Raw genomic sequence first — 144,179 nt, 5'->3', positions numbered from 1 at the left:
AAATGCTCTGTTATTTGTATCAGTAGCAAGTACAATTCACACATGAGGAAGAAGAAGAAGACTTTGAAGAGTGGACTCACACTGTGCTGGAATTTATCAGAAAGGATGAGAAGAGCCTGCTGGTTGCTGGATTGCAGCTGATCTACCCATCTGGACAAGATTACTGAAAAGGACACCCAAGTCTGCAGAAGGCAGAGACCAGGGGATGAGAGATACCGGATACAGTGGACGAATGGCTGATGCCTGTGGAGGAGGTGTATCCTGAAGAAGAAGGTACAACTGAGCAAATATCTGTCAGCCTATCGATGGCCAGGATGGCGATCAAATTGCGGCTCATCGTCCGCCATTTCAATTTGACGCCTTAGCGACCGTTGTCACTATCGAATTAGTTAAATTTGTCTAAAGAGATGTGAGATGGGAGAGAGTGATTTCCACAGAGTGTGTGTCTCCTTACTCAGTACTTCCAGTCGGCCGCGGCGCACATGCACAGTAAGGTTCTTATACCGTTACTAGGCAACGGGACGCATCTTTCTTCATTTTTGCCGGCCGTCAGGTGTTCCTGACCGCCTCTGCGTCCTCCTCCTATAAGGGGCTTGGCTACGGTACCTAAAGCACTTCCTCCCACACACCTGTGCCAGATTATTGGTTTCATCTCTTCAGTGTGCCTTTTACTTTTCCATGTTTCCATTATTTGTCCTTTGGTTCCTGACTCCTGGCTTCTTCCTGACCACTCTATTTGTCCTGGGATTTGGCTCCATTGACTATCTGGTTACCGATCCCTGTCGAGCTCCTGACCTTCCTTTTGGATCATCCTTGTGTACTGCGCTATCGATTGGTCCTTGACCCGGTTCGTACGACCCTTCCTGATCTCTCCCACTACACTGTTAACTAGCTGGGAGAACCGTGACCTGTGCACCTCACACAGCCAAGCCCAAACCTCTTTGCAGGGGTCCCTGTGAATACCGGGGGTGCGTTAGACTAGGTGCCTCCCTGTCTAATAGCACCAATATTAGTCAGCGGCATCCTTAAAGTCATTATCGTATTTCTTTTATCTTTGAAAGCCATCCCTTCCCCCAAGAAGAGGTAGAGGGTTTTGGGAGGGTGGAACCTCTTCTTGGGGGCAGTGGGGACCTTCAAAGTGATTTTGTGCTGGAAAGGTTGATTAGCCAATCTATTTATTAGTATGTATTCTACAGTAGCGTGGTCTTTGTGTTATATTAGGGTTAGTAGAATGCTGTTTTTGTTTATTAATTGCTTTAAAACATTGTATGTTAACATCGAAAAGGACACCCAATCTGCAGGAGGCAGAGACCGGGGGATCAGAGATACCGGATACAGTGGACGAATGGCTGATGCCTGTGGACGAGGTGTATCCTGAAGAAGAAGGTATAACTGAGCAAATATCTGCTGAAGAAAAGTTACTTTGGAGAGCACAGCTGGTGTGGTGTTATGGTACATGCCACAGAAGAGACTCTCTGAGTACTGACTCTTGGTGGTGATGGCAACTGTCTGAATTGGGTTCTGTACGGAAGGATACTACCAAAGAGATTCTGGCAGGTAGATTTCCGGATATACCAGTAAGCGAACCTTGGACGCAGCTGTTGGGAAGGATAAATTAGTTGTGGGGACCACAACAGAAAAAGGAGGGGGAAATGTACACTAGGCCCGGGGAGCAGTTAGTTGGGCACAAGGCCTGTGGCTAATAGAGTACTTAGGCCTAATTAATTTTTTTTTGTCGTCCACAGTTATTCAGGCTTTGAAGCCTGTGCAGCATTTTACTAGGCTTAGATTCAGGTGGGGACACATAGTTTATTCTTAGAGCCCATGGCCACATTTTACAGGCACTAGTGGGGACAAGTTAGGTAGTAAGCCTGCTACCCTATCATCATTAGACACCAGAGATTGTGCCTCCGACTGTTAAGTCCCATTTGGAGATACATGTCCATCAACTTAGACCCCATTGTTACTACAATATTCCCGTCAAACTGGCCACATCTAAGTAAAAGGGACATGCACCTTGTGGTCCAATTGTACTGTGTTGGACTGTTCTGTATGTATTTCCAGTTTATTGCTGTGTGCTGCTGTTTTCCCCATCCACTCCATGGTGTATTACAGCGAGTAGGGTCTGGTCAGGGATAGTGCACTACACCAAGTCTTCTACTGTGTTAAACATAGACCCAATGCAGTTGAAAGAGCCTTATTGTAACTAGTTTATAGAGGGTATGATACACTAACAGCAGATTATGGGCAGAACGGAGGCTAAGTGGTTAGCACTTCGGCCTCACAGCGCTTGGGTCATGAGTTCAATTCCCGACCATGTCCTTATCTGTGTGGAGTTTGTATGTTCTCCCCGTGTTTGCGTGGGTTTCCTCCGGGTGCTCCAGTTTCCTCCCACACTCCAAAAACATACTAGTAGGTTAATTGGCTGCTATCAGAATTGACCCTAGTCTCTCTCTCTCTCTCTGTCTGTGTGTGTGTATGTTAGGGAATTTAGACTGTAAGCTCCAATGGGGCAGTGACTGATGTCAACGAGTTCTCTGTACAGCGCTGCGGAATCAGTGGCGCTATATAAATAAATGTTGATGATGATGATGATTAGGACCAGTCAGTCAAGTGGGGAGAGTTTGTTCTGTTAGCCTCCACAGCCACTGAGAAGATGAATACACAGCATTCAAGGAAACAGGATGTTAAAGGTGAGTGGTCCTTGTCTTTACTATTTGTCCTTGTGTATTTTGTGCTCTTTTCCAGTTGGGCGATGCTGATCAGCATTTACTTATAGGAGGACCCTAGTACGGCGAGATAATGAGGAATCCCTACAAGGACAATTGGTACAAGATTTCAAGGATAATTTATACATCCCTATGTGGAGCCTCTTTGAGGAAGTCCCAGTTGCTGCATCTTAATCAGGTAAGATCTGTGTGTGTTGTTTTCTCTTTCCCCAGAACCATTATACTAACAGTTTAGGATTGAAATAGAACTGAATAGGTATGGAATGGGTGCAGAGTTTGTACATAAATAAATACAATGTATATTTCCCTATATATGTATGTTTGTGTCTTCATATATTTATGTTTTGCATTGCATTCTGTATATATGTTTATATCCTAGTGTATTTATATTTTATTTTTATACCTTTTTATACATTTATCAGATACAAGCATTAACAGGAAAAATAGCCATAATGTTTGCAATCAAACAGGATTTGAAAGTTGACAAAATAGAGTAAATTAAATTATAACAAATTAAGAATTTGGAAAGTGGGTGTTGGGGGGAGAGTTTAAGGAGTTGTCCTCTTTCTGATATCTCAACTTGCAAGGTAAGCTAGCTACACACTACAGAAAATGTCTCCCAATGTGATATCTTTACCGATTTTACCAACGACTGAAAGTCCTGATCAGGATGCCAAATCATGCGTACACACATACACAATTTTACAATATTTATCTTCAGATCTGTGCTCTTCATCTGTGATAACCATCTGCTGAAAAGATTGTACTCTGTAAACTATAAGAAGATCTGCCTACACTGCTGATGGTAAGTGCATACACACTGCAGAATTTGCTCGACATTGTTCCATGTGATTTTTAGTCCGGTTATAAAATAAAATTAAATGATACTATGTGCTTTGGTGCAATAAAACATGATTGTGGGAGCGTACACACTAATGCGATATCAGAGCTAACAGTCGTTTATCGTGGGATTTGGCACGATAATCAGGAGAACAACCTGTAGTGTGTACCTAGCTTTAGCTGTATTTACGTAGTATAATCAGAGTACAATAGTAGGAAAGCTTACTGTGTTTTGATAATAACCGGCATTATCAGGGGAGGACTGGCACATTTTAGCCCTGGGGGCAAGACTTGACTTGGCAGCCTATTAGGGACATTTTAATGGTAAAAAAAAAAGCAGATGGCCCAGTGACCCAGCCCAAGATAGCACATTATGGGACCGGGGGGCACATGTTCCCATGCACCCCAGCCCAGCCTGCCCCTGAGCCTTATATGTGATATATAAGTTAAGGAAGGAGTCTTGGGGATAAGGTTTTAGATTATGGTCAAGAGGGTGTTTGTGAGCATTGACTTTGGTGGAACAACCACGGGACCCATACCTGGTTAAAGGTATTTCCTTTATCGTGTAGATTGCAAGTGGCATTTCTATGCTGGCTGTCAGGGATAAGCCCCCTCTAGCTACTACTTGCTTTAATATCTAATCATATATCCCATCAGTCATACAATATAACACTTCTATTTTGTCAAGTAACCGCTCCTGATCCCCTTTATCTGACACAAACCGCCCTCTGCGCACTAGTGACTTGGAAGCCTACTGTAAGGGAACGCAAAAGATTCCAGCCCAAATCTCACACTCACCTCTTTCTCTAAGGGTACAGATTTACTGGTCCTTTTCACAACACAGACATCCGCTTTCACACCTCTCCACAAACTGCCACAGCTACCTATAAGGCCCATAGCAAACCTATGACTTAATTATCCAATTGCACACACTCGGTGCTCTGGTAGCTAAACAGTTAACCCTTCACACGCTGGTTTCTAAAGAGTTAACCCAGCCAAGCAATCTCTCTCTTCTAAACAGGAAATGAATTTGTTTAGAGCAATAAGTTCATGAACTATTACATTTTTAAATGTAATATACAAATTATACAATGCTTACAGGTTACTAAATACAACTAAGATGACATGACATACATAACAAGCAAAACAGTTAAAAATAAAGGGATTAAATTCAGAGTATAACTTACAGATAAGTGGTATATTCTGGCTAAGGGAAATTGGTGTAAAGATGGACACCTTATCAATAATTATTTTTTCCCAAAATATTGACAATGTCTTGTAACTGGTCTCAGCTTTTAAAAGACACCTTTACACCTTACCCCCACTCCAAGGGGCTTGTGGTCTGTGACACTTTTTACAATCACTAGTTGCATATTGCCTGATTTACTACCCAATTCTACTATGTGACCTAACTTTTCTGTGGAGTGTTACACAGACCAAATTTTATTAATAGATCCCCTATAAATCTAGCCATGTATTGATACCAAACAGGCCTAAGTACAGGGTATCAGTTGAGCTTATACTCATTTCCTCAACCTCTCTGTGTGGCAGAAATCTTAATTTGACATATGAACTGCCCTTCAACATGCTATTGAGGAATATATCACTACTTTTATTGATTTTAAGTGGCATATTTGAAAACTTAATTATTTTTCTCTATATAAAATATCAGCACATGTTCTCCTTGAGCCAGACACAATGCTGAGCAGTTCCTAAAAGTCTCTTCTGGTGTCAATACTCCATCCTAGGCCAGGATATAGCTCACCACAGGGGCGTTTGGAGCTGCCACAGGTGACACTGCTATCTTCTAACACCGGGATGTGCAGAGCCACCAAATACACACACCGCAGACTCTCTGGCTTCCCATTTTACATTTTATTTAGTAGCTCAATTTATCAATCGATTCATTTGATATACTATATTTACACTGCAGTTATGATTTATGCCTTATTCCCCACAATTATGTGATAGGTTAATCCTTATAACTGTAATTCCTCTATGATCACTACACTGGTGATAAACCAAATATAAGATTTAAGAGAAGATATTTGGGTTGAATGTGGTGCCTACATGATTTGGCGATAAGACATTTAGCCACTGTCAAGATGAAGAAGGTTAATTCTGAGAGGGTGATATATGAATTTAAGCAGGTTTTGTCTATTGCTCAATAAATCAGTTGATTGATACTGATAATGACATTGTGTTTAAGCTTATTTATTATTATGCACCTGCTATTATTATTATTGTAATAAGCCCATGTTATCAGTTTTACTTTGAGTTCTTTACTGTCTGATTCTCAATGAAGCAAAAAACCCACTTGTTGCAATAGTTGTAAAAATTAAAAAGTACAGTGTATATAAATGTAATAACGTATGTTAAATATACAACATGAGGCACCATTTTGTTGAAGCCAAATTTCATTAAAACATAGGCAGATCTTTTTAATTTTTAATGCAGACAGGAGAAGGAGTTTCCTAGAAGTCAGTTCCTATTTCTATACCAAAAAATTATTGTGATTCAAGTTTAGGGGGCGTTTCTGGACATCTAGAACCCTCCACCCCATCATACCTCCCAACATTTAGAATCCCAAAAGCAGGGACAAAATAAGCCATGTCACTGTTCTGCCCAATCCCCACCCACAAATGGGAAAATTTGGATATAACACCACCCATTTTTCTATTTAGCCCTTTCCCTTTTGTGGTTTACACTTCTGGATGTCTGTCCAAAATCGGGACCATTGGGAGGTATGCCCTAGTGGTGGAACTACCATTAGTGCAGAAGGAGTGGTGCACACGGCCCATAGAAATTATGGGTCCCGCTGCACTGGGAACTAGAGAGCTGTGGGCCCAGGTTCCTTCCTCCCTGATTCCCTGCACTGGGGCCCACAGCACACTAGTTCTGCCTCTGGTATGCCCTATGTATGCCCCTGAATATGGTGTAGAAATAGGGTGCAGAGCAATATCCTGTGTTACAGTGCATTTAAACATATGTTCACAATAAGACGTTGGTTCTAGCTATAGAGGTGATGCATGTTAGTACGGGTTTGGAAAAGCAGGTTGTTATGTACCCACAGCAACAACAATCATAATAAGATGTTGTACAATGTTGCCTACTTAGGAAGCTGTTTATTTTACATTGTAAAAACATGTGAGAGCCTTAATGTTTCTTTTTTTTTGTAATTTCACAGCACTTCAAATAGCATTAAGAAGAAAAGAAGAAGATTATGTTATGTTTATGTTTTGGATTTGAATTTTCTTAACCATCTATTTTCTGTTTCTAAAATATTTATTTAAAAAAAAATGATAATAATAAAAAGGAGCGTGACTGGACGGCTGTTAAGGGGTGGTGGAGGCCGAGATTTAAATAAAACATAATATTGTAATCCAAAGTCTATGTTTCAGTTATTTTAATCAAATTGACAGGATGTGTCTGTGTCACTAACTAATGTGCACTCACAAGGATTCTGCATTATGAAAGTCATACAGAATGGCAATCTATAAAAGGTTTGGTTTGGCATTGCCTGTTACATTATTTGGTGAGTTATTAGTCCTGGAGTTGAGAAGAAAATTATATATTCTGACTGCTGAAAATACTGCTTTCCCTTAAATCAAGTATTTTATATTAAGGCATTTTATACGTTTTTAAGAACATACAAACGAATCAAGCATAAAGACAAAAAAAAAAAAAATAACCATTGAGACGTACAATGTGGCATAAAGAGATTTAGCACTATATTTAAAGTGCAGTTGCAACAATGACTAATTAATGGAAGATTAAAATTGAAGTTCATCCGCTAGGGAGCCCGTTATCACCTTAAAAATGCTATCATCGTAGTAAATACCATTTCTGGAGGCTCCACCATCAGGGGCGGGCTTGCTCGGGGGGCAGGGCTGCATCGGTCAGTCTGTTTTTTTTCATAATCCCTGCGGCCGTATCCCAAAGCAAGCGATGCAGCCCGTCAGCGCACAGGCGGCCGCGTCATCAATGACGCGCCTGCATTGCCTGTCATGTGATGCAACCGCCTGTGTTCTCCCGGGGCTGAACTGAGCAAGCCTGCACCTCTCCACCATAGTATTTATCTTAACAGGAAGCAGAGAGCTTAGAGCACTTAAAATAAGTGTATTTGTCAAATTTACTGGGTTATATAAACTCAATCTTTAAAAGAGTGAATGGATTGACATAACAAATGGTAAGTGCTAGATTTGGGTTCAAGACCAGAGTGTCACTAAACACATATGTAAACCCCGTAGCTACCAGGAGCTGGCTCAGCATTGAAGGGCCTTCAAAATGGTGCCACTGGAGCTGTGAAAACTACAACTCCCAGCAGCCCTTCCTGCTGGGGAAAGGGGCAAACAAAGGAACACAGTGTCCCCAATACTATAACAGGGGGAGGAGTCTCATCATCATCATCATCAAAATTTGTGTAGTGCCAGTAAATTCTGTAGCGCTTTACAATAGGGAACAAACAGAAATAAAATAATACTGGGTAATATATACAGACAGAGAGGTAAGAGGGCCCTGCTCTTACAATCATAGCTTATAATCTATGGCTCCACTGGAGAGCGAGAGAATGGGGATAAAGAATGTTTGAGGTCTGAGAGACACACAGAATCAGTCATTATTGGCCCTGTAGAAGTGAGTCCACATGCAGGGAGAGAATGAGCTCCCACAGCACCAGAGATGCCAGAGGCAGTGAGAATCTCACAGAAAGAGATTACAATTCAGCCCTGAATGTGGGGAAAGTTTTAACTGTGACCAGCACCAGAGAACCTTCGGTTGATCAATGGGATTTCTTGCTGCAGTGAGCATTCAAAGCAAGTCCCTAGTCAGAGAGGGGGTCTCCTAACTATGGTGAAATGCAGGAGAGTGGAGAGAATTAATAGTGAGAGGAAGTCTAAATGGTGTATCTGCACTAAGATATCCACTATACTTAAAGGCTATGCGTGATTGGTTAGTGTAGTGTGAGTTGTAGAATAATATTTTCATAGTATTTCATAGACAGAGGAGGTTTCTATCCCAGAATTTACTGACTGAGCTGTGGTGCTGCCTAACAATATACACTACCTGAGTGGGAAACTTGTGGACCTGATTCATCTTCAGATGTAAGTCCTATTTGTGCCGTATCTTGTGTGAAATAGCTCTGTGCATGCTCAGGAACGGACCTTGCACCAATGATTGCAATTACATGCAATTCATGTCCGAAATAACCCCTCTGACTGCCTACGACTTGAAGGGTGGAGAGTGGGTGGGATGGGGTGGATGAACATAGGAATGTACAGAAAGGGCTTTCCAAAACAGATGTGGTCTATTCAAGTCCTGGGTTTCTCTAAAGTGCAGGTTTTTTTTAGCCGTATTATTTGCACCAGCTACAGGGCAGATGTAGGTGAAAACTGTTACTGATGACAGTCACAGCATCGTCTTGTATGCCTACAAGATAAGTGATAGCTACAAAATAATTTGTTGCTTTTTTCAAGACCTCTACTTTTACTTTTTAGAAATTTTGATAAACCTACCCCAAAGTGTTTTTATGAGGGCAGTTCCAAAATCTAGAATTATTATTATTATCATTTATTTGTTAGGCGCCACAAGGTGTCCGCAGCGTCGTACATAGTACAAACAGTAAACCATACAGGGTTAAATAGTACAGGACAGTAAACACAAAGTACCAGTGCTTCAGAAACTCCGGGACAGACAAATGGAGTAAGGAAGGAGCAGAAGAACAGGTGTGGAGACACGAGGGAAGAAGTGCCCTGCTCAAACGAGCTTACATCCTAAGGGAGGGTGGACGAAACAGACACGAGAGGGAGCGGTGATGCCAGTGGAGAGAGGGAAGAGCGAGCAGAGTAGGTGAGGGGTTAGGTGGATGACTGGTAGGCTTTAGGGAACAGGTGAGTTTTAAGTGCTCGTTTGAAGGAGCACAGCTTGGGAGCGAGACGGATGGAGAGAGGGAGGTCATTCCAGTGTAGGGGGGCAGCTCGGGAGAAGTCTTGGATTCTGGAGTGGGAAGTGGTAATGAGAGTGGAAAAGAGGCGACGGTCAGTGGCAGAGCGCAGGGATCGGGCAGGAGTGTGAATGGTGAGGAGGTCGGAGATGTAGGCGGCAGTAGACTGGGAGAGAGCTTTGTAAGTGGTGGTAAGGAGTTTGAAGAGGATTCTGTAAGGGATGGGGAGCCACTGTAGGGCAAGGCAGAGAGGGGAAGCAGAGAAGGAGCGGCGTGAGAGAAAGATGAGTCGAGCAGCCGCATTGAGTACAGAGCGGAGGGGGGCGAGATGAGAGAGGGGGGGAGGCCAGTGAGGAAAAGGTTGCAGTAGTCGAGGCGGGAGATGATGAGTGCATGGATGATGGTTTTGGTGGCGTCTTGTGAGAGGAAGGATCGGATGCGGGCTATGTTGCGAAGTTGGAATCTACAGGCTTGGGCAAGGGATTGGACATGGAGGCAAAAGAGAGAGAGGAGTCAAGGGTGACACCCAGGCAACGGAGCTGGGTAACAGAGGAGATGGTGGTGTTGTTAACAACGATAGAGAGGTTGTGGTGGGAGGGGAGTTTAGGGGGAGGAAAGACAATGAATTCAGTTTTGGAGATGTTAATTTTGAGAAAGCGGGAGGACATCCAGGAGGAGATGGCAGAGAGGCAGTCAGATACGCGAGAGATAAGGGAGGGAGAGAGATCAGGAGAAGAGATGTAGAGTTGAATGTCGTCAGCATAAAGGTGATACTGAAGACCAAAGGAGGAGATGAGCGCACCGAGGGAGGAAGTGTATAGCGAAAAGAGTAAAGGGCCGAGGACAGAGCCCTGGAGGACACCTACTGGGAGTGGGGAGGGGGTGGAGGAAGAGCCAGACATGGAGACAGAGAAGGTGCGGTTAGCGAGGTAGGAGCAGAACCAGGCATGGACGGAATCGGAGAGGCCGAGAGAGAGAGAAGAGTTTGCAGAAGGAGGGGGTGGTCCACAGTGTCAAAGGCCGTGGAGAGGTCAAGGAGGATGAGTAAGGAGGGAGAAGTGACCCTTAGATTTGGCTGAAAGGAGGTCGTTGGTAACTTTGGCCAGGGCAGTTTCAGTGGAGTGGAGGGAACAGTATCCAGATTGGAGAGGGTCAAGGAGGGAATTGTCCGAGAGATATCTGGTGAGGCGACAGCAGACTATCTGCTCAAGAAGTTTGGAGGCGTAGGGGAGAAGTGAGATAGGGCAGTAGTTGGCGACAGAGGTGGGGTTAAGATTGGGTTTTTTGAGGATCGGAGAGATAAGAGCGTGTTTAAATGAGAAGGGTACTACACCGGAGGAGAGTGATAGGTTAAAAAGGTGTGCCAGGTAGGAGCAGGCAGTGGGAGAGAGAGAGCGAAGGAGGTTGGAGGGGATGGGGTCGAGAGGACAGGTGGAGGGTGGAGAGGAAAGAATAAGGGAGCGGACTTCTAGAATGAAGTTGTGCTCTTTGTTGTGTATGAGTCAAAATGTTAAGAACATTTGCGCAAATAGACATGTGTTGTATGCCCACATATTTGGTGGTTCATGCATGACATTTAGTATCCCTCATTTATCAGTGTACCCTTAACAGAATATGCCACATAGTTTAAAGAAATCCAGAATAAATAAAGCAAATCCAGCTAAAAGGTGCTGCTGTGAAGCAAGGGGTGCAAATGCAATTTTATTTTGCATGCAGGGAACATACTGGATGCTTTTGCATGTAGCACACAAATACTGGCCAACTTTATTTTCACACTGCAAATTAGGGTTGTGCTAAATTTATCTCCCTGAAATGCATCATGGTTTACAAAGGTGCAAAATTGCATCTTCTAGATGGATTTACCCCTCACACTAAATAAGGCCCAAAATTAGTCACGGAAATTTTTTTTTTAAAACACACTTTTACATTTTTTAATTATCACTTGAGCTCAAGAAACCCCTCTTGGGATATCCCTTTAAATAAAATTAATATACATTAGAATCAGGGCCTGATTAGCCAACAGACTGACCAGACTGCAGCCTGAGACGCTGGGTCGGGAGGGGCGCAGCGCTGGTTAAAAAAAAACAAAACGATTTAACTCGCCAGCCCCCCCGTAAATCCTACCTTAATCCTCCAATAAGCAGGTGGCAGCTAACAGCTAATCAGAAGCTGTCAGCTGCCGTCAGTGCGGGCGCGGTGCGCTGTTTAGTGTGGTCACATGAGATGTTAACATCTCACGTGACAACACTAAGCAGACAGATCGCGCCCGCACTGCTAGAAGGAAGAAGCACCGGAGCGTCGCACAGGACAGAAAGGACCAGTCCGCCAGTCCACAAGGTAAGTTAATATAAATAAATATAAATAAATAAATTAAGATGATGATAAGTTAAAGTCAAAAGCAGGCTGCCGGGGCATCATTATTATTAATTCTACAAGGGGGGGGGGGATAGGCTGTAGGGACATCGTTATTATTAATAATGTGGGGGGGATAAGGGGGGGGTTAATTAGCTGACTGACAGGGGTTGGTAGATGTCAGTATATAACTATAAATCATTTTCATATATTTTATTGCATATATGTGCCTGTACTAGGGGTAGTTTTATTTCGTCATAATGGAGTGTTGTGTTTGAATCATTCAGGGTTAGTTCAAATTTTGCATTATAATACATTTTTTGCACAATTTCAATACGGGACCCCAAGGTTCCAGAAGCCAACTGACAACAACACTTCAAGAACAAACAAGAGAGAACATCAGGTAGTCTACGCTGCAAGACCAGGTAAGAGAGAATGACACCATTTGTCTATCTTTGAATGTGTCATTTTACTGTAGTGACATTTTAATGTGTTTGCAGAGATTCATTAAGGAAAGTAAGTAAAAAAAATTAGTAAGTTTTCTACTGGACAAAACCATGTTACAATGCAAGGGATGCATATTAGTTTATTATTTTGCACATAAGTTAAATACTGGCTATTCTTTCATGTAGCACACTAATGCTTGTTAGCATTATGTTTACACAGCAATTTAAAGTTGATCTAGGACATGCCCTACCCCAACTATAAACCTGTCCCTACATTTTAATTTACATCCCCCTCCAATACAACATGGTTCTGCCCATGTGCAACCTTACAATTTTTCATGTTTTGGGAGATTTTCGTTCCTGAATCAGGTCCTTGTGTTTCTATGTATTAATTAATATTTTACAATTTTGTGCATATATATATATATATATATATTTATATACACACGCACACATATATATACACACACATGTATATACACACACACACATATATATACACACACATGTATATACACACACACACATATATATACACACACATATATATATACACACGCACACATATATATACACACACACATATATATACACACACATATATATACACACACATGTATATACACACACACACAGTGGTGAAGTGGGCTGATAGGTTGTGGTATTCCCTATCTCCACTATCTCCATATCTCCACTTCTACTGCCTTAATTGTAAAACTGTTCTAAGTTTCCACTTTGAACACATAAATATAGTAATAATGTTATTGGTTGGGGCGGGAGGCGCGCGTTCGCTGCGGGCGGGGGGGGGAGGGTTGGGGGGGGGCGGCAATCGGTGTGTTAGCCTGGGGCGGCTGGAACCTTTAATCAGGCCCTGATTAGAATGCATTTCAAAGACAAATTACATCTCCTCACTATAAATTTTCTGTCACTAACTAACCAAAACCTGATGCAAGAGATTTATTGTAGGAAGTACTAAGCTTTAAGTAATGCAAAGTACGTACTAAAGGTAGTTATGATTTCATAGGTAGTTCTAACACTGCTGGAATTTTAGATGCTATAACAGCCTTAATTAAGAGACCAAAATCGTAATTTCTGAAAATGCAAAAATGTGGATCCACAGCACAACTGATGTGTTGTGTCATCACGCTTCTTGTGTGCAACTACATCTCCTCGTTATGGGAAGTGAGTAGATTTGCACATCGACATAGCAGGGCTTACGACGTGATCATTTCCATCTTCTCATGGAAGGAGCTGGGTGAATTGTGTATTTTTTTGCTAAATGCAGACTTGGTGCAGTCATACTCTTGCATTGCACACATATGCAATAGCCAGAATACTAGTTGTGAGACAAGATCATTAAATGAGCTTGTAGGAGCGGAGACGTGCTTTTTAACGGATGCTCTGGAGGTGCTAGTTATAGGTTCTCTACAGGGGCTGGCAAATTTACCCCGGGCAGCTAGACTCAGCTTAGCAGTCTATTAGGAACATTTTAAAGATAAAAAAAACAAGTAACCCAGTCCAAGATAGCCCATTATTGGACCAAGCTGGGGGGGCAGATGTCTCCCCTGCCCCCCAGCCCAGTCAGCCCTTTGGTCGTATACCTAATATGGATCTTTCTGCACCAACCATCCATACAGTGTGTAGGAAATCAAATTGTTGATGTCCACGCTTACTGATTTTCTAATCCCATTCAAATCATCATCATCATCATTTATTTATATAGCGCCACTAATTCTGCAGCACTGTACAAAGAACTGAACTCACATTAGTCCCTGCCCCATTGGAGCTTACAGTCTAAATTCTCTAACACACACACACACACACACACACACAGAGAGGGAGAGACTAGGGTCAATTTTTATAGCAGCCAATTAATCTACCAGTATGTTTTTGAAGTGTGGGAGGAAACCGGAGCACCCGGAGGAAACACACGCAAACACAGGGAGGACAAACAAACTTCACACAGATAAGGCCATGGTGGGGAATCAAACTCATAACCCCAATGCTGTGCGGCAGAAGTGCTAACCACTAGGCCACTGTGCTGCCATAAATACACAAATTAAGTAAAATCCTTAGTTGCCTATTATCCCAGGATGTCCGGGAGACTCCCCAATTTTTGAGAGCTCACCCGTACTCCCGGGAGAGCAGGGCAACCTCCTGAATCCTGCCTGCTTCGTTGGTGAAGTGGGTGGGGTTGGGGCTACCCATGTCACCCTGGCCCCGCACCCTGCTCTCATTGGCCTAAATTGATATTGTATAGTAGGGACGTGGCCTAATGACGTGATAAGCTTGGCAACGTCCAACCTGTGGATCATGCCGGAATACAAGTGACCCAGCATGGTGATAACGATGGAGGAGCTGACTGAGTGTCTGCAGAGAGCATTGCTAAAGCAAAAAGGAGAGCAGGCATGCCTGGCAGCAGAAATCAGAAGAAATGCACTGTTGTGAGTACCAGCAGCAAGTACACTTCACACACGACTCTCGGGAGGAGGAAGAAGAAGGCTTTGAAGAGTAGTCTCACATTATGCTGGAATTTAGTGGGAAGGATTAGAAGAACCTGCTGGTTACTGGATTTCAGGTGATCAACGCACTTGAAAAGATTACAGACAAGGATACCCTAGTCTGCAGGAGCCAGAGATCGGGGGATGGGAGACACTGGATACAGTGGATGAATGGCTGAGGCCTGTAGAGGAGATGATCCCTGAAGAAGAAGGTACAACTGAGAAGACCCTCGCCTGCAACATGCTTCAAACATGAGCATGTGAATAAGCCAGCCCGGTGGTACCTGAGAATATAGGCCCGAGTGGAAATATCTGCTGAAGAGGTACTTAAAAGAGAAAAGTTTATCTGGTGAGTGCAGCTGGTGTGTGCTGGATGTGGACACCCTCCAAAGAGGAGACAAGAGCTACAGGATAGGTGCCCGACTACTGTGAGGTTTTGGCATGTGCCACGGAAAAGACTCTCTGAGTACCTACTATTGGTGGGAAAGGTGACGGTCTGAATTGGGATCTGTATGGGACGGCACTACCAAAGAGGTTCGGGCAGGTACCTTTTGGGATATATCTTTAAGCGAACCTTGGACTCAGCAGTCGGGAAGGATAAGTTAATTGTGGGGACCCCAACGGAAAAAGGAGGTGGAAATATAATGCAGTATCCCCAGAGCAGTCACAGCGAATCTGAACAGATAAACTGTCAGCCAATCAATGGCCAGGATGATGAGCGAATTGAGGCTCATCACCAGCCCTGTGATGGTCTGAGTAGATCAGGTGGAGACACAAGAAGCAGAAAGGCGCCAGACGGCGAGAAGGTGGGATCTTCTTCAATTATGAGAAGCAGACTGATGGTGCAGACTGAAAAAGGCAGAGCCTCTTCCATCAAGTGAAGCGTTGAAGAGGAGAAGAGGCCCCGTCAGCTGGAAGCACTGGAAGAATTGGAAGTAGTAGGGTTAAGATCTGTTTCCTGAACGGAGCAGGTAAGTATGATTTCTATTTTTTTTTTTTATGACACCACTTTTGACCTCAAGGCCTGTAGAGATATTTTCGGACACTAGGCCCGGGGAGCAATTAGTTGGGCACAAGACCTGTGGCTATTAGGGTACTTAGACCTAATTCATACTTTTTCCTTGTACGCAGTTATTCAGGCTTTGAAGCCTGTGCAGCATATTACTAGGCTTAGATTCAGGTGGGGACAGTTATACTTAGAGCCCATGCCCACCTTTTACAGAAACTAATGGGGACAACTTAGGTAGTAAGCCTGCTACCTTATCATCATTAGACACCAGGGATTGTGCCTCCTACTGTTAAGTCCTATTTGGAGATACGTGCATATCAACTTAGACCCCATTGTTACTGCAATATTCCTGTCAAATTGGCCACATCTAAGAAAAAGGGACATGCACCCTGTAGTCCAATTGTACTGTGTTGGACTGTTCTGTATGTATTGTCAGTTTATTGCTGTGTGCTGCTGTTTTCCCCATCCACTCCATGGTATATTACCGCAAGTAGGGTCTGGGCAGGGATATTGCTGTACACCTAGTCTGCTGCCGTGTTACACATAGACCCAGTGCAGTTGCTAGAGCCATGTTGTAACTAGACTATAGTGGGTTTGATACATTAATAGGAGATTAGGACCAGTCAGCCAAGTGGGGAGAATTTGTTCTGTTTGCCTCCACAGACACTGAGAAGATGAATACACAACAGTCAAAGAAACAGGATGTTTCAGGTGAGTGGTCCCTGTCTTTGCTGTTTGTTTGTCCTTGTGTACTTCTTCCTTGTTTCCAGTCGAGCGATGCTGATCAGTGGTTCTGTATAGGGAGACCCGAGTATGGTGGGGAATCCCTACAAAGACAATTGATACAAGATTTCAAGGAAAATTGATACATCCCTATGTGGAGCCTCTTTGCAGAAGTCCCAGTGGCTGCAGGAAGGATCTGTGCATGTTGATTTCTCTTCCCCAGACCCGTTGCCCTACCAGTGTAGGATGGAAAAATAACTGAATAGGTTTGAAATGGGTGCAGAGTTTTTTTTCACACACGCCAATACAGCATTTATATAGTAGATATATATATATATATATATACACATACAGTATCAATAGTGAATGTGTTATTACATTCGTGGCTGGAAAATACAGATAAATATTTCTGAAAAGGATTAAAACTCCGGAGGTAACATAACTAAGACTGTGAACATAGACATCCATGGGAGATTTCCGTTCCTGTCTGGAATCCGTTGCTGGAACGGTATAGTTAGATATCTAATCCTAAATCTAATCATGTGTTCAACTAATACAAATTTAGGTAAAGAAGAATATAGATTAGATGAATATGAGGAAGGCGGATGTGTTGTTAGTTTTTTGGAGGATACAGTCTCCTAGTACAGCTGCGTTAATTGATTGGCAATTTATATTAAATCATTTGATCTAACAATGATCCCAGCGCCAAAGTCTTTCAGCTCATTTTCAGTTTAATATACAAATCGAAATTCTGCATTATTACCTCTAACTATGATATTAAAAATCTATCTAAATGTTAAGATTTTAGATTAAGGTGCTCATCAATTAGTTTGAATAGAAAATGATTATTCATACAGAAATATTAGTTGTACAATTTGAATAGATCGAGTCCTGCTCATAATCAGGGTGAATTAATCCGATTCCTTGAAAGTAACATAAAGTTCTGCTGTGTGAAATTATTTGCCTATAGAGAATAATTGTTGAGGTTCACGAATAGGTTGGATCGCGGTCACTAAGCACTTGATGATATCAATTTACAAAAGGTAACTCCTTATTTAGTAACAACTTATTTTTAAATAATTTAAAACATTCTTAAAATAACAGAGTCCAGTAATATAACAAAATGAAACAACTGGTCGGCTTCAAACGATCAATCGTTTTATTGTAAACCCATTGCTGCATATTATAATTGGATGTGGCTTAAGTTTATTAAAGAATAGCAAAACTAAATAAAATAAATTAAGAAAAATGTTAAATAAACAACATTCTAGTTAGAATATATTAACCCGATGAGGATTAATGTCTAGGGAATTGAAGCGCAAACCTGTTTTAATTTAAAATCGTAGTAAGATAAACACAGGAGTTGAGGGAATAATGGGTAATTGGGAAAACAGGAATAAAATATATTTTCCCCATATTTAAGTAACGGAAAGGACACAACAGCTTCAATACAATTCTAGTGACATCACGGCACTGCCACTGCACATCCTCGTGGGTGGGGCGTGGGCGGGGCATGGGCGGGTCATGGGCGGGGCGGTGTTTCTACACCATAATAATAGGGCATTGTGACGTAGGCGGTGACAGGAGGCCTCCCTTACCTATAAAAGACACAGCCACTGAGACTGCCACTCATTGGTCCTCTCACGGACAGGCGATAGACTTGAGCTAGAGTATTACAGCAGTCCTCCCCTAGGGACTGTGTGACCCTCCAGTTTACACCCTTATCGGGTACCAGAGACTTGCGCGTGTATACAATGTCGGACAGAGATGAAGGACTCCGGTCACTGTTTAGACATGCTCCCTTCTTTGAAACCATCGAAGTGGTCATTGAACCACTTATGGGGGGGAGCTTTTACATCTATGTCTCCCCATTTGAGACAGTGGCCGGAGTGAAAGCCAGAATCGAGACCATGGAAGGCATCCCCAGATATAATCAACATCTAATCTGGAGCGATGTGGAGCTGAGGGACCTCTGTTGCCTCAATGAATACAGGATCACCAATGGTTCCATCCTGAAGCTGGTGGTGGCCATGAGGGGTGGTCCACTGAGGCAACGGAGAGTTAACATCCAAGTGCCACGTAAGACATCCGAAGTGGCCCCCTCAGCTAAGATGGTGGTGCCCAGAGAGAGGGAGACTTCCTCATCAGAGTCTCTGAGTGGTGGTTACGCCCATGAGGCTTCAACATCTGACCACCGTCTCAGAGATGACTCCATCTCTCTGGATACCAACAAGAAGACACCACCACCACCCATGGTTTCACGGCCACCCTTGGCTCCACGGCCGCCCACGGTTCCACGGCCGCCCACGATCCCACGGCCGCCCACTGCAGCCCCATCGTGTTACCGTGGGAGGAGTTACAGAGTGCTTCCTGACATTGTGCAGACCATCAAGCCTCCCGGTAATCTGCATGGCACAGAGCCTTCCCACAGTCCACTCCCGGTACTCCCCCCGATTAATGGCCAACAGAGAGACCAGTGTAAGACCAATCATGGTCTCGGGGAGAGAATGAGTGGCTGTGGGAAGAGCAGAGTGGGCGCTGCTCCCTTATTCCCCCCCATAACATCTGTGGGGAATGAGAAGAGAACATCTAAGCGGTGCCACTTGTGCGGCAGAAAGACCGGGTTGGCCAGCAGCTTCCAGTGCAGATGTGGGGATAATTTCTGCACCAAACATCGCCTACCAGAATCCCACAGCTGTCCATATGATTTTAAAGTGGCTGGAAGAACATCTCAGCCCAAGCTGCCAAAAATCTAATTGGACAGACTGCACTGGACAGACTGCACTGGGCACACCACCGCCCTGCAATGATCTAGGAAGCATTCTGTATCAGTGGTGGCTTCTACATCTGGCCAACATCTCAGATAATGTCATCTCTCTGAACACAAGCAAGATGACAACAAGACCAACCATGGTTTCAACTCCACCCATGGTTCCACGGCCACCCAAGGTTCCACGGCCAGCCATGGCTTCACCATCATGCTACCTTCACAGGAGTTACACAGTGCTTCTCAACATCGAACAGACCTGAAAAATTTCCAGGAATGTACAAAGCACAGAGCCGTCCTACAGTGCACTCCCGGTACTGCCCCCGATTAATGACCTGAAGAAAGACCAGTGTGACTGATCATGGTCTCGGGGAGAGAATGAGACTTAGTGGCTGTGGGGAGAACAGAGTGGGCGCTGCTCCCTTATTCTCCCCTATAACATCTAATGTGGGGACTTAGAAGAAAAGATCAAACTTCTGCCAGTTCTGCGTGAGGAAATCTGCTGACATCAAGCTTCCAGTGCAGATGTGGGGATAACTTCTGCACCCAACATCACCCCTCAGAATTCTACAACTGTGGCCATATGATTATAAAGTGGCTGAAAGGACAACTGAGCCGAAACTTCCAAAGAACTAACTGGACAGACTACATTGGGCACATCACCGGCCTGCACAGATCTATGAAGAATTCTGTATGATATATCAGTGGTGGTTCCACCCATGAGGATGACATCGGGGCTTCTACATCTGACCAACGTATCAGAGATCTCTCCATCTCTGAACACAAGATGACGCCACGACAACAAGATTCCAGTGTAAATGTGGTTATAAGATTTGCATCAAAACATAATTTGTATCAATAAATAATGTGGATTTCAATAGAAAAATGACTTGTGTTTGTATTCATACTTATTTATTCTTTTTTAGTATTTGGTATTCTGACATTCTCTATATTCTGTGAAGTAATACTGCATTTGTTATTATGTATCTCGCTGACCTTCAATATATAAACATTCTAGAAAATAAAGAAGTAATGTGGATAAAACAAAGAAGTCTAGTGACAATTATAAATCTAGGCTCATCATTGGTCAAAGCTTTGTCCTCAGGTAACATCCATTGGACTTCTCAGACCTTTCAGTCTCATCACCAGGTAAAGTGGACCCAGACATTCCAACATTTTAGTGTGTGTGCAGAAAGGGGGGCAGAGTGTGTGCAGAGGGGGGGTGGGGCACTGTGTGTGCAGACACCGGGGTCAGAGTGTGTGCAGACACGGGGACAGAGTGTGTGCAGACAGGGGGGGGGCAGTGTGTGTGCAGACAGGGGGGCAGTGTGTGTGCAGATACAGGGGGCAGAGTGTGTGCAGATACAGGGGGCACAGTTTGTGCAGACATGGGAGGGCAGAGTGTGTGCAGACACGGGGGGGCAGAGTGTGTGCAGACACGGAGGCAGAGTGTGTGCAGACATGGGGGCTGAGTGTGTGCAGACATGGGGGACAGTGTGTGTGCAGAATGGAGGACAGAGTGTGTGTGCAGACAGGGGGGGGGCAGTTTGTGTGTTCTGGGGGGACAGTGTGCTAATAGACGGACAGAGTGTATGTTTGTTTGAAGAGGGACAGAGTGCAGAAAGGCGGACAATGTGTGTTTTGAGGGGGACAGTGTGCACGGGAGTCATGAATTGTCTGGTGCGGTGTGATGAAATGGTTGAGGGCTCATGAATTGGCCGCTAGTGGGGGGGTATGATCCATGCATTGTGTGGTGTTCATGAGGATGCTCTCTAAAGAGCCTAATCATTAAGGGTTTGTAATCTTTGCACAATTTCAAAACAGGACCACAACTTTCCAGAAGACAGCTAAAGGACAACAAAGCTGCAATAACAGTAAGAACAGGTAAGAGAAAAAGTCTAAATTTGTTTGCTGGAAAATACTCCTGAATTTTCCTTTAATGGTTTTTTTTTTTTGGGGGGGGGGGGGGGGGGGGGCGCTACGGGTGTATTACCCTAGGGCGGCCAGAACTCTTAATCAGGCCCTGAGATTTTCATACATGTTTTTGAACATTAATTATTTATACAGAAACATAAGTTGCATCATTTGATTAGAGAAGTCCTGTTCGGAGTCAGGTTGAATTAATTCCTTTCCTTCAAATTAACATAAAGGTTTGGTGTGTGGAATTATGTGTCTGTAGGATGCAATTGTGGGTTTATAAATAGATTTATTCAGCGGACTTTTCAGTATCTGGGTTTAGTGTAGAACGAAATGCCGAATCACTGTCATTAAACACATGATGACCTGAATTCACAAATGGTAACTTGTTAATTAGTCACTTATTTTAATTTAAGTTACTTAAAAATTAGGTGAACAGAGTCAAACAAAATGAAAAAACTTGTCCACCTCAAATGATCAATAGTTTTATTATAAAGACACTGACGGATAAACCCATTGGTGCATTCTATAATTGGATATGGCTAAGATTATTAAAGAATAGTATATAAAAAAACAATGTATAAAATTATATTAAATTAAATCACAAAAATTTAAGTAGGGCGCTATGTAATAGAAATAGTCTAATATAAATTTTAAATGAGTAAGAGCATTGGCTGTCTCAACGGGCTCTGTAACCACCTAGAATAATTCCTTATACAAGGAGAAAAATTAGAGGCGCTCACTGACTGCTGATGAGTCAGTGAGATCCTCTAAATCTCCTCCTTGTATTAAATAATAGAAAAATAAAAATAAAATTAATTAAGGAGAATGTAAATGAAAAAAAAAAAGGAAACATAACCTAAAAAGGTGTAAAATGCATTCACAGAATGAGAATTAACGTCTAGAGAGGTGAAGAGTTCATTAAAACACTGAGTGCCAACATGTTTAATTGTATATAGTAAGAATAAGTTTACATTAATATGAGATGGTAAATAGCAGGATACTCCATTCATTCAGACAAGTGAGTGGCAATCACAGCAAGAAACATGTATATTTGAGAAACCATCATCTTATACTTCAACGTTATGTGACCTTTAGAAAATTGTTGCAATAAAAAGTCAATTATAGAAATAGATTGTATCATGTTTCAAATGTAATTAATTTCCATGTACAGTTCCAGGTTTTAAAGACATATTCCTGCTAATGAAAGAATACACACAAAGTTTCCGCACTAAACTCACACAAACCGCAGCTGCAAGAACAAGGGGTGATTGCTATAATAAACACAAGGAAAATAGAGCAGCGCTGAAATGTGGTTACTGTGGAGTTTAAAAATCAATTAAACGATGGCAGGATACATGAAAAGCCAAACCAGGAGCAGCTACAATAAACAACCATTTATTTAGGTAAAATAGCAAAAAAAAAGACTTAAAACAAAATTGCCTTAATTACAATCAATAAAATGCAGATATAATAATATTATTTAGACCATCAACACCACATAATTAAATGATGTAGAATGAAACCATGATCAAGTTCTTGCAGATTTCAGATAAAACATACTCATTCCGGTCTCAATAGGGAAAAGAACAGTCCACACACTTGGGAGTAGTAGTATAATTCTCCTTAGAATGTTCAGTCAAACTTAATTAAAGTCAGATCTTCCTGGTAATGTCCCTGTTGTTTCATTCTGAGCAACTGCTCAGTATAGCTATTTTTATTCTATATGTTAATTTCTTACTATCTGTCCTTATTGTCTGGGATTTGTACGTTAATGTTTGTTGAAGATGAATGTTTAAAATGTAGAAAATGGCATTTTATCCGTGTCTAGGAAACCTGCTATGCTGGAAGGGCGGCGGTCAGTACAGTATGTGTAGACACCACAACCAAATCATACCACAACCACAACCAAATCACACCACAACCACACCACCATACGTCATCCCACCTCACAGCACACTCATGATCGCTGATTGGCCGCTTCCAGTGCCAGATTTCACCTGTAAGCCCCAATGGGGCAGGAACTGATGTGAGTGAGTTCTCTGTAGAGCGCTGCGGAATCAGTGGCGCTATATAAATAAACGGTGATGGGAAAGTATGCTGGGCCAGTTATAGGTGACCATCCCGGCGGAGGGTCCTATACATCCACTGCTGAAACGTTGTATAGACGTGTCCCTATTGTTTAATTCTGACTAACTGCTCAGTATAGGTATTTTTATTCTATATATTAAATTCTTACTATCTGTCTGGGATTTATACGTTAATGCAGGGTTTCCCAAACCCAGTCCTCAGGGCTCCCTAACAGTGCAGGTTTTCCGGATCACATGTGACATAATTAGGACCACCTGTGAATCTGTTACAATGTATCAGTCAGTAATGAATACACCTGTGCTCCAGCAAGGAGATATGGAAAACCTGCACTGTTGGGGAGCCCTGATGACTGGGTTTGGGAGTTTCTTCAGTGTTTGCAGGTTTTTATTAAACAGAACCTGAGTTGTGTTTGCTGACAGTAATAACAGATGTCCCGGTTTATATCTCCTACTGCGATTGTCGTTATATATTGTACGAATTGTCTTATCACACGAGAGGTGCTGGTCGCTGATTGGTCGCAGCCAGATGTTTTACCTGGGACAGTAGGGCGGGGCTGGCTGCCGGCAGGTGCTATGTACGCTGACATCCAGCTCCATACACTACAGGCGGCTGTGTGGACATTGGTTGTATCGGCATCATGTACCGTCTGGTCTTGTGCGTCTGTGTCCTAGGCATGGGGCGAGCAGGTAATGTGTGACTGCAGACACCCGCCGGGTGTTACACTGATAGACGCTAGTTTAGGAAGTGCCCAAGTAGTTGGCTGAGGGGTGATATCAGTCCCCGGTGTCCTGTACTCATAATCTGTATCTGATGGGTCCTAAGTCCCCTCCACTACTTCCTGCCTATGGCTCTGCAGCTGCAGCTTTAGCCCAGCAAAGCATGCTGGGACTTGTAGTACCACCACAAGTTACTAAAGCTTGGGGTAATGACATATCTTTTTTGTCTAGAAAAGGAGTAATATAAATTATTTATTTTTGTTCAGCTGGTGCTCCGCCACCTGTCACACAGAAGACCTCCCCTGTATCTCCACGTACAGCTCTATGTATGGACCTGACTCCCGGAGACCTTGATGTTAACTGTACTGTTATCAACCAAAGCCGCCGATTTTACTGTAGATTAAAGAACGGTAATCTTACAAAATTGTATGAAAAAGAGGCTGAGATCAGTGGGAACTGTGTGATCCCGAACAACGTTCTGTTATCCGGATCTTGCAAGGTGACCAGAATCAATGACGAGGGGAACAGAACTAAAATGAATTACACCATAGAGGGTCAGAGTCATCTATTCTAAGGAATTTCATAAACTGTGCGCAGTATTCTGTTATCCTGGGAAACTTTTTTGACTCTATATTTTATTTGTATATATAATGGATATATGTGTGTGTGCTTAAAGGATTTATTTTTATCAACAGTATTACTTATAGCGTGTACATATTGGACCTCATTTAGAGTCGGACGCAAAGTCCGTTTAAGAAGTGTAGGAGTGGGAGTGTGCCGCAGCTTGGTAGGGTATTACGAGTGGCAAGAAACCCCATTTGCGTCCCACTCTTAATACCCTATCGAGCTGCGAGCAGTTCCTGCAGCTAGCTAACTGCTTGCGCCACCTAATTCCTGCCGCACAGCTTTAGCCCTGTTTTGACGTGTGTTGCGTCTGCGCCTCACTGCGACTAGGATGTATTTACATGGTCACGTCTTCGCAAATCCGTGTTGCTCCCATTCTCTGGTATTGAGTCGCAAGCTGTCGCAAGTGTTCATTGCGTCCAAGATGCAGGCGGATTTGGGGCTTTCTGCACAAGCGTGGTAGTGGTTTTTGGTTAGATGCACCTAAAACGGACTTTGCGTCCGACTCTAAATGAGGTCCAATATGCATATTTAATCATTCACATCCCTCCCGGCTCCACAACTACAGCACCATTCCCTACAAGTTTAAATATATATATATATATATATATTGTGTATAAATATATATATTTGTATCACCGTTTCCAAGTGGGCATTTGAGAACAAAAAAAAAATGAAATTATATATATATATATATATATATATATATATATTAGAATATTATTTACAATTTTTTCAACCAAAGGTCACAAAGTAAGTAACATCACAAAGTATATTTGAGACAAAAGAACAATACTTACAATTTCCACTTCCTAATTGCATGACAACATACAGACATGTGATCTAACTCGAAAGGGAAAGCAGGGAGGGGGGGCAGGAAGACTGAGCATAAAAAGGGAAGGTGGGATCGAGAAAGGAGTAGGTGGGCCAGGTAAAGGATATAGGGTCAGAAAGTTGGGGGAGGGAACAGTATGAGCCTGGAGACAATATGGTAACTTGTAGCTCAGTCTGGAGAAGTTGTTTAGTGTTTCCGAGGAACTAATATCCATTCGTTATCCATCTCTAAGGGGGTCAGGAATGAGGTAGAAAGTAAGATTTATAGGTGGGAGTTTCTGTGAACCAAAAGGCGGAGAATTTGGGAAATTTCTCTACCTCCGCTAAGGTGACGTTATCCATGGACAGTAATAATCTATACTGCCAAACTGTTCCTTAATGGCAGGCGGTGAGGGGGATTTTCAGTGCACCCACCGGAATGAGTGCCATAGCGGTATTATTTAAATTTGAGGAGGGATTTCTTGTAATTAGAGAGGGTGAAGTAGGAAGAGAAAGAAGCCAAAATTGTGGATCTACTGCCACCTCTGTCCCTGTTATCTCCCTTGAAATACAAAAAACTATTTGCCAATATGAAGTGAGTTTGGGACAATCTCACCACATACGGAAAACAGTCCCCGTAGCCGAATTGCATCTCCAGCGGGTGAGAATTCCTATAGTCATAGAAAAACTCCAATATACAGCATATGGCTAAATGTATTCTGAGTGCAAAACAATAACAAGTGGTGAAACTATGGTTACGTGCTCCCCTTATTTTTTTCTCATTATCCCTGTTAATATCCAAATAAAAAAAAAAAAAACATGAATCCTACCGATATGCTACCAAACAGAAAAGAATAATCTGAATTTCAGTTGGCTAGGCTCAGTTAATTCTGTTGAAAGTGACTTGTAGAGAAAATATGAAAACATGTCAGAGAAACATGGTCCTGTGGGGGTTAATGAGTGTAAGTGTTTGTCTTCAAGGTAATCGAGGGGCGTCCAATTGGCCCCTCGGACTGTAGCAGCTTCATTACTTGGGACTACTTTAGCCTAGGAATACATTGTGTGTGTAATTGTATTTATTTTCCATGTACTGTGTTGGAGCATTGCCTGTATCATTGTGAGCTGAGCTGTGTGTAGGGAGTGTGGACAAACAATGTCCTGTGTCTTTTACATATTGCCCCAATACAATACATTTTAATAATGGGAAAGTTTGTTATTTTTCCTTGAAAAACCTATTTACTTTTTTGCTTCAGCTCATTAATACCAAACCCAACAAGTAGCTTCTGTGCAGCCGCTGAGTGATGTTACAGGACTGAGCTTCTGACACTGATCCCAGGACGTGTCTCTACCTACTGACTGTTATGTGACAGATGACAGGGGGGACTATATGATTGTATGGAGGATCCTACATAGTGCAATCAGATGGTGACTTATTTCTTGTAAAATGTAATCTGTATTTTTAGTAATGTGTTTTTCTCTCCATCCTTCTGTTCTCTGTGCAGTGATAATGTCAACCCCACCTGTCATCATTACTACACCGTCTACCACAATCCCGGTATCTGCAGAATCCACAGCTCCTGCTCCTACAAGTAAGTACATTAATGGGCTACACACCTGCATTGCATGTAATTGTCAGGTACAATGGGTGTATTTGGATGTTATATTCCTGGTTCCTCTGAGCTGTATTAGGATGACATCCTCTTTATGGTTATAATTCTTAAAATATCAAAGCTTTCAGATGTCTCAAACTCTACTCCTGATGTAATGTTAATATAACAAGTACTCTAATAATACCAAACAAAGATTTAGATTACTAAAAACTATCTACACACAGATCCCATCATTCAAACCTTTTAGTTGTTATCTAAATGTCTGCATCTTGTTTAGTGTGTGGGTCACACAAGAGCAATTACTATTAAATACAACTGGAAAACTTGTCTACAGTCGTCCAAATTTCTGTCAAAGTTTGGAAAAAAAAGAAATATAAAACGCCATCTGGTAAAACTTGCAGGAAGGTATAAGTAAAGAAGTGAGTCCTCAGATGGTGACCAACCCCCTTATTTTACATTTTGTTGACCGTTCAGCCTAGAATAGTGGAATCAGTGCGGTACTGTGTAGATAATGAGATGTAATTGATGGTAGATTATATGAAATCTGACCGACGGTTCTCCATGGCCAGGGTACAGACCTCTGCTTATATCCCATCTCTCTGCACCGTCCCCTAAATACATCTAATACTAACGTATAACATATATGATGTGATTTATCCCACCTGCTCCCACTACATCCGATCTATACTAGTAACCTATTTTTCTGTATTAAGATCTTTGTGCTGAACTTATTGTTCTTAGGGAGCAGCAGGACGGGTATAATTGTTGCTGGTTGCTTGGTCCTGGGCCTGGTCCTGATTCTGGTCATGTTCCAGATGTACCATTCCGGTTACTTCAGAAGACTGCTCACAAAGGTGGGTATGGGTAATCACCTGGGACTAAGTAGGACTAGGTTCAGGGGGGTTATTTATGTAAGTAGAGGAGATCATGTATGTAAATAGCATGTGGTGGCTGATTATGACTGTGGATAGATCCTCTAGCTGAGCATATAGATAACCACATCGCACAATAAATCTTCTAGGGCGCACATCTGCTTTACAGAACCACACAATAATAAATATATAACACATACATGAACGTATGTTCCATCTGCCTTTATAGCGGTATTGTTTCTTCTATATTCATCTTTTTACATGTCTACATGAAGCTGGGCAACTTCTGGGCAGGTATTTAATGCATGTAAACATCCCATGTAAATGGCAGGAGCACTGTGCTCAGGGCTGCCAACTCTGTAATGAAAAACAAGCCCAAACCAATACTAAAAAGCCCAAAAAAAAGCCCAACTTACAGGGGACCGTCCTTTTCTATAACACTAATTTCTACACTAAATCTCCATTTACAGAATCTTTATAAACACAAGAGGACACATTTATACACTGATAGGGCAAATGAAAACGCAAATGCTGTAATTTAGGACACTGGTATGTCTATACCACACAGCCCCATGATATAACAGTATAAGCAGTCTTCTGACATGAGCAGCTTACTGAATGGGAGGGGAGGGTGTTATATAGTGTTACCTGCTATAAGTGCAGCGATCGTGTGTCTGTCACAGCACTTATCTCAGTAGGTTGCTGTAGATCCGTCTTCCTGTGATTAATTCCTTGTTCTCTTCTGACTCCGCCCACCCACAAAGCGCAACTTCATTGGAGGAATTCGCTGCACAACCCGCCCACAAAAAAAACCCTGAATGCACCAATCACAAAATGGTAACAGAGGGAAAAAAAACCCCAAAAAACGATTATACAGCCTGAACGTGGAGAACATGTCCAAGCCCAAAAACAAGCTACCCGCGGCAGTGAAAAAAACACTGCAACTTCACAAAAAAAGAAGCCCAATTCTGCTTGTTATAAGCGGCATGGGCAACTATGGCACACGCTCAATGTGCTCCTGAGACAATGTGACATCGTCACACTGTAAGGCTGCTGGTTTCAGCTCAGAATGCTGATTGGCTCCAAAAGATCACATGGGATGAGTATCGTGGGGGGAATTCAAGGCGTCTGTGAGACATTTCATGGTGGAGATTTGAATAAAAACACTGAGAAGAACAAGTTATAGTATAATCAGGAACGCTGCTACCTGGGATCCGGAGGGTGGAGGGTTCCCTGATGTCTGCATCACTTCAGCCACCAATCCCCTCCCACTACTAATGCCAGCTGCCCACTCCTGGTAACTGCCCATGTGACCGAACCACTGTGTGTATGTAATGGGGTTGACAGATGTCCAAATGTCCCCTCACTTTACTGATTAATTTAAACCATACATTGGGCTGTGGAAGGGATCCTTGGACAGTGGCAGGAAGTTGGACTGTGCTTCCATTATTTTAGTAGTGACTGGATGTCAGTGATTGTTGCAGTCTTGCACTGAATGTCATTGCATGATAGAAATATTTATTTTATTTACTTTTTCTGTTTTACTGCAAAACACAGACGAGCCAGGACAGAAACCGTGACCTTGGAGACCCCTCCCCATTCATCACAACATCTGTGTATTTCCGGTTTCTATTCAGTGGGGATCTGGAATACATACTTCTGTGGCCTTATCAGTGAACAATGTGAGATAAGATGTTACTGGACTGAAGTGGTGCGCATTTTAAAAACCTAAAAAAAAGTCCCTTTTTTATTGGCATTAAGGAAAGGTTGCTTAAGCTATATTTATGTACACATAAAGAGACATTTTAAGGGATGTATGATCCCTTAAAATGATGTATGTGTAAATATTTTAATGGAGGAACATTATCTGTGAACCTGATCAGTACTGGAATACTGCAGAGGACATGCTAGCAGCAGCCCTGTATGTCTGTCATGTATCATGTATGTATGTCACATATGTATGTCATGTATCAGGTATTTATTTGTTGCTGCCAAACATAATTTGTTTCAATAAATAATGTGGATACCAGCAGAAAAATGACTTGTTGGTTTTGTAGTTGGTTTTGTACGAGTAATGATGCCCCTTCCCAGGCAGCCAATTGATACCATCGGCATAGGTGGTGTGCGCCCCCAAGTGGTACAGTCCGTTCAGGTTGGCATGGTGGCAGCTGGTATACCACCAGCCACCCTTGTACAGGAGTTTGCATAGGTGTCATTGTCTTGGTCCTTTGTAGAGAACTTCGTATTGTTCAAGTCTGACATGGAATCCCCTATAAAACAACACAAACCATAGGAGATATGGGATACTTTTTCTCAAACCACCAGCAAAGGGTTAAAGGAGGCATTGCACCCTCAGATGACTTTAATTATTGACTCGCATGCACCCCCTTGCGACTTTTACTAACTTTTACTTTATTGTTCTGACTTCCTTGTGTTTATCAGCAGTGTCTTTATTTTTATGACCCTTGACATGACACCCTGGATACAGTTGCACGCAGCGAGCCCACGTTACGTTCTTGCGGTCAGTGACAGAAAGAATATAGTGTCTGAATATAGGCATGATGGCACAAACGAAGGAGAAACGGTTTAGCCTCTATATTTTGTGGCTATTTTACAGTTGGCGTATTTGCGCTCCTAACAAGCATAGGAAAAGACGCACATAAAATGCAATTAAATTCAGACGCCTCCACATCTGTTATTTTTCCATGTCAAAGTCTGATGGGAATCGTAGTTTCTTGCAGTAGTCCTAATGGAAGTGTCAAACAATGCAAACAGATGGCTTGATATAATATGTCTGCAACGCTAATGATTTAAATACTATCAGATGGAGGGGTCAATACACAATCAGCCAATCAGAAACCGCTAGATATCACTGTAACGGTTGGCTTCAGGTATAGTTGTATTATTACAACTTTCTTTATGTCACATAATGCAGATATTCTCCTATAGCAGTTTATAGAAATTCGCCAAACCGTATCTCACCTGCGTCGCCCTCCTTGTATTCTCCAAGTAATAACTGGTATTTCTCGGTCTCATCCATGATTTTGAAGTGCGCGTACTTGGCAAACGTCTTTTTGTTTTCAAAGTCTTGTAGATCAATGCGCAGTTCCCACGTGCCTTTATGGGCAAGAAAAAGCTAGATTAAAAAATAGCGTGAGAGCTCCCCACGTACTTTAGAGATCCTATCAAGAATATGAAACCTTGGCTTCATTTTCAGTAGCAATCCCTACCCTGGCGGGCCGTGGATGTGACTGAAAGGACCCAGATATTCTTTCACCGTTGTGAGAATTGAGATGTTGAGGTGTCAGTAAGATTGTTACATGGAGCAGAACCCATTGATAAGGAGAGTTTGTTTTAGTATGTAGACCTATCTCTTATTACCCGATGAAGTTATTTTATGGATATTATCCTTCCCCAGCCAAAATTCGTTCACACGGCTTCCAAACCCTCTCTTGTAAGCGTCCCAGTCGCGGTAGAAATCCACCGACCCGTCCCAGCGCCTCTGGAAGACCTACAGGAAGGAGAGAAGAGATATTTATAGACCACCTGCTCAGTGTGCTAGGTATTGGTGTAGTGATCTGATTAAGTGAAGGCACACTCTACAACAGTTTTGTATCCCCACATAAGAAATAAGTACCGTTTAATTAATGTCTAAAGGAACATGGCCTGTTGTTTAGGTAGGCCGAGGTGCTTGTTCCCTGTCTGTATTTGCACAGTGCAAACACTAGAAGGTGCAAAAATGGTCTTGGGGCTCCGGTCTTCCGGTCCTCTCCAAAAGAGGAAGGGTTCCTTTATACCCTGATCCCAGGAGAGCAAGGCCGTACCTCCCAGCATTTAGGATCACGAAATCGTGACAAGATAAACCAGCCCCCATTTTACCTAAACTACACCCACAAATGCGTATATTTCGATAAAGCTCCACCTACTTTTGGTTACGCCCCATCCCTTTTGCAGCTCACGAATCGGGATGTACCACCAATATCGGGACTGTTGGGAGGTATACGTTTACCCAGGGGTTGGCTGAAAATTTTCCCCTCCTGGAAACCTATTGGCCACACCGATCCGGCTAGACTTAGGGAAAAAAACTCATTAGGTACAGACCCGCAGTCCAATGGTTTCTTGAAGAATAGCATGAAAAATAGGAAATGTACACACTTAAAGTTAAAATTAAATAAACAAGTACATCCACAGAGAGTCTGCAGCTGAAATAGAGGGGGGTAAATGTATCAAGCTGCGAGTTTCCAGCGGGTTTGAAAAGTGGAGATGTTGCCTATATCAACCAATCAGATCTTGGCTGTCTTCTTGTAGAATGTCCTAAATAAATGATGACTAGAATCTGATTGTTTGCAATAGGCAACATCTCCACTTAGCAAAACTCGCAGTTTGGTAAGTGTGTTAGGGAATTTAGACTGTAAGCTCCAATGGGACAGGGACTGATGTGAGTGAGTTCTCTGTACAGCGCTGCGGAATTAGTGGCGCTATATAAATAACTGATGATGATACAAAGACTTGATGAATCAAGCCCTATGTTCTTGCCCTTCCAAAAGGCCAGGGCACCTGTTACTCCCGTTCTGATGATAACATTCTATGAAAAGTAAATGTCATCTGTAAATTCTATCTGTCCAAATTCCCAGGACTTACAATCCATCCTCCATCGTCAGTGTCCATATCACACAGGACCTTCATGGACTGGCTGCCATCCGGGTATATGGTGTACCAGTCACTCAGCGCTGCCCCTTGGTTCTGCAGCTCCTTACAGCTCCTTGCAGCTGACAGATAAAGACCAATAAAATAATTTCAGCTCCAAGAGAAACATCTAACACACGTGACCGCTGAGAGTTTATAATTATTTTGGTATTGATTAGTTGCATTGACTATTTTAGTGAGTTTAGACAATGATTACTGGGGAAATTGTGTCTGGAAAGGGTGTGTGGTTTACAGAACAGCATAATAGCACCATCACTCCCGCCCATCCCCAACAGTCCCAATTTTTGGTGCCCAAATTACATTTTGCAACGTTTCACGAGGTCAGCAGTCATTCATTGTTTATGTGAATAATCTGCTGCGTATTATCAGCACAGCTGTTATGTATTTATTTGAAGATACAGTTTAAGTAAACTATAGCTCATCACCCTCTCCCAACATGTCTGATTGATATTTTAGGCCATGCCCCTAACACAATGCACCCTAAATAGCAGATCCGGGGATAAATGTATGAAGCTGCGAGTTATCTGTGGGTTTGAAAAAGTGATGTAGCAGCAGATTCAAATTATAGCTAGAATCTGGTTGCTATAGGCAACATCTCCACTTTTTAAACCCGCTCGCAGCTCGGTGCATTTACCCTCCGGCCGCAGACTCTCTGTGGATATACTGTATATATTATTGATAGGATTCACCTCACTCACCATATAATGACTCTGTCCTGCCACTTTCTCCTTTCTCTCCTGTGGGATGGAAACACAAATCTATTAGATTGAATTCCAAATAACACAATGTCCGTGATACAATATGTAGGTACAGTATTAGTATTTGCCATTGGTTTTTACGTGGTTCAAATTTGTTGCATCTAGTATACGTATCCTTAAGTGTCATAAGGTACGTCTGCTCAATATAACTGAGAATAAGGTAAAAATAATCTACAAAACTAGTCTGACGGGGATTTTTAAAACATTTAAATGCATAAGAAGTGGCTTAGCATAAACCTATTGTTAATACATGAATATATACTCTAGGGGGTACTTAGTAAATATTAACACAGGGGGTAATTGATAAACACTTCCCATCACCTGGGGTACATGTTAGTGTTTTATCTCAGTGATGGAAATAAGTGTCAGTGGTTGCTGATTGATGTGAAGTTGTCCTTTCTCACATTCACAGTGGAGGCTGCCATTTTTTTGGGCAGAATCAATGTTCAACCTATCAGTTCACTGGGAACGAGTCAGGTGGTTGAGGTCAGTGGCACAAAGTTTCCACCAGAGTATTGCTTTGCCAGCCAGCCCAGGAAGCCTCTGCACGGGCGTGACGCAGCATTGCTGGCTCACACATGCACAGTGGAACTGGAACTTGTCTTCCAGTTCAGCTTTCTTTAAAAAAAAAAGTAAGTTAAAAAAAGTAAACATATAAATAATTCCCTGGGACTCCAGTGGGTGGGGGATGTATTTAAATAATTAAAGCCCCTTTTTCCCTCATTATCCCCTGCTGAGATGGCAATATCAATAAGAGGACGGTGGTGTTAGTTGTGCCACTGCTGTCCATAGTAAATAGGTTTCCTCATGCTTTTGCACCATCAGAAATTCATCAAAAATCTTTGCAGTGTGGTCTACTATTGACGTTATTGGGAGAACTTTAGACTTTCCATTGATGAAGAATGCAAGTCTCTTTGTGGCTGTCTGATAATTACAGCCTACACAAGCTGAAAGATCTTTGTAAAGGGATTTAATGTTTTGTACCCAGAAGCAGGGGTTGGCAGGCAGACTATAGCCTGGGGGACAAGCACAGCACTGTCCCATAAGTTTGAGGACCATCCTTAAAGGGTGGTTTTCGGTACAATATGTATTTATCAATACAAATAGAGTGTTTTTAGTGTTGCTTAACGCAGCAAAACTTTATTATTATAAATAATAAATCTTGAATAATAAAAATAAATTATGCAACAAAAAACAAACCTCACTTCATATTGCATTTTATTTTATATGTTCTTTCTCCCTACAGCACTTTTTTTTTTTTTAACATACCTGGCTGATTATAATGGGATTTATTAAAAAGCAAAAAGCCAGTTTACTTTAAAACCGAATGTTTTTGTCAGCAAAAGGGATTGTTTTTGTTTCTCCCTGTATACTAATAGAGTTATTCATTGTTTTATCGTTAACCTAGACCAAATAATATTAGGGGTGGTACTGGGAGGAGGAGCAGAGCACCAGGGGGTATCGGCGACTTTGCAGGAGACATTTAAAGCAGCTATGGCTTGCAAAGGTAAGTTTGTCTTTACAAGTAGTCATTGCCGTTTTAAATTTCCTCTGCAAAGACGCCGATTTCCGTTGACTTGTAGAAATCGGAGCTTCATACATTTACCCCCATGTGTCAATCTGACATCCTGGCCCAGAGCTGGATTAAGGCTCTGGTGGGTCCGGAGCACTTTAGATAGGGGGTCCCTATGATGAAACATGGCTATCATTTTAGACAAATACACAGGCAATACTGTGTGCACGCAGTTCTGCCTTCATGAACAGTACACTGTGAAGCGAGACATACCTCCCAACTGTCCTTGTAGTCAAATCAAATCCTGACTAAGCGACAGTCACCCAAATCTGGGACTGTCCCACCAGATTCAGGACAGTTGGCAGATTATCCTGCTCTCTCCTACCTGTTCTTGTCACTTTCACCACTTCTGGATGCTGATTTCTTTAGCTCATTTGCTGATTTTCTGGATCCTGGAATGGTGGATGCCTTATTTGGGAAAAAAAATGGGTATGCAAAATTAAGAAAATTCCAACCAGTCCTGGGGGTAAATGTATCAAGCTGAGAGTTTCTCGGCGAGTTTAAAAAACCATTCAGATTCCAGCTATCATTCATTTAGTACATTCTACAAAATGACAGCTAGAATCTAATTGGTTGCTATAGGCAACATCTCCACTTTTAACCCGCTTGGTTTGATACATTTACCCCCGGTGTTAAATCGATTTACATGTCACACACACACACATTGTATTAACATGCCACAAACACATTGTATTAACATGTCACACACACACATTGTATTAACATGCCACAAACACATTGTATTAACATGTCACACACACACACACACACACATTGTATTAACATGTCACACACACACACACACACACACACACATTGTATTAACATGTCACACACACTATGTTGACATACCTCTCACTTACCTAAAATAGCCTTTTTTTCTGTCTGGCCCAGTGGGCATATCTGATCTTCTTCTGCTCCTGAATTGAGCTCTGTGGACTGTGCCAGTTCTCTGATGGGAGAACTGACTGCCTGAGCTGTCTTCAGCAATGCCTGCAAGAGACACTTACCTGAGGCAGTAACTCACTAAGACTTAAGACTGTATCTTGCAGGCATTGCTGTAGTCAGCTCAGGCAGTGATGGGCAGGAGGCGGTCCTAAAGGAGGAAGCGCCTCTGACTACCAATGAGAACATGTAAGTCATGTAAGAGCAAGTAAGTCATGAACTGGGGACGCAAGTCCTGCAGCACAGTGACAAATTACATTGGAACAGTATTGTGGCTCCACCCCTTGTCAGGTGGGGCGGGGCTATTAGGCATTGGGGCCCACCAGGAATTTCCTTAGTCCCCCGCTGGGCCAGTCTGACTCGGCCCGCAACTGTTCAGGAGGCACATCACGGTATATCACAGAGAATTAAATCTGCCCCATACGGACAGGTTTTAGTCAAGTAAGTTTTTTATTGATTTGTTTGCTGAATACGAATATAGACATTGGAGAGGGGTCAGCATGCATAATGCCATCAGCACATACTTGAACTTGTAGTGTCACAACAAAGTGCACTACAAGTGGTGCACACATTGATAAATTAATGTTGCTATTTCATATTTAATTAGTTGTTGCAAGTGTACCCTGTGCATGCTGGCACCTGACAGTGGGTCCCAATAAGCACACTGCCCCCCTGGATAGTATCAGAACAGATATTAGTCTCCATCCTGTCACATTATGTTCAATCTGAGAGAGAGAGAATTTAATATCTCTGTGCATAGAGGTTTAGACCGCAAGAAGATGGCCGACCATCCTACATCACTCAGGACAAAGTAAACTGACAAGTGAGTTTCAGTACTTACCAGTGACTATACCTCTCTTGTATAGTTTAGACCAAAATAAAATAGCCGCTGCTCTACACCTATGTATGTATGATGCACTCCACTGTAGGATAAATAGATGGTATAATCAAAAAGGGAGAGTTAATGCCCCTGTGCTTTGATTGTCAGACCACAAGAAAATGGCCGCCGCTGGGGCAGGGACTGAATGAGTAGAGCGCTGTGGAATCAGTGGCGCTATATAAATAAATGGTGATGATGATGATGATGATTGCACGCTGTGTTTACCTTCAGTGTAGTAAAATCAGGATTGCAGTTTTAACCTTGTGGTATAAAAGAATGCACTTTGATTTGCATTTTGCTCTTTATTAAGTTGCATAGTTTTCAAACTGCATATCATAACACCAAGAACCATGCGGTTTGACCTTTAGTGAATCCCACCTGGGTATTAACAAATAGACAAAGTAGTATAAAGACCCTGCACATAATCTTACAATCTTTATTTTAATACTTTAATATTAATTTGTGCCAGTGATTACATGTCCAGCCAAATTGAGTAGGAAAAAGTGCTTAATAGGGGTTTATGAATCAGTCACACTGCAATGGTGAATTGGGGGTCAGAAGATTGTTTCAGTATAGAAAGTGAAGTCTACAGAGGGGTAATAAATGGATGGAATAGCGCATTCTTGCCAACTTTATGTTGGCCACGTCCGGGAGTTCCTGGAGGGCAGGAGGGGTGTATGGGGGGAGGGGACGTGGCTTTACGAATTTCATAAATTTTTCCTACCCCCAGTGATGTAATGCCTGTTTTGGGACTTTCGACATTGGTATAAAGACCCAAAACAGGTATTGCGTCACTGGGGGCGGAGCCAAAATTATGCGAATCGCAAAGCTCCGTCTCCTCCACCAATACATGTCGGCTCTGATCTGGATGCGGGAGAATTGACAGCTGTCCCGGGATTCCGGGAGACCTACCTAGAATTCGGGAGTCTCCTGAAGATTCCGGGAGAGTTGGCATGTATGGAATAGTGTAGGAAGGTTAAGAAGATAGTTCAGGAATTTGTTAAGCTTGTCTAAAGAGATGGGAGACAGGTATTTCCACAGAGTGGGTGCAGCATGAAAGCATCCTGTAATAGTGAATGGGTGAAAGCAATGAGTGTGTATTAGAGGCACAGATCTTTGGCAAAGGGGGTCGAGTTAGGTGATATTTTGAGACAAGGGAAGAGATAGAAGCTGGTACAGTGTTGTTTATGGCATAGTATATGAGAAGTATTTTATATTGAATTTGGTCAGTTACAGGCAGCCAAGTATGCAGAGCGGAGCAACAGTATAAGAATGTTTTGCAAGGAAAATTAGTGTAACCACTACATTCATAATAAGAAGATAATTGTTACTGTCAATGTGGGAGATTATGAGTTCATGAATAAAGGTTTTGCAGTGTCTTGTGTGAAATAAATAAGCTATTCTGGAGATGTTTGTTACTTGTACATGACAGGGTTAGGATGAAGCAGAGCTGTAACTAGACATTTTAGTTCCCTGGGCAAAGCAGAACACTGGCCCCACCAATGTACCTTTATGGGAGTAGATGCTGCCTCATAGCGGTTACACATAGCCGGTATCTCCTGCCTGCTGGTGTCTTATGCTCCGCTGCTGCTTGGCCAGATCCTGGAATATTGGGGTTCTGTTTGTAGAAGAGAAAGTTACTATGCACCTTCTATAAAGATGAGCAGTAAAAGAAGAATCTAGGTGTCTCTCCCCACAACCAGACAGACATTAAATCAGTAGCCTTTTCTGTTTAAAAACACCCAAACACCCTTCTACCCAATATTTTCCAGAATTTAATAAATAGCATTTACATTTGATGTCTATTTCCGTCCATATACCTCGACATAAAATGAATAGCACCAACGTTTAATAATTAGGCCTCCTTCCCCCTAACCAGCCCGACTTTAATTTAATAACATTCCCATTTAATCAACAGACATATTCCACCTCAACCAGCCCCAATATTAATTTAATAACATTCCCATTTAAATAATAGACCCGTTTCACCTCTCACCAACTCCTACCATTAATAGCATCCCCATTTAATAAACAATATTATTCATCACCAAACCCAAATTAAGTTAATACCATCCATATTTAATAAACAAACCCTCACCACCCTGAAATTAAATTATTAACATTTCCTTTTAATACAAAGGCCAATTTCCCCCACCAGTCCGACAAGCAAATTATGGCTTGCAAATTTCCCCTCATTTAATAGTAATTATTATTGCAAATTAAAGTTTTACTGATTTTTTTTTATATATTATTTATGTTTTCATAGTATATATCACATTTATGTACACCAAAGAAATTTTCCCCTTCCCTCCAATCCCTGCTGCCTGAATCTCCCTCTTTTCTCTGCAGAATTCCCACCTATTCTCTATGGACTCCCTTCTCTCCAGACAACACACCCCTCCAAACCTCCCTCCTGTTCTCACCAGAGCCCTCACACCTTGTCTCCAGCCCTCTCATCTCACCAGCCCCTGCATTAATTTCTTTACCGGAGCTTCTCTTCTTCTTTCTATATCTTTTTCCTGTTTCCTCTTGATCCTTTTTCTTCTTCCTTCTGTGCCGGCTCCTAGTCTCCTGTGTTCTGACACCGTCCTGGCGCTATTATTTGCATGTCAGAACAATGCAGGAACACGGAGCTGGCACCCTCCTCCTTGCGCCGGAACTTTTTTAATCGGCAGTGGAGTCCCGCGTTGCTGCCACTACAGGAATACACTGTTGCTTCATTGGGGGGGATTTGGTATGTAACGGGCAGGCAGGTGTTGCGCCCTCACTTGGCCTTGCACCATAACCTGCACCATCTGTCTCACTTCAATCGGAAAACACTCTGTTCCATTTCATACCTGTATGCTACCTGTTTCTCATTTCAACATATGGAATTTTCCTCTTTGTTTGTTTCAATGCCACAATAACAATATTTTGGTGGAAAAAAATATATATATTGAAGATCTTATCTTTATTTGGACAGGGAACATGCTGGATTTGGAGAGGGTTTTTTGCCATTAAAAAAATAATAACTTTAATGTAATTTTTACACACTGTTAATAATACTTTTATCATTTTATGATTTCTTTTCCTCAAATCCCATGAGTGTCATGTAATCTTTTACACCTTTAGCAACATGGATGCAAATACAAACCTGGATGCACAAAGAAGCCACAGAAATGGTTTATATCAATCCCAAAGTGTCAGCTTTTCAGGATTATAAAGAATTGTACGCTTGATAAGGATTATTATAAGGAATTCCTTGTCCTTATAGAGAGATTCAGGGAAAAGAGTAGGGTATGATTTATAGAGGCTCTTTATACAGATTAAGAAATGTGAGTACTCACATACATTGAGCTTCATCTCTGGTTATAATAAGGAGAACAGAATAGCTGTGTAAATGATTAGGAAAACAATTGACAGATATTAAAATTAGACCCTCTTCTTGAATCTGTCTTGATCGAGAATCCCATGTTCATACACGACACAGTCCCCTATCTCAAATCGATACCAATCCCTCCCTTTCCATGGCAAAGCCACTTGAACCTCTAAAAGGTGGATGAGTACACATATGCCATACTATTAGAAATATCTATGAATAGTTTTATGAACCTGAAAGGTACAATAAGATTATGTGATTTCCATTAATGGACGGCTTTGCTTACAAAGAGAATGTCTTTTTAATAATTACTCTGTCTAATATAATTTTCTGTTACATTTCTTCCTCTTTTCATTGAAAAATATGGTATTGTTTTGTAGCATATTGTAATAAATATAGTTTTATAATTTATAGAATAGTTAGAGCTATAGCCACAGACAAAATGCAAATTGCTCATATTTTATTTTCATTCACCTAGTGCTGCCCACAAACACAGCCCTATATCTATTCAGCAACGTCTAACATATATATTATGATAACTTAATGATAGTGAAAATTTGTACTTTATTAGGCAATTATTCCGTATCTGTAAGCAAAAATAAATATTGCAGCTAACCTGTAATTTTCTTTACGTACATTAATTAGGAATTATCTTTTATATGTGGACAAGAATAAAGTTTATAATTTACATGTAATTTTCGTTCTATGTCTGTGTGTTCAGCAGCTTTCTATTTTCAATAACTGTAGAGTGTAAACTATTTTTTCTTTGCTTCTCTAATATTGTAACAGTGTGGGTTCACATGGCATAAAACAGGCTTAAATGTGCTGGGCATATGGTAGAGTAAGTAAACATATGTTCTTGAACTAGAGGCACTAGGTCTATTGCTGGAAATGCCAAATGATACCTATTTTTCTTACAATAAGGTCCCAGCTACAAGTTAGGTGACATGAGTTGGGTTTCCGGGCTGATGAGCTGACAGTTAAACCATGGCTGGTGGCAGTGAGTTCCATGTTATTTGACATCACTTGTATCCTAGCAACGCTGATGTTTATTTTCACCAGTCCGTGTGGCAGTTGGAAGTCAGTCAGGCAAGTTGCATGATCTGGTGAAATGTCTTCAAAATCGGAGAAAAATATTTGTTTTGAGGAAGAGGAGTTTGAGATTTATAAGAGGAGAAAGAGAAGGAAGGTTTTAAGGAAGAGAAGGATTTCTGATAGCTCAGAAGAATATGGGTCCATCAAGAAGAAGGGTAGAAAGAGGTCTACAGCAGAGTCACATACTAAAGGTTTTGGAAAGAGTCTACATGTTGTAGAGGAATGTATAATTATCGAAAGTTCAGACGATGGTGGTTCCATGGTTATGGCAAACCGAAAGAGAAGGATATCTGCAGGGTCCAAAGGGAAGATTCCTAAGAGTCTACATGCTGAAGAAGGATGTATAATTATCGAAAGTTCAGAGGATGGTGGTTCCATGGCTATGGCAAACCGAAAGAGAAGGATATCTGCTGGGTCCGAAGAGAAGATTCATAAGAGTCTACATGCTGAAGAAGGATGTATAATTATCGAAAGTTCAGACGATGGTGGTTCCATGGTTATGGCAAACCGAAAGAGAAGGATATCTGCAGGGTCCGAAGAGACAGTTCATAAGAAAGAAGAAGAGATGGATAAGGGGAGAAAGAAACAGATTTCTGAGGAGGAAGAAAGTGTCAGCTTAGAGGGTTACTTTTATCAAATTGATTCCATCAAGACTGGAGATAGAAAGAGACAGAAAACAGCTGGGGAGGCCATTGGTGTGGAGTGGAGTTATAGTAGACAGAAAGGCGAGTGTAGTAAAGACCAGGAAATAGCAGGTATGGTAGCATCGATATATAAGACACGAAAAGCAGTAGAATTATAATGTAAACCTATTACAAAGAAAAAAAAAAGCGGTGGTTAATCATATGCGAAACACTAGGGATTTTTATAAAATCTCATTAATATTTATTGTTATGTATTGAAAAAAATTATTTGTGAGAATATTGTATGTTAAAATAATAGTAAGAAAAATGTGTAGAATGAAAAGAAGTCACTAAAATACAGTATAACAAATGTAATATATAATCTGTTACTGTGTATCATTTAATTAATCAATCTCTATTATTTTCGCATTCTACTTATTATTCAATTGTCCAGAGCTTTTAGGATTGTCTATCAGATCTACAATAATGTCAGTATAGGAAAAATGTTACAGATCAACAGATTAGCAACGTGATGGTTTTCCGATTTTAATGATAAATTAACTTTAAGAAAATGCTATCCAATTATTTCACGGTTACACTAAAACATTGAGAATATCATAGCCAGCAATGCAATAGGTTATATATAAACTTGGGTATATTGTATAGTGTTATAGCAGTTGTGTAGAAAGGTTATTATATCTGTATAGCAAGCAGCATCTATTATATCTAGTTTGTAATTAATTAATATCAGTACAGCGTCATGTTGTAACTTATACTGGCAGCAACTTAATATGTTTATTCCCTCACTTGTAGTCATTTGTCAGTCATCTGTATAGCCTTACTATAAAACTCTTAGGTGCTTATTAGCAGTATTGGCCCTTCAAATGGGGTTTTTAGATGTTAGTTCATACAGTATCCAAATTCATATGTTGCCTATATTTTACTGCAAGCAGAATAAGTTACCTTATAAGGCAATAAGTAGTTCAGGAAATGCTGCCTAGTTGTACCTCAGGTTTGCTGGAGAAATGTTAATCCGCGACATAGTTTCTGTTTAAGGATTCAAGTATGTTCCATAATATTGTAACAATCATATTGCAAAGTAATTGTATAAATATAATAAACAACAGAATCTGCTCAATCATGTTTTTTTTAATGAATTAACCCCAGTTTGAATCCCAGTTTGATTCGTATTGGTATCCCATTTATCTGTTTGTTTCTTCATTTATGTTGAATTACTAATCTATTTACCTAGCAGACCCAGAAATTTTAGATATGGGTAAGTGTAATAACGATCAAATCAGTTTGTTTGTGATCTTCTTGCAGATGGATGTTTAGCTAGTGTTAATTATATCGAACAAGTCTGCAAGCTACTTACATTTTATAGTACTAAGCATTTTAGATTTGATAGTTTTATGTGTCCGTATACTTAGTTTAATATTTACTATAGTGTTGACACCTTACATTATTGGTCAAATAGCACTAAGAGGTATTAGATTATATTATTCATTAGTTCATTAATTTAGGGGCTTAATTTTTAAAACAGTAAGCAGAGATAGAAACGCAGACATGCATTTTGCTTGGTCTTCCTTGGTTTGTATCTGAGGATCGGAAGGGCACTATCGGTGTTCACAGGTTTATCAGTGCAAACTGCCGGAGGATCCATTAGGATACCAAAGACACGGCCTACGATACCCAGAACCACCTGATTGCATTCTGTCGGCTGGATATTGAGACCGCAATCAGCGCTTACCATCAGGCGGCCAGCCTTCCTCCAGGAATACAGTGCTTATCATCAGACTTATTACGGATCATATATAAACTGCAGTCCTTGGGAGGACGGATATCATCTAACGGAGTAACACTTTTATTCAGATTTGAACCTACAACGGTATTTATGTTATGAAAACTATATTGGTTAGCTATAAGTTTATCTGCAAGTTGGAGAGTCCATTGGTGCATTTAAGGATCAAACAGTGCATGATTTATCATTGTGGAACACCACATATTTCTCACACGCCAAATGTATTGTGCTTAATTGAGTTTGTAGATGTGGTGTGTTATATGTTCCGTCACTGAGCACTGCAGTAACTGCTTATAATCAAGAAAATAATCCCAAATATGTGTTTAAATGGTCTTTTGCAGGATTTTCACCCTTCTTGGTGTTTCCCCTTCTTTTGGAGGTAAATTTATCAAACTGCGATTTTCTGGCTAGTTTGAAAAGTGGACATGTTGCCTATAGCAACCACTCAGATTCTAGTTATCATTTATTTAGTACATTCTACAAATGATAGCTAGAATCTGATTGGTTGCTATAGGCAACATCTCCCCTTTTCAAACTAGCCAGAAAAATAGGAACTGGATAAATATATAAATATAAATATAAATATACCCTTTGAATTCCATCCGTTTGGCCCGGAAGTCTCAATTACTGGGGGTCACTGGTGGTCATTCTCCTATAATTATGACTGGGATCCACCATGTGTCTTTGGTAGGTAATTATTTATACCAAATAACTATATGTTGTTGTTTTTTTAAATTCAACTCTTTTTGCCATTCAAGACGCTGACAATCCCCCTGCTGCATTATGACAGCTAATGCTTCTGCTATAAGTGTCAGGAAAGTCTTGTAATTCAGTGTTTTCTACACATAGAAGCTTTTCACGTGTCAAGAGCCCCATATGTGCAATGGGAAGGTTCAAAAAATATATGTAGGTGAACTTTAATAAGTACCTATCACTTACACACAACTGCAACTTTAAGTAGCATTTCACCCATAACTGATAATCTACTATTAGATCGAGTTCCCTAAGTCAACATTAAATGCTGAAATTTACCTCTCAGTTACTTGATGTGCAAGGAGGACCCCACAGCCTCCAACAGTCCTTCTGCTGCTCATGTTACTACTATCACTGCTTTCCTGATTCATACAGGCAGCTGGGTTCTTGGTGACCTTCCCCTGTCATCTTTCCAGTGCATGCAAATGGGAAGTACACAGAAAAGGGGCATCATCACTGCAGGTGTGTGTTGGTATATGGGGAGAGGTCATAGTATACAGAAGAGCAGCACAGGACCGTTGGAGGGAGACAGCGCATCAGACATAAGTAAAACTCAGAATTTAATATTCACCCCACTCAATACTAGATTTTGCATTTTTTTATAGCTTCTTTTTAGATACTTAAACCTTTGTTATATTTACTCTGAGTTATTATGATGTTTTTATTTATAAAGCGTTGACATATTACACAGCACTGTACATTGAGGGGATCATGACATGACACAAACAAATTACAGACAATGATATGAAACATGTTCCAATCACTACAAAACTCCCAGAACAGTCAGCTGCTGACCACTACAACCGTCCCCATCATCTATCACAATTGAGCGTCCCTCCTCGGCTGCTTCTATAGGAGGATTTTGCTATTGTGCTGATCAGACACCCATGTGGCTATCAGTCTTTTGGTGTAACTACACAGCCTGGTGTTTTACTTTAGTGTCATGCTGCTGCTGGAAAATGAGCCAGCACAGTTGTTCCCCATGTTCAACGGCAGCTGCTGTCACCAAGGAGCAGAGGAAATCACCGAAGGAGGAATAAAGATGGTGACAGCAATAACAATTGACATATTGGACATTTAAAATCACTGGGTCAAGGGGCCAAACATAAATGCATTTGTGAGACATAAAGATGAAAAATTTAAGCACATCACACGGGCTCAACATGCTCCGTTTGCCCATATCATATACATGCGCTTGCAGAGGCAGATCATGTGTATATTGTGCAATAAGTAAGGACATGAAAACAACAGATATGTCCTAATACTCCCACAGTATGCCGGCTATTAGATACCATTACTGATAGATACATTTTAAGACTAAGTTTATTTGCAAGATTCACAGCACAAAGTATTGGCATAGTAGATTCACATTCCCCGTGCCAAAATAGAAGTTTAAAATGACCTGAGTAGAGGAACAAAATTCAAGATAACCTGAAACAATTCCCCATAGTGTTGAATATCAGGAAAATGAAAGTGATAATGATAGGTGATATATTCAACAATTGTAGGGGTGAATCTACAACTTGTGTATTGATCACCAGGATAATGATTGTGATGTAAAATGCCAAGTTATGGGTATTTATCTGTTGATGGCTGGAGGATCACCAGGTTTTATTATGTACCGTGAGAGTTGGTTTCTGCCTAGATTGAGCCCAGACAGATATAAAGGATGGGGCCTCCATTATGTGAACACTGTTGTAATATGAAGAAACCCTGAGTGGACAGGCAGACACAAACAGTACAAGGAGACAACTGAGAGGAAAACATGCACATAGGACTGGGAGACACACTGGCTAAACAGGGAGAGACAATGAGACAGGGAGACACAATGAAAGGACAGGGAGACAGATAGACCAGGAATACTCAGCACAGGGTAAATCACTGACAGGACAGGCACACACTGACAAGACTGGGAGACAAACTGACATGACAGGGAGTTACACTGACAAGACTGGTAGACTCTAGCAGGTAGAGGAGAGATGCTGGCAGGAGAGAGAAGACACTAATGTTACTTACAAAGACAGGGAAGCATTATTATGATACACACATCTCAGAGGTGAAATCTCCATTCCTGACCCAAAAATGGCAATCAGATAAATCCCCTGGGTCAACCACCCCTGCAATGTGTTCTAGTAATTACATATTTCATATATGATTACTTGTAAGAAAGGGATCAAATACATTTTTAATTTCTGTTAGTGATGTCATTATCACAACCACATGTGGCAATGAATCTCGCACTTTAACCGCTCTTACAGTAAAGAAACCCTCCCTATGCTGATGGCGAAATGCAGGGCCATCTTAACAACATTATGGGCCCCCGGGCAAAGCAGTGCACCGGGGCCCCTACATATATATATATACATATATATATATATATATATATATATATATATATATATATATATATAGATATAGATGTATAGAGATACAGATATAGATATAGATATAGATATATAGAGATAGAGATAGATAGATGTACTTGTTCTGTGACCCTTGAAGGTTTTGTTTGCAGGTTTTTTCTTTTGCAGGATTATTTATTCTAATTAAGAGCCCTGCCTATGGGGCCCCCTTGCCCGTGGGGCCCCTGGGCACCTGCCCACCGTGCCCAATGGAAAAGATGGCCCTGGCGAAACGATCTTTCCTCCATTTACAATTGATTGTCCCTTGTTACCTGTATTTATGTTGATCTCTCTGTTGTATAAATTACAGTATGCTGATTCCACTACTGTTACAGAAATGTTTAACACTATAGAATACATGCATTTTACGTGTACAGTTATCTCTGAATGGTAAATGTTACATTGTTCAAATCATTTTCTCCCCATAAGGAGGAAGTGGTGTTCAGAAAGCTGGTCCTGGAGGTACAGCGTCTAAATACATCAAGAGGCTTTCCTTTTACCATCAGCTCGGCCAGGGCAGCTTTGGGGAGGTAAGTCTTGTGACAGAGGTTGGACAACTCAAGTCAGATGACAACTGTGTGACTCACAGCTTGTAGTAGAAGAAGAATCATGAACAATTATGTCGTTACAACTGTGCTGACTGAAAGCATATTTCTGTTATTACTTCAAAAATGTCAATTAAATTCTATCTTGTTAAAGATTTTAATGATTTTTAAAAGTCTTTTCTTCTAAATTATAACATGTTACTGAAACCAGAAAGACAATATAACTTAACTCTCAATAACATTGACATACACATAGGAATGTAAATATATTGAGCTACCTGGGTGGTTCTACAGGTAATAAAATAAATATCACTTGTGCATGTCTCTATCTCTAGGTCCTGCTTGCTGAGGACCCTCTAACTGGTCAGCAACTGGCAGTTAAGATCATCCAGAAGAGGGATCTGTTGTTGGAGGAAAGGGAGCTGATGATGGTGGAGCGCAGGGTGCTAGAAGTTGCATCTGGTAGCGCCTTCCTCGTCCATCCATATCTTGCCTTCCAGACAACGGTATTGGTGTATTTCTTGTTGAAACAAAATCAAATTCTCTCTATATCTTTCCACATCTGACACATATACAGGTTTCATCTTTTGTTGGTTAATGACATTGATATAAGCAAGTATGCTCACCTAACTTCGCAAAAAAATAGTTGTTGCTATGTTCTTCTATGTAAACATATTCTTTTCCATTGTCTGTGTCACATCAAACAGAACCACCTATTCCTGGGGTTGGAATACGCAAGTGGCGGGGACTTCTTCAAATTCTTGCAGAGGACAGGCTGCTTGGACATCACCAGCGCAGCGTAAGTACCTCAAATGTAAATTTGATTGTTCTAGTCTTCAGGTAACAGGAATGGGTACCCAGGAGGATGCCCCAAATTTAGTGTGCAGGTGGACAATTCATATTAAGATGAAGTTGTCCAAAAGTTGACCACTCCTTTAATAACAATAAAATACAGATCTTGCATGATGCAGTGTAGTTGCACAAGGACTGGAGCATGTTCAGGATAATCACTTTATCAAAGTGCGTTTGTCGCACCTTATTTATTTGATCTTTATCTCCAGCACGTCTGTTATTTCCTAAGTTTTATAGTGGGTGGGAATCGACCAATCAGGAGCCAATCGCATAATACAAATGTTTACAGCATCACATAAAATCAGTGAGTGCGCTACATTGCTATTTTGTTAGTGATAACAAAGGGTCATGTAACAGGGGCAGTGCTATGATGTTAGTAGGGGAATGGGGGCAAGCAGTAAGATAAAATACTGAGGGGTATATTTACTAAACTGCTGGTTTGGAAATAGTGCAGATGTTGCCTATTGCAACCAATCAGATTCCAGCTGTGATTTTGTATAATGCACTAAATAAATGAACACTAGAATCTGATTGGTTGCTATAGGCAACATCTCCACTTTTTCAAACCCGCAGTTAAATAAATACACATCTGAGTGTTAGATAACAGAAGGAGCAGGATTCCCCAACAACAGTGTAGTGACATCAGGCTTTCTTCCATCATTTATTTATAACATGTTACATTAATTTCTTCTCTTTAAGGTTCTATGCAGCGGAGATCACATGTGGGGTGCAATACCTGCACTCTAAGGGTATCATCCATCGGTAATTATAGTATTATTCTCAATTTCATACACAATCAAGTCCAGGGGCTAGATTTACTAAGCTGCGGTTTTGAAAAAAATGGGGATGTTGCCTATAGCAACCAATCAGATTCTAGCTGTCATTTTGTAGAAAGTACTAAATAAATGAAAGCTAGAATCTGATTGGTTGCTATAGGCAACATCCCCACTTTTTCAAACCCGCAGCTTAGTAAATCTAGCCCCAGGTCTTTTACTTACAGTGATGTCTATTTTTTAATTATCCTTCAATTTAATATTTAAAACACTGTCATCACTAACGGGCCTATTTATTAAACTGAGAAAACCCAGTGTCTAGTGAACATTTCCTATCCATAGCAGTGCTATCGCCCTAGTTACAGAAAAGATTCTCCAGGTCTTGAGTCTATTTACGAAAGATTGAGACAGTAACAGAAAATTTTAAGAAAAAATATTTTATTACTTCAGTAAAGCATGTTTCCCCCATAGAAATTATTGTATAATATTTATTTTTAATATGTCTATAATATTTTTTAAAACTTTTTTTCAACAAGTGGAGCTGAAAGCCCAAGTCTACGCATTTAGTTCTACAGGGCATGTGTGAATCAGATAGCCGGGCACACATGGGCATAACCCTGGCCCGACTCTTACCACTCTGGCCAGTATCACCGGCAGCTAAATTATATGTTATTATTAAATCATGTGATTGGTGGTTTTCTATTGCTGAGAGGAGCAGAGATAAAAAAAAACATCCATATGGCCTGCATTTAATAAATAGGCCCATAAGTGGCACTGTCCTAGCGGGCAGTTGTCTGTAACATTTGACCTCTGTAATACTACTGATAAGTAAATTATATATTTGTCACTAGGTAAAACAGATAATTACATTTTTCTCTCTTTAGAGACCTAAAGCCTGACAACATCTTGGTGGCAGAGTCCGGTCATCTAAAAATTGCCGACTTTGGTCTTTCAATAGTCAATATGTTTGGGGAGAGGACAGCCACAGAGTGCGTTGGAACTCCTGGATTTATTGCTCCAGAGGTTAGTAGTAAGGTATATTTCTACTGTTTTGTGAGGACATAATATATTATGTAAATGTTTTAATAGATCTGAGAAAAACCTTTAAGGAGCTGTCAATTTTATTTAACGTTTAATAGGTACAAATATTAACACATATCTTTACTAAACTTCATGTCAAAATGTACTGTACATTTCTGTAATGTTGGCGGCTTTTATCAGTTCTACCAGCTCAGCCTGTGCTGACCTTACAGCTGCTATGAAGATCTAAGTCAAAGTGAATGGCACTGTGAATATATACTGATTTATAATGTAATATGTCATTTACTAAAGAGATGTGGGGAATGTGGCACATACTATGGTAAATAAGCACCCACTTCCCTAACAATAAATGTTCCCTCAAGTTATTGCTAGCGGAAATTAATTATTGTAGCTGCATAAATACATGAATTAAAATTTTCTATGTAATATACATTGTTGACAGCAATATATTTAATCAGTAATATTGGATGGACTTTTCACGAGGCAGCGTTGGGTCAGAAACTCCTAATCCTATTTGCTGAATAACCAGCTGTTCTGACATTCACATTATCTTCATTTTTCTAAAACACAAAGAGTGACAAAGAGTAACCGAGTGAAAGAGAGGAGATGATAATAACAAGGAATCAGTGCCATAGAGACACAGAGACATTGGATAAAGTAGACTATCTAATGATAGATTAACGTTTGATATAATATCTCTCTCTTATGGTAGATGCTGGCAAGAGAGGAGTATAACGCCGGGGTGGATTGGTTTTCATTTGGAGTCATCATTAAGGAAATGATTACCGGAACATCTGGCTACAATCGCAGACGGGCCATAATACCAGGGGATGTGGCTAAAGACATCATTAACAAGGTAAATAAGATTTTCTAATCCATATTATAGTGTTCTGCTCTACATTACTCAAAGCTTAATTGACTTATTGCAAAATGAACAGTAGAATCTTACATTACTATATGATTATTTATGTGGATATTTCACACCCCATATGTTGTTCTTTACCGTACAGTTTTGGTAGTGTAGACTTGGATTACTTACACTGGCTCCACAGGAACATTTTCTTCTCAGGGTATCACACCTATTTACCATCAGTTCTGGCCTCTGGGACAAGTAGTAACCCCATGCAGCTTCATATTTAGGATGTCTGTCATCACAATCTTTATACCCACATACACACCTCAATGCTACAATGATGACAGAAACTCTTTTTTTTCTGGTTTTTCAGCTCCTGTGTAAAAATCCATCCCAGCGTTTAGGAGTCAATGGAAACATCCGCCAGCATCAGTTTTTCATGCATATAGATTGGGTCTCGCTGGAAGCCCTTAGAGTTGCTCCCCCACATGTTCCTGGCCCAGTAAGTTAAGCTGCTTTGCTTAAAAAAACAATGTGTGAAAATACATTAAGGGGTATATTTACTAAACTGCGGGTTAGAAAAAGTGGAGATGTTGCCAATAGCAACCAATCAAATTCCATCAATCATTTATTTAGTACATTCTACAAAATGACAGCTAGAATCTGATTGGTTGCTATAGGAAACATCTCCACTTTTTCAAACCCGCACTTTAGTAAATCTAGCCCTAAGTGTTATTTACAAATCTGGATAGATCCAGGTCTCCAAAACAAATGTCATTTTGTCATGACAAGACCTTATACCTACCCGTGTACAGAAAAGGACATGGCTTAGCATATGAGGCAACTGTGCCTCATATTTCACCATAATGCAAAAAGAGATTTCAGGAATATTGAGAAGATTAAATGACCTTCAAGTGATTGAGACTGTATATTTAGGGGCAATCTTAATGCTGGTGTTTGTCGCTCAGTACCCTAATGTACAATTGTAAATCAATTTTAATTTTACTCACGTTAAAAATTGGTTGAGATCAGGCGTTGCTTCTACCTTCAAGGAGATGCCTTCTGCTCCAACTAGGTGCACTTTATATGGTATATTGCCCTTATTCTGCTATGGAAATTGGGGGGAAAAAAATAGAAAACAAAAAACCAACATTGGATAGAAGTACAAATGTGATACATGAATAGAAGACAGGTCAGATGTTCTCTATTTGAAGATACACATTAAGGGCCTATTGAGCAGTTTGTCAGGAGAAAAAGGGAAATGTGTAATGTTTAATTTAGAAGAGAAGAAAAGGTGATAATAGGTATGAGTTTGAAATGACTTTTATGACATTTGTACTGCCATGTAGCATTATTATGTAGTATTATTTTATATGGAATACATTATATTCTATTGCCCGGGCCATGTGCACAAATGGAAGTTCACTTATTAAAACAATATATATAATTTCTAAAGAGTATTTTAAAAGATATAATTTAGGTGTTATAATCCCCCCCCCCCCCCTAAAAAAAATCAAATTACAATTTTACTTTTATACAGTATTACTTTATTGTACTGTGATACTTGATAAGAAGGCTCTCAAAATTCATGTCTGCTTGTGAATGATTTTAGCCATTAATCGCATCTTGTTCATCTCATGGCAAATTGTACTGCAAAAGCTCAAACAATTTAATTAGTAAAGTATAGCAGAACCAAACTTTGCCTTTTCATAACTCTATTTAGCTTTCATGAAGTTCTCATCATGGTTTCAATACATAAACATTTATTTCTTTTTTCCTGTAGCCAACCATAAGAACGAGCTCCGGAGTGTTTAATATTGACCACATTGAGAGAGAAGAGGCTCGAAGGTCACCAATAAGAGCAGAGGACCAGGAGCTTTTTGCAGGGTTTTCCTATATCAGCCCCAAGTGGAGGACCTTCCCATGAACACCACTTTGATGCGAGTGATATGGCCTCCCCAGCTACTGTAGCAGAGTGCCCCCGGAATAGTGATAATAAGGTGCTGCCAATCGAAAGGCGAAACAGTGGAATCCCTACAAGGACAATTGGTACAAGACTTCAAGGACAATTGATACACTCCCATGTGGAGCCCTTTTGCTGATGCTCCAGTGGATACATCGCGATCAAGTAAGATCTGTGTGATACTTCACATGCGCCTGTCCAGAGGAATAAGAAGACTGTCACGGGCACTAGGAGTTGCTACCCGAGTTTCACCAGATGGTACTCTGCTGGAGAGGCGGGGATATGGCACGCACCTCAAAGCAGGCAGGTGAATGATTGGAGCGACACAACAGCAGGAGAGTAGAGATAGTCTGAGGCAATCAACGACTTGGAGTTGTAAACTGGAAACTGGAGATAATGTAGACACGAGGAGTGAACGTGGATCGGTGATGATAGGTAGAGGAGGAGTCAGTGGTCTGCGTACAGCAAGTTGTACCACTGCTCTGATGGGAGGAAGAATAGGATGGGTGCAGGTAGGTAGCAGGGTAGTCGGTGGTCTGCGTGCAGCAAGTTGTACAACCGCTATGGTGAGGAAACGGGTCCAGGTATAGGTAGGTAATAGGAAAGTCAGTGGTCTGCGAGTAGCAAGTTGTACCACCGCTGTGATAGGAGGACTTGTCCAGATGCAGGTATGTAGCAGGGAAGTCAGTGGTCTGCGTGCAGCAAGTTGTACCACTGCTGTGAAGGGAGTGAGGACTTGTCCAGGTGCAGGAGAGTGAAGTTGAAAGGCAAACTGTGGCTGTATGGGAACAGCGCGAGTAGAGCAATGTCTTGGAAGGCACAATGAATAGTCTGTATATATAGCTGGTGCCTTGCAGTGGGGAGAAGCTGATCACAGCAGTTTATGCACAATGACGCCAAGTAGTAGCGTGAGTAGGTAACGAGCTTGAGTGACAGCTAGTCCTAACTGGAGCAATGCGGAAACACAGTCTATATGGATACCTGTACCCTGCGCAATAAACAACAGTGGATGCAACTGGTATGCGAGTAGTATAGATAATAGTCAATAGTTAGTAACGCATACCCAGTTGTGTAGATCCGGAATCAGCTGGGAGATGAAGCATTGTAGCGGTATGGGAACCGCCGCTGAGTTGAGCAGGGAAGCAGCGTAGAAGCTGTAACACGATCAGCAGGGTATCAGCGTTGGAACGGTCAGAGGACCGCTGCTGAGTGGAGCCAGGAGCAGCGTTGAAGCTGTGACACGATCAGCGGAATGATAGTGTTGTAGCGGTGTGGGAGCCGCCGCTGAGTTGAACAAGGGAGCAGTGTGGAAGCTGTAGTAAGAACAATCTGCACACAGTTTAGAAACTGTATAACGAGTAGAGCTGGAAGCAGTTTGGGATCTGCACACACCTATAGATGTTCACTGGGAATGAGACTTCAAGATCAGGCCCCTACCTAGGGTTGCAGGTGCCTCAAATAGGGTGGGGTGATTGATCTGTCAATCACCTCCATGGACAGGTGAAGCTACTAGCGAGACCTGCACATGCGCAGATGGCAGGATAGCGAGAGGACACGATTCCACACAGGTGTAGGGAGAAAAGATAGAGGACCTCGCACAAGCGTAGAGGCACTCACGGTCCGGTGAGTGACAGTACGCCCCATTTTAAAGGTGGGGACAGAACCCTTGGAACCGGGTTTGGCCGGAAATTTTAGATACAATTTTTTAAGCAGGGCTGGAGCGTTGAGGTCATCAGAACGAATCCATGAGCGTTCTTCAGGACTAAAGCCCTTCCAATGAACGAGAAATCGGAGAGTTCCTCGCGAAATTTTCGCATCCAGGATCTGAGAGATCTCGAACTCCTCTTCTTGGTGAATCTGTACTGGTTTAGGTACAGAAGGAGGAACAGAAAAGCGATTGATAACAAGAGGTTTGAGCAGGGAGACATGGAAGGCATTGGAGATCCGGAGATTCTTTGGTAATAGTAGCTTGAAGCATACTGGATTTATGACTTGAGTGATCTTGTATGGCCCGATGAAGCGTGGCGCAAACTTCATGGACGGAACCTTCAAGCGGATATTTTTAGTAGAAAGCCATACACAGTCTCCAAGCTTGAGTGGTGGAATGGCTCGCCTCTTTTTATCTGCGAAGAATTTGTATCTGGCTGATGCTTCCTTCAGGGATGATCTCACCTGGTGATGGTTTTAAAGTTTTGACAGAGTCTCTCCACCGCAGGGACTTGGGTGGGAGGGCGGGCAGGAAACTCTGGGAGAGACGGATGGTGACCGTAAACCACGAAAAAAAGGAGTTTTTGTTGAAGACTCATGGTACATGTTATTGTGGGCAAACTCAGCCCACGGGAGTAATTCTACCCAATTATCTTGATTGGCTGAGGAAAAGATCCTTATGAAGGTCTCGAGATCTTGATTGACCCTTTCGGTCTGGCCGTTAGATTGGGGATGGTAAGACAATGATAGAGACAGTCGGATACCCAAGTTCTTGCAAAGGGCTCGCCAGAATCTGGAGACGAACTGTACCCCTCTATCGGACACAATCTCGGACGGACAGCCGTGAATCCGAAAGATCTCTGTAATAAAATGGTCAGCCAAGGTAGAAGAAGATGGTAATCCGGTTAGCGGGACGAAGTGAACCATCTTGGAGAATCTATCCACCACTACCCAGATGGTATTACATCTCTTGCTAAGAGGTAGTTCGGTGACAAAGTCCATGCTTATATGGGTCCAAGGTTTAGTAGGAATAGGTAGTGGTTGGAGCAATCCCGCTGGTGTTCTGCGGGAAGACTTAAATTGAGAGCAGATTTCGCAAGCGGCCACGAACTCTCTGACATCCTTTTTGATAGAAGGCCACCAATAACTCCGGGAAAGGATCTCAAACGTCTTTCGTTCACCAGAATGTCCAGAGAACCATGAAGAATGGTACCATGATAATATTTTCTTGCGTAGAGATGGAGGAACAAGAGTTTTCCCAAACGGTAGCATATTGGTGGATGAAGTGGCCAAAGTCACACATTTGGGATCCAGTATAGGGTGATCGGAAGAATCCAAGGTGTCAGAAGGAGGGGCAAATGCTCCGGATAAAGCATCTGCTTTCCTGTTCTTTGCAGCAGGTTTGAATGTTATAATGAGTTCGAAGCGAGAAAAGAAAAGCGACCACCTCGTCTGTCGAGGGTTTAGACATTGGGCTGTCTGTAAATAGAGGAGATTTTTGTGGTCGGTGAAGATGGTTACAGGAAAATGAGCCTCCTCCAGTAAATATCTCCACTCCTCCAATGCGACTTTTATTGCCAACAGTTCTTTGTCACCGATGGTGTAGTTCTTCTCCGCGGGTAGCAGGCCCCGGGAGTAGAAGGCACAGGGATGGAACTTCTGTTGCTCAGATCTTTGGGAGAGAATAGCTCCTAGTCCGACATTGGAGGCATCTACCTCGAGAAAGAAAGGAAGGTTTACATCAGGCTGCCGAAGAACAGGAGCGGTAGAAAATGCTTCTTTAAGGCTTTGGAAAGCTTGAAGGGCCTCAGAGGACCAGTGTTTAGTATTGGCGCCCTTCTTGGCCAGGGCCACAATAGGAGAAACAATAGCTGAGAAACTTAAAATAAAACGTCTATAATAATTGGCAAAGCCTAGAAAGCGTTGTATAGCCCTGAGAGTAGTTGGCTGGGGCCAAAGTAGAACGGCGTTAACTTTATCAGGATCCATCTCCAGTCCTACTCCGGATACGATGTATCCCAAGAATGGAATTTGGGATAAGTCAAAGGAGCATTTCTCTAATTTGCAGAATAGTAGGTTCTTCCGTAGCCTGGAGAGAACCTCTGCCACATGTTGATGGTGGGAGGACAGATCTTGAGAGAAGATTAAAATGTCATCCAGATAGACTACTACGCATACGTATAACAGGTCCCGGAAGATCTCATTCACGAATCCTTGAAAGACAGCAGGGGCATTACACAGTCCAAAAGGCATCACCAGATATTCGTAATGTTCATCCCTGGTATTAAACGCTGTCTTCCATTCGTCACCTGCCTTGATCCGGATTAGATTGTAAGCGCCACGGAGATCAAGTTTGGTGAATATCCAGGCACCCTTGATACGGTCAAAGAGTTCGGTGATAAGTGGAATCGGGTATCGTTTTTTAACGGTAATGGCATTGAGCCCCCGATAGTCAATGCAAGGTCTTAATGTACCATCTTTCTTTTTAACGAAAAAGAACCCCGCTCCAGCGGGAGAGCTGGAAGGACGGATGAATCCGCGATGTAGATTGTCCTTGATGTATTCAGACATAGCCTGAGTCTCTGGCAAAGAGAGAGGATATACACGTCCCCTAGGAGGGTTTTTGCCAGGTAGCAGGTCTATGGGACAATCCCATGCCCGATGTGGTGGCAGACGTTCAGACCGAGCCTTATCGAACACGTCAGTGAACGGGGCGTACTGTGGAGGAAGGGCTGGAGGGTCAGGTGTTAGGAAAATTTGTTGATCTTAAGTGGAACCACTCGGGTTAGACATCTGTGATGACAATCCGGACCCCAGGATGTGACTTGGGAAGTATTCCAATCAATTTGTGGTGAGTGAAGCTGAAGCCATGGAAGGCCAAGGACGATGGGACTGGTAGTAACCGGAAGAATCAGAAAAGAGATTTTCTCTTGGTGTAGCACTCCGACTTGGAGGATCAACAGAGACGTACAGTGAGTGATAAGTCCATTGACAATGTGAGAACCGTCTATAGCGGTGACAGCTGTGGCAGTTTTTAAGGGAACCACTGGTAAGGACCACTGGTTGACTAGAGCACTGGAGATGAAGTTGCCGGCAGCGCCGGAGTCCAGGAGTGCTTGGGAACTAAAGGATTTGGAGGAAAACAGAATGGTCACATCAAAGGCACACACCTTGACATCCATAGAAGATAGAGAGGAATCCAGGGCCCCTAACCTTACCTCTCCAGAACAGGTTAGGGCCTGGCATTTCCCGACTTCTTGGGGCATGAGTTCAAGCTGTGAGACGGGTCAGCACAATAGATGCAGAGTTTATTTTTAATTCGTCGATCCCTCTCTTGAGATGTTAATTTTGAGCGGCCTACCTCCATGGGTTCCACTGGAGGCGGAGGCTGACGAATTGGAGGTGATGGAGTAGAGGACCCTTTAGAGGTGCTGGTTCTTTCAGACTCTCTCTCACAGAATCTCATATCTACCCTATGACATACGGAAATTAGGTCATCCAAGGATGATGGTAACTCTTGTGTGGTCAGAGCGTCCTTGATCTTGTCTGCTAGACCCTGCCAGAAGGCAGCTATAAGGGCCTCGGTGTTCCACTGCAGTTCAGAGGCAAGTATTCGAAACTGGATAACGTACTGGGCCACAGAGCGTGATCCTTGGCGAGGATGCTAGAAGCCGCTGAAACAACGCGGCCAGGTTCGTCGAAGATTGTTCGAAAAGTGGAGATGAACAGTGCACTATCCTCCAATAAGGGGTAATTTCTCTCCCACAGGGGGGAAGCCCACGCCAGAGCCTGTCCGGAAAACAGGGAAATGAGGTAGGCCACTTTGGCACGATGAGTGGAAAAATGATGAGGTTGAAGTGCGAAATGGAGACAGCATTGATTAAGGAAACCTCTACAAGTTTTTGGATCTCCGTCATATTTTGAGGGAGTAGGCAGGTGTAGCGTGGAAGCTGTAGACAGCTGGGATGGCACTGGGAGAGAAGATGATGCTGGAGGTTCAACAGTCGCTGAAACATTTTGTGGAGAGACTGCTCGGGTGGCCAGCGTTTGGAAACACTGAAACAGATGTTGCTGCCAGGCATCCTGTTGTTCTACCCGAGTAATCAAATGCTGCAGCATCTCCTTAGTTGTTGGTTCCACCCTGGGTCTGTCATGGCCTGATCTTACTGTCACGGGCACTAGGAGTTGCTACCCGAGTTTCACCAGATGGTACTCTGCTGGAGAAGCGGGGATATGGCACGCACCTCAAAGCAGGCAGGTGAATGATTGGAGCGACACAACAGCAGGAGAGTAGAGATAGTCTGAGGCAATCAACGACTTGGAGTTGGAAACTGGAGATAATGTAGACACGAGGAGTGAACGTGGATCGGTGATGATAGGTAGAGGAGGAATCAGTGGTCTGCGTACAGCGTACAGCAAGTTGTACCACTGCTCTGATGGGAAGAATAGGATGGGTGCAGGTAGGTAGCAGGGTAGTCGGTGGTCTGCGTGCAGCAAGTTGTACCACCGCTATGGTGAGGAAACGGGTCCAGGTGTAGGTAGGTAATAGGAAAGTCAGTGGTCTGCGAGTAGCAAGTTGTACCACCGCTGTGATAGGAGGACTTGTCCAGGTGCAGGTATGTAGCAGGGAAGTCAGTGGTCTGTGTGCAGCAAGTTGTACCACTGCTGTGAAGGGAGTGAGGACTTGTCCAGGTGCAGGAGAGTGAAGTTGAAAGGCAAACTGTGGCTGTATGGGAACAGCGCGAGTAGAGCAATGTCTTGGAAGGCACAATGAATAGTCTGTATATATAGCTGGTGCCTTGCAGTGGGGAGAAGCTGATCACAGCAGTTTATGCACAATGACGCCAAGTAGTAGCGTGAGTAGGTAACGAGCTTGAGTGACAGCTAGTCCTAACTGGAGCAATGCGGAAACACAGTCTATATGGGTACCTGTACCCTGCGCAATAAACAACAGTGGATGCAACTGGTATGCGAGTAGAATAGATAATAGTCAATAGTTAGTAACGCAAACCCAGTTGTGTAGCTCCGGAATCAGCTGGGAGATGAAGCGTTGTAGCGGTATGGGAACCGCTGCTGAGTTGAGCAGGGAAGCAGCGTGGAAGCTGTAACACGATCAGCGGAATGATAGTGTTGTAGCGGTGTGGGAACCGCCGCTGAGTTGAACAAGGGAGCAGCGTGGAAGCTGTAGTAAGAACAATCTGCACACAGTATGGAAACTGTATAACGAGTAGAGCTGGAAGCAGTTTGGGATCTGCACACACTTGTCAGACGCCGTCCCCGCTGATTCCCTGTCAGACGAGGAACGGACGTCTGATCCCCCCGTCGGCTGCCGTGGACTTCCTGATAGCGGGCGCATGCGCCCTGGCCTCAGTCCCGTTGCTAGGCAATGGGACGCTGCTTCAGTTTCCGCTGCCGCCTCCGCTCTCCACCAATCACCTCAGTCTGGATTCTATTTAAACCTGCCTCTGGCGCCATTAGGGTGCCAGAGTAACAGGTTCACCACCAGTGTTCCTGGCTTCCACACTCCCTTGTTTTTCCCTGAGTATCCTGCTTCCTGTTTATCGTTGTGACCCGGCTTGGCGACCATCCTCTTTCTCTGTGTGACCCATTCTGTACCGTGACTTCGGCTTGGCGACTACTCTACTGGATTTCCCTTTTGTACCTATATACCTGATTGCTGTGACCTGGAACCGTCTGACCTCTCTATGCTACACTGGTAACTGGCTAATAGGGCCGCGACCTGCGTGCTCTCTGCTGCGAAGTCCAAACCTCCTTGCGGGGGTCCCTGGTGAACACCAGGGGTACGTTAGACTCCGCACCTGTTTGACCAGTTGCGCTAATACCGGTTAGTGTCTATTTATCATCAGCCTTCATAGGCCTACAGCATGACAACACCTATAGAAGTTCACTTTGAATGAGACTTCAAGATCAGGCCCCTACCTAGGGTTGCAGGTGCCTCAAATAGGGTGAGGTGATTGATCTGTCAATCACCTCCATGGACAGGTGAAACTACTAGCGAGACCTGCGCATGCGCAGATGGCAGGATAGCGAGCAGCCACGATTCCACACAGGTGTAGGGAGAAAAGATGGAGGACCTCGCACCAGCGTAGAGGCACTCACGGTCCGGTGAGTGACATAGACTTTAAAGAGATTTTGGAAAATAAGGATTGTCCGCCAGATACTGAACCCGTTACATTTTGTCGTAGTCGGCATTATTACGATGGCCAATCTGGAGGTGATTACGTGCCTGCAGGGAGCTTTGCAGTGGCAAGGAAAATAGAAGAAGGACAGATGTGCACTGCTGCAGAAGCAAGAAGAACTGTAATGGTTAAAGTGTCAGCAGCAAGGATCCTTCACACGCAAATATCAAGAGAAAGAAGAAGACGACTTTGAAGAGAGGTCTCCCGTTGAACTGGAGTTTGGAGGGAAGGATCAGTAGAGACTGCTGGATATTGGATTGCAGGTGATTTTCTCATCTGGACAAGATTTCTAACAAGGATACCCTCTTCTGCAGGAGACAAATTGTAAAAATGTTGCATAAAGTGCAGGACTGGCCGATGGCCAAGGAGGAGATGGTCCCTGAAGAAGGTGGTAGACTTTAGAAGACTCTTCACTGGGGATTGCTGAATCCTTGGTCATGTGATGGTTACAGTAAGGTTTTGCAGATGGCATTTACAATTGGTGGAGCTGAGTACAGCTAGACAGTGAGGAATCCCTACAAGGACAATTGGTACAAGACTTCAAGGATAACTGATACATCCCCACGTGGAGGCCTTTTGTGACTGACCCAGTGGCTGCATCCTGATAAGGTATAATTTCTGCATGTAGTGTTTTCTACCTGCAGACCCGGTACATTATGATGTAGTGGGCAAGTACACAATGGCCATCCTGGGAATCATTCTGACATACAAGAATGTGAATGTGTGCATGCAAAGAACATTGTAACGGAAAAAAAAAGAAATGAGGACAGATGAGCCCAGCTGTAGAAGCCAAAAGAACTACGGTGTTGGAAGTGTCAACAGCCACATGATTGTCCGGAGGGCAAAGAAGTAGGCTTTGAAGAACGGTCTCCCATTGACTGGAATTTGGAAAGAGGGATCGGCAGAGCATTCTGGATTCTGGATTGCAGGTGATCATCCTATCTGGACAGGAATCAGAGCAAGGATAACCGCATCTGCAGGAGGCACAGACCGGGAAATAGAATACTTTGCTTACAGTGCAGGACTGGTCGATGCCCATGGAAGAGATGGTCTCTGAAGAAGAAGGTAGACTGAGAGGACCCTTCACTAGGAATTGCTGTATGCTTAGGCATGTGAAGGTGATAGTAAGGCGTTGCAGATTGGTGTTATGAAGAGGTGGAGCTGAGTAGGTTGAAGCAAGGAGGAATCCCTACAAGGATAATTGATACACCCCAACATGGAGCCCTTTTGCGGATGTTCCAGAGGCTGCATCGTGATCAAGCAAGATCTATGCGCACTGCTTTCTCTTCCTCCAGACAAGTTACATTTTGGCATAGTTCACAAAACCATGATAGACAACCTGGGTATATCCTGGGGTACAAGGGACCCTGCAAGGTGCTTACAATGCAGGAGGTGACCGTGTGCCCATAAAGAGCATTGCAGCGGCAAGTAAAGGAGGAGAAGAACAGTTGTGCCTGGTTGTAGAAGCCATAAAAACTAAGGTGTTGTATGTGTTAGCAACCAGTACACTTCGCATATGACTGGAGGAAGAAGAATACTTTGTAGAGAGGTCTCTCGTTATTGGAATATGGAGGGAAGGATCGCCAGTCCTACTGAATACTGGATTGTAGGTGATCATCCAATCTGGACAAGATCCCTTGCAAGGTTACCCACGTCTGCAGGAAGCAGAGATCGGGAATGGGAGGCAATGGATACAGTGGACAACTGGTTGGTGCCCTTGGAGGAGGGGGTCCCTAAAGAAGTAGGTAGATCTCTGAAAACCCTCCACTCTGGTTTACTTTATCTGTGAGCATGTGAAGGTGACTGTAAAGCATTGCTGAACAACATTTATAGCATTTACAGATAGGTGGAACTGAGTATGGCGAGACAGTGAGGAATCCCTACAAGGACAATTGGTACAAGACTTCAAGGATAATTGATACACCCCCAGGTGAAACCTTTTTATGGATGCCCCAGTGGCTGCATCATGATCATCATGATCTATGCTGTTGTTTTCTGTTCCAGCAGGTTCGTTACATTTTCACATTCGGCAAGTTCACCACGTCCAACCTGTGGATTATCCCGGAGTACAAGTGAACCAGCATGGTGATATCAATGGAGGAGCTGACTGCGTGTCTGCAGAGAGCATTGCTGAGACAAAAGAGAGGACAGACATGACTGGGTGCAGGAGGCAGAGAGAGGGGGATGAAAGATACCGGATACCATGGACGAATGGCGGATGCCTGTGGAGTAGATGATTCCTGAAGAAGAAGGTACAACTGAGCAAATATCTGCTGAAGAGGTACCTGAGAGAGAAAAGTTACTTTGGAGAGCACAGCTGGTGTGGTGTTCTGGTACATGCTACAGAAAAGACTCTCTGAGTACCTACTCTTGGTGGGGAAGGCAATTGTCAGAATTGGGTTCTGTACGGAAGAGTACTACCAAAGAGATTCTGGCAGGTACATTTCCGGATATACCAGTAAGCGAACCTTGGACCCAGCTGTCAGGAAGGATAAGTTAGTTTTGGGAACAACAACAGAAAAAGTACGGGGAAATGTAATGGAGTACACCCAGAGTATTCACAGCGAATCTGAACAGATTCGCTGTCAGCCTATGATGGCCAGGATGGCGAGCAAATTACGGCTCATCGTCCACCAATTTAATTTGACGCCTCAGCGACTGTTGTCACTATCAAATTTGTTAAGCTTGTCTAAAGAGATGTGAGATGGGAGAGAGGGATTTCCACAGAGTGCATGTCTCCTTACTCATCTCCCGTCCTGTTGCCTAGCAACGGGACGTACCTTCGGTGCGCCTGGCGCACATGTGCAGTAGGGCTCGCATACCGTTGCTAAGGAAAGGGACGCATCTTTCTCCATGTTTGCCGGCAGTCAGGTGTTCCTGACTGCGTCGGCGTCCTCCTCCTATTAGGGGCTTGGCTACGGTACTTAAGGCACCTCCTCCCACACACCTGTGCCAGAGTATTGGTTTCACCTCTTCAGTGTGCCTTCTCCTGTTCCCTGTTTCCATTATTTGTCCTTTGGTTCCTGACTCCTAGCTTCTTCCTGACCACTCTATTTGTCCTGTGATTTGGCTCCATTGACTATCTGGTTACCGATCCCTGGCAGCTCCTGACCTTCCTTTTGGATCATCCTCGTGTACTGCGCTATCGATTGGTCCTTGACCCGGACCGTACGACAAATTTCTGCTATCTCCCACTGCACTGTTAACTAGCTGGGAGAACCGTGACCTGCGCACCTCACGTAGCCAAGCCCAAACCTCTTTGCGGAGGTCCCTGGTGAATACCTGGGGTGCGTTAGACTCCATGCCTCCCTGTCAAGTAGCACCAATATCAGTCAGCGGAATCCTCAAAGTTATTATCGTATTTCTTTTATCTTTGAAAGCCATTCCTACCCCCAAGAAGAGGTAGAGGGTATTGGGAGGGTGGAACCTCTTCTTGGGGGCAGGGGTGACCTTCATAGTGACTTTGTGCTGGAAAAGTTGATTAGCCAATCTATTTATTAGTATGTATTCTACAGTAGAGTGGTCTTTGTGTTGTATTCGGGTTAGTAGAATGCTGTTTTTGTTTATTAATTGTTTTAAAACATTATATGTTAGCACCGAAAAGGACACCCAAGTCTGCAGGAGGCAGAGACCCAGCCCCGGCGCTCCCATTAGGCAAGGTTAGGAACTTGCCTAGGGCGCCGGGCTCTGGAGGGCGCCTGGAGGGCGCCACAGAATACTAAAAGACTTTAAAACTGTGCGGCGACCGCTGACCATACCTGTCACAGCCGCCGCACAGCATTCATATGCACGGGGATTGGGGAAGAGGCTATTTTGTCACCACCGCCGCCTCTCTGCTCTGTCTCCGCCTCTCCACTTACTAGTGTCAGTGAGTGGAGGGGAGGAGACGGAGAAGAAAGGCGGCGGTGGTGAGACAAGGTAAGGAGAGGAGGGAGGAGGGCGGCGATTTTTGCGGGGGGGGGCGCGATATTTGCGGGGGGGGGCACCGCTTTTTTAAAAATGCCTAGGGCGCCGTGGACCCTAGCACCGGCCCTGCAGAGACCAGGTGATTAAAGATACCGGATACAGTGGACGAATGGCTGATGCCTGTGGAGGAGGTGATTCCTCAAGAAGAAGGTACAACTGAGCAAATATCTGCTTAACAGGTACCTGAGAGAGAAAAGTTACTTTGGAGAGCACAACCGCTGTGGTGTTCTGGTACATGCCACAGAAGAGACTCTCTGAGTACCTGCTCTTGGTGGTGAAGGCAACTGTCTGAATTGGGTTCTGTACGGAAGAGTACTACCAAAGAGATTCTGACAGGTACATTTCCGGATATACCAGTAAGCGAACCTTGGATCCAGCTGTCGGGAAGGATAAGTTAGTTGTGGGGACCACAACAGAAAAAGGAGGGGGAAATGTACCCCCATAGCGGTCACAGGGAATCGGAACAGATTCTCTGTCAGCCTATCGATGGCCAGGATGGCGAGCAAATTGCGACTCATCATCCGTCATTTTAATTTGACGCCTCTGCGACTGTTGTCACTAAGCCAAACCCCTGTGATGGTCTGTGTAGACCAGGTGAAAATGCAAGTATCAGAAAGGCGCCAGAGTGCTAGAAGGTGGAACCCACCTTCAGTTAAGAGAAGCAGACTGATGGCGCAGACTGAAAAGAGCAGAGCCTCTTCAATCAGGTGAAGCGTTAAACAAAAGAATAGGCGCCGTCATCTGGAAGGACTGGAAAAAGAGGAAGTGATGGGGTTAAGATCTGTTTTCTGCGTGGAGCAGGTAAGTATGATTTCCAGATTTATTTTACTTTCCCCACTGACACCACTGTTGGCCTCAAGGCCTGTAGAGATATTTTCGGACACTAGGCCTGGGGAGCAGTTAGTTGGGCACAAAGCCTGTGGCTAATAGAGTGCTTAGGCCTTATTAATTTTTTTTTGTTGTACACAGTTATTCAGGCTTTGAACCCTGTGCAGCATTTTACTAGGCATAGATTAAGGTGGGGACACAGAATTTATTCTTAGTGCCCGTGCCCAAATTTTACAGGCACTAGTGGGGATAAGTTAGGCAGTAAGCCTGCTACCCTATCATCATTAGACACCAGAGATTGTGCCTCCTACTGTTAAGTCCCATTTGGAGATATGTGCCCATCAGCTAAGACCCCATTGTTACTACAATATTCCCGTCAATCTGGCGGCATCTAAGAAAAAGGGCCATGCACCTTGTAGTCCAATTGTACTGTGTTGGACTGTTCTGTATGTATTGCCAGTTTATTGCTGCCTGCTGCTGTTTTCCCCATCCACTTCATGGTGTATTAAAGCGAGTAGGGTCTGGTCAGGGATAGTGCACTACACCAAGTCTTCTACCATGTTACACATAGACCCAATGCAGTTGCTAGAGTCTTATTGTAACTAGTTTATAGTGGGCGGGACACACTAACAGGAGAATAGGATCAGTCAGCCAAGTGGGGAGAGTTTGTTCTGTTTGCCTCCACAGCCACTTAGAAGATGAATACACAGCAGTTAAAGAAACAGGATGTTCCAGGTGAGTGGTCCTTGTCTTTACCATTTATTTGTCCTTGTGTATTTTGTGCTTGTTTCCAGTTGGGAGACGCTGATCAGCATTTACTTATAGGAGGACCCTAGTACGGCGAGATGGTGAGGAATCCCTACAAGGACAATTGGTACAAGATTTAAAGGATAATTGATACATCCCAATGTGGAGCGTCTTTGAGGAAGTCCCAGTGGCTGCATATTGATCAGGTAAGATCTGTGTGTGTTGTTTTCTCTTTCCCCAGATCCATTATACTAACAGTTTAGGATTGAAATAGAACTGAATAGGTATGGAATGGGTGCAGAGTTTGTACATAGATATATACAATGTATATTTCCCTATATATGTATGTTTGTGTCTTTATATATTTATGTTTGGTATTGCATTCTGTAAATATATGTTTATGTCCTACTGTATTTATATTTTATTTTTATACCTTTTTATACATTTATCAGATACAAGCATTAACAGAAAAAATAGCCATAATGGTTGCAATCGAGCAGGATTTGAAAGTTGACAAAATAGAGTAAATTAAATTATAACAAATTAAGAATTTGGAAAGTGGGTGTTGGGGGGAGAGTTTGAGGAGTTGTCCTCTTTCTGATATCTCAACTTGCAAGGTAAGCTAGCTACACACAGAAAATGTCTCCTAATGTGATATCTTCAACGATTTTTCCAACGACCGAAAGTCCTGATCAGCATGCCGATTCATGCGTACACACGTACTCAATTTTACAATATTTATCTTCAGATCTGTGCTCTTCATCTGTGATAACCATCTGCTGAAAAGATTGTGACTCTGTAAACTCTAAGAAGATCTGCCTACACTGCTGATGGTGAGTGCATACACACTGCAGAATTTGCTCGACATTGTTCCATGTGATTTTTAGTCCGGTTATAAAATAAAATTAAATGATACTATGTGCTTTGGTGCAATAAAACATGATTGTGGGAGCGTACACACTAATGCAATATCAGACCTAACAGTCGTTTATTGTGGAATTTGGCACGATAATCAGGAGAACAACCTATAGTGTGTACCTAGCTTTAGCTGTATTTACGTAGAATAATCAGAGTACAATAGTAGGAAAGCTTACTGTGTTTTGATAATAACCGGCATTATCAGGGGAGGACTGGCACATTTTAGCCCTGGGGGCAAGACTTGACTTGGCAGCCTATTAGGGACATTTTAAAGGTAAAAAAAGCAGATGGCCCAGTGACCCAGCTCAAAATAGCACATTATGGGACCGGGGGGGCACATGTTCCCCTGCACCCCAGCCCAGCTTGCCCCATGGCATTATATGTGATATATAAGTTATGAAAGGAGTCTTGGGCATAAGGTTTTAGATTATGGTCAAGAGGGTGTTTGTGAGCATTGACTTTGGTGGAACAACCACGGGACCCATACCTGGTTAAAGGTATTTTCTTTATCGTGTAGATGGCAAGTGGCATTTCTATGCTGGCTGTCAGGGATAAGCCCCCTCTAGCTACTACTTGCTTTAATATCTAATCATATATCCCATCAGTCATACAATATAACACCTCTATTTTGTCAAGTAACCGCTCCTGATCCCCTTTATCTGACACAAACCGCCCTCTGCGCACTAGTGACTTGGAAGCCTACTGTAAGGGAACGCAAAAAATTCCAGCCCAAATCTCAGACTCACCTCTTTCTCTAAGGGTACAGATTTACTGGTCCCTTTCACAACATAGACACCCGCTTTCACACCTCTCCACAAACTGCCACTAGCTACCTATAAGGCCCGTAGCAAACCTATGACTTAATTATCCAATTGCGCACACTCAGTGCTCTGGTAGCTAAACAGTTAACCCTTCACACGCTGGTTTCTAAAGAGTTAACCCAGCCAAGCAATCTCTCTCTTCTAAACAGGAAATTAATTTGTTTAGAGCAATAAGTTCATGAACTATTACATTTTTAAATGTAATATACAAATTATACAATGCTTACAGATTACTAAATACAACTAAGATGACATGACATACATAACAAGCAAAACAGTTAAAAATAAAGGGATTAAATTCAGAGTATAACTTACAGATAAGTGGTATATTCTGGCTAAGGGAAATTGGTGTAAAGATGGACAGCTTATCAATAATTATTTTTTCACAAAATATTGACAATGTCTTGTATCTGGTCACAGCTTGTAAAAGACACCTTTACACCTTACCCCCACCTCCAGGGGGGTTGTGGTCTGTGACACTTTTTACAATCACCATTTGCATGTTGCCTGATTTACTACCCAATTCTACTATGTGACCTAACCTTTCTGTGTCACAGTGCATTTCAACATATATTCACAATAAGGTGTGGGTACTAGCTATAGAGGTGATGCATGTCAGTAGAGGTTTGGAAAAGCAGGTTGGATATTATATACCCACATCAACAACAATCACAATAAGATGTTGTACAATGTTGCCTACTTAGGAAGCTGTTTATTTTACATTGTAAAAAAATGTTAGAGCCTTAATGTTTCTTTTTTTTGTAATTTCACAGCACTTCAAACAGCATTAAGAAGAAAAGAAGAAGATTATGTTATGTTATGTTTCTGTTTTTGATTTGAATTTTCTTAACCATCTATTTTCTGTTTCTAAACTAGTTATTTAAAAAAAAATAATAATAATAAAAAGGAGTGTGACTGGACGGCTGTTAAGGGGTGGTGGAGGCCGAGATTTAAATAAAACATAATATTGTAATCCAAAGTCTGTGTTTCAGTTATTTTGATCAAATTGACAGGAAGTGTCTGTGTCACTAACTAATGTACACTCACAAGGATTCTGCATTATGAAAGTCATACAGAATGGCAATCTATAAAAGGTTTGGTTTGGCATTGCCTGTTACATTATTTGGTGAAGGGTTATTAGTCCTGGAGTTGAGAAGAAAATGATATATTCTGATTGCTGAAAATACTGCTTGTGACTACTAAAGTTAAAATGTACTAAGAAAAGCTTTCTAAAGTGGTTTTGCAAAAATGGAGATATTATAAGATCTGAATTACACTTTATGACGCCTTATGCAGAGTTTTTTTTTTCTTTAAATCAAGTATTTTTATTAAGGCGTTTTATACGTTTTTAAGAACATACAAACAAAGCAAGCATAAAGACAAAAAAATAAAAATTAAAAAAAATAATAACCATCGTGACGTACAATGTGGCATAAAGAGATTTAGCACTTTAAAGTGCAGTTGCAACAATGACTGAATAATGGAAGATTAAAATTTAAGTGCATCCGCTAGGGAGCCCGTTATCACCTTGAAAATACTATCATCGTAGTAAATACCATTTCTGGAGGCTCCACCATACTATTTATCTTAACAGGAATCAGAGAGCTTAGAGCACTTAAAATAAGTGTATCTGTCAAATTTACTGGGTTATATAAACTCAATCTTTAAAAGAATGAATGGATTGACATAACAAGTGGTAAGTGCTAGATTCGGGTTCAAGACCAGAGTGTCACTAAACACATATGTAAACTCCGTAGCTGCCAGGAGCTGGCTCAGCATTGAAGGGCCTTCAAAATGGTGCCACTGGAGCTGTGAAAACTACAATTCCCAGCAGCCCTTCCTGCCAGGGAAAGGGGCAAATAAGGCAACACAGTGTCCCCAATACTATAACAGAGGGAGGAGTCTCATCATCATCATCAAAATTTATATAGTGCCAGTAAATTCTGTAGCGTTTTACAATAGGGAACAAAATAATAATGGGTAATATATACAGACAGAGAGGTAAGAGGGCCCTGCTCTTACAATCATAGCGTACAATCTGTGGCTCCACTTGAGAGCGAGAGAATGGGGATAAAGAATGTTTGAGGTCTGAGAGACACACAGAATCAGTCATTAATGGCCCTGTAGAAGTGAGTCCACATGCAGGGAGAGAATGAGCTCCCACAGACCAGAGATGCCAGAGGCAGTGAGAATCTCACAGAAAGAGATTACAATTCGGCACTGAATGTAGGGAAAGTTTTAACTGTGACCAGCACCAGAGAACTTTCGGTTGATCAATGGGATTTCTTGCTGCAGTGAGCATTCAAAGCAAGTCCCTAGTCAGAGAGGGGGTCTCCTAACTATGGTGAATTGTAGGAGAGTGGAGAGAATTAATAGCGAGAGGAAGTCTAAATGGTGTATCTGCACTAAGATATCCACTATACTTAAAGACTATGGGCTAGATTTACTAAGCTGCGGGTTTGAAAAAGTGGAGATGTTGCCTATAGCAACCAATCAGAGTCTTGCTTTCATTTATTTAGTACCTTCTACAAAATGATAGCTAGAATCTGATTGGTTGCTATAGGCAACATCCCCACTTTTTCAAACCCGCAGCTTAGTAAATCCAGCCCTATGTGTGATTGGTTTGTGTGGTGTGAGTTGTAGATTAATATCTTCATAGTATTTCATAGACAGAGGAGGTTTCTATCCCAGAATTTACTGACTGAGCTGTGGTGCTGCCTAACAATATACACTACCTGAGTGGGAAAACTTGTGGACCTGATTCATCTTCAGATGTAAGTCCCTATCTGTGCCGTATCTTGTGTGAAATAGCTCTGTGCATGCTCAGAAACGGACCTTGCACCAATGAATGCAATTGCATGCAATTCATGTCCGAAATAACCCCTCTGACTGCCTACGACTTGAACGGTGGAGAGTGGGTGGGATGGGGTGGATGAACATAGGCAATGTACAGAAAGTTAAGAACATTTGCGCAAATAGACATGTGTTGTATGACCACATATTTCGTGGTTCATGCATGACATTTAGTATCCCCCATTTATCAGTGTACCTTTAACAGCATTTGCCACATAGTTTAAAGAAATCCAGAATAAATAAAGCAAATCTAGCTAAAGGTGCTGTTGTGAAGCAAGGGGTGCAAATGCAATTTTATTTTGTATGCAGGGAACATACTGGATGCTTTTGCATGTAGCACACAAATACTGGCCAACTTTATTTTCACACTGCAATTTAGGGTTGCGCTAAATTTATCTCTGTGAAATGCATCATGGTTTACAAAGGTGCAAAATTGCATCTTCTAGATGGATTTACCCCTCACACCAAATAAAGCCCAAAATTAGTCACGGGAAAAAATATTTTAAAACACACTTTTCCCATTTTGTATTTATCACTTGAGCTCAAGAAACCCCTCTTAGGACATCCCTAAAATAAATATACATTAGAATGCATTTCAAAGACAAATTACATCTCCTCACTATAAATTTGGTGTAACTTGATATTTAACTAATCAAACCCTGATGCAAGAGATTTATTTTAGGAAATACTAAGCGTTAAGTAATGCAAAGTAAGTACTAAAGGTAGATATGATTTCATAGGTAGTTCTAACACTGCTGGAATTTTAGATGCTATAGCAGCCATAATTAAGAGACCGAAATCGTAAATTATAAAAATGCAAAAAAAAAACCCCAAAAAAAAAACAGCACAACTGACGTGTTGTGTCATCACGCTTCTTGTGTGCAACTACATCTCCTCGTTATGGGAAGTGCGTAGATTTGCACATTGAGATGGCAGGGCTTACGACGTGATCATTTCCATCTTCTGATAGAAGGAGCTGGGTGAATTGTGTAATTTTTTGCTAAATGCAGACTTGGTGCAGTCATATTCTTGCATTGCACACATATGCAATAGCCAGAATATTAGTTGTGAGATAAGATCATTAAATGAGCTTGTAGGAGCGGAGACGTGCTTTTTAACGGATGCTCTGGAGGTGCTAGTTATAGGTTCTCTACAGGGGCTGGCAAATTTACCCCGGGCAGCTAGACTCAGCTTAGCAGCCTATTAGGAACATTTTAAATAAAAAAATGAGAGTAACCCAGTCCAAGATAGCCCATTATGGGACAAAGTTGGGGGGAAGGCAGATGTCTCCCCTGCCCCCCAGCCCAGTGAGCCCTTTGGTCGTATACTTAATATGGATCTTTATGCACCAACCATCCATACAGTGTGTAGGAAATCAAATTGTTGATGTCCACGCTTACTGATTTTCTAATCCCATTCAAATCATCATCATCATTTATTTATATAGTGCCACTAATTCTGCAGCGCTGTACAGAGAACTCACTCACATCAGTCCCTGCCCCATTGGAACTTACAGTCTAAATTCCCTAACACACACACAGACAGACAGAGAGGGAGAGACGAGGGTCAATTTTGATAGCAGCCAATTAATCTACCTGTATATTTTTGGTGTGTGGGAGGAAACCGGAGCACCCGGAGGAAACCCACGCAAACACAGGGAGAACATACAAACTCCACACAGATAAGGCTATGGCTGGGAATCGAACTCATGACCCCATTGCTGTGAGGTAGAAGTGCTAACCACTAGGCCACTGTGCTGCCATAAATAAACAAATGAAGTAAAATCCATAGTTGCCTATTATCCCAGGATATCCGGGAGACTCCCCAATTTTTGAGAGCTCACCCGTACTCCCGAGAGCAGGGCAACCTCCCGAATCCTGCCTGCATCATTGGTGAAGTGGGTGGGGTTGGGGCTACCCATGTCACCCTGGCCCCGCACCCTGCTCTCATTGGCCTAAATTGATATTGTATAGTAGGGATGTGGCCTAATGACGTAATAAGCTTGGCAACGTCCAACCTGTGGATCATGCCGGAATACAAGTGACCCAGCATGGTGATAACGATGGAGGAGCTGACTGAGTGTCTGCAGAGAGCATTGCTAAAGCAAAAAGGAGAGCAGGCATGAAGAAGAAGGCTTTGAAGAGTGGTCTCACATTATGCTGGAATTTAGTGGGAAGGATTAGAAGAACCTGCTGGTTACTGGATTTCAGGTGATCAACCCACTTGGACAAGATTACAGACAAGGATACCCTAGTCTGCAGCAGCCAGAGACTGGGGGATGGAAGACACTGGATACAGGGGATGAATGGATGATTAATCCTGTAGAGGAGATGATCCCTGAAGAAGAAGGTACAACTGAGAAGACCCTCTTCTGCAACATGCTTCAACCATGAGCATGTGAATAGGTCAGCCTGGTGGTACCTGAGAATATAGGCCCGAGTGGAAATATCTGCTGAAGAAATACTTAAAAGAGAAAAGTTTCTCTGGTGTGTGCTGGATGTGGCCACCCTCCAAAGAGGAGACAAGAGCTACAGGATAGGTGCCCGACTACTGTGAGGTTCTGGCACATGCCACGGAAGAGACTCTCTGAGTTAATTGTGGGGACCACAACGGAAAAAGGAGGTGGAAATATAATGCAGTATCCCCAGAGCAGTCACAGCGAATCTGAACAGATAAACTGTCAGCCAATCAATGGCCAGGATGATGAGCGAATTGAGGCTCATCACCAGCCCTGTGATGATCTGAGTAGATCAGGTGGAGACACAAGAAGCAGAAAGGCGCCAGACGGCGAGAAGGTGGGATCTTCTTCAATTATGAGAAGCAGACTGATTGTGCAGACTGAAAAGGCCAGAGCCTCTTCCATCAAGTAAAGCGTTGAACAGGAGAAGAGGCCCCGTCAGCTGGAGGCACTGGAAGAATTGGAAGTAGTAGGGTTAAGATCTGTTTCCTGAACGGAGCAGGTAAGTATGATTTCTTTTTTTTTTTATGACACCACTTTTGACCTCAAGGCCTGTAGAGATATTTTCGGACACTAGGCCCAGGGAGCAATTAGTTGGGCACAAGGACTGTAGCTATTAGGGTACTTAGTCCTAATTCATACTTTTCCCTTGCACACAGTTTTTCAGGCTTTGAAGCCTGTGCAGCATATTACTAGGCTTAGATTCAGTTGGGGACAGTTATACTTAGAGCCCATGCCCACCTTTTACAGACACTAATGGGGACAACTTAGGTAGTAAGCCTGCTACCTTATCATCACTAGACACCAGGGATTGTGCCTCCTACTGTTAAGCCCTATTTGGAGATACGTGCATATCAACTTAAACCCCATTGTTACTGCAATATTCCTGTCAAATTGGCCACATCTAAGAAAAAGGGACATGCACCCTGTAGTCCAATTGTACTGTGTTGGACTATTCTGTATGTATTGTCAGTTTATTGCTGTGTGCTGCTGTTTTCCCCATCCACTCCATGGTATATTACAGCGAGTAGGGTCTGGTCAGGGATATTGCTCTACACCTAGTCTGTTGCCGTGTTACACATAGACCCAGTGCAGTTGCTAGAGCCATGTTGTAACTAGACTATAGTGGGTGGGATACACTAACAGGAGATTAGGACCAGTCCACCAAGTGGGGAGAGTTTGTTCTGTTTGCCTCCACAGACACTAAGAAGATGAATACACAGCAGTGAAAGAAACAGGATGTTTCAGGTGAGTGGTCCCTGTCTTTGCTGTTTGTTCGTCCTTGTGTATTTCTTCCTTGTTTCCAGTCGAGCGATGCTGATCAGTGGTTCTGTATAGGGAGACCCGAGTATGGTGAGGAATCCCTACAAGGACAATTGATACAAGATTTCAAGGAAAATTGATACATCCCTATGTGGAGCCTCTTTGCAGAAGTCCCAGTGGCTACATCCTGATCAGGAAAGATCTGTGCGTGTTGATTTCTCTTCCCCAGACCCGTTGCCCTACCAGTGTAGGATGGAAAAATAACTGAATAGGTTTGAAATGGGTGCAGAGTTTTTTTCACACACGCCACTAGGCATTTATATAGTATATATATATATATATATATATATATATATATATATATATATACATACATTATCAATTGTGAATGTATTATGACATTCGTGGCTGGAAAATACAGATAAATATTTCTGAAAAGGATTAAAACTCCGGAGGTAACATAACTAAGCCTGTGAACATAGACATCCATGGGAGATTGCCGTTCCTGTGTGGAATCTGTTGCTGGAACGGTATAGTTAGATATCTAATCCTAAATCTAATCATGTGTTCAACTAATACGAATTTAGGTAAAGAAGAATATAGATTAGATGAATATGAGGAAGGCGGATGTGTTGTTAGTTTTTTGGAGGATACAGTCTCCTAGTACAGCTGCGTTAATTGATTGGCAATTTATATTAAATCATTTGATCTAACAATGATCCCAGCGCCATAGTCTTTCAGCTCATTTTCAGTTTAATATACAAATCGAAATTCTGCATTATTACCTCTAACTATAATATTAAAAATCTATCTAAATGATACGATTTTAGATTAAGGTGCTCATCAATTAGTTTGAATAGAACATGATTATTCATACTGAAATATTAGTTATACAATTTGAATAGATCGAGTCCTGCTCATAATCAGGGTGAATTAATCCGATTCCTTGAAAGTAACATAAAGTTCAGCTGTGTGATTTTTTTTCTCTGTAGAAAACAATTGTTGAGGTTCATGAATAGGTTGGATCGCGGTCACTAAGCACTTGATGATATCAATTTACAAAAGGTAACTCCTTATTTAGTAACAACTTATTTTTAAATATTTTAAAACATTCTTAAAATAACAGAGTCCAGTAATATAACAAAATGAAACAACTGGTCGGCTTCAAACGATCAATCGTTTTATTGTAAAGATACTGACGGCTAAACCCATTGCTTCATATTATAATTGGATGTGGCTTAAGATTATTAAAGAATAGCAAAACTAAATAAAATAAATTAAAATGTTAAATAAACAACATTCTAGTTAGAATATATTAACCCGATGAGGATTAATGTCTAGGGAAGTGAAGCGCAAACCTGTTTTAATTTAAAATCGTAGTAAGATAAACACAGGAGTTGAGGGAATAATGGGTAATTGGGAAAACAGGAATAAAATATATTTTCTCCATATTTAAGTAACTAAAAGGACACAACATCTTCAATACAATTCTAGTGACATCACGGCACTGCCACTGCACATCCTCGTGGGCGGGGCGTGGGCGGGGCATGGGCGGGGCTGTGTGTCCCTACACCATAATAATAGGGCATTGTGACGTAGGTGGTGACAGGAGGCCGCCCTGACTTATAAAAGACACAGCCACTGAGACTGCCACTCATTGGTCCTCTCACGGACAGGCGATAGACTTGAGCTAGAGTATTACAGCAGTCCTCCCCTAGGAACTGTGTGACCCTCCAGTTTACACCCTTATCGGGTACCAGAGACTTGCGCGTGCATACAATGTCGGACAGAGATGAAGGACTCCGGTCACTGTTTAGACATGCTCCCTTCTTCGAGACCATCGAAGTGGTCATTGAACCACTTACGGGAGGGAGCTTTTACATCTATGTCTCCCCATTTGAGACAGTGGCCGGAGTGAAAGCCAGAATCGAGACCATGGAAGGCATCCCCAGATATAATCAACATCTAATCTGGAGCGATGTGGAGCTGAGGGACCTCTGTTGCCTCAATGAATACAGGATCACCAATGGTTCCATCCTGAAGCTGGTGGTGGCCATGAGGGGTGGTCCACTGAGGCAACGGAGAGTTAACATCCAAGTGCCACGTAAGACATCCGAAGTGGCCCCCTCAGCTAAGGTGGTGGTGCCCAGAGAGAGGGAGACTTCCTCATCAGAGTCTCTGAGTGGTGGTTCCGCCCATGAGGCTTCAACATCTGACCACCGTCTCAGAGATGACTCCATCTCTCTGGATACCAACAAGAAGACACCACCACCACCCATGGTTTCACGGCCACCCTTGGCTCCACGGCCGCCCACGGTTCCACGGCCGCCCACGATCCCACGGCCTCCCACTGCAGCCCCATCGTGTTACCGTGGGAGGAGTTACAGAGTGCTTCCTGACATTGTGCAGACCATCAAGCCTCCTGGTAATCTGCATGGCACAGAGCCTTCCCACAGTCCACTCCCGGTACTCCCCCCGATTAATGGCCAACAGAGAGACCAGTGTAAGACCAATCATGGTCTCGGGGAGAGAATGAGTGGCTGTGGGAAGAGCAGAGTGGGCGCTGCTCCCTTATTCCGCCCCATAACATCTGTGGGGAATGAGAAGAGAACATCTAAGCGGTGCCACTTGTGCGGCAGAAAGACCGGGTTGGCCAGCAGCTTCCAGTGCAGATGTGGGGATAATTTCTGCACCAAACATCGCCTACCAGAATCCCACAGCTGTCCATATGAATTTAAAGTGGCTGGAAGAACATCTCAGCCCAAGCTGCCAAAAATCTAATTGGACAGACTGCACTGGACAGACTGCACTGGGCACACCACCGCCCTGCAATGATCTAGGAAGCATTCTGTATCAGTGGTGGCTTCTACATCTGGCCAACATCTCAGATAATGTCATCTCTCTGAACACAAGCAAGATGACAACAAGACCAACCATGGTTTCAACTCCACCCATGGTTCCATGGCCACCCAAGGTTCCACGGCCAGCCATGGCTGCACCATCATGCTACCGTCACAGGAGTTGCATAGTGTTCCTCAACATTGAGCAGATCTGAAAAATTTCCAGGAATGTACAAAGCACAGAGCCATCCTACAGAGCACTCCCGGTACTGCCCCTGATTAATGACATGAAGAAAGACCAGTGTGACCGATCATGGTCTCGGGGAGAGAATGAGACTTAGTGGCTGTGGGGAGAGCAGAGTGGGCGCTGCTCCCTTATTCTCCCCCATAACATCTAATGTGGGGGATGAGAAGAAAGCATCAAACCGCTGTGGAAGGGAATCTGCTGACATCAAGCTTCCAGTACAGATGTGGGGATAACTTCTGCACCCAACATCACCTCTCAGAATTCTACAACTGTGGCCATATGATTATAAAGTGGCTGAAAGGACAACTGAGCCCAAACTGCCAAAGAACTAACTGGACAGACTACATTGGGCACATCACCGGCCTGCACAGATCTATGAAGAATTCAGTATGATATATCAGTGGTGGTTCCACCCATGAGGATGACATCGGGGCTTCTACATCTGACCAACGTGTCAGAGATCTCTCCATCTCTGAACACAAGATGACGCCACGACAACAAGATTCCAGTGTAAATGTGTGGATAAGATTTGCATCAAAACCTAATTTGTATCAATAAATAATGTGGATTTCAATAGAAAAATGACTTCTGTCGTGTTTGTATCAATACTAATTTATTCTTTTTTAGTATTTGGTATTCTGACATTCTCTTTATATTCTGTGAAGTAATACTGCATTTGATATTATGTATCTCGCTGACCTTCAATATATAAACATTCTAGAAAATAAATAAGTAATGTGGATAAAACAAAGAAGTCTTTATACCACACTCACTGTCCCTGTAGATCACACCCATTTCTGGTTCCGTGAATCCGGGCAATTCCACCAAAATTGAAGCTCAGAAAGGAGAAGCAGTGACAACACATTGTATGGGATTAAAAAATAAATACCAACATTATTCAAATTTAACTGGGGCACGTTCAACCCGACTCAAACTTGGTCCGTCGTTGTTTTAACTGTTTCTGAATATTTAATGATTTTTAGAAATGATTCACCTAACCGATTTTAGCATCTGGACAGGTAAGGAATGGGGGGGCGATACCTATACCATGGACGCCAGGATGGAGGAGGTTATTGGGTGTATTAGGAATCCTCATGTCAGATCTTCACCAGTTAGTTATGTGCAGTATTCAAGTAGATAATAAAGTTAATAGATAAAATGTATTTAATTATTATTACCCCACAACTACCACCCCAGGGTGTGTGGGAAGAGCCCTAGTGCGTTTCAGCATGAGAAGGTTAATCCCAGGTGGAGGGGGGACAACCCGCATTTTTTTTGGGCCCATTCTCCCTAGGGGATCCAGCCCCTTGCTGACCAGCCTTGGGTTGGTTTGGCATTACAGCAGGGGGACCCCACACTGCGGCTATAGTGCCACCAGCCCTGGTTAGCAAAGCCGAATGCTGGAACTACTAAATTCGGGGGTGACCCCACACCTTTGTTCCCCAGATTTTGCTAGTAACAGCCTAGGCTGGCAGCGCTAGGGTTGTTTCAGTTGTTTGGGGGGAGGGGGAGGCGGAGGGGGCCAAGCATTTTTTTTTTTAAAAAAAAGTTTAATGGGTTTTTTTTTCTGTGCTTAATGTCATCATTATCAGCATGGATCTTGTACCAGGGGAGAAGCACCCACAACAGATATCTGCATAGCTCATAAGAGCATGAACACACCCTTATTATTCTAGGCTCTACCACTAGCTCCCCCGTTCCACCCCTCTAAGCCGGGAGAGGCTAAAGGCGGAGATAGTTTTAAAATGCGCTTTTTGCACTTAGCAGTCCAACATTCCTCAGCTCTACATAAGGCCCTTAATGATCTCAATGATATTAATCATCTATCTACATAATAAGATTTTAGGTGAAGCTATTCCAGAGCCTGATCAACCAATAGGCTGATCAGGCAGCAGCCGGGTGCGCTGGGACCTGGGGGGCCGCAACGCTTCCAGCATTTAAGATTTTTATTTTTTAACTCTTGATTTTCGTGTACACTGAGCTGCCCCTTCCTCCTCTTCCACACTGTCGCTCCCTCATAACCACTCCTCCCCTCTCCCTACTCCTCCCTGGCTGTCAGGCGTGATGTTATCATCACGACCTGACTGTGTCGGTGAGGAGCTGCAGTGAGAGGAGTTGATTGTCGGCGGAAGAGACGAAGACAGGTAAGTAAATTTGTGTTTATGCAGGAAGGGGGGCAGTGTGTGTACAGACAGGGGGGGGCAGAGTGTGTGCAGACAGGGGGGCAGTGTGTTTACAGACAGGGGGGGCAGAGTGTGTACAGAGTGGGGGGGCAGAGTGTGTGCAGACGGGGATACAGAGTGTTTTGTTCTGGGAGGACCGTGTGCAGAAAGGGGAACAGAGTGTATGTGTGTATTGAAGGGGGACAGAGCAGTGTGTTTGAAGAGGGACAGAGTGCAGGGGAGTCATGAATTGGCTGCTGCGGTGTGATGAATTGGTTGAGGGCTGATGAATTGGCCGCTAGTGGGGGGAAGGGGGGTATGATGTCTGCATTGTGTGGTGTTCATGAGGATGCTCTCTAAAGAGCCTAATCATTATGGGTTTGTAATCTTTGTCATTTTGGAAACAGGACCACAACTTTACAGAAGACAGGTAAAGGACAACAAAGCTGCAAGAACAGGTAAGAGAAAAAGTGTAAATTTGTTTCCTGGAAAATACCCCATAATTTTCCTTTAATGATTTTGGGGAGAGAGGGGAGGGCGCTACGGGTGTATTAGCCTAGGGCGACCAGAACTCTTAATCAGGCCCAGAGTTTTTCATACATTTTTTTGAACGTTAATTATTTATACAGAAACATAAGTTGCATCATTTGATTAAAGGGAGTCCTGTTCGGAGTCAGGTTAAATTAATTCCTTTCCTTCAAATTAACACAAAGGTCTGGTGTGTGGAATTATATGTCTGTAGGATGCAATTGTGGGTTTATAAATAGATTTATTCAGCGGACTTTTCAGCATCTGGGTTTAGTGTAGAACGAAATGCTGAATCACTGTCATTAAACACATGATCACCGGAATTCACAAATGGTAACTTGTTAATTAGTCACTTATTTTAATTTAAGTTACTTAAAAATTAGGTAAACAGAGTCAAATTTTTTTAAAAAAACTTGTCCACCTCAAATGATCATTAGTTTTATTATAAAGACACTGACGGATAAACCCATTGGTGCATTCTATAATTGGATATGGCTAAGATTATTAAAGAACAGTATATAACAAAAAACACTATATAAAATTATATTAAATCAAATCACATATATTTAAGTAGGGCGCTATGTAATAGAAATAGTCTAATATAAATTTGAAATGAGTAAGAGCATTGGCTGTCTCAAGGGGCTCTGTAACCATCTAGAATAAATCATTATACAAGGAGAAAATTTAGAGGCGCTCACTGAATAAGTTTACATGAATATGAGATGGTAAATAGCAGGATACTCCCTCCATTCAGACAAGTGAGTGGCAATCACAGCAAGAAACATATATATTTGAGAAACCATCATCTTATACTTCAATGTTATGTGACCTTTAGTAAATTGTTGCAATAAAAAGTCAATTATAGAAATAGATTGTATCATGTTTCAAATGTAATTAATTTCCATGTACAGTTCCAGGTTTTAAAGACATATTCCTGCTAATGAAAGGATACACACAAAGTTTCCTAACTAAACTCACACAAACCGCAGCTGCAAGAACAAGGGGTGATTGCTATAATAAACACAAGAAAAATAGAGCAGCGCTGAAATGTGGTTACTGTGGAGTTTAAAAATCAATTAAACGATGGCAGGATACATGAAAAGCCAAACCAGGAGCAGCTACAATAAACAACCATTTATTTAGCTAAAATAGCAAAAAAAAAACGACTTAAAACAAAATTGCCTGAATTACAATCAATAAAACGCAGATATAATAATATTATTTAAACCATCAACACCACATAATCAAATGATGTAGAATGAAACCATGATCAAGTTCTTGCAGATTTCAGTTAAAGAATACTCATTCCGGTCTCAATAGGGAAAAGAACAGTCCACACACATGGGAATAGTAGTATAATTCTCCTTAGAATGTTCAGTCAAACTTAATTAAAGTCAGATCTTCCTGGTAATGTCCCTGTTGTTTCATTCTGAGCAACTGCTCAGTTTAGTTATTTTTTATTCTGTATGTTAAATTCTTACTATCTGTCCTTATTGTCTGGGATTTATATGTTAATGTTTGTTGAAGATAAATGTTTAAAATGTAGAAAATGGCATTTTATCCGTGTCTAGGAAACCTGTTATGCTGGAAGGGCGGCGGTCAGTACAGTGTTTGTAGACACCACAACCAAATCACACCACAACCACAACCAAATCACACCACAACCACACCACCATACGTCATCCCACCTCACAGCACCCTCAGATCACTGATTGGCCGCTGCCAGTGCCAGATTTCACCTGTAAGCCCCAATGTGGCAGGGACTGATGTGAATCAGTGGCGCTATATAAATAAACGGTGATGGGAAAGTATGCTGGGCCAGTTATAGGTGACCATCCCGGCGGAGGGACCTATACATCCACTGCTGAAACGTTGTATAGACGTGTCCCTATTGTTTAATTCTGACTAACTGCTCAGTATAGGTATTTTTATTCTGTATATTAAATTCTTACTATCTGTCTGGGATTTATACGTTAATGCAGGGTTTCCCAAACCCAGTCCTCAGGGCTCCCTAACAGTGCAGGTTTTCCGGATCACATGTGACATAATTAGGACCACCCGTGGATCTGTTACAATGTATCAGTCAGTAATGAATACACCTGTGCTCCAGCAAGGAGATATGGAAAACCTGCACTGTTGGGGAGCCCTGAGGACTGGGTTTGGGAAACCCTGCGTTAATGTTTGTTGAAGGTGAATATTTAAAGTACAGAAAGTGACATTTTCTCCTGTCTAGCTCCCTTGCTGTGCAGGTGGTTGTAGAGCATGAACTCCCCCGGGGAAGTTTCTTCAGTGTTTGCAGGTTTTTATTAAACAGAACCTGAGCTGTGTGTGCAGACAGTAATAACAGATGTCCCGGTTTATATCTCCTACTGCGATTGTCGTTATATATTGTACGAATTGTCTTAGAATCTTCAGAAAACTCCTATAGAATGTTTAGTATCACACGAGAGGTGCTGGTCGCTGATTGGTCGCAGCCAGATGTGTTACCTGGGACAGTAGGGCGGGGCTGACACTGCCGGCAGGTGCACAGTACGCTGACATCCAGCTCCATACGCTACAGGCGGCTGTGTGGACATTGGTTGTATCGGCATTATATACCATCTGGTCTTGTGCGTCTGTGTCCTAGGCATGGGGCGAGCAGGTAATGTGTGACTGCAGACACCCGCCGGGTGATGGGCTGTATATATTACAAGTAGACACCTGCCGGGTGTTACACTGATAGACGCTAGTTTAGGAAGGTGCCCGAGTGGTTGGCTGAGGGTGATATCAGTCCCGGTGTCCTGTACTCTATAAGCTGTATCTGATGGGTCCTAAGCCCCCTCCCCTACTTCCTGCTTATGGCTCTGCATCCTCAGCCCAGCAAAGCATGCTGGGACTTGTAGTACCACCACAAGTTACTAAAGCTTGGGGTAATGACATATCTTTTTTTTGTCTAGAAAAGGAGTAATATAATTTTTTTTTTTTGTTCAGCTGGTGCTCCGCCGCCTGTCACACAGAAGACCTCCCCTGCATCTCCACGTACAGCTCTATGTATGGACATGACTCCCGGAGACCTTGATGTTAACTGTACTGTTATCAACCAAAGCAGCCGATTTTACTGTAAATTGAAGAATGGTAATCTTACGAAATTGTATGAAAAAGAGGCTGAGATCAGTGGGAGCTGTGTGATCCTGAACAACCTTCTGTTATCCGGATCTTGCAAGGTGACCAGAATCGATAAAGGGGGGAACAGAACTAAAGTAAATTACACCATAGAAGGTCAGAGTCATCTATTCTAAGGAATTTCATAAACTGTGCGCAGTATTCTGTTATCCTGGGAAACTTTTTTGAGTCTGTATTTTATTTGTATATATAATGGATATATGTGTGTGTGCTTAAAGGATTTCTTTTTATCAACAGTATTACTTATAGCGTGTACATATTGGACCTCATTTAAAGTCGGACGCAAAGTCCGTTTAGGAAGTGTAGGAGTGGGAGTGTGCCGCAGCTTGGTAGGGTATTACGAGTGGCAAGCAACCCCATTTGCATCCCACTCTTAATACCCTATAGAGCTGCGAGCAGTTCCCGCAGCTAGCTAACTGCTTGCGCCACCTAATTCCTGCGGCACAGCTTTAGCCCTGTTTTGACACGTGTTGCGTCTGCGCCTCACTGCGACTAGGATTTATTTACATGGTCACGCCTTCACATTTCTGTGTTCCTCCAATTCTCTCTTAGTGAGTCGCAAGCTGTCGCAAGTGTTAACTGCGTCCAAGATGCAGGCGGATTTGGGGCTTTCTGCACATGCGTGGTAGTGGTTTTTGGTTTAAAACGGACTTTGCGTCCGACTCTAAATGAGGTCCAATATGCATATTTAATCATTCACATCCCTCCCTGCTCCACAACTACAGCACCATTCCCTACAAGTGTATTTGTGTATAAATATTTATATTTATATCACTGTTTCCAAGTGGGCATTTGAGAACAAAAAAAAAAATAAATTATATATATATATATATATATATATATATATATTAGAATATTATTTACAATTTTTTCAACCAAAGGTCACAAAGTACTTAACATCACAAAGTATATTTGAGACAAAAGAACAATACTTACAATTTCCACTTCCTAATTGCATGACAACATACAGACATGTGATCTAACTTGAAAGGGAAAGCATGGGGGGGGGGCAGGAAGACTGAGCAAAAACAGGGAAGGTGGGATCGGGAACAGAGTAGGTGGGCCAGGTAAAGGATATAGGGTCAGAAAGTTGGGGGAGGGAACAGTATGAGCCTGGAGACAATATGGTAACTTGTAGCTCAGTCTGGAGAAGTTGTTTAGTGTTTCCGAGGAACTAATATCCATTCGTTATCCATCTCTAAGGGGGTCAGGAATGAGGTAGAAAATAAGATTTATAGGTGGGAGTATCTGTGAACCAAAAGGCGGAGAATTTGGGAAATTTCTCTACCTCCGCTAAGGTGACGTTATCCATGGACAGTAATAATCTATACTGCCAAACTGTTCCTTAATGGTAGGCGGTGAGGGGGATTTTCAGTGCACCCAGGGCTGCCAAGAAGAATTCAGGGCCCGGGTACAACAAATTCATGGGGCCCCCCTCATAGTCAAGTAAGCCCCAAAATTTTTTTGCAATGCCTTACGGCGGCGCAAAAAAATTTAGGTGTATGGTCATACATTCAGGGGCGTAGCTAGCCAAACGGCGGTGCAAAAATTTTGGGAGGTGTGGTCATGCATTTGGGGGCGTGGCAAACGTGCCATTGGGGCGTGGCTAACATAAAAACCACTAGGCTCTCAATTCGCCGGAGCGTCACATATGTTCAAGCACTCCTGACTTTCAGGACATCTACCACCACAGTGTAGTATACAAACAATGCAGTGTGTACACAAACAGTTCAGTCTTGGCCTACACCTTACATTGGGCACAACATTCACCAAAAATTGGTATTGTCCCTACTAGAATCACAACATTTCACACACTGTGCTGCTCTCTCCTACCTGTTCTTCTCACTTTCTCCACCTGTGGCTGCTGGTTTCTTTAGTTGTGGCTTGTCCGGATCCAGAAATGTTGAAGGACCTATTTTGAAAAAAAAATGGCTACATTTAGAAAATTACAGCCAGCCCCGGCGTTAAATCAATAGCACCCACGATTAATAATTAGGCCTTCCTCCAGCCCCAACATTAAAATAATACTATTCACATTTAATAAATAAACCTATTTCACTTCCTGCAAACAGCCCCAGCAATACCTATTTCCCGCAACCATTACTGCCATTAAATAATTCATAGTCACATTTAATAAATAGACCTCATTCTCCCTAAACTCACCCCAAGATTCAATAGCCCCCAAACCACCCCATCTTAAATTAATAGTCCCTACTATTAAATTGCCTCACCATCACCCTACAAACAAAATAGCGCCCATTAATTAGCCGCCACCTACCTCACACACACTACATTGCAACAAGCCCCCTGTGCCATCACACACACAATACTGTGCCCCTTCATCACAACTACACTGTACCCCCTTATGCTCACACTGCGACCTCCATGCTGCTTTTCCCCCTTCTTTTTTACTTTGTGCCTCTCTCCCACTTTTTTTATTCCTCTGTTCCTCTCTCCCACTTTTTTTCCTCCTCTGTTCCTCTCTCCCACTTTATTTTCCTCCTCTGTTCCTCTCTCCCACTTTTTTTCCCTCCTCTGTTCCTCTCTCCCCAATTTTTTTTTATTCCCCTGTGGCTCTCTCCTTTTTTTCCTCCTCTGTTCCTCTCTCCCATTTTTATTTCCTCCTCTGTTCCTCTCTCCCACTTTTTTTCCCTCCTCTGTTCCTCTCTCCTCAATTTTTTTTTAATCCCCTGTGGCTCTCTCCTTTTTTTCCTCCTCTGTTCCTCTCTCCCACTTTTTTTTTATTACTCTGTGGCTCTCTCCTTTTTTTCCTCCTCTGTTTCTCTGTCCCCTTTCTTTATAGTACTGTCCCTCCCTGTTTTCCTCCCCTTGCCTCTCCGTTTCTTTACTTACCTTTTGTCAACTTCTTTCTTTTCTTTTCTGCTCTTCTGTCTCCTCTTCTGTGTTCTTTCTTCATGCTGGCTGCGGCGCTCCTCACTGACTGACAGGCGTGACTTGATGACGTCACGCCCGGCAGTCAGTGTGAATGGAGGAGAGGAGGGACACGGCGCCGCGCGATCACGTGAGTATTTTGTTTTTTTGTTTTTTTTATTCCAGCTCCCAAGAAACCCCCCCCCCCCCCTGCGGGAAAAAAAAATAAAAAAAGTTTAAAAAAAAATAGCGCAACAGAGAAAAATAAAATAAAAAAATAAATAAATTTAATTAGCAGCGATGGCCCGTCCCGGGCCCCCTGGCATGGCCGGGCCCGGGTAAACTGTACCCGCTCCCCCCCCCCTCTCGGCGGCCCTGAGTGCACCCACCGGAATGAGTGCCATAGCGGTATTATTTAAATTTGAGGAGGGATTTCTTGTAATTAGAGAGGGTGAAGTAGGAAGAGAAAAGCCAAAATTGTGGATCTACTGCCACCTCTGTCCCTGTTATCTCCCTTGAAATACAAAAAACTATTTGCCAATATGAAGTGAGTTTGGGACAATCTCACCACATACGGAAAACAGTCCCCGTAGCCGAATTGCATCTCCAGCGGGTGAGAATTCCTATAGTCATAGAAAAACTCCAATATACAGCATATGGCTAAATGTATTCTGAGTGCAAAACAATAACAAGTGGTGAAACTATGGCTACGTGCTCCCCTTATTTTTTTCTCATTATCCCTGTTAATATCCAAATTAAAAAAAAAACATGAATCCTACCGATATGCTACCAAACAGAAAATAATAATCTGAATTTCAGTTGGCTAGGCTCAGTTAAATCTGTTGAAAGTGGCTTGTAGAGAACATATGAAAACATGTCAGAGAAACATGGTCCTGTGGGGGTTAATGAGTGTAAGTGTTTGTCTTCAAGGTAATCGAGGGGCGTCCAATTGGCCCCTCGGACTGTAGCAGCTTCATTACTTGGGACTACTTTAGCCTAGGAATACATTGTGTGTGTAATTGTATTTATTTTCCATGTACTGTGTTGGAGCATTGTCTGTATCATTGTGAGCTGAGCTGTGTGTAGGGAGTGTGGACAAACAATGTCCTGTGTCTTTTACATATTGCCCCAATACAATACATTTTAATAATGGGAAAGTTTGTTATTTTTCCTTAAAAACCTATTTACTTTTTTGCTTCAGCTCATTAATACCAAACCCAACAAGTAGCTTCTGTGCAGCCGCTGAGTGATGTTACAGGACTGAGCTTCTGACACTGATCCCAGGACGTGTCTCTACCTACTGACTGTTATGTGACAGATGACAGGGGGGACTATATGATTGTATGGAGGATCCTACATAGTGCAATCAGATGGTGACTTAATTCTTGTAAAATGTAATCTGTATTTCTAGTAATGTGTTTTTCTCTCCATCCTTCTGTTCTCTGTGCAGTGATAATGCCAACCCCACCTGTCATCATTACTACACCGTCTACCACAATCCCGGTATCTGCAGGAACCACAGCTTCTGCTCCTACAGGTAAGTACATTAATGGGCTACACACCTGCATTACATGTAATTGTCAGGTACAATGGGTGTATTTGGATCTTATATTCCTGGTTCCTCTGAGCTGTATTAGGATGACAAGTACTCTAATAATACCAAACAAAGATTTAGATTACTAAAAACTATCTACACACAGATCCCATCATTCAAACCTTTTAGTTGTTATCTAATTGTCTGCATCTTGTTTAGTGTGTGGGTCACACAAGAGCAATTACTATTAAATACAACTGGAAAACTTGTATACAGTCGTCCAAATTTCTGTCAAAGTTTGGAAAAAAAAGAAATATAAAACGCCATCTGGTAACACTTGCAGGAAGGTATAAGTAAAGAAGTGGATCCTCAGATGGTGACCAACCCCCTTATTTTACATTTTGTTGATCGTTCAGCCTAGAATAGTTGAATCAGTGCGCTACTGTGTAGATCATGAGATGTAATTGATGGTAGATTATATGAAATCTGACCGACGGTTCTCCATGGCCGGGGTACAGACCTCTGCTTATATCCCATCTCTCTGCACCGTCCCCTATATACATCTAATACTAACGTGTTACATATATGATGTGATTTATCCCACCTGCTCCCACTACATCCGATCTATACTAGTAACCTATTTTTCTGTATTAAGACCTTTGTGCTGAACTTATTGTTCTTAGGGAGCAGCAGGACGTGTATAATTGTTGCTGGTTGCTTGGTCCTGGGCCTGGTCCTGATTCTGGTCATGTTCCAGATGTACCGTTCCGGTTACTTCAGAAGACTGCTCACAAAGGTGGGTATGGGTAATCACCTAGGACTAAGCAGGACTAGGTTCAGGGGGGTTATTTATTTAAATAGAGGAGATCATGTATGTACATTGCATGTGGTGGCTGATTATGACTGTGGATAGATCCTCTAGCTGAGCATATAGAAAACCACATCGTACAATAAATCTTCTAGGGCGCACATCTGCTTTACAGAACCACACAATAATAAATATATAACACATACATGAACATATGTTCTATCATAGAATGTACTAAATAAATGATGACTAGAATCTGATTGTTTGCAATAGGCAACATCTCCACTTAGCAAAACTCGCAGTTTGGTAAGTGTGTTAGGGAATTTAGACTGTAAGCTCCAATGGGATAGGGACTGATGTGAGTGAGTTCTCTGTACAGCGCTGCGGAATTAGTGGCGCTATATAAATAACTGATGATGATACAAAGACTTGATGAATCAAGCCCTATGTTCTTGCCCTTCCAAAAGGCCAGGGCACCTGTTACTCCCGTTCTGATGATAACATTCTATGAAAAGTAAATGTCATCTGTAAATTCTATCTGTCCAAATTCCCAGGACTTACAATCCATCCTCCATCGTCAGTGTCCATATCACACAGGACCTTCATGGACTGGCTGCCATCCGGGTATATGGTGTACCAGTCACTCAGCGCTGCCCCTTGGTTCTGCAGCTCCTTACTGCTCCTTGCAGCTGACAGATAAAGACCAATAAAATAATTTCAACTCCAAGAGAAACATCTAACACACGTGACCGCTGAGAGTTTATAATTATTTTGGTATTGATTAGTTGCATTGACTATTTTAGTGAGTTTAGACAATGATTACTGGGGAAATTGTGTCTGGAAAGGGTGTGTGGTTTACAGGACGGCATAATAGCACCATCACTCCCGCCCATCCCCAACAGTCCCAATTTTTGGTGCCCAAATTACATTTTGCAACGTTTCACGAGGTCAGCAGTCATTCATTGTTTATGTGAATAATCTGCTGCGTATATTCAGCACAGCTGTTATGTATTTATTTGAAGATACAGTTTAAGTAAACTATAGCTCATCGCCCTCTGCCAACATGTCTGATTGATATTTTAGGCCATGCCCCTAACACAATGCACCCTAAATAGCAGATCCGGGGATAAATGTATCAAGCTGCGACTTATCTGTGGGTTTGAAAAAGTGATGTAGCATCAGATTCAAATTATAGCTAGAATCTGGTTGCTATAGGCAACATCTCCACTTTTTAAACCCGCTCGCAGCTCGGTGCATTTACCCTCCGGCCGCAGACTCTCTGTGGATATACTGTATATATTATTAATAAGATTCACCTCACTCACCATATAATGACTCTGTCCTGCCACTTTCTCCTTTCTCTCCTGTGGGATGGAAACACAAATCTATTAGATTAAATTCCAAATAACACAATGTCAGTGATACAATATGTAGGTACAGTATTAGTATTTGCCATTGGTTTTTACGCGGTTCAAATTTGTTGCATCTAGTATACGTATCCTTAAGTGTCATAAGGTACGTCTGCTCAATATAACTGAGAATAAGGTAAAAATAATCTACAAAACTAGTCTGACGGGGGATTTTTAAAACATTTAAATGCATAAGAAGTGGCTTAGCATAAACCTATTGTTAATACATGAATAAATACTCTAGGGGGTACTTAGTAAATATGAACACAGGGGGTTATTGATAAACACTTTCCATCACCTGGGGTACATGTTAGTGTTTTATCTCAGTGGTGGAAATAAGTGTCAGTGGTTGCTGATTGATGTGAAGTTGTCCTTTCTCACATTCACAGTGGAGGCCGCCATTTTTGTGGGCAGAATCAATGTTCAACCTATCAGTTCACTGGGAACGAGTCAGGTGGTTGAGGTCAGTGGCAAAAAGTTTCCACCAGAGTATTGCTTTGCCAGCCAGCCCAGGAAGCCTTAGGACGGGCGTGACGCAGCATTGCTGGCTCACACATGCACAGTGGAACTGGAACTTGTCTTCCAGTTCAGCTTTCTTTAAAAAAAAAAGTAAGTTAAAAAAAGTAAACATATAAATAATTCCCTGGGACTCCAGTGGGTGGGGGATGTATTTAAATAATTAAAGCACCTTTTTCCCTCATTATCCCCTGCTGAGATGGCAATATCAATAAGAGGACGGTGGTGTTAGTTGTGCCACTACTGTCCATAGTAAATAGGTTTCCCCGTGCTTTTGCGCCATCAGAAATTCATCAAAACTTTTTGCAGTGTGGTCTACTATTGACGTTATTGGGAGAACTTTAGACTTTCCATTGATGAAGAATACAAGTCTCTTTGTGGCTGTCTGATAATTACAGCCGACACAAGCTGAAGGATCTTTGTAAAGGGCTTTAAGGTTTTGTATAGAGATGGTCACTGACCCCCGTGTTTTGGTTTTGGATTCGGTTTTGGATCTGGATTACCGTCGTGTTTTGGTTTTGGTTTTGGTTTGCAAAACCGCCATTGCGTGTTTTGGTTTTGGTTTTGGTTTTGTTTGGTTTTGTTTTGCTATTTTGTTGGAAAATACATGTTTTTGTGCCTAAAATAACCCAATTTAGTGCTCCAACTGTTTTAGAGATAAGTAATATAATTGTTGAGGTAATAAATCATCCAAAAAAACTGTTTAATTCTTCGTTGGTTGGCCTTCATTTATTCTACACACAAAACAGATTGTCTTCCTCTCCATCTATGCATATTGGCAATGCAGCCATCGTCTTTGAATCTATATTACACCCTACACTTATAGTTAAATATGTAAAGAAATGGAAAAAGACAGTTTGCTTTCTGTCTCTATAGGCCCCCTCCACTTTTTTAAAAAAACAAAAAATTCAGCCATTATAGACTGTACAATATTAATTGACATGGAGAAAGCCAGTTTGGTTTCTGTCTCTCTAAGCCCCCCTCCACTTGTATAAAATACCAAAAAATCCAGCCGTTATAGACTGTACAATATTAATTGACATGGAGAAAGCCAGTTTGGTTTCCGTCTCTCTAGGCCCCCCTCCACTTGTATAAAATACTAATAAATTCAGCCGTTATATACTGTACAATATAAATTAAAATGGACAAAGGCAGTTTGGTATCTGTCTGCATCAGATCCTCTCTCCACTAGGAGTAAAATAGAAAACTATTCAGCCGTTATATAATCTAGAATATAAATAGAAATTGAGAAAGGCACTTTGGTATCTGTCTGCATCATAATCATCAACATTATCATTGGCGCCCTCGTCGCCTACACAAATCTCCCCCTCATCCTCTTCTAATTCCAAAGTGGCATCCTCAATTTGGGTATCACCGGCTACACTCGGGCTATTAAGGCACACATCAGCAGAATGCTCACGATTAGACATCCCACTGTTGGATGGACTCTCCACAGGGATTGTTGTCATTTGTGAATCAGAGCAAATATTCTCCTGTAATGCCTCACTGTTATCTTGCAGCTCGGCTTTGACGCGTAACAGTAGTTGTGCACCAATTGTAGGCTGGGTAACTTTTTGGGATCTGCCACTAATAGCCAAAGGTGAAGGCCTCATTCTCTCTTTGCCACTGCGTGTGTAGAATGGCATGCTTGCAATTTTTTTTTTATCGTCACTTAACTTTTGCTCAGTTACACTTCTTTTTCGCTTCAATACAGTTAATTTTTTTTTGGTTTTTGTTTTTTGCACTAATTTGAAAACATCAGGACTGGTGACAGAACCTGGTTGCTCATTCAGATCATATGTGGACTGCTTTGAATCCATTCTGAGCGCAAACCACTGGGGAGTGCTAAAAATTATTCAGTAGATACTGCTGACAGATATGACTTTTGACAGCCAGAAATATTAATACACAATTAGGGAGGACACCCCAAAAGCACTGAGGAGTGCTAAAAATTATTTAGTAGATACTGCTGACAGATATGACTTTTGACAGCCAGAAATATTAATGCACAATTAGGGAGGACACCCCAAAAGCACTGAGGAGTGCTAAAAATTATTTAGTAGATACTGCTGACAGATATGACTTTTGACAGCCAGAAATATTAATGCACAATTAGGGAGGACACCCCAAAAGCACTGAGGAGTGCTAAAAATTATTTAGTAGATACTGCTGACAGATATGACTTTTGACAGCCAGAAATATTAATGCACAATTAGGGAGGACACCCCAAAAGCACTGAGGAGTGCTAAAAATTATTTAGTAGATACTGCTGACAGATATGACTTTTGACAGATAGAAATATTAATGCACAATTAGGGAGGACACCCCAAAAGCACTGAGGAGTGCTAAAAATTATTTAGTAGATACTGCTGACAGATATGACTTTTGACAGCCAGAAATATGAATGCACAATTAGGGAGGACACCCCAAAAGCACTGAGGAGTGCTAAAAATTATTTAGTAGATACTGCTGACAGATATGACTTTTGACAGCCAGAAATATTTATGCACAATTATGGGGGACACCCCAAAAGCGCTGGGGAGTGCCAAATATGAAGAAAAAATAATAAACCTCTATCCTCCTCTCTGCACTAGCGATTTTGGTTAGAGCAATTGCAAGAACAATATTGTATTCTCTGTCCCTGCTCTAATTAGCCTATGACTACACCCTGCTCTCTCCCTCTGTCAAATGGCGATGGATTGCTGTGGAGGCGTGTATTTATAAAGTTGAAGTATCGCGAGAACCGAGCCACGAGATCCGACGACGTCACAATGACGTTCGGCCTCGATTTGGATTCGGAACGGGCGGGAGAGTACCGAGCTGCTCAGCTTGGTACTGGGATACCCAAAGTTCGGGTGGGTTCGGTTCTCGGAGAAACGGACCCGTCCATCTCTAGTTTTGTACCCAGAAGCAGGGGTTGGCTGGCAGACTATAGCCTGGGGGACAAGCACAGCACTGTCCCATAAGTTTGAGGACCATCCTTAAAGGGTGGTTTTCGGTACAATATGTATTTATCAATACAAAAAGAGTGTTTTTAGTGTTGCTTAATGCAGCAATACTTTAATATTATAAATCATAAATCTTGAATAATAAAAATAAATTATGCAACAAAAAACAAACCGCACTTTATATTGCATTTTATTTTATATGTTCTTTCTCCCTACAGCACTTTTTTTTTTTACATACCTGGCTGATTATAATGGGATTTATTAAAATGCAAAAAGCCAGTTTGCTTTAAAACCAAATGTTTTTGTCAGCAAAAGGGCTTGTTTTTGTTTTGCCCTGTATACTAATAGAGTTATTCATTGTTTTATCGTTAACCTAGACCAAATAATATTAGGGGTGGTACTGGGAGGAGGAGCAGAGCACTAGGGGGTATCGGCGACTTTGCAGGAGACATTTAAAGCAGCCATGGCTTGCAAAGGTAAGTTTGTCTTTACAAGTCATTGCCGTTTTAAATTTCCCCTGCAAAGACACCGATTTCTGTTGACTTGTAGAAATCGGAGCTTCATACATTTACCCCCATGTGTCAATCTGACATTCTGGCCCAGAGCTGGATTAAGGCTCTGGTGGGTCCGGAGCACTTTAGATAGGGGGTCCCTATGATGAAACATGGCTATCATTTTAGACAAATACACAAGCAATACTATATGCACGCAGTTCTGCCTTCATGAACAGTACACTGTGAAGCGGGACATACCTCCCAACTTTCCTTGTAGTCAAATCAAATTCTGACTAAGCGACAGTCACCCAAATCTGGGACTGTCCCACCAGATTCAGGACAGTTGGCAGATTATCCTGCTCTCTTCTACCTGTTCTTCTCACTTTCACCACTTCTGGATGCTGATTTCTTTAGCTCATTTGCTGATTTTCTGGATCCTGGAATGTTGGATGCCTTATTTGGGAAAAAAATGGGTATGTAAAATTAAGAAAATTCCAACCAGTCCTGGGGGTAAATGTATCAAGCTGAGAGTTTCTCGGCGGGTTTGAAAAACCATTCAGATTCCAGCTATCATTCATTTAGTACATTCTACAAAATGACAGCTAGAATCTAATTGGTTGCTATAGGCAACATCTCCAATTTTAACCCGCTGGAAAACTCTCGGTTTGATACATTTACCCCCGGTGTTAAATCGATTTACATGTCGCACACACACATTGTATTAACATGCCACAAACACATTGTATTAACATGTCACACACACACATTGTATTAACATGCCACAAACACATTGTATTAACATGTCACACACACACACATTGTATTAACATGTCACACACACACACATTGTATTGACATGTCACACACATTGTATTAACATGTCACACACACACACACATTGTATTGACATGTCACACACACACATTGTATTAACATGCCACACACACATTGTATTAACATGCCACAAACACATTGTATTAACATGTCACACACATACACACACACACACACATTGTATTAACATGTCACACACACTATGTTGACATACCTCTCACTTACCTGAAATAGCCTTTTATTCTGTCTGGCCCAGGGGGCATATCTGATCTTCTTCTGCTCCTGAATTGAGCTCTGTGGACTGTGTCAGTTCTCTGATGGGAGAACTGACTGCCTGAGCTGTCTTCAGCAATGCCTGCAAGAGACACTTACCTGAGGCAGTAACTCACTAAGACTTAAGACTGTATCTTGCAGGCATTGCTGTAGTCAGCTCAGGCAGTGATGGGCAGGAGGCAGTCCTAAAGGAGGAAGCGCCTCTGACTACCAATGAGAACATGTAAGTCATTTAAGCGCAAGTAAGTCATGAGCTGGGGACACAAGTCCTGCAGCACAGTGACAAATTACATTGGAACGGTATTGTGGCTCCGCCCCTTGTCAGGTGGGGCGGGGCTATTAGGCATTGGGGCCCACCAGGAATTTCCTTAACCCCCCCGCTGGGCCAGTCTGACTCTGCCCGCAACTGATCAGGAGGCATATCACGGTATATCACAGAGAATTAAATCTGCCACATACGGAGAGGTTTTAGTCAAATAAGTTTTTCATTGATTTGCTTGCTGAATACGAATATAGACATTGGAGAGGGGTCAGCATGCATAATGCCATCAGCACATACTTGAACTTGTAGTGTCATGACAAAGTGTACTACAACTGGTGCACACATTGATAAATTAATAATGTTGCTATTTCATATTTCATTAGTTGTTGCAAGTGTACCCTGTGCATGCTGGCGCCTGACAGTGGCCCTGGATAGTATCAGAACAGATATTAGTCTCCATCCTGTCACATTATGTGTTCAATCTGAGAGAGAATTTAATATCTCTGTGCATAGAGGTTTAGGCCGCAAGAAGATGGCCGACCATCCTACATCACTCAGGACAAAGTTAACTGACAAGTGAGTTTAAGTACTTTCCAGTGACTATACCTCTCTTGTATAGTTTAGACCAAAATAAAATAGCCGCTGCTCTACACCTATGTATGTATCCTGCACTACACTGTATGATAAATAGATGGTATAATCAAAAAGGGAGAGTTAATGCCTCTGTACTTTGATGGTCAGACCACAGGAAAATGGCCACCATTCTCCAGCTCTGTTTGGATCCTGCACTCGACTGTATGTGTCTGTTACTGTGTCCGGGAGACTTAATGACTGTTTATAGGGATTGGAGATGCTGCTGGTCAGTACTTGTTTATTTTTATTTATAGATATGTAGTATTACTGTGGGGGTAATATGAGAGGACAGCCTGTAATTTAGTAATGTATGTGAGGTCTGAACACATTTATATATCATACCCTTGTACCCCTATTATATTCCCCTATACTCCTAATAAATATGTCCTATACCCCTAATGTATCCCACCCCCTGCTATATTGTCCTGTACCCCATCTAAATATATTCTGTACTCCTAATGTATCCCTTTCTACATACCCCTATACCCTTTTACATGTCTACCGACTGTCCCGATTTTGGCGGGACAACCCGATTTGCAGACTGCAAAAGGGGTGGGGTTTAGCATGAAAGTGGGTGGAACTTTATGGAAATATGTAATTTGCTGCCGGAGATTGGGTGGACCAAGGGTGGGGCTTACTTTGTTCCTCTTCTGGGATTCTAAATGTTAGGAGGTATGTATAGTTCTACAAGTGCCTGCAAACAATGACAGTAATGGGCTGTGAGTGCATGCTGACACTTGTAGTGCCACAAGTGCTTATTCTATATTTTAAGTGTATTACCCTGATACCCAACAGCCAAGGGTATCAGCAGGGGCCCAGTGCTATTCAGGATTCAGCCTGTCCTCAATAGGTGCAAGGGCCCAATAATAATTTTACAATGCCCTCCTCTAGCAGCAGCATTGCTAGGCTTATAAAAATAAATATTTATTTACTTTTTTCCGTTCTAACAAGCAAGATCACTCCAGCAGTTTTTGAGCTATCTTCATTGGTATACCACATTTTTTTGGGGAGAAGCCACCACTTATTACATTGCATATGGGGCAGCACGTGGCCAGGGTGACATGAGCAGTCCCAACCCCACCCACTTCACCAACGAAGCGGGCAGGATTCGAGAGGTTGCCCTGCTCTCCCGGGAGTCTGGGTGAGCTCTCAAAAATTGTGGAGTCTCCCGGACATCCTGGGATAATAGGCAACTATGGATTTCACTTTATTTGTGTATTTAGGGCAGCACAGTGGCCTAGTGGTTAGCACTTCTGCCTCACAGTACTGGGGTCATGAGTTTAATTCCCGACCATGGCCTTATCTGTGTGGAGTTTGAATGTTCTTCCTGTGATTCCGTGGGTTTCCTCCGGGTACTTCGGTTACCTCCCACACTCCAAAAACATACTAGTAGGTTAATTGGCTGCTATCAAATTGACCCTAGTCTGTCTGTGTATGTTAGGGAATTTAGACAGTAAGCTCCAATGGGGCAGGGACTGATGTGAATGAGTACAGCGCTGTGGAATCAGTGGCGCTATATAAATAAATGGTGATGATGATGATGATGATGATTGCACGCTGTGTTTACCTTCAGTGTAGTAAAATCGGGATTGCAGTTTTAACCTTGTGGTATAAAAGAATGCACTTTGATGTGCATTTTGCTCTTTAGTAAGTAGCATAGTTTTCAAACTGCATATCATAACACCAAGAACCATGCGGTTTGCCCTTTAGTGAATCCCACCTGGGTATTAACAAATAGACAAAGTATTATAAAGGCCCTGCACATAATCTTACAATCTTTATTTTAATACTTTAATATTAATTTGTGCCAGTGATTACATGTCCAGCCAAATTGAATAGGAAAAAGTGCTTAATAGGGCTTTATGAATCAGTCACACTGCAATGGTGAATTGGGGGTCAGAAGATTGTTTCAGTATAGAAAGTGAAGTCTACAGAGGGGTAATAAATGGATGGAATAGCACATACTTGCCAACTTTATGTTGGCCATGTCCGGGAGTTCCTGGAGGGCAGGAGGGGTGTATGGGGGGAGGGGACGTGGCTTTACGAATTTCGTCAAATTGTTTTACCCCCAGTGATGTAATACCTGTTTTGGGACTTTCTACAGTGGTATAAAGACCCAAAACAGGTATTACATCACTGGGGGCGGAGCCAAAATTATGCGAATCGCAAAGCTCCGTCCCCTCCACCAATACATGTCGGCTCTGATCTGGATGCGGGAGAATTGACAGCTGTCCCGGGATTCCGGGAGACCTACCTAGAATTCGGGAGTCTCTCGAAGATTCCGGGAGAGTTGGCATGTATGGAATAGTTTAGGAAGGTTAAGAAGATAGTTCAGGAATTTGTTAAGCTTGTCTAAAGAGATGGGAGACAGGTATTTCCACAGAGTGGGTGCAGCATGAAAGCATCCTGTAATAGTGAATGGGTGAAAGCAGTGAGTGTGTATTAGAGGCACAGATCTTTGGCAAAGGGGGGCGAGTTAGGCGATATTTTGAGACAAGGGAAGAGATAGAAGTTGGTACAGTGTTGTTTATGGCATAGTATGTGAGAAGTATTTTATATTGAATTTGGTCAGTTACAGGCAGCCAAGTATGCAGAGCGGAGCAACAGTCTAAGAAAGTTTTGTGAGGAAAATTAGTGTAACCACTACATTCATAATAAGAAGATAATTGTTACTGTCAATGTGGGAGATTATGAGTTCATGAATAAAGGTTTTGCAGTGTCTTGTGTGAAATAAATAAGCTATTCTGGAGATGTTTGTTACTTGTACATGACAGGATTAGGATGAAGCAGAGCCGTAACTAGACATTTTAGTTCCCTGGGCAAAGCAGAACACTGGCCCCACCAATGTACCTTTATGGGAGTAGATGCTGCCTCATAGCGGTTATACATAGCCGGTATCTCCTGCCTGCTGGTGTCTTATGCTCCGCTGCTGCTTGGTCAGATCCTGGAATATTGGGGTTCTGTTTGTAGAAGAGAAAGTTACTATGCACCTTCTATAAAGATGAGCAGTAAAAGAAGAATCTAGGTGTCTCTCCCCACAACCAGACAGACATTAAATCAGTAGCCTTTTCTGTTTAAAAACACCCAAACACCCTTCTTCCCAATCTTTTCCAGAATTTAATTAATAGCATTTACATTTGATGTCTATTTCCGTCCATATACCTCGACATAAAATGAATAGCACCAACGTTTAATAATTAGGCCTCCTTCCCCCTAACCAGCCCGACTTTAATTTAATAACATTCCCATTTAATCAACAGACATATTCCACCACAACCAGCCCCAATATTAATTTAATAACATTCCCATTTAAATAATAGACCCGTTTCACCTCTCACCAACCCCTACCATTAATAGCATCCCCATTTAATAAACAATATTATTCATCACCAAACCCAAATTAAGTTAATACCATCCATATTTAATAAACAAACCCTCACCACCCTGAAATTAAATTATTAACATTTCCTTTTAATACAAAGGCCAATTTCCCCACCAGTCCGACAAGCAAATTATGGCTTGCAAATTTCCCCTCATTTAATAGTAATTATTATTGCAAATTAAAGTTTTACTGATTTTTTTTATATATTACTTATGTTTTCATAGTATATATCACATTTATGTACACCAAAGAAATTTTCCCCTTCCCTCCAATCCCTGCTGCCTGAATCTCCCTCTATTCTATGCAGAATTCCCACCTATTCTCTATGGACTCCCTTCTCTCCAGACAACGCACCCCTCCAAACCTCCCTCCTGTTCTCACCAGAGCCCTCACACCTTGTCTCCAGCCCTCTCATCTCACCAGCCCCTGCATTAATTTCTTTACCGGAGCTTCTCTTCTTCTTTCTATATCTTTTTCCTGTTTCCTCTTGATCCTTTTTCTTCTTCCTTCTGTGCCGGCTCCTAGTCTCCTGTGTTCTGACACCGTCCTGGCGCTATTATTTGCATGTCAGAACACTGCAGGAACACGGAGCTGGCACCCTCCTCCTTGCACCGGAACTTTTTTAATCGGCAGTGGAGTCCCGCGTTGCTGCCACTACAGGAATACACTGTTGCTTCATTGGTGGGGATTTGGTATGTAATGGGCAGGCAGGTGTTGCGCCCTCACTTGGCCTTGCACCATAACCTGCACCATCTGTCTCACTTCAATCGGAAAACACTCTGTTCCATTTCATACCTGTACGCTACCTGTTTCTCATTTCAACATATGGAATTTTCCTCTTTGTTTGTTTCAATGCCACAATAACAATATTTTGGTGGAAAAAAATATATATATTGAAGATCTTATCTTTATTTGGACAGGGAACATGCTGGATTTGGAGAGGGTTTTTTGCCATTAAAAAAATAATAACTTTAATGTAATTTTTACACACTGTTAATAATACTTTTATCATTTTATGATTTCTTTTCATCAGATCCCATGAGTGTCATGTAATCTTTTACACCGTTAGCAACATGGATGCAAATACAAACCTGGATGCACAAAGTAGCCACAGAAATGGTTTATATCAATCCCAAAGTGTCAGCTTTTCAGGATTATAAAGAATTGTACGCTTGATAAGGATTATTATAAGGAATTCCTTGTCCTTATAGAGAGATTCAGGGAAAAGAGAAGGATATGATTTATAGAGGCTCTTTATACAGATTAAGAAATGTGAATACTCACATACATTGAGCTTCATCTCTGGTTATAATAAGGATAACAGAATAGCTGTGTAAATGATTAGGAAAACAATTGACAGATATTAAAATTAGACCCTCTTCTTGAATCTTTCTTGATCGAGAAACCCATGTTCATACACGACACAGTCCCCTATCTCAAATCAATACCAATCCCTCCCTTTCCATGGCAAAGCTACTTGAACCTCTAAAAGGTGGATGATCTGTGGTAGAAGAAAAATGTGTATCTATGGGTTTAATGAATTCAATAGATTTATTTCACACACCTTTTGTATAAAAGGAAATGTAAATGCCAATTCTCCTATATTCTGTACTTATTGCATTGTCTGTGCAGAATACAACACATATGACATACTATTAGAACTATCTATGAATAGTTTTGTGAACCTGAAAGGTACAATAAGATTATTTGATTTCCATTAATGGACGGCTTTGCTTACAAAGAGAATGTCTTTTTAATAATTACTCTGTCTAATATAATTTTCTGTTACATTTCTTCCTCTTTTCATTGAAAAGTATGGTATTGTTTTGTAGCATATTGTAATAAATATAGTTTTATAATTTATAGAATAGGTAGAGCAAAAGGCACAGACAAAATGCAAATTGCTCATATTTTATTTTCATTCACCTAGTGCTGGCCCACAAACACAGCCCTACATCTATTCAGCAATGTCTAACATATATATTATGATGACTTAATGATAGTGAAAATTTGTACTTTATTAGGCAATTATTCCGTATCTGTAAGCAAAAATAAAGATTGCAGCTAACCTGTAATTTTCTTTACATACATTAATTAGGAATTATCTTTTATATGTGGACAAGAATAAAGTTTATAGTTTACATGTAATGTTCTTTGTATGTCTGTGTTTTCAGCAGTTTTCTATTTCCAATAACTGTAGGGTGTAAACTATTTTTTCTTTGCTTCTCTAATATTGTAACAGTGTGGGTTCACATGGCATAAAACAGGCTTAAATGTGCTGGGCATATGGTAGAGTAAGTAAACATATGTTCTTGTACTAGAGGCACTAGGTCTATTGCTGGAAATGCCAAATGATACCTATTTTTCTTACAATAAGGTCCCAGCTACAAGTTAGGTGACATGAGTTGGGTTTCCGGGCTGATGAGCTGACAGTTAAACCATGGCTGGTGGCAGTGAGTTCCATGTTATTTGACATCACTTGTATCCTAGCAACGCTGATGTTTATTTTCACCAGTCCGTGTGGCAGTTGGAAGTCAGTCAGGCAAGTTGCATGATCTGGTGAAATGTCTTCAAAATCGGAGAAAAATATTTGTTTTGAGGAAGAGGAGTTTGAGGTTTATAAGAGGAGAAAGAGAAGGATGGTTTTAAGGAAGAGAAGGATTTCTGATAGCTCAGAAGAATATGGGTCCATCAAGAAGAAGGGTAGAAAGAGGTCTTCAGCAGAGTCACATACTAAAGGTTTCGGAAAGAGTCTACATGTTGTAGAGGAATGTATAATTATCGAAAGTTCAGACGATGGTGGTTCCATGGTTATGGCAAACCGAAAGAGAAGGATATCTGCAGGGTCCGAAGGGAAGATTCCTAAGAGTCTACATGCTGAAGAAGGATGTATAATTATCGAAAGTTCAGACGATGGTGGTTCCATGGTTATGGCAACCCGAAAGAGAAGGATATCTGCTGGGTCCGAAGAGAAGATTCATAAGAGTCTACATGCTGAAGAAGGATGTATAATTATCGAAAGTTCAGACGATGGTGGTTCCATGGTTATGGCAAACCGAAAGAGAAGGATATCTGCAGGGTCCGAAGAGACGATTCATAAGAAAGATGTAGAGATGGATAAGGGGAGAAAGAAACAGATTTCTGAGGAGGAAGAAAGTGTCAGCTTAGAGGGTTACTTTTATCAAATTGATTCCATCAAGACTGGAGATAGAAAGAGACAGAAAACAGCTGGGGAGGCCATTGGTGTGGAGTGGAGTTATAGTAGACAGAAAGGCGAGTGTAGTAAAGACCAGGAAATAGCAGGTATGGTAGCATTGATATATAAGACACAAAAAGCAGTAGAATTGTAACGTAAACCTATTACAAAGAGAAGAAAAAGTGGTAGTTAATCTCATGCGAAACACTAGGGATTTTTATAAAATCTCATTAATATTTATTGTTATGCATTGAAAAAAATTAATTGTGAGAATATTGTATGTTAAAATAATAGTAAGAAAAATGTGTAGAATGAAAAGAAGTCACTAAAATACAGTATAACAACTGAATATATAATCTGTTACTGTGTATTATTTAATCAATCAATCTCTATTATTTTCGCATTCTACTTATTATTCAATTGTCCAGAGCTTTTAGGATTGTCTATCAGATCTACAATAATGTCAGTATAGGAAAAATGTTACAGATCAACAGATTAGCAACGTGATGGTTTTCCGATTTTAATGATAAATTAACTTTAAGAAAATGCTATCCAATTATTTCACGGTAACACTAAAACATTGAGAATATCATAGCCAGCAATGCAATAGGTTATATATAAACTTGGATATATTGTATAGTGTTATAGCAGTTGTGTAGAAAGGTTATTATATCTGTATAGCAAGCAGCATCTATTATATCTAGTTTGTAATTAATTAATATCAGTACAGATCATGTTGTAACTTATACTGGCAGCAACTTAATATGTTTATTCCCTCACTTGTAGTCATTTGTCAGTAATCTGTATAGCCTTACTATAAAACTCTTAGGGCTAGATTTACTAAGCTGCGGGTTTGAAAAAGTGGGGATGTTGCCTATAGCATCCAATCAGATTCTGGCTATCATTTTGTAGAAGGTACTAAATAAATGAAAGCTAGAATCTGATTGGTTGCTATAGGCAACATCTCCACTTTTTCAAACCCGCAGCTTAGTAAATCTAGCCCTTAGTGCTTATTAGCAGTATTGGCCCTTCAAATGAGGTTTTTAGATGTTAGTTCATACAGTATCCAAATTCATATGTTGCCTATATTTTACTGCAAGCAGAATAAGTTACCTTATAAGGCAATAAGTAGTTCAGGAAATGCTGCTTAGTTGTACCTCAGGTTTGCTGGAGAAATGTTAATCCGCGACATAGTTTCTGTTTAAGGATTCAAGTATGTTCCTTAATATTGTAACAATCATATTGCAAAGTAATTGTATAAATATAATAAACAGCAGAATCTGCTCAATCATGTTTTTTTTAATGAATTAACCCCAGTTTGAATCCCAGTTTGATTCGTATTGGTATCCCCTTTATCTGTTTGTTTCTTCATTTATGTTGAATTACTAATCTATTTACCTAGCAGACCCAGAAATTTTAGATATGGGTAAGTGTAATAACGATCAAATCAGTTTGCTTGTGATCTTCTTGCAGATGGATGTTTAGCTAGTGTTAATTATATCGAACAAGTCTGCAAGCTACTTACATTTTATAGTACTAAGCATTTTAGATTTGATTGTTTTATGTGTCCGTATACTTAGTTTAATATTTACTATAGTGTTGACACCTTACATTATTGGTCAAATAGCACTAAGAGGTATTAGATTATATTATTCATTAGTTCATTAATTTATGGGCTTAATTTTTAAAACAGTAAGCAGAGATAGAAACGCAGACATGCATTTTGCCTAGGTGCTTTTTCGAGGATTTTTTTATTAGAAGTTTGTTTATTATATTCATTATCCACTAAATCTTTACTATTATTTTGTAATATGATTATTGCAATATTATACAACATACTCAAGTCTTTAAATAGTAACTATATAAATGAATAACATTCTTCCAGCAAACCTGAGTTACAACTAGCATAACCGGGAAAAAATTGATAGCATTTTCTTAAAGTTAATTTATCATTATAATCTAACTATTATCACAGTGCTAATCTGTTGATCTGTAACATTTTTCTTATACTGATATTATTATAGATTTGGGTATTTAGTTGCACTTACGAGTTTAGTTAATTGAATGATACATAGAGAGCACAGAAAAGACTGATTACTCTAATAAATTATTTGCAGTAACAGATGATGTATTACAGTTGTTATACTGCAATTTAGTCACTTATTTTCATTCTACAGATTTTTCTTACTATTAACTTAATATCCAATATACTCAAAATGAATTGTTTTTAATGCATAACAATGAAGGATATTGAAATTTTATAACCTTCCCTAGTGCATGGAATCAGAATAACCATCACTTTTTCTTCTCTTTGTAACAGATATTAACCTAGTGGTTATCAGCGGTAGCACCTCATATAGAAATGTAATTATACCAAATAAGTGGGAAGGGTTATGGTTCATATAAAATAATAACCAGTGCGGCAGGAACCCCCTCCCCCTTTGTATAATAATCAAAACCTCACAACAACATCAAAGAAAAAGCGGGACAACTTAGGCCACACCTCTGATCCACCTCTGCCACACCGATTTTCTTTGATGATCACACACACCTCTGCCAACAAACTATGCACCTTTTGCCCTATGAAATTTGTAACTAGTCCCGGAACTGGTGGGAAATATGATAATAGGTAATAATGTTTTTTTACTTCTACCTTTATGAAAACATTTTTCCAACTTATCTGAATTAATCAATTGTGAGTAGTCACATACAAAATGTCCATCATGTGTAACATTAGCTAATCAAGAAAATAAACATATAGTGGGGATAAGCGCTCTAATCCTGTAATGACAAATCACCCTGTCACGAGCTGCACGCAGAGAGACTCTCCCAGGACCTCAAAATTAAATTATAAGCAGTTACTGCAGCGCTCAGTGACGGAACATATAACACACCACATCTACAAACTCAATTGAGCACAATACATTTGGCGTGTGAGAAACATGTGGTGTTCCACAATGATAAATCATGCACTGTTTGATCCTTAAATGCACCAATGGACTCTCCAACCTGCAGATAAACTTATAGCTAACCAATATAGTTTTCATAACATAAATACCGTTGTAGGCTCAAATCTGAATAAAAGTGTTACTACGTTAGATGATATCCGTCCTCCCAAGGACTGCAGTTTATATATGATCCGTAATAAGTCTGATGATAAGCACTGTATTCCTGGAGGAAGGCTGGCCGCCTGATGGTAAGCGCTGATTGCGGTCTCAATATCCAGCCGACAGAATGCAATCAGGTGGTTCTGGGTATCGTAGGCCGTGTCTTTGGTATCCTAATGGATCCTCCGGCAGTTTGCACTGATGAGCCTGTGAACACCGATAGTGCCCTTCCGATCCTCATATACAAACCAAGGAAGACCAAAGTAATCAATCAGTAAAAAAAATAAAAAAATAAATAAAAATAAAAAAATTATTGATACTGACAAGACTGGGAGACAAACTGACATGACAGGGAGTTACACTGACAAGACTGGGAGACTCTAGCAGGTAGAGGAGAGATGCTGGCAGGAGAGAGAAGACACTAATGTTACTTACAAAGACAGGGAAGCATTATTATGATACACACATCTCAGAGGTGAAATCTCCATTCCTGACCCAAAAATGGCAATCAGATAAATCCCCTGGGTCAACCACCCCTGCAATGTGTTCTAGTAATTACATATTTCATATATGATTACTTGTAAGAAAGGGATCAAATACATTTTTAATTTCTGTTAGTGATGTCATTATTACAACCACATGTGGCAATGAATCTCGCACTTTAACCGCTCTTACAGTAAAGAAACCCTCCCTATGCTGATGGCGAAACGCAGGGCCATCTTAACAACATTATGGGCCCCCGGGCAAAGCAGTGCACCGGGGCCCCTACATACATATATATATATATATATATATATATATATAGATATAGATGTATAGAGATACAGATATAGATATAGATATATAGAGATAGAGATAGATAGATGTACTTGTTCTGTGACCCTTGAAGGTTTTGTTTGCAGGTTTTTTCTTTTGCAGGATTATTTATTCTAATTAAGAGCCCTGCCTATGGGGCCCCCTTGCCCGTGGGGCCCCTGGGCACCTGCCCATCGTGCCCAATGGAAAAGATGGCCCTGGCGAAACGGTCTTTCCTCCATTTACAATTGATTGTCCCTTGTTACCTGTATTTATGTTGATCTCTCTGTTGTACAAATTACAGTATGCTGATTCCACTACTGTTATATAAATGTTTAACACTATAGAATACATGCATTTTACGTGTACAGTTATCTCTGAATGGTAAATGTTACATTGTTCAAATCATTTTCTCCCCATAAGGAGGAAGTGGTGTTCAGAAAGCTGGTCCTGGAGGTACAGCGTCTAAATACATCAAGAGGCTTTCCTTTTACCATCAGCTCGGCCAGGGCAGCTTTGGGGAGGTAAGTCTTGTGACAGAGGTTGGACAACTCAAGTCAGATGACAATTGTGTGACTCACAGCTTGTAGTAGAAGAAGAATCATGAACAATTATGTCGTTACAACTGTGCTGACTGAAAGCATATTTCTGTTATTACTTCAAAAATGTCAATTAAATTCTATCTTGTTAAAGATTTTAATGATTTTTAAAAGTCTTTTCTTCTAAATTATAACATGTTACTGAAACCAGAAAGACAATATAACTTAACTCTCAATAACATTGACATACACATAGGAATGTAAATATATTGAGCTACCTGGGTGGTTCTACAGGTAATAAAATAAATATCACTTGTGCATGTCTCTATCTCTAGGTCCTGCTTGCTGAGGACCCTCTAACTGGTCAGCAACTGGCAGTTAAGATCATCCAGAAGAGGAATCTACTGTCGGAGGAAAGAGAGCTGATGTTGGTGGAGCGCAGGGTGCTGGAAGTTGCGTCTGGTAGCGCCTTCCTCGTCCATCCATATCTTGCCTTCCAGACAACGGTATTAGTGTATTTCCTGTTGAAACAAAATCATTAGTTAGGATTTTCTCTATATCTTTCCACATCTTTCACATATACAAGTTTCATCTTTTCTTGGTTAATGACGTTGATATAAGCAAGTATGCTCGTCTAACTTAGCTAAAAAAGTGTTGCTATGTTTTCCTATGTAAATATATTCTTATCTATTGTCTGTGTCCAATCAAACAGAATCATCTATTCCTGGGGCTGGAATATGCAAGTGGCGGGGACTTCCACACGTTCCTGCAGAGGACAGGCTGCTTGGACATCACCAGCGCAGCGTAAGTACCCCAAATACAAAGGATGGGTGCTCTGAGATGGATTATAACAGTCTGAGCCGGGGTAGGAACAGTCCACCTTTGGAAAATCCCCATTTATATGTAGCGTATATCTGAATCCAATCTTTATTTGAAGCTGGGACAAAGGATGATGCCGCAGATTACATCACTGGTGACATCGTCCATCCAATCCTGATCAATAGACCTCATTTGAGATTGTAATACTGAGCTGTGATCTGCAGTGATGCTGCAGTGAAAATGAGGTAAAAGTAAATGTGATTGTGCTAGTCTTCAGGTAACAGGAATGGGTACCCAGGAGGATGCCCCAAATTTGGTGGGCAGGTGGACAATTTATATTAAGATGAAGTTGTCCAAACGTTGACAACTCTTTAATAACAATAAAATAGGGATCTTGCATGATGCAGTGTAGTTACACAAGGACTAGAGCATGTTCAGGATAATCACTTTATTAAAGTGTCTTTGTCGCACCTTATTTATTTGATCTTCATCTCCAGCACATCTGTAATTTCCTCAGTTTTAAAGTGGGTGGGAATCAACCAATCGGTAGCCAATCACATAATACAAATGCTCACAGCATCACAGAATATCAGTGAGTGCGCTTGTTTGCTAATTTGTTAGTGATATCAAAGGGTCCCTTGACAGGGGCAGTGCTATGATGTTAGTAGGGGAATGGGGGCAAGCAGTAAGATAAAAGACTGAGGGGTATATTTACTAAACTGCGGGTTTGGAAAAGTGGTGATGTTTCCTATAGCAACCAATCAGATTCTATCTGTCATTTTGTATAATGCACTAAATAAATGAAAGCTAGAATCTGATTGGTTGCTATAGACAACATCACCACTTTTTCAAACCATTTGATAACAGAAGGAGCAGGATCCCCCAACAACAGTGTAGTGACATCAGGCATTCTTCCATTTCTATTATTCTACTATTCTTTCTATTATTAACATGTTACATTAATTTTTTCTCTTTAAGGTTCTATGCAGCGGAGATCACATGTGGGGTGCAATACCTGCACTCTAAGGGTATCATCCATCGGTAATTATATTATTATTCTCAATTTCATACACAATCAGGCCCAGGTCTTTTACTTACAGTGATGTCTATTTTCTAATTATCCTTCAATTTAGTATTTAAAACACTGTCATCACTAATGGGCCTATTTATTAAACTGAGAAAACCCAATCTCCGGCAAACACTTCCTATCCCTAGCAGTGCTATCGCCCTAGTTACAGAAAAGATTCTCCAGGTCTTGAGTCTATTTACCAAGGATTGCGACAGTAACAGAAAAATTTAATGAAAACATATTTTATTACTTCAGTAAAGCATGTTTCCACAATAAAAATGTTTGTATAACTATTTTTTTTTAATATGTTTGTAATATTTTTTACAACTTTTTTTCAACAAGTGGAGCTGAAATCCCAAGTCTGCGCATTCAGTTCTACAGAGCATGCGTGAATCAGCTATCCGGGCACACATGGGCATAACCCAGGCCCGACTCTTTCCACTCTGGCCAGTATCACCGGGCAGGTGAATTATATGTTATTAATAAATCATGTGATAGGAGGTTTTCTATTGCTGTGAGGAGCAGAGATAAAAAAAAAACGTCCATATTGCCTGCATTTAATAAATAGGCCCATAAGTGGCGCTGTCCTAGCGGGGCAGTTGTCTATAACATTTGACTTCTGTAATACTACTGATAAGTAAAGTATATATTTGTCATTAGGTAAAACAGTTATTTACAATTATTTCTCTTCAGAGACCTAAAGCCTGAAAACATCTTGGTGGTAGAGTCCGGTCATCTAAGAATTGCAGACTTTGGTCTTTCAATAGACAATATGTTTGGGGAGAGGACAGCCACAGGGTGCGTTGGTACTCTTGGATTTATTGCTCCAGAGGTTAGTAGTAAGGTATATTTCTACTGTTTTGTGAGGACTTAATATATCATGTAAATGTATTAATAGATCTGAGAAAAACCTTTAAGGAGCTGTCAATTTTATTTAACATTTAATAGGTACAAATATTAACACATATCTTTACTAAACTTCATGTCAAAATGTACTATATATTTATTTCTAAGTGATATTTGAGTAATGTTAGCCGTTTTCATCAGTTCTACCAGCTCAGCCTGTGCTGACCTTACAGCTGCCATGAAGATCTAAGTCAAAGTGGTTGGCACTGTGAATATATACTGATTTATAATGTAATATGTCATTTACTAAATAGACGTGGGGAATGTGGCACATACTATGGTAAATAAGCACCCACTTCCCTAACAATAAATATTCACTCAAGTTATTGCTAGCGGAAATGAATTATTGTAGCTGCATAAATACATGAATTAAAACTTTCTATGTAATATACATTGATGACAGTAATTTATTTAATCAGTAATATTGGATGGACTTTTCACGAGGCAGCGTTGGGTCAGAAACTCCTAATCCTATTTGCTGAATAACCAGCTGTTCTGACATTCACATTATCTTCATTTTTCTAAAACACAAAGAGTGACAAAGAGTAACCGAGTGAAAGAGGGGAGATGATAATAACAAGGAATCAGTGCCATAGAGACACAGAGACATTGGATAAAGTAGACTATCTAATGATAGATTAACGTTTGGTATAATATCTCTCTCTTATGGTAGATGCTGGCAGGAGAGGAGTATAACGCCGGGGTGGATTGGTTTTCATTTGGAGTCATCATTAAGGAAATGATTACCGTAACATCTGGCTACAATCGCACACAGGCCAAAATACCAGTGGATGTGGCTAAAGACATCATTAACAAGGTAAATAAGATTTTCTAATCCATATTATAGTGTTCTGCTCTACATTACTCAAAGCTTAATTGACTTATTACAAAATGAACAGTAGTATCTTACATTAATATTAGGGATGAGCGCGCTCGGATTTCTGAAATCCGAGCCCACCCGAACGTTGCGGATCCGAGTCGGATCCGAGACAGATCCGGGTATTGGCGCCAAATTTAAAAGTGAAACTGAGGCTCTGACTCATAATCCCGTTGTCGGATCTCGCGATACTCGGATCCTATAAATTCCCCGCTAGTCGCCGCCATCTTCACTCGGGCATTGATCAGGGTAGAGGGAGGGTGTGTTAGGTGGTCCTCTGTGCTGTTTAGTTCTGTGCTGTTTAGTTCTGTGCTGTTTAGTTCTGTGCTGTTTAGTGCTGTGCTGTGCTGTGCTGTTTAGTGCTGTGCTGTGCTGTGCTGTGCTGTGCTGTGCTGTGCTGTGTTCTGCAGTATCAGTCCAGTGGTGCTGTGTGCTGTGCTCTGTCCTTCTGAGGTCAGTGGTGCTGCTGGGTCCTGTGCTGTGTCCTGTTCAGTCCAGTGGTGCTGTGTCCTGTGCTCTGTGCTTCTAAGGACATAGTTATTTCCCCAATATTCCCCTGTGTTTAAAAAAATAAAAAAAAGTTTTTTTAAAAAATACCAAAAACTACTTTAATATTTTTTAATTACCACAAAATTTTCACAACCAATCCTGCAGTATAAGCCCATTGGTACTGCAATATTACCAAGTTCACACATTCAGCAGTAAAAGTCCAGTGGTACTGCAATATTACAAAGTTTACACATTCTGCAGTATCAGTCCAGTGGTGCTGTGTCCTGTGCTCTGTCCTGCTGAGTTCCGTAGTGCTGCTGGGTCCTGTGCCGTGTCCTGTTCAGTCCAGTGGTGCTGTTTCCTGTGCTCTGTGCTTCTAAGGGCATAGTTATTTCCCCATTATTCCCAAGTTTTTAAAAAATAAAAAAAAAGTAAAAAATAATAAAAAATTTAAAAAAAAAAAAATATATAATAATTATAACCAAATTTGCAAAACCAATCCAGCATTATAAGTCCATTGGTACTGCAATATTACCAAGTTCACACATTCTGCAGTATCAGTCCAGTGGTGCTGTGTCCTGTGCTCTGTCCTGCTGAGTTCCGTAGTGCTGCTGGGTCCTGTGCCGTGTCCTGTTCAGTCCAGTGGTGCTGTGTCCTGTGCTCTGTGCTTCTAAGGGCATAGTTATTTCCCCACTATTCCCAAGTTTTTTAAAAATAAAAAAAAAGTAAAAAAAAAAAAAAAAAAAAAAATATATAATAATTATAACCAAATTTGCAAAACCAATCCAGCAGTATAAGTCCATTGGTACTGCAATATTACCAAGTTCACACATTCTGCAGTATCTTGTGCTACATATAATGGAGACCAAAAATTTGGAGGATAAAGTAGGGAAAGATCAAGACCCACTTCCTCCTAATGCTGAAGCTGCTGCCACTAGTCATGACATAGACGATGAAATGCCATCAACGTCGTCTTCCAAGCCCGATACCCAATCTTGTAGTACCGGGCATGTAAAATCCAAAAAGCCCAAGTTAAGAAAAAGTAGCAAAAAGAGAAACTTAAAATCATCTGAGGAGAAACGTAAAGTTGCCAATATGCCATTTACGACACGGAGTGGCAAGGAACGGCTTAGGCCCTGGCCCGTGTTCATGACTAGTGGTTCAGCTTCACCCACGGATCTTAGCCCTCCTCCTCCTCCCCCCCCCTACAAAAAATTGAAGAGAGTTATGCTGTCAGCAACAAAACAGCAAACAACTCTGCCTTCTAAAGAGAAATTATCACAAATCCCCAAAGCGAGTCCAAGGGTATTGGTGGTTGTCAAGCCTGACCTTCCCATCACTGTACGGGAAGAGGTGGCTCGGGAGGAGGCTATTGACGATGTAGCTGGCGCTGTGGAGGAACTTGATGATGAGGATGGTGATGTGGTTATTGTAAATGAGGCACCAGGGGGGGAAACAGCTGATGTCCATGGGATGAAAAAGCCCATCGTCATGCCTGGTCAGAAGACCAAAAAATGCACCTCTTCGGTCTGGAGTTATTTTTATCCAAATCCAGACAACCAATGTATGGCAATATGTAGCTTATGTAAAGCTCAAATAAGCAGGGGTAAGAATCTTGCCCACCTAGGAACATCCTCCCTTATACGTCACCTGAATAACCTTCATAGTTCAGTGGTTAGTTCAGGAACTGGGGCTAGGACCCTCATCGGTACAGGGACACCTAAATCCCGTGGTCCAGTTGGATACACACCAGCAACACCCTCCTCGTCAACTTCCTCCACAATCTCCATCAGATTCAGTCCTGCAGCCTAAGTCACCAGCCAGACTGAGTCCTCCTCAATATGGGATTCATCCGAGGAATCCTGCAGCGGTACGCCTACTACTGCCACTGCTGCTGTTGCTGCTGTTAGTCGGTCATCTTCCCAGAGGGGAAGTCGTAAGACCGCTAAGTCTTTCACCAAACAATTGACCGTCCAACAGTCGTTTGCCATGACCACCAAATACGATAGTAGTCACCCTATTGCAAAGCGTATAACTGCGGCTGTAACTGCAATGTTGGTGTTAGACGTGCGCCCGGTGTCCGCCATCAGTGGAGTGGGATTTAGAGGGTTGATGGAGGTATTGTGTCCCCGGTACCAAATCCCCTCGAGATTCCACTTCACTAGGCAGGCGATACCAAAAATGTACAGAGAAGTACGATCAAGTGTCCTCAGTGCTCTTAAAAATGCGGTTGTACCCACTGTCCACTTAACCACGGACATGTGGACAAGTGGTTCTGGGCAAACGAAGGACTATATGACTGTGACAGCCCACTGGGTAGATGCATCCCCTTCCGCAGCAACAGCAACAGCTGCATCAGTAGCAGCATCTACAAAATGGCTGCTCATGCAAAGGCAGGCAACATTGTGCATTACAGGCTTTAATAAGAGGCACAACGCTGACAACATATTAGAGAAAATGAGGGAAATTATCTCCCAGTGGCTTACCCCACTTAGACTCTCATGGGGATTTGTGGTGTCAGACAATGCCAGTAACATTGTGCGGGCATTAAATATGGGCAATTTCCAGCACGTCCCATGTTTTGCCCACACCATTAATTTGGTGGTGCAGCATTACCTCAAGAGTGACAGGGGTGTGCAGGAGATGCTTGCGGTGGCCCGCAAAATTGCTGGACACTTTCGGCATTCAGCCAGTGCCTACCGCAGACTAGAGGCACATCAAAAAAGCTTGAACCTGCCCTGCCATCACCTCAAACAAGAGGTTGTGACGCGCTGGAACTCCACCCTCTATATGCTGCAGAGGATGGAGGAGCAGCAAAAGGCCATTCAGGCCTACACAGCCACCTACGACATAGGCAAAGGAGTGGGGATGCGCCTGAGTCAAGCGCAGTGGAGACTGATTTCCGTGTTGTGCAAGGTTCTGCAGCCATTTGAACTTGCCACACGAGAAGTCAGTTCCGACACTGCCAGCTTGAGTCAGGTCATTCCCCTGATCAGGCTGTTGCAGAAGCAGCTGGAGAAAGTGAGGGAGGAGCTGGTAAGCCATTGCGATTACAGCAAGCATGTAGCTCTTGTGGATGTAGCCCTTCGTACGCTTTGCCAGGATCCGAGGGTGGTCACTCTTTTAAAGTCAGAGGAATACATTCTGGCCACCGTGCTCGATCCTCGGTTTAAAGCGTATGTTGTGTCTCTGTTTCCGGCGGACACAAATCTACAGCGGTGCAAAGACCTGCTGGTCAGGAGATTGTCCTCTGAAGAGGACCGTGACATGCCAACAGCTCCACCCTCATTTTCTTCCACATCTATGGCTGCGAGGAAAAAGCTCAGTTTTCCCAAAAGAGGCACTGGCGGGGATGCTGATAACATCTGGTCCGGACTGAAGGACCTGCCAACCATTGCAGACATGTCTACTCTCGCTGCATTGGATGCTGTGACAATAGAAAAAATTGTGGATGATTATTTTGCTGACACCATCCAAGTAGACATGTCAGACAGTCCATATTGTTACTGGCAGGAAAAAAAGGCAGTTTGGAAGCCCCTGTACAAACTGGCTCTATTTTACCTGAGTTGTCCCCCCTCCAGTGTGTACTCGGAAAGAGTTTTTAGTGCAGCGGGGAACCTGGTCAGTGAGCGGCGAAGGAGGTTGCTTCCTCACAACGTTGAAAAAATGATGTTTATAAAAATGAATAATCAATTCCTCAATGAAGTACAGCACTGCCCTCCAGATACTACAGAGGGACCTGTGGTTGTGGAGTCCAGCGGGGACGAATTGATAATGTGTGATGAGGAGGAAGTACACACTGTAGGGGGAGAGGAATCAGAGGTTGAGGATGAGGACGACATCTTGCCTCAGTAGAGCCTGTTTAGTCTGTACAGGGAGAGATGAATAGCTTTTTTGGTGTGGGGGCCCAAACAAACCAATCATTTCAGTCAAAGTTGTTTGGTAGGCCCTGTCGCTGAAATGATTGGTTTGTTAAAGTGTGCATGTCCTATTTCAACAACAGACCTCTCAACTGCAGCTCATCCCTCCTCTGCGGGGATAATGTCTCCTGTGCTCTGACACGTCACTCTGTGTACTCTCAGCCTCAGGATCTGACACTACAGCTACCATGCCTCTTGTAGCAGCCCTCACTCCAGGGCCTCTTCCATGTGCAGTGTCCCCCTCTCTCTTGGGTTCACTATAGTGGCATGGAGTTCTCCCCCTCATCCAGGGCACACATTCCTTGCCCTGGCTCAGTCACCACGCTCAGACTTCCAGGCAATGCTGGGGGAGCCTGGGAGCTTCCACCCCAGGTCCCCAGCTACAACTCTCCTCTCCTGTGTCTTCTCTCTCTTTCTGACACTTTAAAGATCGTGCCTTTAAATGAAAAAGTCAGTCTTCATTGCACGACTATGTGCAAGTGCAACAGGGACATTTTTTTGGGTTTACAAAGTCAAACAATAACACTACGACCCTGTCTGTCTGGGGTCTGTCAATGACGAATTGTCTGGAGCATGTTTTGAGGAGGTATTGTGGCCCCGGTATCAAATTGGGTACTGGGGCCACCCCACTATGCAGTCCAGATACTTGTTTGGTGGAATTCCGACACGTGGAGGGTTTTTTAATTATATTGTGGCCTCGGTACCAAATTGTGTACCGGGGCCACCACACTACGCAGTCAAGATACTTGTTTGGTGGAATTCAGACCAGTTGAGGGTTTTATTATTATATTGTGTGGACCACTCTATCTATACCACACTACAACTCTATACCACTCTATTTCCTACTTTAATTCTATTTAATTCTATTTCCTACTTTAATTCTATTACTAATTAATTACCATAAAGAGGAACAAAAAAAACCAATTTTACCAAAAGTATAATATGACTTAGACTTACAAACACTACACTTGAAAGATCGTGCCTTTAAATGAAAAAGTCAGTCTTCATTGCACGACTATGTGCAAGTGCAACAGGGACATTTTTTTGGGTTTACAAAGTCAAACAATAACACTACGACCCTGTCTGTCTGGGGTCTGTCAATGACGAATTGTCTGGAGCATGTTTTGAGGAGGTATTGTGGCCCCGGTATCAAATTGGGTACCGGGGCCACCCCACTATGCAGTCCAGATACTTGTTTGGTGGAATTCCGACACGTGGAGGGTTTTTTAATTATATTGTGGCCTCGGTACCAAATTGTGTACCGGGGCCACCACACTACGCAGTCAAGATACTTGTTTGGTGGAATTCAGACCAGTTGAGGGTTTTATTATTATATTGTGTGGACCACTCTATCTATACCACACTACAACTCTATACCACTCTATTTCCTACTTTAATTCTATTTAATTCTATTTCCTACTTTAATTCTATTACTAATTAATTAACATAAAGAGGAACAAAAAAAACCAATTTTACCAAAAGTATAATATGACTTAGACTTACAAACACTACACTTGAAAGATCGTGCCTTTAAATGAAAAAGTAAGTCTTCATTGCACGACTATGTGCAACAGGGACAGTTTTTTTCTTTACAAAGTCAACTAATAACACTTGGACCCTGTCTGTCTTTAACATACTTGATGGGATCTCAATGACGAATTGTCTGTAGCATGTTTGGAGGAGGTATTGTGGCCCCGGTATCAAGTTGGGTACCGGGGCCACCCCACTACGCAGTCCAGATACTTGTTTGGTGGAATTCTGACACGTGGAGGGTTTTTTAATTATATTGTGGCCTCGGTACCAAATTGTGTACCGGGGCCACCACACTACGCAGTCAAGATAGATAGATGCGTATCATAGATAAAGTACATTCAGTGGTGTGGGGCAAATTGAAAAATATTCAAAATGCACTGACATTATCAAAAACAAGAGGTTGTCACACGCTAAAACTCCAACATGTATATGATGGAGAGGATGGAGGAGCAGCCGTATGTGTAGTGTAATGCAGACCTGTTGAAGGTTTTTTATATATTTTATTGTGGTGCCCAGTGCCCACTCCTCTAGGCAGTCCAGGTACATTTATTGGTGCGATTCATAAAAGTTCAGGGTTTTTAATATATTGTGGTGACCCACTCCTCTACGCAGTCCAGGTACATTTATTGGTGCGAATCATAAAAGTTCAGGGTTTTTAATATATCTTGTGGTGACCCACTCCTCTACGCAGTCCAGGTACATTTATTGGTGCGAATCAAACAAGTTGATGGTTTTCTTATTATATATATTGTGGTGACCCACTCCTCTACGCAGTCCAGGTACATTTATTGGTGCGAATCAAACAAGTTGATGGTTTTCTTATTATATATATTGTGGTGACCCACTCCTCTACGCAGTCCAGGTACATTTATTGGTGCGATTCATAAAAGTTCAGGGTTTTTAATATATTGTGGTGACCCACTCCTCTACGCAGTCCAGGTACATTTATTGGTGCGATTCATAAAAGTTCAGGGTTTTTAATATATTGTGGTGACCCACTCCTCTACGCAGTCCAGGTACATTTATTGGTGCGAATCAAACAAGTTGATGGTTTTCTTATTATATATATTGTGGTGACCCACTCCTCTACGCAGTCCAGGTACATTTATTGGTGCGATTCATAAAAGTTCAGGGTTTTTAATATATTGTGGTGACCCACTCCTCTACGCAGTCCAGGTACAATTATTGGTGCGAATCATAAAAGTTCAGGGTTTTTAAGATATTGTGGTGACCCACTCCTCTACGCAGTCCAGGTACAATTATTGGTGCGAATCATAAAAGTTCAGGGTTTTTAAGATATTGTGGTGACCCACTCCTCTACGCAGTCCAGGTACAATTATTGGTGCGAATCATAAAAGTTCAGGGTTTTTAAGATATATTGTGGTGACCCACTCCTCTACGCAGTCCAGAAAGATACCTTTTTGCAACGTTTTGGACTAATAACTATATTGTGAGGTGTTCAGAATACACTGTAAATTAGTGGAAATGCTTGTTATTGAATGTTATTGAGGTTAATAATAGCCTAGGAGTGAAAATAAGCCCAAAAACTTGATTTTTAAACTTTTTATGTTTTTTTCAAAAAAAATCCGAATCCAATACCTTAAATCCGAACCGAGACCTTTCGTCAAGTGTTTTGCGAGACAAATCCGAACCTCAAAAATAACGAAAATCCGGATCCAAAACACAAAACACGAGACCTCAAAAGTCGCCGGTGCACATCCCTAATTAATATATGTTATTTATGTGGATATTTCACACCCCATATGTTGTTCTTTAGCGTACAGTTTTGGTAGTGTAGACTTGGATTACTTACACTGGCTCCACAGGAACACTTTCTTGTCAGGGTATCACACCTATTTACCATCAGTTCTGGCCTCTGGGACAAGTAGTAATCCCATGCAGCTTCATATTTAGGATGTCTGTCATCACAAACTGTATAACCCACATACACACCTAAATGCTACAATGATGACAGAAACTCTTTCTTGTTCTGTATTTTCAGCTCCTGTGCAATAATCCATCCCAGCGTTTAGGAGTCAATGGAAACATCCGCCAGCATCAGTTTTTCGTGCATATAGATTGGGTCTCGCTGGAAGCCCTTAGAGTTGCTCCCCCACATGTTCCTGGCCCAGTAAGTATATGGAAAAAGCTGCTTTGCTCAAAAACAATGTGTGAAAATACATTAAGGGGTATATTTACTAAACTGCAGGTTAGAAAAAGTGGATATGTTGCCAATAGCAACCAATCAAATTCCAGCAATCATTTATTTAGTACATTCTACAAAATAACATCTAGATACTGATTGGTTGCTATAGACAACATCTCCAGTTTTTCAAACCCGCACTTTAGTAAATCTAGCCCTAAGTGTTATTTATAAATCTGGATAGATCCAGGTCTCCAAAACAAATGTCATTTTGTCATGACAAGACCTTATACCTACCCGTGTACAGAAAAGGATATGGCTTAGCATATAAGGCAACTGTGCCTCATATTTCACCATAATGCAAAAAGAGATTTCAGGAATATTGACAAGTTTAAAGGAGCTTCAAGTGATTGAGACTGTATATTTAGGGGCAATCTTAGTGCTGGTGTTTGTCTCTCAGTACCCTAATGTACAATTGTAAATCAATTTTAATTTTACTCACGTTAAAAATCGGTTGAGATCAGGCGTTGCTTCTACCTTCAAGGAGATGCCTTCTGCTCCAACTAGGTGCACTTTATATGGTATATTGCCCTTATTCTGCTATGGAAATTGGGGGAAAAAAAATAGAAAAAAAAACATTAGATAGAAGTAGAAATGTGATACATGAATAGAAGACAGGTCAGATGTTCTCTATTTGAATATACACATGAGGCCTATTGAGCAGTTTGTCAGGAGAAAAAGGGAAATGTGTAATGTTTAATTTAGAAGAGAAGAAAAGGTGACAATAGGTGCGAGTTTGAAATAACTTTTATGACATTTGTACTGCCATGTAACATTATTATGTAGTATTATTTTATATGGAATACATTATATTCTATTGCCCGGGCCATGTGCACAAATGGAAGTTCACTTATTAAAACAATATATATAATTTCTAAAGAGTATTTTAAAAGATATAATTTATGTGTTATAGTTTCCCACCCCCCGCCCCCCCCAAAAAAAACAAATTACAATTTTACTTTTATACAGTATTACTTTATTGTACTGTGACACTTGATAAGAAGGCTCTCAAAATTCATGTCTGCTTGTGAATGACTTTAGCCATTAATCGCATCTTGTTCATCTCATGGCAAATTGTACTGCAAAAGCTCAAACAATTTAATTATTAAAGTATAGCAGAACCAAACTTTGCCCTTTCATAACTCTATTTAGCTTTCGTGAAGTTCTCATCATGGTTTCAATACATAAACATTTATTTCTTTTTTCCTGTAGCCAACCATAAGAACGAGCTCCGGAGTGTTTAATATTGACCACATTGAGAGAGAAGAGGCTCGAAGGTCACCAATAAGAGCAGAGGACCAGGAGCTTTTTGCAGGGTTTTCCTATATCAGCCCCAAGTGGAGGACCTTCCCATGAACACCACTTTGATGCGAGTGATATGGCCTCCCTAGCTACTGTAGCAGAGTGCCCCCGGAATAGTGATATAAGGTGCTGCCAATCGGAAAGGCGAAACAGTGGAATCCCTACAAGGACAATTGGTACAAGACTTCAAGGACAATTGATACACTCCCATGTGGAGCCCTTTTGCTGATGCTCCAGTGGATACATCGCGGTCAAGTAAGATCTGTGCGATACTTCACATGCGCCTGTCCAGAGGAATAAGAAGACTGTCATGGGCACTAGGAGTTGCTACCCGAGTTTCACCAGATGGCACTCTGCTGGAGAGGCGGGGATATGGCACGCACCTCAAAGCAGGCAGGTGAATGATTGGAGCGACACAACAGCAGGAGAGTAGAGATAGTCTGAGGCAATCAACGACTTGGAGTTGTAAACTGGAAACTGGAGATAATGTAGACACAAGGAGTGAACGTGGATCGGTGATGATAGGTAGAGGAGGAGTCAGTGGTCTGCGTACAGCAAGTTGTACCACTGCTCTGATGGGAAGAATAGGATGGGTGCAGGTAGGTAGCAGGGTAGTCGGTGGTCTGCGTGCAGCAAGTTATACAACCGCTATGGCGAGGAAACGGGTCCAGGTGTAGGTAGGTAATAGGAAAGTCAGTGGTCTGCGAGTAGCAAGTTGTACCACCGCTGTGATAGGAGGACTTGTCCAGGTGCAGGTATGTAGCAGGGAAGTCAGTGGTCTGCGTGCAGCAAGTTGTACCACTGCTGTGAAGGGAGTGAGGACTTGTCCAGGTGCAGGAGAGTGAAGTTGAAAGGCAAACTGTGGCTGTATGGGAACAGCGCGAGTAGAGCAATGTCTTGGAAGGCACAATGAATAGTCTGTATATATAGCTGGTGCCTTGCAGTGGGGAGAAGCTGATCACAGCAGTTTATGCACAATGACGCCAAGTAGTAGCGTGAGTAGGTAACGAGCTTGAGTGACAGCTAGTCCTAACTGGAGCAATGCGGAAACACAGTCTATATGGGTACCTGTACCCTGCGCAATAAACAACAGTGGATGCAACTGGTATGCGAGTAGAATAGATAATAGTCAATAGTTAGTAACGCATACCCAGTTGTGTAGATCCGGAATCAGCTGGGAGATGAAGCATTGTAGCGGTATGGGAACCGCCGCTGAGTTGAGCAGGGAAGCAGCGTGGAAGCTGTAACACGATCAGCAGGGTATCAGCGTTGGAACGGTCAGAGGACCGCTGCTGAGTGGAGCCAGGAGCAGCGTGGAAGCTGTGACACGATCAGCGGAATGATAGTGTTGTAGTGGTGTGGGAACCGCCGCTGAGTTGAACAAGGGAGCAGCGTGGAAGCTGTAGTAAGAACAATCTGCACACAGTTTGGAAACTGTATAACGAGTAGAGCTGGAAGCAGTTTGGGATCTGCACACACCTATAGATGTTCACTGGGAATGAGACTTCAAGATCAGGCCCCTCCCTAGGGTTGCAGGTGACTCAAATAGGGTGAGGTGATTGATCTGTCAATCACCTCCATGGACAGGTGAAGCTACTAGCGAGACCTGCGCATGCGCAGATGGCAGGATAGCGAGCGGCCACGATTCCACACAGGTGTAGGGAGGAAAGATGGAGGACCTCGCACCAGCGTAGAGGCACTCACGGTCCGGTGAGTGACAGTAACCCCCCCCCCTTTTAAAGGTGGGCACAGAACACTTGGAACCGGGTTTGGCCGGAAATTTTAGATAGAATTTTTTAAGCAGGGCTGGAGCGTTGAGGTCATCAGAACGAATCCATGAGCGTTCTTCAGGACCAAAGCCCTTTTAATGAACGAGAAATCTGAGAGTTCCTCGCGAAATTTTAGCATCCAGGATTTGAGAGATCTCGAACTCGTCTTCTTGGTGAATCTGTACTGGTTTAGGTACAGAAGGAGGAGCAGAAAAGCGATTGATCACAAGAGGTTTGAGCAGGGAGACATGGAAGGCATTGGAGATCCGGAGGTTCTTGGGTAAAAGTAGCTTGAAGCATACTGGATTTATGACTTGAGTGATCTTGTATGGCCCGATGAAGCGTGGTGCAAACTTCATGGACGGAACCTTCAAGCGGATATTTTTAGTAGAAAGCCATACACGGTCTCCAAGCTTGAGTGGTGGAATGGCCTCTTTTTATCTGCGAAGAATTTGTATCTGGCTGATGCTTCCTTCAGGGATGATCTCACCTGGTGATAGTTTTAAAGTTTTGACAGAGTCTCTCCACCGCAGGGACTTGGGTGGGAGGGAGGGCAGGAAACTCTGGGAGAGACGGATGGTGACCGTAAACCACGAAAAAAGGAGTTTTTGTTGAAACTCATGGTACATGTTATTGTGGGCAAACTCAGCCCACGGGAGTAATTCTACCCAATTATCTTGATTGGCTGAGGAAAAGATCCTTATGAAGGTCTCGAGATCTTGATTGACCCTTTCGGTCTGGCCGTTAGATTGGGGATGGTAAGACGATGATAGAGACAGTCGGATACCCAAGTTCTTGCAAAGGGCTCGCCAGAATCTGGAGACGAACTGTACCCCTCTATCGGACACAATCTCGGACGGACAGCCGTGAATCCGAAAGATCTCCTTAATAAAATGGTCAGCCAAGGTAGAAGAAGATGGTAATCCGGTTAGCAGGACGAAGTGAACCTTCTTGGAGAATCTATCCACCACTACCCAGATGGTATTACATCTCTTGCTAAGAGGTAGTTCGGTGACAAAGTCCATGCTTATATGGGTCCAAGGTTTAGTAGGAATAGGTAGTGGTTGGAACAATCCCGCTGGTGTTCTGCGGGAAGACCTAAATTGAGAGCAGATCTCGCAAGCGGCCACGAACTCTCTGACATCCTTTCTGATAGAAGGCCACCAATAACTCCGGGAAAGAAACTCAAACGTCTTTCGTTCACCAGAATGTCCAGAGAACCGTGAAGAATGGTACCATGATAATATTTTCTTGCGTAGAGATGGAGGAACAAGAGTTTTCTCAAACGGTAGCATATTGGTGGATGAAGTGGCCAAAGTCACACATTTGGGATCCAGTATAGGGTGATCGGAAGAATCCAAGGTGTCAGAAGGAGGGGCAAATGCTCGGGATAAAGCATCTGCTTTCCTGTTCTTTGCAGCAGGTTTGAATGTTATAATGAGTTCGAAGCGAGAAAAGAAAAGCGACCACCTTGCCTGTCGAGGGTTTAGACATTGGGCTGTCTGTAAATAGAGGAGATTTTTGTGGTCGGTGAAGATGGTTACAGGAAAATGAGCCCCCTCCAGTAAATATCTCCACTCCTCCAATGCGACTTTTATTGCCAACAGTTCTTTGTCACCGATGGTGTAGTTCTTCTCCGCGGGTAGCAGGCCCCGGGAGTAGAAGGCACTGGGATGGAACTTCTGTTGCTCAGATCTTTGGGAGAGAATAGCTCCTAGTCCGACATTGGAGGCGTCTACCCCGAGAAAGAAAGGAAGGTTTACATCAGGCTGCCGAAGAACAGGAGCGGTAGAAAATGCTTCTTTAAGGCTTTGGAAAGCTTGAAGGGCCTCAGAGGACCAGTGTTTAGTATTGGCGCCCTTCTTGGTCAGGGCCACAATAGGAGTGTAACAGATTCTGGATACTATATTACTAATCTTGATTAGCACTGGCTTACCTGAGGTGCGGAGTCTAACAATCTCCCCGGTGTTCACCAAGAACCGCCGCAAGGCGGGGTGGGCTTCGCTGCCAGGAGTCGCAGTCGCGGTCCCCAGGTTCACCTCAAGATGTAGTACAGTGGAGTGAAGCGGAGGTAGCGGAGTCAAACAAGCCGGTTCGGTACACAGGAATGGAGTCAGGCAGAATCAGAAGGCAACTCGGAGTCAACAAGCCAGGTTCGGTACACGGGTCACAAGAATAGGAGAATGGTCAGCAAGCCGGGTCGGTACACTGGGATAGGAGAGCCAGGGAAGTCAAACAGGCAGAGATCAGCACACAGGAGACACTGGAAACTGGAAGACACTGCAATCCACGAAGAGCAGGAGCCAGGAACAGGTAAGTGTTGCTCTGACACTCAAAATCCCCGCCTCTAGGGTTGTGGTCATGTGACCGCCTCCGGGTGCGGTCACATGGTCCTGAATGCGGAAGTGCGGCTGGACGGAGCGGCGGGGATCAGGTAAGTCCGTGACAAGGAGAAACAATAGCTAAAAAATTTAAAATAAAACGTCTATAATAATTGGCAAAGCCTAGAAAGCATTGTATAGCCCTGAGAGTAGTTGGCTGGGGCCAAAGTAGAACGGCGTTAACTTTATCCGGATCCATCTCCAGTCCTACTCCGGATACGATTTATTCCAAGAATGGAATTTGGGATAAGTCAAAGGAGCATTTCTCTAATTTGCAGAATAGTAGGTTCTTCCGTAGCCTGAAGAGAACCTCTGCCACATGTTGATGGTGGGAGGACAGATCTTGAGAGAAGATTAAAATGTCGTCCAGATAGACTACAACGCATACGTATAACAGGTCTCGTTCATGAATCCTTGAAAGATAGCAGGGGCATTACACAGTCCAAAAGGCATCACCAGATATTCGTAATGTCCATCCCTGGTATTAAACGCTGTCTTCCATTCGTCACCTGCCTTGATCCGGATTAGATTGTAAGCGCCACGGAGATCAAGTTTGGTGAATATCCGGGCACCCTTGATACGGTCAAAGAGTTCGGTGATAAGTGGAATCGGGTGTCGGTTTTTAACGGTAATGGCATTGAGCCCCCGATAGTCAATGCAAAGTCTTAATGTACCATCTTTCTTTTTAACAAAAAAGAACCCCGCTCCAGCGGGAGAGCTGGAAGGACGGATGAATCCGCGATGTAGATTGTCCTTGATGTATTCAGACATAGCCTGAGTCTCTGGCAAAGAGAGAGGATATACACGTCCCCTAGGAGGGTTTTTGCCAGGTAGCAGGTCTATGGGACAATCCCATGCCCGATGAGGTGGCAGACGTTCAGACCGAGCCTTATCGAACACGTCAGTGAACGGGGCGTACTGTGGAGGAAGGCCTGGAGGGCCAGGTGTTAGGGAAGATTTGTTGATCTTAAGTGGAACCACTCGGGTTAGACATCTGTGATGACAATCCGGACCCCAGGATGTGACTTGGGGAGTATTCCAATCAATTTGTGGTGAGTGAAGCTGAAGAGATGGAAGGCCAAGGAAGATGGGACTGGTAGTAACCGAAAGAATCAGAAAAGAGATTTTCTCTTGGTGTAGCACTCCGACTTGGAGGATCAACGGAGACGTACAGTGAGTGATAAGTCCATTGACAATGTGAGAACCGTCTATAGTGGTGACAGCTATGGCGGTTTTTAAGGGAACCACTGGTAAGGACCACTGGTTGACTAGAGCACTAGAGATAAAGTTGCCAGCAGCGCCGGAGTCCAGGAGTGCTTGGGAACTAAAGGATTTGGAGGAAAACAGAATGGTCACATCAAAGGCACACACCTTGACATCCATAGAAGATAAAGAGGAATCCAGGGCCCCTAACCTTACCTCTCCAGAACAGGTTAGGGCCTGGCATTTCCCGACTTCTTGGGGCATGAGTTCAAGCTGTGAGACGGGTCAGCACAATAGATGCAGAGTCTATTTTTAATTTGTCGATCCCTCTCTTGAGATGTTAATTTTGAGTGGCCTACCTCCATGGGTTCCACTGGAGGCGGAGGCTGACGAATTGGAGGTGATGGAGTAGAGGACCCTTTAGAGGTGCTGGTTCTTTCAGACTCTTTCTCACGGAATCTCATATCTACCCTATGACATAGGGAAATTAGGTCGTCCAAGGATGATGGTAACTCTTGTGTGGTCAGAGCGTCCTTGATCTTTTCTGCTAGACCCTGCCAGAAGGCAGCTATAAGGGCCTCGGTGTTCCACTGCAGTTCAGAGGCAAGTATTCAAAACTGAATAACGTACTGGACCACAGAGCGTGATCCTTGGCGAAGTCGGAGGATGCTAGAAGCCGCTGAAACAACGCGGCCAGGTTCGTCGAAGATTTTTCGAAAGTGGAGATGAACAGTGCACTATCCTCCAATAAGGGGTCATTTCTCTCCCACAGGGGGGAAGCCCACGCCAGAGCCTGTCCGGAAAACAGGGAAATGAGGTAGGCCACTTTGGCACGATGAGTGGGAAAATGATGAGGTTGAAGTGTGAAATGGAGAGAGCATTGATTAAGGAAACCTCTACAAGTTTTTGGATCTCCGTCATATTTTGAGGGAGTAGGCAGGTGTAGCGTGGAAGCTGTAGACACCTGGGATGGCACTAGGGTAGAAGATGATGCTGGAGGTTCAACAGTCGCTGAAACATTTTGTGGAGAGACTGCTCGGGTGGCCAGCGTTTGGAAACACTGAAACAGATGTTGCTGCCGGGCATCCTGTTGTTCTACCCGAGTAATCAAATGCTGCAGCATCTCCTTAGTTGTTGGTTCCAATCCTGGGTCTGTCATGGCCTGATCTTACTGTCACGGGCACAAGGAGTTGCTACCCGAGTTTCACCAGATGGTACTCTGCTGGAGAGGCGTGGCTATGGCACGCACCTCAAAGCAGGCAGGTGAATGATTGGAGCGACACAACAGCAGGAGAGTAGAGATAGTCTGAGGCAATCAATGACTTGGAGTTGTAAACTGGAAACTGGAGATAATGTAGACACGAGGAGTGAACGTGGATCGGTGATGATAGGTAGAGGAGGAGTCAGTGGTCTGCGTACAGCGAGTTGTACCACTGCTCTGATGGGAAGAATAGGATGGGTGCAGGTAGGTAGCAGGGTAGTCGGTGGTCTGCGTGCAGCAAGTTGTACCACCGCTATGGTGAGGAAACGGGTCCAGGTGTAGGTAGGTAATAGGAAAGTCAGTGGTCTGCGAGTAGCAAGTTGTACCACCGCTGTGATAGGAGGACTTGTCCAGGTGCAGGTATGTAGCAGGGAAGTCAGTGGTCTGCGTGCAGCAAGTTGTATCACTGCTGTGAAGGGAGTGAGGACTTGTCCAGGTGCAGGAGAGTGAAGTTGAAAGGCAAACTGTGGCTGTATGGGAACAGCGCGAGTAGAGCAATGTCTTGGAAGGCACAATGAATAGTCTGTATATATAGCTGGTGCCTTGCAGTGGGGAGAAGCTGATCACAGCAGTTTATGCACAATGACGCCAAGTAGTAGCGTGAGTAGGTAACGAGCTTGAGTGACAGCTAGTCCTAACTGGAGCAATGCGGAAACACAGTCTATATGGGTACCTGTACCCTGCGCAATAAACAACAGTGGATGCAACTGGTATGCGAGTAGAATAGATAATAGTCAATAGTTAGTAACGCATACCCAGTTGTGTAGATCCGGAATCAGCTGGGAGATGAAGCGTTGTAGCGGTATGGGAACCGTCGCTGAGTTGAGCAGGGAAGCAGCGTGGAAGCTGTAACACGATCAGCAGGGTATCAGCGTTGGAACGGTCAGAGGACCGCTGCTGAGTGGAGCCAGGAGCAGCGTGGAAGCTGTGACACGATCAGCGGAATGATAGTGTTGTAGCGGTGTGGGAACCGCCGCTGAGTTGAACAAGGGAGCAGCGTGGAAGCTGTAGTAAGAACAATCTGCACACAGTTTGGAAACTGTATAAGGAGTAGAGCTGGAAGCAGTTTGGGATCTGCACACACCTGTCAGACGCCGTCCCCGCTGATTCCCTGTCAGACGGGGAACGGACGTCTGATCCCCCCGTCGGCTGCCGCGGACTTCCGGATAGCGGGCGCATGCGCCCTGGCCTCAGTCCCGTTGCTAGGCAACGGGACGCTGCTTCAGTTTCCGCTGCCATGGTGATATCAATGGAGGAGCTGACTGCGTGTCTGCAGAGAGCATTGCTGAGACAAAAGAGAGGACAGACATGACTGGGTGCAGGAGGCAGAAACCAGGTGATGAGAGATACCGGATACCGTGGACGAATGGCTGATGCCTGTGGAGTAGATGATTCCTGAAGAAGAAGGTACAACTGAGCAAATATCTGCTGAAGAGGTACCTGAGAGAGAAAAGTTACTTTGGAGAGCACAGCTGGTGTGGTGTTCTGGTACATGCCACAGAAGAGACTCTCTGAGTACCTACTCTTGGTGGGGAAGGCAACTGTCAGAATTGGGTTCTGTACGGAAGAGTACTACCAAAGAGATTCTGGCAGGTACATTTCCGGATATACCAGTAAGCGAACCTTGGACCCAGCTGTCAGGAAGGATAAGTTAGTTTTGGGAACAACAACAGAAAAAGTACGGGGAAATGTAATGGAGTACACCCAGAGCATTCTGAACATCTGAACAGATTCGCTGTCAGCCTATGATGGCCAAGATGGTGAGCAAATTACGGCTCATCGTCCACCAATTTAATTTGACGCCTCAGCGACTGTTGTCACTATCAAATTTGTTAAGCTTGTCTAAAGAGATGTGAGATGGGAGAGAGGGATTTCCACAGAGTGCATGTCTCCTTACTCATCTCCCGTCCTGTTGCCTAGCAACGGGACGTACTTTCGGTGCGCCTGGCGCACATGCGCAGTAGGGCTCGCATACCGTTGCTAAGCAAAGGGACGCATCTTTCTCCATGTTTGCCAGCAGTCAGGTGTTCCTGACTGCGTCGGCGTCCTCCTCCTATTAGGGGCTTGGCTACGGTACTTAAGGCACCTCCTCCCACACACCTGTGCCAGAGTATTGGTTTCACCTCTTCAGTGTACCTTCTCCTGTTCCCTGTTTCCATTATTTGTCCTTTGGTTCCTGACTCCTAGCTTCTTCCTGACCACTCTATTTGTCCTGTGATTTGGCTCCATTGACTATCTGGTTACCTATCCCTGGCAGCTCCTGACCTTCCTAGACTCCATGCCTCCCTGTCAAGTAGCACCAATATCAGTCAGCGGCATCCTCAAAGTTATTATCGTATTTCTTATATCTTTGAAAGCCATTCCTACCGCCAAGAAGAGGTAGAGGGTATTGGGAGGGTGGAACCTCTTCTTGGGGGCAGGGGTGACCTTCATAGTGACTTTGTGCTGGAAAAGTTGATTAGCCAATCTATTTATTAGTATGTATTCTACAGTAGAGTGGTCTTTGTGTTGTATTCGGGTTAGTAGAATGCTGTTTTTGTTTATTAATTGTTTTAAAACATTATATGTTAGCACCGAAAAGGACACCCAAGTCTGCAGGAGGCAGAGACCCAGGCCAAGCGCTCCCATTAGGCAAGGTTAGGAACTTGCCTAGGGCGCCGGGCTCTGGAGGGAGCCACAGAATACTAAAAGACTTTAAAACTGTGCGGCGACCGCTGACCATACCTGTCACGGCCGCCGCACAGCATTCAGATGCACGGGGAGGGGGGAAGAGGCTATTTTGTCACCACCACCGCCTCTCTGCTCCGATTGTTGCGGGGGGGGCACCGCTTTTTTAAAAATGCCTAGGGCGCCGTGGACCCTAGCACCGGCCCTGCAGAGACCAGGTGATGAAAGATACCGGATACAGTGGACGAATGGCTGATGCCTGTGGAGGAGGTGATTCCTCAAGAAGAATGTACAACTGAGCAAATATCTGCTTAACAGGTACCTGAGAGAGAAAAGTTACTTTGGAGAGCACAACCGCTGTGGTGTTCTGGTAAATGCCACAGAAGAGACTCTCTGAGTACCCACTCTTGGTGGTGAAGGCAACTGTCTGAATTGGGTTCTGTACGGAAGAGTACTACCAAAGAGATTCTGGCAGGTACATTTCCGGATATACCAGTAAGCGAACCTTGGATCCAGCTGTCGGGAAGGATAAGTTAGTTGTGGGGACCACAACAGAAAAAGGAGGGGGAAATGTACCCCCATAGCGGTCACAGGGAATCGGAACAGATTCTCTGTCAGCCTATCGATGGCCAGGATGGCGAGCAAATTGCGACTCATCATCCGTCATTTCAATTTGACGCCTCTGCGACTGCTGTCACTAAGCCAAACCCCTGTGATGGTCTGTGTAGACCAGGTGAAAATGCAAGTATCAGAAAGGCGCCAGAGTGCTAGAAGGTGGAACCCATCTTCAGTTAAGAGAAGCAGACTGATGGCGCAGACTGAAAAGAGCAGAGCCTCTTCAATCAGGTGAAGCGTTAAACAAAAGAATAGGCGCCGTCATCTGGAAGGACTGGAAAAAGAGGAAGTGTTGGGGTTAAGATCTGTTTTCTGCGTGGAGCAGGTAAGTATGATTTCCAGATTTATTTTACTTTCCCCACTGACACCATTGTTGGCCTCAAGGCCTGTAGAGATATTTTCGGACACTAGGCCTGGGGAGCAGTTAGTTAGGCACAAAGCCTGTGGCTAATAGAGTGCTTAGGCCTAATTAATTTTTGTTGTTGTACACAGTTATTCAGGCTTTGAACCATGTGCAGCATTTTACTAGGCATAGATTAAGGTGGGGACACAGAATTTATTCTTAGTGCCCGTGCCCAAATTTTACAGGCACTAGTGGGGACAAGTTAGGCAGTAAGCCTGCTACCCTATCATCATTAGACACCAGAGATTGTGCCTCCTACTGTTAAGTCCCATTTAGAGATATGTGCCCATCAGCTAAGACCCCATTGTTACTACAATATTCCCGTCAATCTGGCGGCATCTAAGAAAAAGGGCCATGCACCTTGTAGTCCAATTGTACTGTGTTGGACTGTTATGTATGTATTGCCAGTTTATTGCTGCTTGCTGCTGTTTTCCCCATCCACTTCATGGTATATTAAAGCGAGTAGGGTCTGGTCAGGGATAGTGCACTACACCAAGTCTTCTACCATGTTACACATAGACCCAATGCAGTTGTTAGAGTCTTATTGTAACTAGTTTATAGTGGGCAGGACACACTAACAGGAGAATAGGACCAGTCAACCAAGTGGGGAGAGTTTGTTCTGTTTGCCTCCACAGCCACTTAGAAGATAAATACACAGCAGTTAAAGAAACAGGATGTTCCAGGTGAGTGGTCCTTGTCTTTATTTATTTGTCCTTGTGTATTTTGTGCTTGTTTCCAGTTGGGAGATGCTGATCAGCATTTACTTATAGGAGGACCCTAGTACGGCGAGATGGTGAGGAATCCCTACAAGGACAATTGGTACAAGATTTAAAGGATAATTGATACATCCCAATGTGGAGCGTCTTTGAGGAAGTCCCAGTGGCTGCATATTGATCAGGTAAGATCTGTGTGTGTTGTTTTCTCTTTCCCCAGATCCATTATACTAACAGTTTAGGATTGAAATAGAACTGAATAGGTATGGAATGGGTGCAGAGTTTGTACATAAATATATACAATGTATATTTCCCTATATATGTATGTTTGTGTCTTTATATATATATGTTTGGTATTGCATTCTGTAAATATATGTTTATGTCCTACTGTATTTATATTTTATTTTTATACCTTTTTATACATTTATCAGATACAAGCGTTAACAGAAAAAATAGCCATAATGGTTGCAATCGAGCAGGATTTGAAAGTTGACAAAATAGAGTAAATTAAGTTATAACAAATTAAGAATTTGGAAAGTGGGTGTTGGGGGGAGAGTTTGAGGAGTTGTCCTCTTTCTGATATCTCAACTTGCAAGGTAAGCTAGCTACACACTACAGAAAATGTCTCCTAATGTGATATCTTTAACGATTTTTCCAACGACCGAAAGTCCTGATCAGCATGCCGATTCATGCGTACACACGTACACAATTTTACAATATTTATCTTCAGATCTGTGCTCTTCATCTGTGATAACCATCTGCTGAAAAGATTGTGACTTTGTAAACTCTAAGAAGATCTGCCTACACTGCTGATGGTAAGTGCATACACACTGCAGAATTTGCTCGACATTGTTCCATGTGATTTTTAGTCCGGTTATAAAATAAAATTAAATGATACTATGTGCTTTGGTGCAATAAAACATGATTGTGGGAGCGTACACACTAATGCAATATCAGACCTAACAGTCGTTTATCGTGGGATTTGGCACGATAATCAGGAGAACAACCTATAGTGTGTACCTATCTTTAGCTGTATTTATGTATAATAATCAGAGTACAATAGTAGGAAAGCTTACTGTGTTTTGATAATAACCGGCATTATCAGGGAAGGACTGGCACATTTTAGCCCTGGGGGCAAGACTTGACTTGGCAGCCTATTAGGGACATTTTAAAGGTAAAAAAAAGCAGATGGCCCAGTGACCCAGCTCAAAATAGCACATTATGGGACCGGGGGGGGCACATGTTCCCCTGCACCCCAGCCCAGCTTGCCCCATGGCATTATATGTGATATATAAGTTATGAAAGGAGTCTTGGGCATAAGGTTTTAGATTATGGTCAAGAGGGTGTTTGTGAGCATTGACTTTGGTGGAACAACCACGGGACCCATACCTGGTTAAAGGTATTTTCTTTATCGTGTAGATGGCAAGTGGCATTTCTATGCTGGCTGTCAGGGATAAGCCCCCTCTAGCTACTACTTGCTTTAATATCTAATCATATATCCCATCAGTCATACAATATAACACCTCTATTTTGTCAAGAAACCACTCCTGATCCCCTTTATCTGACACAAACCGCCCTCTGCGCACTAGTGACTTGGAAGCCTGCTGTGAGGGAACGCAAAAGATTCCAGCCCAAATCTCACACTCACCTCTTTCTCTAAGGGTACAGATTTACTGGTCCCTTTCACAACATAGACACCCGCTTTCACATCTCTCCACAAACTGCCACTAGCTACCTATAAGGCCCGTAGCAAACCTATGACTTAATTATCCAATTGCGCACACTCAGTGCTCTGGTAGCTAAACAGTTAACCCTTCACACGCTGGTTTCTAAAGAGTTAACCCAGCCAAGCAATCTCTCTCTTCTAAACAGGAAATTAATTTGTTTAGAGCAATAATTTCAAGAACTATTACATTTTTAAATGTAATATACAAATTATACAATGCTTACAGTTTACTAAATACAACTAAGATGACATGACATAGATAACAAGCAAAACAGTTAAAAATAAAGGGATTAAATTCAGAGTATAACTTACAGGTAACTGGTATATTCTGGCTAAGGGAAATTGTTGTAAAGATGGACAGCTTATCAATAATTATTTTTTCCCAAAATATTGATAATGTCTTGTAACTGGTCTCAGCTTGTAAAAGACACCTTTACACCTTACCCCCACCTCCAGGGGGGTTGTGGTCTGTGACACTTTTTACAATCACCATTTGCATGTTGCCTGATTTACTACCCAATTCTACTATGTGACCTAACCTTTCTGTGTCACAGTGCATTTCAACATATGTTCACAATAAGGTGTTGGTACTAGCTATAGAGGTGATGCATGTCAGTAGAGGTTTGGAAAAGCAGGTTGGATATTATATACCCACAGCAACAACAATCACAATAAGATGTTGTACAATGTTGCCTACTTAGGAAGCTGTTTATTTTACATTGTAAAAAAATGTTAGAGCCTTAATGTTTCTTTTTTTTGTAATTTCACAGCACTTCAAACAGCAATAAGAAGAAAAGAAGAAGATTATGTTATGTTATGTTTCTGTTTTTGATTTGAATTTTCTTAACCATCTATTTTCTGTTTCTAAACTAGTTATTTAAAAAAAAAAAAATAATAATAAAAAGGAGCGTGACTGGACGGCTGTTAAGGGGTGGTGGAGGCCGAGATTTAAATAAAACATAATATTGTAATCCAAAGTCTGTGTTTCAGTTATTTTGATCAAATTGACAGGAAGTGTCTGTGTCACTAACTAATGTACACTCACAAGGATTCTGCATTATGAAAGTCATACAGAATGGCAATCTATAAAAGGTTTGGTTTGGCATTGCCTGTTACATTATTTGGTGAAGGGTTATTAGTCCTGGAGTTGAGAAGAAAATGATATATTCTGATTGCTGAAAATACTGCTTGTGACTACTAAAGTTAAAATGTACTAAGAAAAGCTTTCTAAAGTGGTTTTGCAAAAATGGAGATATTATAAGATCTGAATTACACTTTATGACGCCTTATGCAGAGTTTTTTTTTTTCTTTAAATCAAGTATTTTTATTAAGGCGTTTTATAAGTTTTTAAGAACATACAAACAAAGCAAGCATAAAGACAAAAAAATAAAAATTAAAAAAAATAATAACCATCGTGACGTACAATGTGGCAGAAAGAGATTTAGCACTATATTTAAAGTGCAGTTGCAACAATGACTGAATAATGGAAGATTAAAATTTAAGTGCATCTGCTAGGGAGCCCGTTATCACCTTGAAAATACTATCATCGTAGTAAATACCATTTCTGGAGGCTCCACCATACTATTTATCTTAACAGGAATTAGAGAGCTTAGAGCACTTAAAATAAGTGTATCTGTCAAATTTACTGGGTTATATAAACTCAATCTTTAAAAGAATGAATGGATTGACATAACAAGTGGTAAGTGCTAGATTCGGGTTCAAGACCAGAGTGTCACTAAACACATATGTAATCCCCGTTGCTGCCAGGAGCTGGCTCAGCATTGAAGGGTCTTCAAAATGGTGCCACTGGAGCTGTGAAAACTACAATTCCCAGCAGCCCTTCCTGCCGGGGAAAGGGGCAAACAAGGCAACACAGTGTCCCCAATACTATAACAGAGGGAGGAGTCTCATCATCATCATCAAAATTTATATAGTGCCAGTAAATTCTGTAGCGCTTTACAATAGGGAACAAAATAATACTGGGTAATATATACAGACAGAGAGGTAAGAGGGCCCTGTTCTTACAATCATAGTGTACAATCTGTGGCTCCACTTGAGAGCGAGAGAATGGGGATAAAGAATGTTTGAGGTCTGAGAGACACACAGAATCAGTCATTATTGGCCCTGTAGAAGTGAGTCCACATGCAGGGAGAAAATGAGCTCCCACAGCACCAGAGATGCCAGAGGCAGTGAGAATCTCACAGAAAGAGATTACAATTCAGCCCTGAATGTGGGGAAAGTTTTAACTGTGACCAGCACCAGAGAACTTTCGGTTGATCAATGGGATTTCTTGCTGCAGTGAGCATTCAAAGCAAGTCCCTAGTCAGAGAGGGAGTCTCCTAACTATGGTGAATTGTAGGAGAGTGGAGAGAATTAATAGCGAGAGGAAGTCTAAATGGTGTATCTGCACTAAGATATCCACTATACTTAAAGACTATGTGTGATTGGTTAGTGTGGTGTGAGTTGTAGAATAATATCTTCATAGTATTTCATAGACAGAGGAGGTTTCTATCCCAGAATTTACTGACTGAGCTGTGGTGCTGCCTAACAATATACACTACCTGAGTGGGAAAACTTGTGGACCTGATTCATCTTCAGATGTAAGTCCCTATTTGTGCCGTATCTTGTGTGAAATAGCTCTGTGCATGCTCAGGAACGGACCTTGCACCAATGAATGCAATTGCATGCAATTCATGTCCGAAATAACCCCTCTGACTGCCTACGACTTGAACGGTGGAGAGTGGGTGGGATGGGGTGGATGAACATAGGCAATGTACAGAAAGTTAAGAACATTTGCGCAAATAGACATGTGTTGTATGCCCACATATTTCGTGGTTCATGCATGACATTTAGTATCCCCCATTTATCAGTGTACCTTTAACAGCATTTGCCACATAGTTTAAAGAAATCCAGAATAAATAAAGCAAATCTAGCTAAAGGTGCTGCTGTGAAGCAAGGGGTGCAAATGCAATTTTATTTTGCATGCAGGGAACATACTGGATTCTTTTGCATGTAGCACACAAATACTGGCCAACTTTATTTTCACACTGCAATTTAGGCTTGCGCTAAATTTATCTCTGTGAAATGCATCATGGTTTACAAAGGTGCAAAATTGCATCTTCTAGATGGATTTACCACTCACACCAAATAAAGCCCAAAATTAGTCACGGGAAAAAATATTTTAAAACACACTTTTCCCATTTTTTATTTATCACTTGAGCTCAAGAAACCCCTCTTAGGACATCCCTTTAAATAAAATAAATATACATTAGAATGCATTTCAAAGACAAATTACATCTCCTCACTATAAATTTGGTATAACTTGATATTTAACTAATCAAACCCTGATGCAAGAGATTTATTTTAGGAAATACTAAGCTTTAAGTAATGCAAAGTACGTACTAAAGGTAGATATGATTACATAGGTAGTTCTAACACTGCTGGAATTTTAGATGCTATAGCAGCCATAATTAAGAGACCGAAATCGTAAATTATGAAAATGCAAAAAAAACCAAAACAGCACAACTGACGTGTTGTGTCATCATGCTTCTTGTGTGCAACTACATCTCCTCGTTATGGGAAGTGCGTAGATTTGCACATTGAGATGGCAGGGCTTACGACATGATCATTTCCATCTTCTGATAGAAGGAGCTGGGTGAATTGTGTAATTTTTTGCTAAATGCAGACTTGGTGCAGTCATATTCTTGCATTGCACACATATGCAATAGCCAGAATATTAGTTGTGAGACAAGATCATGAAATGAGCTTGTAGGAGCGGAGACGTGCTTTTTAACGGATGCTCTGGAGGTGCTAGTTATAGGTTCTCTACAGGGGCTGGCAAATTTACCCCGGGCAACTAGACTCAGCTTAGCAGCCTATTAGGAACATTTTAACTAAAAAAATGCAAGTAACCCAGTCCAAGATAGCCCATTATGGGACAAAGTTGGGGGGAAGGCAGATGTCTCCCCTGCCCCCCAGCCCAGTGAGCCCTTTGGTCGTATACTTAATATGGATCTTTATGCATCCAACCATCCATACAGTGTGTAGGAAATTTAATTGTTGATGTCCACGCTTACTGATTTTCTAATCCCATTCAAATCATCATCATTTATTTATATAGTGCCACTAATTCCGCAGCGCTGTACAGAGAACTCACTCACATCAGTCCCTGCCCCATTGGAACTTACAGTCTAAATTCCCTAACACACACACAGACAGACAGAGAGGGAGAGACGAGGGTCAATTTTGATAGCAGCCAATTAATCTACCTGTATATTTTTGGTGTGTGGGAGGAAACCGGCGCACCCGGAGGAAACCCACGCAAACACAGGGAGAACATATAAACTCCACACAGATAAGGCCATGGTTGGGAATCGAACTCATGACCCCATTGCTGTGAGGCAGAAGTGCTAACCACTAGGCCACTGTGCTGCCATAAATAAACAAATGAAGTAAAATCCATAGTTGCCTATTATCCCAGGATATCCGGGAGACTCCCCAATTTTTGAGAGCTCATCCGTACTCCCGAGAGCAGGGCAACCTCCCGAATCCTGCCTGCATCATTGGTGAAGTGGGTGGGGTTGGGGCTACCCATGTCACCCTGGCCCCGCACCCTGCTCTCATTGGCCTAAATTGATATTGTATAGTAGGGATGTGGCCTAATGACGTAATAAGCTTGGCAACGTCCAACCTGTGGATCATGCCGGAATACAAGTGACCCAGCATGATGATAACGATGGAGGAGCTGACTGAGTGTCTGCAGAGAGCATTGCTAAAGCAAAAAGGAGAGCAGGCATGAAGAAGAAGGCTTTGAAGAGTGGTCTCACATTATGCTGGAATTTAGTGGGAAGGATTAGAAGAACCTGCTGGTTACTGGATTTCAGGTGATCAACCCACTTGGACAAGATTACAGACAAGGATACCCTAGTCTGCAGGAGCCAGAGACTGGGGGGTGGAAGACACTGGATACAGTGGATGAATGGATGATTAATCCTGTAGGGGGGAGATGATCCCTGAAGAAGAAGGTACAACTGAGAAGACCCTCTTCTGCAACATGCTTTAACCATGAGCATGTGAATAGGTCAGCCTGGTGGTACCTGAGAATATAGGCCCGAGTGGAAATATCTGCTGAAGAAATACTTAAAAGAGAAAAGTTTCTCTGGTGTGTGCTGTATGTGGCCACCCTCCAAAGAGGAGACAAGAGCTACAGGATAGGTGCCCGACTACTCTGAGGTTCTGGCACATGCCACGGAAGAGACTCTCTGAGTACCTACTCTTGGTGGGAAAGGTGACAGTCTGAATTGGGTTCTGTATGGGAAGGCACTACCAAAGAGGTTCGGGCAGGTGCCTTTTGGGATATATCTTTAAGCGAACCTTGGACTCAGCAGTTGGGAAGGATAAGTTAATTGTGGGGACCACAACGGAAAAAGGAGGTGTAAATATAATGCAGTATCCCCAGAGCAGTCACAGCGAATCTGAACAGATAAACTGTCAGCCAATCAATGGCCAGGATGATGAGCGAATTGAGGCTCATCACCAGCCCTGTGATGATCTGAGTAGATCAGGTGGAGACACAAGAATCAGAAAGGCGCCAGACGGCGAGAAGGTGGGATCTTCTTCAATTATGAGAAGCAGACTGATGGTGCAGACTTAAAAGGCCAGAGCCTCTTCCATCAAGTGAAGCGTTGAACAGGAGAAGAGGCCCTGTCAGCTGGAAGCACTGGAAGAATTGGAAGTAGTAGGGTTAAGATCTGTTTCCTGAACGGAGCAGGTAAGTATGATTTCTTTTTTTTTTTTATGACACCACTTTTGACCTCAAGGCCTGTAGAGATATTTTCGGACACTAGGCCCAGGGAGCAATTAGTTGGGCACAAGGACTGTAGCTATTAGGCTACTTAGTCCTAATTCATACTTTTCCCTTGCACACAGTTTTTCAGGCTTTGAAGCCTGTGCAGCATATTACTAGGCTTAGATTCAGGTGGGGACAGTTATACTTAGAGCCCATGCCCACCTTTTACAGACACTAATGGGGACAACTTAGGTAGTAAGCCTGCTACCTTATCATCACTAGACACCAGGGATTGTGCCTCGTACTGTTAAGTCCTATTTGGAGATACGTGCATATCAACTTAAACCCCATTGTTACTGCAATATTCCTGTCAAATTGGCCACATCTAAGAAAAAGGGACATGCACCCTGTAGTCCAATTGTACTGTGTTGGACTGTTCTGTATGTATTGTCAGTTTATTGCTGTGTGCTGCTGTTTTCCCCATCCACTCCATGGTATATTACAGCAAGTAGGGTCTGGTCAGGAATATTGCTCTACACCTAGTCTGCTGCCGTGTTACACATAGACCCAGTGCAGTTGCTAGAGCCATGTTGTAACTAGACTATAGTGGGTGGGATACACTAACAGGAGATTAGGACCAGTCAGCCAAGTGGGGAGAGTTTGTTCTGTTTGCCTCCACAGACACTAAGAAGATGAATACACAGCAGTCAAAGAAACAGGATGTTTCAGGTGAGTGGTCCCTGTCTTTGCTGTTTGTTTGTCCTTGTGTATTTCTTCCTTGTTTCCAGTCGAGCGATGCTGATCAGTGGTTCTGTATAGGGAGACCCGAGTATGGTGGGGAATCCCTACAAGGACAATTGATACAAGATTTCAAGGAAAATTGATACATCCCTATGTGGAGCCTCTTTGCAGAAGTCCCAGTGGCTGCATCCTAATCAGGAAGGATCTGTGCATGTTGATTTCTCTTCCCCAGACCCGTTGCCCTACCAGTGTAGGATGGAAAAATAACTGAATAGGTTTGAAATCGGTGCAGATTTTTTTTCACACACGCCACTAGGCATTTATATAGTATATATATATATATATACATATACATACAGTATCAATTGTGAATGTATTATGACATTCGTGGCTGGAAAATACAGATAAATATTTCTGAAAAGGATTAAAACTCCGGAGGTAACATAACTAAGCCTGTGAACATAGACATCCATGGGAGATTGCCGTTCTTGTGTGGAATCTGTTGTTGGAACGGTATAGTTTGATATCTAATCCTAAATCTAATCATGTGTTCAACTAATACGAATTTAGGTAAAGAAGAATATAGATTAGATGAATATGAGGAAGGCGGATGTGTTGTTAGTTTTTTGGAGGATACAGTCTCCTAGTACAGCTGCGTTAATTGATTGCCAATTTATATTAAATCATTTGATCTAACAATGATCCCAGCGCCATAGTCTTTCAGCTCATTTTCAGTTTAATATACAAATCGAAATTCTGCATTATTACCTCTAACTATAATATTAAAAATCTATCTAAATGATACGATTTTAGATTAAGGTGCTCATCAATTAGTTTGAATAGAACATGATTATTCATACTGAAATATTAGTTGTACAATTTGAATAGATCGAGTCCTGCTCATAATCAGGGTGAATTAATCAGATTCCTTGAAAGTAACATAAAGTTCAGCTGTGTGAATTTTTTTCTCTGTAGAAAACAATTGTTGAGGTTCATGAATAGGTTGGATCGCGGTCACTAAGCACTTGATGATATCAATTTACAAAAGGTAACTCCTTATTTAGTAACAACTTATTTTTAAATATTTTAAAACATTCTTAAAATAACAGAGTCCAGTAATATAACAAAATGAAACAACTGGTCGGCTTCAAACGATCAATCGTTTTATTGTAAAGATACTGACGGCTAAACCCATTGCTTCATATTATAATTGGATGTGGCTTAAGATTATTAAAGAATAGCAAAACTAAATAAAATAAATTAAAATGTTAAATAAACAACATTCTAGTTAGAATATATTAACCCGATGAGGATTAATATCTAGGGAAGTGAAGCGCAAACCTGTTTTAATTTAAAATCGTAGTAAGATAAACACAGGAGTTGAGGGAATAATGGGTAATTTGGAAAACAGGAATAAAATATATTTTCTCCATATTTAAGTAACTAAAAGGACACAACAGCTTCAATACAATTCTAGTGACATCACGGCACTGCCACTGCACATCCTCGTGGGCGGGGCGTGGGCGGGGCATGGGCGGGGCGGTGTCCCTACACCATAATAATAGGGCATTGTGACGTAGGCGGTGACAGGAAGCCGCCCTGACTTATAAAAGACACAGCCACTGAGACTGCCACTCATTGGTCCTCTCACGGACAGGCGATATACTTGAGCTAGAGTATTACAGCAGTCCTCCCCTAGGAACTGTGTGACCCTCCAGTTTACACCCTTATCGGGTACCAGAGACTTGCGCGCGCATACAATGTCGGACAGAGATGAAGGACTCCGGTCACTGTTTAGACATGCTCCCTTCTTCGAGACCATCGAAGTGGTCATTGAACCACTTACGGGAGGGAGCTTTTACATCTATGTCTCCCCATTTGAGACAGTGGCCGGAGTGAAAGCCAGAATCGAGACCATGGAAGGCATCCCCAGATATAATCAACATCTAATCTGGAGCGATGTGGAGCTGAGGGACCTCTGTTGCCTCAATGAATACAGGATCACCAATGGTTCCATCCTGAAGCTGGTGGTGGCCATGAGGGGTGGTCCACTGAGGCAACAGAGAGTTAACATCCAAGTGCCACGTAAGACATCCGAAGTGGCCCCCTCAGCTAAGGTGGTGGTGCCCAGAGAGAGGGAGACTTCCTCATCAGAGTCTCTGAGTGGTGGTTCCGCCCATGAGGCTTCAACATCTGACCACCGTCTCAGAGATGACTCCATCTCTCTGGATACCAACAAGAAGACACCACCACCACCCATGGTTTCACGGCCACCCTTGGCTCCACGGCCGCCCACGGTTCCACGGCCGCCCACGATCCCACGGCCTCCCACTGCAGCCCCATCGTGTTACCGTGGGAGGAGTTACAGAGTGCTTCCTGACATTGTGCAGACCATCAAGCCTCCCGGTAATCTGCATGGCACAGAGCCTTCCCACAGTCCACTCCCGGTACTCCCCCCGATTAATGGCCAACAGAGAGACCAGTGTAAGACCAATCATGGTCTCGGGGAGAGAATGAGTGGCTGTGGGAAGAGCAGAGTGGGCGCTGCTCCCTTATTCCCCCCCATAACATCTGTGGGGAATGAGAAGAGAACATCTAAGCGGTGCCACTTGTGCGGCAGAAAGACCGGGTTGGCCAGCAGCTTCCAGTGCAGATGTGGGGATAATTTCTGCACCAAACATCGCCTACCAGAATCCCACAGCTGTCCATATGATTTTAAAGTGGCTGGAAGAACATCTCAGCCCAAGCTGCCAAAAATCTAATTGGACAGACTGCACTGGACAGACTGCACTGGGCACACCACCGCCCTGCAATGATCTAGGAAGCATTCTGTATCAGTGGTGGCTTCTACATCTGGCCAACATCTCAGATAATGTCATCTCTCTGAACACAAGCAAGATGACAACAAGACCAACCATGGTTTCAACTCCACCCATGGTTCCACGGCCACCCAAGGTTCCACGGCCAGCCATGGCTGCACCATCATGCTACCGTCACAGGAGTTGCATAGTGTTCCTCAACATTGAGCAGATCTGAAAAATTTCCAGGAATGTACAAAGCACAGAGCCATCCTACAGAGCACTCCCGGTACTGCCCCTGATTAATGACATGAAGAAAGACCAGTGTGACCGATCATGGTCTCGGGGAGAGAATGAGACTTAGTGGCTGTGGGGAGAGCAGAGTGGGCGCTGCTCCCTTATTCTCCCCCATAACATCTAATGTGGGGGATGAGAAGAAAGCATCAAACCGCTGTGGAAGGGAATCTGCTGACATCAAGCTTCCAGTACAGATGTGGGGATAACTTCTGCACCCAACATCACCTCCCAGAATTCTACAACTGTGGCCATATGATTATAAAGTGGCTGAAAGGACAACTGAGCCCAAACTGCCAAAGAACTAACTGGACAGACTACATTGGGCACATCACCGGCCTGCACAGATCTATGAAGAATTCTGTATGATATATCAGTGGTGGTTCCACCCATGAGGATGACATCGGGGCTTCTACATCTGACCAACGTGTCAGAGATCTCTGGACACAAGATGACGCCACGACAACAAGATTCCAGTGTAAATGTGTGGATAAGATTTGCATCAAAACCTAATTTGTATCAATAAATAATGTGGATTTCAATAGAAAAATGACTTCTGTCGTGTTTGTATTAATACTAATTTATTCTTTTTTAGTATTTGGTATTCTGACATTCTCTTTATATTCTGTGAAGTAATACTGCATTTGATATTATGTATCTCGCTGACCTTCAATATATAAACATTCTAGAAAATAAATAAGTAATGTGGATAAAACAAAGAAGTCTTTATACCACATTCACTGTCCCTGTAGATCACACCCATTTCTGGTTCCGTGAATCCGGGCAATTCCACCAAAATTGAAGCTCAGAAAGGAGAAGCAGTGACAACACATTGTATGGGATTAAAAAATAACTACCAACATTATTCAAATTTAACTGGAGCACGTTCAACCCGACTCAAACTTGGTCCGCCGTTGTTTTAACTGTTTCTGAATATTTAATGATTTTTAGAAATGATTCACCTAACCGATTTCAGCATCTGGACAGGTAAGGAATGGGGGGGCCATACCTATACCATGGATGCCAGGATGGAGGAGGTTATTGGGTGTATTAGGAATCCTCATGTCAGATCTTCACCAGTTAGTTATGTGCAGTATTCAAGTAGATAATAAAGTTAATAGATAAAATGTATTTAATTATTATTACCCCACAACTACCACCCCAGGGTGTGTGGGAAGAGCCCTAGTGCATTTCAGCATGAGAAGGTTAATCCCAGGTGGAGGGGGGACAACCCGCATTTTTTTTGGGCCCATTCTCCCTAGGGGATCCAGCCCCTTGCTGACCAGCCTTGGGTTGGTTTGGCATTACAGCAGGGGGACCCCACACTGCGGCTATAGTGCCACCAGCCCTGGTTAGCAAAGCCGAATGCTGGAACTAGTAAATTCGGGGGTGACCCCACACCTTTGTTCCCCAGATTTTGCTAGTAACAGCCTAGGCTGGCAGCGCTAGGGTTGTTTCAGTTGTTTGGGGGGAGGGGGAGGCGGAGGGGGCCAAGCAATTTTTTTTAAAAAAAAGTTTAATGTTTTTT

At 42.3% G+C, this 144,179-nt stretch overlaps 2 protein-coding genes, 4 long non-coding RNA genes and 1 pseudogene across 9 annotated transcripts; 5 read left to right on the top strand and 2 right to left on the bottom strand.

The window, feature by feature from the left end:
- Positions 1-29,912: 29,912 nt before the first annotated feature.
- LOC142101858 (ficolin-2-like) lies at positions 29,913-38,361 on the bottom strand (annotated as a pseudogene).
- Positions 36,086-53,357, top strand: LOC142100887 (protein kinase C delta type-like). The gene is made up of 9 exons (XM_075184785.1): positions 36,086-36,123; positions 47,276-47,376; positions 47,727-47,897; positions 48,099-48,190; positions 48,943-49,005; positions 49,901-50,039; positions 50,770-50,913; positions 51,284-51,412; positions 52,694-53,357. The coding sequence occupies exons 3-9, from the start codon at positions 47,817-47,819 to the stop codon at positions 52,835-52,837; spliced, it is 792 nt and encodes a 263-aa protein (XP_075040886.1). The 5' UTR covers positions 36,086-36,123; positions 47,276-47,376; positions 47,727-47,816; the 3' UTR covers positions 52,838-53,357.
- LOC142100897 (uncharacterized) lies at positions 49,438-95,438 on the bottom strand. 3 transcript variants are annotated; one of them, XR_012678934.1, is made up of 5 exons: positions 95,213-95,438; positions 94,524-94,606; positions 90,112-90,150; positions 51,921-52,018; positions 49,438-50,617 (listed from the first exon to the last, which is right to left on the bottom strand). It is a non-coding gene; the product is annotated as an uncharacterized LOC142100897 (long non-coding RNA). The 3 variants fall into 3 exon arrangements; XR_012678935.1 differs by having other exon boundaries at positions 51,921-52,015; XR_012678936.1 differs by lacking the exon at positions 90,112-90,150.
- On the top strand, positions 64,770-69,027 carry LOC142100894 (uncharacterized). Its single transcript, XR_012678931.1, has 3 exons — positions 64,770-66,527; positions 67,070-67,154; positions 68,834-69,027. It is a non-coding gene; the product is annotated as an uncharacterized LOC142100894 (long non-coding RNA).
- Positions 95,423-107,614, top strand: LOC142100902 (uncharacterized). Of its 2 annotated transcripts, none has more exons than XR_012678942.1 (3): positions 95,423-95,483; positions 107,059-107,159; positions 107,510-107,614. It is a non-coding gene; the product is annotated as an uncharacterized LOC142100902 (long non-coding RNA). The 2 variants fall into 2 exon arrangements; XR_012678941.1 differs by lacking the exon at positions 95,423-95,483 and adding an exon at positions 95,960-96,098.
- A 281-nt stretch (positions 107,615-107,895) lies between these two features.
- On the top strand, positions 107,896-120,371 carry LOC142100888 (protein kinase C delta type-like). Its single transcript, XM_075184786.1, has 6 exons — positions 107,896-107,978; positions 108,972-109,034; positions 109,756-109,894; positions 110,642-110,785; positions 118,790-118,918; positions 120,203-120,371. The coding sequence occupies exons 3-6, from the start codon at positions 109,835-109,837 to the stop codon at positions 120,344-120,346; spliced, it is 477 nt and encodes a 158-aa protein (XP_075040887.1). The 5' UTR covers positions 107,896-107,978; positions 108,972-109,034; positions 109,756-109,834; the 3' UTR covers positions 120,347-120,371.
- A 9,147-nt stretch (positions 120,372-129,518) lies between these two features.
- LOC142100877 (uncharacterized) lies at positions 129,519-133,982 on the top strand. The gene is made up of 3 exons (XR_012678927.1): positions 129,519-131,489; positions 132,035-132,119; positions 133,801-133,982. It is a non-coding gene; the product is annotated as an uncharacterized LOC142100877 (long non-coding RNA).
- Positions 133,983-144,179: the final 10,197 nt, after the last annotated feature.

Source organism: Mixophyes fleayi, chromosome 9 (assembly GCF_038048845.1).
Source record: "Mixophyes fleayi isolate aMixFle1 chromosome 9, aMixFle1.hap1, whole genome shotgun sequence".
Lineage (NCBI taxonomy): Eukaryota > Metazoa > Chordata > Amphibia > Anura > Limnodynastidae > Mixophyes > Mixophyes fleayi.
The sequence above is the reverse complement of the archived record's forward strand: the minus strand, read 5'-3'. Positions and strand labels throughout refer to the sequence as shown.

Coding starts and splice junctions, on each gene's coding strand:
- LOC142100887 (XM_075184785.1), top strand. CDS start 47,817: ATGATGGTGGAGCGCAGGGTGCTAGAAGTTGCATCTGGTAGCGCCTTC. Junction 47,898..48,098: donor ATCTTGCCTTCCAGACAACG/GTATTGGTGTAT, acceptor CACATCAAACAG/AACCACCTATTCCTGGGGTT. Junction 51,413..52,693: donor CCCCACATGTTCCTGGCCCA/GTAAGTTAAGCT, acceptor TTTTTCCTGTAG/CCAACCATAAGAACGAGCTC.
- LOC142100888 (XM_075184786.1), top strand. CDS start 109,835: ATGTTTGGGGAGAGGACAGCCACAGGGTGCGTTGGTACTCTTGGATTT. Junction 109,895..110,641: donor TTGGATTTATTGCTCCAGAG/GTTAGTAGTAAG, acceptor CTCTTATGGTAG/ATGCTGGCAGGAGAGGAGTA. Junction 110,786..118,789: donor CTAAAGACATCATTAACAAG/GTAAATAAGATT, acceptor CTGTATTTTCAG/CTCCTGTGCAATAATCCATC.